Here is a 144179-nt window from a genome sequence, read left to right as displayed (position 1 = left end):
CATTCATTGTCTTTTCTTCTAAACATATGAACGGTCCGTCTCTGCATAAAGTAACAAATTCGGTATTTGAATAGGTTTGATTATTTGAACATTTACCTCCATGTGACCATTTTCCGCATTTGTGACATCGTTCTAGGTGTCGTGCTCTTCTTTTCGCTGCGGATTTTGATTTTCCTTTACCAAATTGTAACTTATTATCTTCGCATCTGGATCCTTTTCTAACTCCGTCCATTCTTTCTCTGATTACTGATACTAATTCACTCGGTAGTATGTCATTATTTCTTTTAGTGATCAAAGCGTGTAGCATTAGACCATGGTTTAGTTCACAGGCAGTCTTCATTTCGTAAAAACCTAAAAAAAATAAAAATTCAGAATGGGGGGAGAAGACTAGTTCTTTAGGGTCTGCTAGGGAAAGACCATACGTGTTCCATTTTCGAGAACTACACGAAAACAGACAATCTAACTCTAACAGAAATACATATTATCCTTTAAAGACTTGATTCTCCCCACACTTAGTTAGCTGTGGTGTCGAAATTGTGATTAACTTCGTTGTCGACTTCCACCGGACCATGTATGTAATGTTTAACTCTGTGACCATTAACTTTAAATTCAATCCCATTTGAATTTATTAATTCTATCGTTCCGTATGGGAAAACTCTTTTGACTATGAATGGTCCAGACCATCTTGATTTCAATTTTCCAGGAAATAGCTTGAATCGTGAATTGAAAAGAAGAACTCTGTCTCCTTCTTTGAATTCTTTTGAACTTCTGATTCTTTTATCATGCCATTTCTTCGTTCTTTCTTTATAGATTAACGAATTTTCGTATGCTTCATGTCTTAATTCTTCTAATTCGTTTAGTTGACTTAATCGTAGACGTCCGGCTTCATGTAAATCAAGATTACATGTCTTCAAAGCCCAAAATGCTTTGTGTTCAATTTCTACTGGAAGATGACATGCTTTTCCATACACAAGTCTAAAGGGTGTGGTTCCAATTGGAGTTTTGTAGGCTGTTCTAAAAGCCCAGAGTGCATCCTCCAATTTAATGGACCATTCCTTCGGATTTGATCCTACGGTTTTCTCTAGAATACGTTTTAAAGCTCGGTTGGTATTTTCAACTTGTCCACTTGTTTGTGGATGATATGCGGTGGAGATTTTATGAGTTACTCCATATCTTTTAAGAACTTTCTCAAGTTGATTATTACAGAAATGAGTACCCCGATCACTTATTAAAGCTTTCGGTGTTCCAAACCTTGCAAAAAGACGTTTTAAAAAGTTGACTACAACTCGTGCATCGTTAGTTGGGAGAGCTTGTGCTTCCGCCCATTTAGATACATAATCAATGGCTACGAGTATATATAGATTATTATGAGATTTTGGAAATGGACCCATAAAGTCAATACCCCAAATGTCAAATACTTCACATACTTGGATGACATTTTGTGGCATTTCATCACGTTGACTTATTTTTCCGGCCCTTTGACATGCATCACAGGATTTGCAAAGAAGGTGTGCGTCTTTGTAAATTGTAGGCCAATAGAATCCAGCTTCATAAACTTTTCTTGCTGTTAGTTGAGGCCCATAATGCCCTCCTGTTGGTCCTGTGTGACAATGGTTTAAAATTTTACTAGCTTCATCTCCAAATACACATCGGCGTATTATTCCATCGGGACAACTTTTAAACAGATGTGGATCTTCCCAGAAATAGTGTTTTATATCACTGAAGAATTTCTTTCGTCTTTGGTACGATAATCCTTTTTCAAGGAATCCACAAACTAAGTAGTTTGCATAGTCTGCAAACCATGGGATTTCTTTATAATCTATCTTCAATAGATATTCATCAGGAAAGTTGTCTTGTATGGCCGATTCATTCAGAACTTCTAATTCGGGATTTTCAAGACGAGAAAGATGATCAGCGGCGAGATTTTCTGCTCCTCTTTTATCTCGGATTTCAATATCAAACTCTTGTAAGAGTAAGATCCAACGGATTAATCTTGGTTTAGCATCTTGTTTTGAAAATAGGTATCTAAGAGCAGAATGGTCGGTAAAGACCACCGTTTTTGCTAGAACTAGATATGATCGAAATTTGTCAAAAGCAAAGACAATAGCAAGGAGTTCTTTTTCAGTAGTTGTATAGTTCGTTTGTGCTCCTTGTAACGTCTTACTAGCATAATATATAGGTTGAAATCGTTTTTCAATCCTTTGTCCTAAAACGGCTCCCATTGCAAAATCACTTGCATCGCACATTAGTTCAAATGGTAGATTCCAATTTGGTGTTATCATGATCGGTGCATTAGTGAGTTTTTCTTTAAGAATATTAAAAGATTTGATACACTCATCTGAAAAGATGAATGGCGCATCCTTTTCTAGGAGTTTATTCATAGGAGTGGCAATTTTAGAAAAATCTTTTATGAAACGTCGGTAAAAACCGGCATGCCCTAGAAAACTCCTAACTCCTCTAACATTGGTGGGATGTGGAAGTTTAGCAATTACATCTACTTTAGCTCTATCCACTTCAATTCCTTCTTTTGAAATTTTATGTCCAAGAACGATGCCTTCTTTAACCATAAAATGGCATTTTTCCCAATTAAGTACTAGATTTGATTTTTCGCATCTAATTAGCATTCGTTCCAGATTAACTAGACATGATTTAAATGTATCACCGAAGACTGAAAAGTCATCCATGAATACTTCCATGCATTCTTCTATCATGTCATGAAAAATCGCCATCATACACCTTTGAAAGGTTGCAGGGGCGTTACAAAGTCCAAATGGCATGCGTTTGTAAGCAAACGTACCATAAGGGCACGTGAATGTGGTTTTCTCTTGATCTTCGGGTGCTATTGGAATTTGAAAATATCCGGAAAATCCATCTAGAAAACAATAGTAACTATTTCCGGCTAATCTTTCCAACATTTGATCTATGAAAGGTAAGGGAAAGTGATCTTTTCTGGTGGCGTCATTTAATTTTCTATAATCAATACATACACGCCATCCTGTTACAGTCCTAGTAGGAATAAGCTCATTTTTCTCATTTGTGATGACAGTCATGCCACCCTTCTTAGGCACGCATTGAACTGGGCTTACCCATGGACTATCAGAAATTGGATATATCAAACCTGCATCTAGCAGTTTAATAATCTCTTTCTTAACTACATCTTGCATATTAGGATTTAGTCTTCGTTGGCGTTGCACATACGTTTTATGACCTTCTTCCATAAGGATTTTATGTGTGCAATACGAAGGACTTATTCCTTTAATATCATGAATCTTCCATGCAATGGCTGGTTTATGAGCTTTCAACACAGAAATGAGCTGTGATTTCTCATTTTCAGTAAGAGAAGACGATATTATTACAGGTAATTCAGATTCACCATGTAAATAAGCGTATTCCAAATGGTTTGGAAGTGGCTTTAACTCTAATTTCGGAGGTTCTTCTATCGATGATTTATATCGATATCTGTCTTCTTCTTTTAGCATTTTAATTTCTTCTGTTGTTGGTTCATATCCATTAGCTATAAGTGTAGCTAACATTTCAGCTTCATCAATTGGTTCATTACTTTCTCCTAAAGAACATTCTCCTGTTCCTTGTAATTCTGGAAATTCTTCTAATAATTCTGCATGTGCATCTATAGTTTGAATATAATAACATGTATCATCTGCAGATTGTGGTTGTTGCATGGCTCTATCAACTGAAAAGGTAACACTCTCATCCTCTATACTTAGGGTCAGTTTCTTACCGAACACGTCTATCATTGCTTTAGCCGTGTTTAAGAATGGTCTTCCTAATATGAGAGGAACTTGAGAATCTTCTTCCATGTCCAAAACAACAAAATCTACTGGAAATACTAAAGTACCAACTTTAACTAGCATGTTCTCCATTATCCCTCTAGGATATTTTATTGATCTATCGGCTAGTTGTATGCTTATTCTGGTTGGTTTCAATTCTCCAAGGTCTAGTTTAGCGTATAGTGAATACGGCATTAGATTTATACTAGCACCTAAGTCTGCCAATGCTTCTATTGAACTAAGACTACCCAGAAAACATGGAATTGTGAAACTTCCTGGATCAGATAGTTTTTCTGGTATCTTATTCAACAGCACTGCTGAACAATTAGCATTCATAGTAACAGCCGAGAGTTCTTCCATTTTCTTTCTATTCGTGATTAGATCTTTCAAGAATTTAGCATATCTTGGCATTCCTGAAATTACATCAATGAAAGGAAGATTTACATTTATCTGTTTAAACATATCCAAGAATTTGGATTGCTCGGCTTCAAGTTTTTCCTTCTTCATTTTACTCGGATAAGGAAGTGGTGGTTGGTATGGTTTAACATAAGGTTTAGCCTTAACTGTGTTATCTTCATTAACCTTTTCAACTACCGGTTCTTTTTCCTTATCTTGATCAGGTTGTGGTTCTTGTGGAGTAGGAATAGTTTCATCAGAAGTTACAGGTATTTCAGGTGATTTAAGTGTTGTACCACTTCTTGTGGTAATAGCTTTAGCTGTTTCATTCCGGGGGTTAGCATTTGTATCACTAGGTAAACTTCCCGGTTTTCTTTCACCTATTAACCTTGCTAGGTTACTTACTTCTTGTTCCAGATTTTGAATAGAAGCTTGTTGATTTCTAAATGCTTGAGCATTTTGTTCATTTGTTTGTTTTTGAGATGTGAAAAACTGCGTTTGAGTTTCAACTAGCTTCGTCATCATATCTTCTAAATTCGGCTTTTTATCATCGGTTTGTTGTGGTGGTTTGTTCTGAAAATTCGGTCTTTGCTGATTATAAGTATTATTGGATACTTGTTGATTGCTAGGACCTTGTTGGTTGTTGTATGGAATATTTCGGTTATAATTCTGGTTTTGATTGTAAATCGGTCTTGGCGGTTGATAATTATTCTGATAATTATTTCCAGGCCTTTGGTTTATGTATGAAATATTCTCTCTTTGTTCCATTGTTAATTCAATACTGAGACAATCTTTTGTCAAATGTGGTCCTCCACACTGCTCACAACTAATTCGTATTGAGTGAATATCCTTAGTCATCTTTTCCATTCGTCTCTCGAAAGCATCTATCTTTGCTGAAATGGAATCTAAGTCATGGCTAGAATCGGCTCTAGCTGCTTTAGATGATCTAATGATGTCTTTCTCTTGGTGCCACTCATGTGAGTGGGAAGCAGTGTTATCAATAATTTTGTAAGCATCAGTTTCGGTTTTCTTCATAATAGAACCACCAGCTGCTATATCTATGTCTTTCCTTGTAGTGATGTCGCATCCTTGGTAGAATATTTGTACTATTTGACAGGTGTCTAAACCATGTTGCGGACATCCTCTTAACAATTTTCCATATCTTGTCCACGCCTCATATAGAGTTTCATTTGGCTTCTGTGTGAACGTAACAATTTCTGCTTGAAGTCTTACGGCTTTAGATGCAGGAAAGAATTGTTTAAAAAATTTGTCAATTAAAACATCCCATGTATCGATCGCCCCTTCAGGTAATGATTCCAACCAATCTTTGGCTTCTCCCTTTAAAGTCCAGGGAAATAACATGAGATATATCTGTTCATCCTCCACTTCTCGTATTTTAAATAGTGTGCAGATCCTATTAAAGGTACGTAGATGTTCATTTGGATCTTCCTTCGGCGCACCACTAAATTGGCATTGATTAGTCACCATGTGTAGAATTTGTCCTTTGATTTCATAATCTGGCGCATTAATGTCTGGATAAGTAATTGCGTGACCTTGGCCAGTGCGTTTAGCTCTCATTCGGTCTTCCATACTTAAAGGTTCCAGATTCTCCATAATTGAATTTGTTGAATCGGTATCACTAGATGATTCTGATTTAATAGTTCGTTCCTCAACAATCTCTGTTTGAATGATTGGTGGTTCCGGAGGAAAGTTTAATGGTTCAGGATCTATGAACCGTTCCTGAATATTTTCTGGATTCTCAATTGTGAGGTTGGGTTCAAAAAATAGATTATCGGTAATTTGAACTGAAGTACTTGGTCGACTGGATGACGATTCTAAAGAAAAATCAACGGCGGTTATATTTGTTAAACGATGTCTTGATCGAGTTACAGGTGGTGAACGTACAAAAGGTGATGAACGTCTTGCTCGGTGCATTCACAGAATATCCTATTAGTTTTTAAAAGGAAAGAAAAATTATAATAAGTTATCCAATCAATAGACTTTTCTGATTTTGCCCACGTTTCGAATAGCCAAAAGATGCAGCAGAGGGGCAGGATTCGTTTGGTCTCAATATAATTGAGGACTGTTTGGCTCCAATAACCCGGTCCACGTACAAATCCAACTATTACTACGAACCAGAAAATTTTGATGTCTATTAATTTAACCACTCAAAATAAATTTTCGTAATTTTAAGAAATTTAGATAAGAAGTAGAATAAAAATCTATGTCCTAAAAACTAGAATGGCGAGAAATAAGAAAGACAAAGAGTTCGTCGCAAAAGGTCGAAAAAGAAAAATGGTTGAAAAATAAAAGGTGACGGAAAAATAAAAGAAACTTATAAAAACTTAAAAATACTTAACTAATTTAACCTTATTACTACAACTAACTTAAAATTATAATCGCAAATTGATATTACTAATTGGAATGATAATTGGTACATAGTAAAAGGTCTAAAAATATTAAAGCTTACAGGAAAAACTAAATCCCAAATGGAAATAACTTAAAAAGAAACTAAAACTTAAAAAGGCGTCGCAAAATTCTAAAGCACCTAAATCTTAGTCTAAAGAAGAAGCACTTAAGAAATTCTACGGCAAAGCCTAAAAATATAGGAGTAAAAATAACTATAGCAAAAACTAAGTTTAAAATTAAATATGAGCTAAAAAATACAAATATTACGCTACAACGATTAAAAAGGTACAAAATATAAAAATATACAAAAAGTTGTAAAAAGTACAATTTTTATAAAAATATTATTTTTATATTATTTATTTAATAAAACTATTAATTTTATAATTTAATAAAAACTAATTTAACTAAAATATATAAATAAAAAGTAAAAGTAAAATTAAAACTAATAATAATAATAATAATAATTAGGTTTTAATAATAATAATTAAAAATACCCGTAATCAATGCTTGATTAGGGTTTTTGTCCGTGTGTCAGAAGGTCTCCGCGAGTCGCGGCAAAGAGAGAAGAAAACCCCGCGAGTCGCGGGGTTCAGAATTTCAGCTGACAGATTTATCTTTTTACGCGTTTTTCTTTATTTTTTTTTTATTTTCTGTTTATTTTATTTATATCTGTTTTCTGTTTTTTAATTAAATAAAAGATATTAAAACTTATATTTTTATAAACTAAAATAAAAATAAAGAAACTTATAAAACTTAAATATTTAACAAAATCTTAAAAATACATATATTTTTGTTTTTCTTTTTATATTTTTGAATAATTAAAACGTATTTTTACAAAAGCGACTTTTAATAAAAGTAACTAAAAATCTTTTTTTTTATTTTATTTTTATATTAGCGTTGCGCTTCCGGCGTTTAAGAGTGATTTCCCCGGCAGCGGCGCCAAAAATACTTGATGTCGAACGAGGTGTATATAAAATAGCTTATATTTTACTAGGAAAAACTATTAAATACGATACAATTTTACACAAGATATTTATTTATTTATAGAATGGATATACCTAAACCTTGCTACAACACTTATAGGCAGTGTACCTAATCGTACAGTAGTGTAGTTTTTAGTAAGTCCGGTTCATTCCACAGGGAAATCTTTAAACAAAGCTCAACGCTATATTAGTTTACTTTTATAAAAATACAAATATATATATAAGTGATATTATTATTATAAAGGGGGGTTTTTACCGTTTAATGACCGGTTTGTCGATTTTAAAACTTTAGTCGCAGTTAAAACCTAATGTAAAATATAAAATAAATACAAGACTTTAAATTAAAGCGTAAAGTAAATAACGATAATGAAATTGCGAATAATAAAAATGCGATAAAATTAAATTGCGATAATTAAAAGTACGATAATTAAAAGTGCGATTAAATAACAATAAAAGTGCGATAATTAGAAGTGCAATTAAATATAAAATAAAGGAAATAAAATATGAAATAAAAGAATTATGCTTATTTAAACTTCCGTAATCATGATGTTTGACGTGTTGATTTTAGTTTTATGCCCATGGGTTAATTGTCCTTTGTCCTGGATTATTCAATATGTCCGTCTGGTTTTTGTCCATAACAGTCCATCAGTCATAAATATAAATTGCAAGTGTCCTTGTCAAATTATTATTATACCCGAAGATAAATATTCCAACTAATTGGGGATTCGAATTGTAACAAGGTTTTAATACTTTGTTTAATGAATACACCAGGTTATCGACTGCGTGTAAACCAAGGTTTTACTACTTTGTTAACAATTACACCAATTACCCTTGAATGTAATTTCACCCCTGTTTTAATTATTCTAGTGGCTATTAATCCATTCCCGTGTCCGGTTAAATGAACGATCATTCGTACATATAAATACCCCGCCCATCGTGTCCGATCGAGTGTATATGGTAATTTATAGGGACGCCCAATTGTAAATCTTTATATTAACATTAACAAACTTTCATTTAGTTAAACAAATATAAAGCCCATTAATAGCCCATAGTCTAGTTTCCACAAGTGTCGTTCTTTTGTCCAAACCCCAATTATGGTACAAAGCCCAATTACCCAATTTTAGTAATTAGCCCAACATCATGATTACTTCGTTTTAAATAAGCATAATAATAACTTAGCTACGAGACATTAATGTAAAAAGGTTGAACATAACTTACAATGATTAAAAATAGCGTAGCGTTACACGGACAGAATTTCGACTTACACCCTTACAACATTCGCTAACATACCCTTATTATTAGAATTATAATTAAAATTAAAATATAAATTATAAATATAAATATATTTACGTATGAAGAGGAAGAGAAAAAAAAGATGTTAAATTTGATCAGAATTCGGTTTGCTTTATAGCCAGACTTGAAATTTGGGGCTCCGCGACTCGCGGCAAAATGCCCTTCAAACTCCGCGAGTCGCGGAGATATATTTGGAGTTTCTTGCTGCCGACGGTTTTTAATATATATATATAATATATATATAATTAATATAATTAATTATATATTATATTATATTTATATACATAGTTAACTTGTAATTTTTAGTCCGTTGCGTCGAGCGTTAAGAGTTGACTCTGGTCCCGGTTCCGGATTTCCGAACGTCCTCGCGTACAATTTAATATCTTGTACTTTGCGTTTTGAATCTTGTACTCTTGTGATTTCGAGACGTTTCTTATCAATAATTGGAACCTTTTTGATTGTCTTTTGTTCTTTTGAGCTTTTTGGTCGTTTGCGTCTTCAAATCGTCGAATCTGTCTTCTGTCTTCACCTTTTATTATTTAAACGAATATCACTTGTAAATAGAACAATTGCAACTAAAAGCTTGTCTTTCTTGAGGAATAATGCTATGAAATATATGTTCGTTTTTAGCATTATCAGCCTCCTTTATTTGAGTAGTAAGGTTAGTACGAATAATTATATTTATAGCTTTTACCCGTATAGGTTCTCTGTCCTTTCTACTCAAAGCGTCAGCTACCACATTCGCCTTCCCCGGGTGGTATCGAATCTCAAAATCATAATCATTCAACAGTTCAATCCACCTGCGTTGTCTCATATTCAGTTGCTTATGATTAAATATATGTTGGAGACTTTTGTGGTCGGTATATATAATACTTTTGACCCCATATAAATAATGCCTCCAAGTCTTTAATGCAAAAACAACAGCACCCAATTCCAAATCGTGAGTTGTATAATTTTGCTCGTGAATCTTCAATTGTCTAGATGCATAAGCAATCACCTTCGTTCGTTGCATTAATACATAACCGAGACCTTGCTTTGATGCGTCACAATAAATCACAAAATCATCATTCCCTTCAGGCAATGACAATATAGGTGCCGTAGTTAGTTTTTTCTTCAATAACTGAAACGCCTTCTCTTGTTCATCCTTCCATTCAAATTTCTTCCCTTTATGCGTTAATGCAGTCAAGGGTTTTGCTATTTTGGAGAAATCTTGGATGAATCTTCTGTAGTAACCAGCCAATCCTAAAAATTGATGTATATGCTTCGGAGTTTTTAGGGTTTCCCACTTTTCAACTGTTTTAATCTTTGCCGGGTCCACCTGGATACCTTTTTTGTTCACTATGTGACCGAGGAATTTAACTTCTTCCAACCAAAATGCACACTTTGAAAACTTAGCGTACAGTTTTTCTTTCCTCAATACTTCTAGCACTTTTCTCAAATGTTCTTCGTGCTCTTGATCATTCTTTGAGTAAATAAGTATGTCATCGATGAAAACAATGACAAACTTGTCAAGATAAGGCCCACACACTCGGTTCATAAGGTCCATGAACACAGCTGATGTGTTAGTCAATCCAAATGGCATAACCATAAACTCGTAATGACCATAACGCGTCCTAAAAGCAGTTTTTGGAATATCATCCTCCTTTACTCGCATTTGATGATATCCAGAACGTAAATATATTTTCGAATAAACCGACGAGCCTTGTAGTTGATCAAATAAGTCGTTAATTCTCAGCAGTGGATAACGGTTTTTGATGGTAAGTTTATTCAACTCTCTGTAGTCAATACACAACCTAAATGTACCATCCTTCTTCTTGACAAACAAAACAGGAGCTCCCCATGGTGAAGTGCTTGGTCGAATGAAACCACGTACTAATAGTTCTTGCAGTTGGCTTTGCAGTTCTTTCATCTCGCTGGGTGTGAGTCTGTAAGGAGCTCGAGCTATTGGTGCAGCTCCTGGTACAAGATCTATTTGAAATTCAACAGATCGATGTGGAGGTAGTCCCGGTAATTCTTTCGAAAATACATCGGGAAATTCTTTTACGACGGGAACATCATTGATGCTCTTTTCTTCAGTTTGTACTTTCTCGACGTGTGCTAGAACAGTATAGCAACCTTTTCTTATTAGTTTTTGTGCCTTCAAATTACTAATAAGATGTAGCTTCGTGTTGCCCTTTTTTCCGTACACCATTAAGGGTTCTCCTTCTTCTCGTACAATGCGAATTGCATTTTTGTAACATACGATCTCTGCTTTCATCTCCTTCAGCCAGTCCATGCTAACTATTACATCAAAACTCCCTAACTCTACTGGTATCAAATCAATCTTATATATTTTGTTACCCAGTTTAATTTCTCGATTTCGGCATATATAATCTGCTGAAATTAATTTACCGTTTGCTAATTCGAGTAAAAATTTACTATCTAATGGCGTCGGTGAGCAACTTAGTTTAGTACAAAAATCTCTACTCATACAGCTTCTATCCGCACCCGAATCAAATAAAACATAAGCAGATTTATTGTCAATGAGAAACGTACCCGTAAAAAGTTCCGGGTCTTCCTGCGCTTCTGCCGTATTAATATTGAAAACTCTTCCGCAGCCCTGCCCATTAGTATTCCCCTGATTCGGGCAATTTTTAATAATGTGGCCCGGTTTTCCACATTTATAACAGACTACGTTGGCAGTACTTGCTCCGACACTACTTGTTCCGACATTACTCGTTCTGACATTATTTGTTCCTTTAGTTCTATTATACATTGGTCCCTAGACCTCACACTTTGTCGCGCTATGACCATTTCTTTTACACCTGTTGCAAAATGTTATGCAGAACCCCGGGTGATTCTCTTCACACCTTTGGCATTGCTGTTTCTGATTATTGTTGTTGTTGCGGTTGTTATTGTTGTTGGGATGTTTTTTGTAGTTGTTGTTGTTGTGCCGTTTGTTGTAGTGACGATTGATGTTGCGATTGTTGGGATAGTTGTTGTTGTTTTGGTGACTCTTATCACCGTTTTCCTCCCACTTTCTTTTGACTAGCTTCACGTTGGCCTCTTCGGTCGCCTGTTCTTTAATTCTTCCCTCAATCTGGTTCACTAGTTTGTGAGCCATTCTACATGCCTTTTGTATGGAGGCAGTCTCGTGTGAACTTATATCTTCTTGGATTCTCTCCGGTAACCCTTTCACAAACGCGTCGATCTTCTCTTCCTCATCTTCGAACCCTCTCGGACAAAATAGGCACAATTCTGTGAATCGTCTTTCATACGAAGTAATATCGAATCCCGGTGTTCGTAACCCTCTAAGTTCTTACTTGAGCTTATTGATCTCAGTTCTGGGACGGTACTTCTCGTTCATCAAGTGCTTGAATGCTGACTACGGTAGCGCGAAAGCAGCATCTTGTCCCACTTGCTCTAGATAAGTATTCCACCATGTTAACGCAATACCTGTGAAGGTATGCGTAGCGTACTTCACTTTGTATCCTTCAGCACACTTACTTATGGCAAACATCGATTCAACTTTCTCGGTCCACTGTTTCAATCCGATTGGTCCTTCGGTCCCATCAAATTCTGAAGGTTTGCAGGCAGTGAATTCCTTGTAGGAGCATCCTGTGATGACCCGGGAATTTCCGACTAAATTTAAACTTAATTTTTATATGATTTCGATACGATAAGAAAAGTCTGTTATCTTGAGTCTTAGAAATTTTTGAACTGTTTCATATATTCATTTGACCTTCGACTGTTCTCGACGATTCACGAACAACTATTTGTAAATAGATAAATATATATTTCAATATATATAGATATGTATATATTTGAAGACTAAATTTAAAATATTATATGCTTTAGTTAACTATGTAAAATAAAAATAAAATATAATATTATTAATAAAATAAATACATACATATATAAAGTATATTAAAAATAAATATTAAATGATTGTTATATTCGTTTGATGTTCCGATTGTTATTAAGCAAACTAAATTCAAATTTATATGATTTTAAAATAAACGGTGGTACGAAAATGAGTTCTATAAATCTTAGGCTTATTAAAAATATATTTAGGAACTATTTGTTAAGTTTTAACACTTTTTATATTTTACCCATAAATGAGAGGGACAGTTGATGTAATTTTTATTTATTAAATTAATGATTGAATTTTATACCATAATGACAAAAATAAATAAATATTGTTAATTTAAAATTTTGGAATTTTTTTCCGAAGACTTTTTATTCGCCACTGAGTAAACAACGGAGCACGATATAATATTTCGCAAAAACAGTCGGCATAAAATAACAAGAGTATCGACTGCTTACTATTTTCATTTGAAATATCACATGATATTACTGTACATGATTGGCATATTATTCTGCTACATTTCAACTCATACACTAGTTACTTTATCATAATCAAATATATATATATATATATATATATATATCCACCAGCTCATCTCATCTCTTATTGATATATATATATATATATATATATATATATATATATATATATATATATATATATATATATATATATATATATATATATATATATATATATATAATATTAATATTGATTGATATATAGATATGGAAGATTACAAAACTAAAAAGTGGCTTTTCTGTTTCAAGAACTCGACTGATTAGTTGTTACTTTATTACGATTATTATTATATGGTGTTAATAATTCTTATTAGTAGTAAATATATGAGTGATATATATTTCCTAGCATACTCGACCAACCATCATCACAAGAGTAACCGTTTGTTTCTACTTTTCTATCCTACAACCAAGACAACCGCCACCCACCACCGGAGCATCACCACCTGCTACGCTAATTTTTCTGTTCAGACGATAAACCAACCCTCACTGCAACTTACGTTTTTCCTGTTCTCGTTTGTTGTTGTAACTGTTCTATCGAGGTAAACCCCCACATGTTTCTTTCTGTTTCTACAACTAATTCTCAATTCGGCTTGGACTGCTACAGCTCCTATGCGTGACTGCTGCTATTTCACGTGTCCGTTTATGCTAAACTGAAACCTTATCTATTGTTGTTGCAACCCCTCTTTGATTGTTACTGCTGTAAACCGAGACTTATGATCACCATTCGAAACCATTTAAGAATCCACAATCGAACCATATTTTTTTTTAGTGTTTGCCTCCTGATCCGGTTGCCAAACTAAACTAAGAATCACCATTCAAGCACAACCCACTAGTTATCACTAACCAAAACCTTATACAGTTCAATGAAGATCATTAACTAATGAAACCATTGTTAGCCAACTGTTTCACTTGTATCTCATTCGAACTACAACCCAAACCAAAATCACTCTAGTATTACTATTCAATTCCTTCCATTTTCTGTTATCATCGAGTGACCCACCACCGTACGAGTACAAGATAACACCACCATATGAAACTATTACGGCTGTTGCATGTTCCTATTTGGCAGCCCAACACCTTCGATTCATTCCATAACCACCACACCGTTACCACCTCAAACCCATTTACTTTATTATTTTTTTTCTTTTATCTTGATTCGATCCAACAACCATCGACCTCTTTCTCATGTTTATATGACGATAACCAAGCCATCACTAGACCATCTTCAACCTTGATAACCGTCATCAATAACCAAACTGCTGCTGTCATATTCTCTTTTCTTTCTTTTCTGTATCGACCCGTCAATATAACCACTTGCACAATTGCTTATGTTTCCTCTCTATATTTATTTACCACCATCATCGAGCTAGGGTTACCGTTTCTACTCTGAGGATCATACATGGTATAGTTGTTAATGATGGTTAATTAAAGGAAACGATGATTAGTGGTGAAAAGAAAATACATGAAATCGTGATGAAGATTGATGATGAAACGATCAATAATGATAATTGATAATAATTTAGCATCGGCCTGTTTTCCTTTTTTTTTTGTCGAACTCAGCAAACCCCACTTGTGTTATTTAAGTTATTTTATGAGGATAAAAATGAGTAGATATTGACTGAATTAAAAAAAAAATTCTCGAACGTATTAAATTTGGGGCGTGACTAATTATTAGTTGGGCCGAAGAGTTCACTTCCTGTTGGGCCGTGATCACGTTACAAAACTTGGGCCGTGTATCGTTATCATTGGGCCGAAATTCATTTTGACTTCTTGTTGGGCCGAAATGAAACAAAAAAGGGTCATATATTTGTGTTTGGTATTATTTACGAAATACCAAATTGGTTGAATGGTTGGGTGTGTTTGTGGGCGAGCGAGAGGTTGCAGGTTCGAGCCTGGGCTATGGCATTTATTTTTAGGATTTCTTTGAAGGTAGTCTCCTTTTATATTATTATTATTATTATTAGTTTTGTAAGTATTATTATTATGAGTATTATTATTATGAGTATTATTATTATCATTATTATTATCACCCTTATTGTTAATCTTATTTTTCATAAAAATTATTACTAGTATTATCATTATTATCATTAGCATTAAAAGGTGATTATTACAATTGTAAGTATTGTTATTATTATCATTATAAGGATATTACAACTTTTTACTTACTATTATTATTATTATCATTATTCCAAAATGAGTATTATTATTATTATTAATAAAACTACTTTTGTAATTATTATAAAGATATCATGACTTTTGGTTATTTAATGGTATTATTTTAACCAAATAAATATTAATTACATAAAGAAAATATCTAATACATATAATCTAACTCTATTATTATTTTATAATAAGTAAGATATATAAGTTATTAATTGAAAAGCATAAATCACTTAAATAACAAGTATAGCACTAATAATATATAAATTCGTTCGATTACGAGTATATGTGTTAATGTACATATAATGATATAGGTTCGTGAATCCGAGGCCAAACCCTGCATTGTTCAATGTCGGCATATGTATTTTTACTACAAAATACAGTATTGTGAGTTTTATTTGCTCCCTTTTACTCTTTACATTTTTGGGACTGAGAATACATGCACTGTTTTTACAACTGCTTTATTAAATGCCTTTGAAATATATTTTGAACTGCGAATACATGAAATGCTTTTATAAATGTTTGACGAGATAGACACAAGCAAAACATTCCTCGAATGAATTACTATGCGGACAGAAGTTCTGCGGATTATTATTGAATTATGTGGATATGATAATTGCCACTATTGAATTATGTGGACATGATAATTGCCACCATTGAATTATGTGGACATGATAATTGCCACCAATTGAAGTGAATGTTATGTATCGAGAGAATGATTTTATACACAGGTTATGTGTATGTTATTTTTGTGCACAAGATATGTGTACGGTTACTAAGATTTATGGAAGATGATTTCGTACACGAAAAAGTTGTACTGTATTTAAAAGATATTGCATGTACACTACAGGTGGGTATAGGATTCGGGCCCATTTGTACCATGCAGGATTTAAATCTTGTGGTCTATCAAAATGATGAATTTTATTATTTTATGATAAACTTATGAACTCACCAACCTTTTGGTTGACACTTTAAAGCATGTTTATTCTCAGGTATTAAAGAAATCTTCCGCTGTGCATTTGCTCATATTACATGGAGTCGTTCATGGCATATAGAGGTCAGAACCTCGCAATGGGACCAACTGTTGAAGACTTCGTCCAGATGGATTAGGACGGGTCACTACAGGTGGTATCAGAGCGATGGTCTTAGCGAACCAGGACTGCATTAGTGTGTCTAGCTGATAAGTCGTTAGGATGCATTAGTGAGTCTGGACTTCGACCGTGTCTGCATGTCAAAAGTTTTGCTTATCATTTCTAGTCGGAAATCATCTGCCTATCATCCTTAGGAAATTACCTGCTTATCATTATTAGTCTAGACACATCTTACTGCAATGATTGCATGAATAGTGTATAGATAAAATTCGTATCTTAGCGTATCTGCTAATTCATATCTTAGCATGTCTGTTACTGTAGACTTTACCTGACAACTTCCGTAGATTCCTCCGTAACTTATGGAATTTTAGTATTATATGCATATATAAATTATGTATTGCAGGGTACTAATCTACATCCTATAATCTGTTTCTTATCAAAAAAAAAAATCCTTCATCTGATCGTACGAGATGAATCCCTCAACCAGTTCGAATTCCTCGGATTCCGACAGCTATTCCGATATGGAGTTTCACCTAAGCTCCAGAAGCAGTGTCACCAGAATGAATCAACCAATCAGCCATTCCCAATTCATCTGATGGGTTCGTACCTTATTTAATCATTGTAGGCAAGAAGAAGGTGATCCCTTCCACCAACCGAATTCACCTCTTGGTGAAGAACCTGATGCACTTATCGGCAAACCTATCCGAAACACCATTTTCAGCCTCATTACCCGAATATATCGCCATGATTATATACTATCTCAAATTCAAAACCTTATTCATCCGCTCGTTTCTACCGACAATCATCCTGGAATAATATAAGAAGTCAACGAGCTTCGCGCCCGAGTTGTAGCCTTAGAAAATATGGTGCAAAATTTACCAGCTTCAGCAACATCACCGGCACCAACAGTACCATCAGTAACAGCACCAGTACCATCAACAAGCCATGCCTCAACATCTCATTCTGTACCTCGAGAAGAATCATCATTCTACGTATCGCTCTACATCAATTATCTTCGTTCTTCATGGCGATTATGTAATCTCTAATGTTTTAGAGATTATATATTCTTGTTCTAACCAAAAATCATATGAGTTTAATATCATATTAACTCATTAAATCCATGATTTCATCTGAAGAAAATATATATGTATATATGTTTTCATAAAGATTGTAATTAAAAATTCTTTTGTACAAACTGTTAATGGTGAAAATATATTAACGGGTAGGTAATACCCGAGGAATATTTAGATTTCACATTAATAAGTTACATTGTACGTTCTTCGAATCTGATTCAACGATCATTTACTATCCTAATTACACCCACAGATATACGTATCCGTTCACCGCAGAATAACCATTTTTATTCAATTTCATATTTAGATTTTGACCTATCATAATCCAACAAGTGGCATAATGAAGAAAACATTTGACATAATAAAATTTGTTAGAAACAAACAAATTAACTATGAGAAATTTTGTTAAGAATCTACGCTAACTGTTCCTAGCAAATTGTTCCCAGCTAACTGATTACACTTTATTTATCGCAATTTAATTATCGCAATTTACATTCTCGCAATTTTATTTATCGTCATTTAATTTCTGTTATTTACTTTACGCATTTTATTTATCGTCATTTAATTTCTGTATTTATTTTACGCACTTTAAATATCGGGACACGTATACAAGGTTTTGACATATCATATCGACGCATCTATATATATTATTTGGAATAACCATAGACACTCTATATATGCAGTAATGATCGAGTTCTCTATACAGGGTTGAGGTTTATTCTACAATAATATATATAGTTTGAGTTGTGATCGAGTCTGAGACATGTACACGGGTCACGATATGTATTAATTAATTCGAATATTATAAATTAAACTATATATGAATTATTGGACAGTTAACTGTGGACTATCGAATGTGGACTATCAAGATTGGACAATTAAAAATGAATTAAAATATTGATTATAACATATGAAACTAAATAATTCTTCAAGTTTGCCACTTGATCTCATTTTAAACCTCATTTGTATCTTGACGATTACAATCTGCGTTCAAACCTTTCATGATTCTTGAAAACACCTCAATCGAGAGGATGAACCAACCGCACTTCATCTACGGAAGGAAAGATTTATGCATATAGTTATGCATCTGAAAACTCTTGAAACCTGAGTAAACATTTAACACATATCTGTGCTAGCTCCTTTGGCGTTGTTATCACCAAAAATAACTTTGCAATTCCTTTTCAAATTAGACAATTTTGTCACAGCTCCAACAAATCAACTTCGACTTTTTGTTCGAACCAACCTTATTATAACCTGATATATATGTTTGCCTTTCATCATCGTTACCGGAGAACTGTTTATATTCCACCACATTAGCAGTAAACTTACCATCAACCTCATTGCTCTTTGATTTAAATATCTTCGAAAAACCATTATAATTGTTTATTAAAACCCTAACATATACTCATCCGCATCTTGTAACAAGAACTGCCATACCAATTATCGAAAATCAGCAATCAGTACTTTGAAAACTCACAGCATATCTACATCAACAGTTATATGTATAACCTTTATCTATTAGAATTATGACCTTCCATTATGAAATTTTGAAAAGCACCCAGCCTACGAATCAACATATTGAACTTTGAAAAAGCTGAATGAAGCAGCAGAAACTGTAGACAACCGTAAACGACCTTAATCTTCGGAAGTTTGATGATAAGAAATAATATGTTGGAAAAGCTCAGAGAAGTTGGAACTGGAAAATGGATTGAGCTAACCACGAAGGAGACCAAGGACAAATACAAGGACCATACCATATATTCAAGGAATCCAGGTAATTCTGGATCTGATGAAACCTTCAACGAATATCTTGCTCCGTACTCATGTTAAAATCTTGCGGAAAATCTTTCTTCATCAACAATCGAACTTAGAATTTTCAAAATATCATCATAAATATCTTCGATATTTCTGAAGATATTTTCATAAATATCCTCGTCCAAAATTATCTATCTCTTCGTGCTATCAGTGTTACATCATATAGAAACTGTTAATTTCTATATTCTGTAAACTTTCAAGCTTAAAATATGAATGTTATTGAAGTAATGTTGGGAACTGATGCATGAGTTAGTATAATATAATGACACTTGATCAACGTGATTATATTACAGTAAGTCATGCTGAGTTTCTAATGGGACGTGATGATTCACAGATCCTAACGTCATCATGTGCCATGTTACATAACTCTTTCAATCTGTTTAACTTCTAAACATATCAAGAAAGTATATTCTAGACAGTTCTATTCTCAGTAATTCTAGTAATTTGACAAATCAAATCATGCGATTATGTTCTCTCTTGTTTGGAACATTAAGTCTATTCGAAATTCCATACTTACGAATTCTAGACCGTTACTCGCTTTACTAGAGGTCGGGAGGATAATAAAAAGGCAAAGAACTTCAAAATATAAGAGAAAATATAAAGCCCAATAACAACCCGGAGGTTACAAACTGTGGATATTAATATGAATAGCCATATAAAGGTACGATATAATTAAGAATAGTATCACCCCAAGGTAATAATAGAAGTAAACGGATTTTTTTCTGGTGGAAGATTGAAAAGAAGGATGACAGAAATGATAATTAGGAAAATATCAAGGATTAGAACTGGATTAAGTATTTTCACAATCTTTTGGATGTATGGACTAAGAAGGAAAGTATAGGAATGGTGAGAATAATGGAACGGAAGAGTTTAATTTATAATGGAAATATCAGACAGAGTAATCGAGGCAGATCACCGTATTTAATTATAGAGATCTTAATTTCCTTACTCGCCGAAGAATCAAATCTTTTAAGATTTCGAAGATTTTCTTTAAACCCCTTGAATTTCGGTATTCAACCAAGACAACGTCAAAAGTTAAGACGCACCTTATTTTCTAAATTTAACCCTGACTACGTAGAAAGTTAAATCTCTATCTCAATCTTTTGTGATAACTTCACTTATACGCTTCGAATAATCGAATTGTTTTATCTGTATTACTCAATAATGATAAAACTCTAATTATCAACTCATATTTGTCATGAAAACATTTTTATTGTTAGCCATGACCACCTCACTCAAATTTCGGGACGAAATTTCTTTAACGGGTAGGTACTGTGATGACCCGGGAATTTTCGACTAAATTTAAACTTAATTTTTATATGATTTCGATACGATAAGCAAAGTCTGTTATCTTGAGTCTTAGAAATTTTTGAACTGTTTCATATATTCATTTGACCTTCGACTGTTCTCGACGATTCACGAACAACTATTTGTAAATAGATAAATATATATTTCAATATATATAGATATGTATATATTTGAAGACTAAATTTAAAATATTATATGCTTTAGTTAACTATGTAAAATAAAAATAAAATATAATATAATTACTAAAATAAATACAAACATATATAAAGTATATTAAAAATAAATATTAAATAATTGTTATATTCGTTTGATGTTCCGATTGTTATTAAGCAAACTAAATTCAAATTTATATGATTTTAAAATAAACGGTGGTACGAAAATGAGTTCTATAAATCTTAGGCTTATTAAAAATATATTTAGGAACTATTTATTAAGTTTTAACACTTTTTATATTTTACTCATAAATGAGAGGGACAGTTGATGTAATTTTTATTTATTAAATTAATGATTGAATTTTATACCATAATGACAAAAATAAATAAATATTGTTAATTTAAAATTTTGGAATTTTTTTCCGAAGACTTTTTATTCGCCACTGAGTAAACAACGGAGCACGATATAATATTTCGCAAAAACTGTCGGCATAAAATAACAAGAGTATCGACTGCTTACTATTTTCATTTGAAATATCACATGATATTACTGTACATGATTGGCATATTATTCTGCTACATTTCAACTCATACACTAGTTACTTTATCATAATCAAATATATATGTCCACCAGCTCATCTCATCTCTTGTTGATATATATATATATATATATATATATATATATATATATATATATATATATATATATATATATATATATATATATATATATATATATATATATATATATATACATATATATATATATATATATATATATATATATATATATATATATATATTATATATATATATATATATATATATATATATATATATATATATATATAATATTAATATTGAATGATATATAGATATGGAAGATTACAAAACTAAAAAGTGGCTTTTCGGTTTCAAGAACTCGACTGATTAGTTGTTACTTTATTATGATTATTATTATATGGTGTTAATAATTCTTATTAGTAGTAAATATATGAGTGATATATATGTCCTATCATACTCGACCAACCATCATCACAAGAGTAACCTTTTGTTTCTGCTTTTCTATCCTACAACCAAGACAACCGCCACCCACCACCGAAGCATCACCACCTGCTACGCTAATTTTTCTGTTCAGACGAACCTAAACCAACCCTCACTGCAACTTACGTTTTTCCTGTTCTCGTTTGTTGTTGTAACTGTTCTATCGAGGTAAACCCCCACATGTTTCTTTCTGTTTCTACAACTAATTCTCAATTCGGCTTGGACTGCTACAGCTCCTATGCGTGACTGTTGCTATTTCACTTGTCCGTTTATGCTAAACTGAAACCTTATCTATTGTTGTTGCAACCCCTCTTTGATTGTTACTGCTGTAAACCGAGACTTATGATCACCATTCGAAACCATTTAAGAATCCACAATCGAACCATATTTTTTTTTGTGTTTGCCTCCTGATCCGGTTGCCAAACTAAACTAAGAATCACCATTCAAGCACAACCCACTAGTTATCACTAACCAAAACCTTATACAGTTCAATGAAGATCATTAACTAATGAAACCATTGTTAGCCAACTGTTTCACTTGTATCTCATTCGAACTACAACCCAAACCAAAATCACTCTAGTATTACTATTCAATTCCTTCCATTTTCTGTTATCATCGAGTGACCCACCACCGTACGAGTACAAGATAACACCACCATATGAAACTATTACGGCTGTTGCATGTTCCTATTTGGCAGCCCAACACCTTCGATTCATTCCATAGCCACCACACCGTTACCACCTCAAACCCATTTACTTTATTATTTTTTTCTTTTATCTTGATTCGATCCTACAACCATCGACCTCTTTCTCATGTTTATATGACAATAACCAAGCCATCACTAGACCATCTTCAACCTTGATAACCGTCATCAATAACCAAACTGCTGCTGTCATATTCTCTTTTCTTTCTTTTCTGTATCGACCCGTCAATATAACCACTTGCACAATTGCTTATGTTTCCTCTCTATATTTATTTACCACCATCATCGAGCTAGGGTTACCGTTTCTACTCTGAGGATCATACATGGTATAGTTGTTAATGATGGTTAATTAAAGGAAACGATGATTAGTGGTGAAAAGAAAATACATGAAATCGTGATGAAGATTGATGATGAAACGATCAATAATGATAATTGATAATAATTTAGCATCGGCCTGTTTTCCTTTTTTTTTTGTCGAACTCAGCAAACCCCACTTGTATTATGGAAGTTATTTTATGAGGATAAAAATGAGTAGATATTGACTGAATTAAAAAAAAAATTCTCGAACGTATTAAATTTGGGGCGTAACTAATTATTAGTTGGGCCGAAGAGTTCACTTCCTGTTGGGCCGTGATCAGGTTACAAAACTTGGGCCGTGTATCATTATCATTGGGCCGAAATTCATTTTGACTTCTTGTTGGGCCGAAATGAAACAAAAAAGGGTCATATATTTGTGTTTGGTATTATTTACGAAATACCAAATTGGTTGAATGGTTGGGTGTGTTTGTGGGCGAGCGAGAGGTTGCAGGTTCGAGCCTGGGCTATGGCATTTATTTTTAGGATTTCTTTGAAGGTAGTCTCCTTTTATATTATTATTATTATTATTAGTTTTGTAAGTATTATTATTATGAGTATTATTATTATGAGTATTATTATTATCATTATTATTATCACCCTTATTGTTAATCTTATTTTTCATAAAAATTATTACTAGTATTATCATTATTATCATTAGCATTAAAAGGTGATTATTACAATTGTAAGTATTGTTATTATTATCATTATAAGGATATTACAACTTTTTACTTACTATTATTATTATTATCATTATTCCAAAATGAGTATTATTATTATTATTAATAAAACTACTTTTGTAATTATTATAAAGATATCATGACTTTTGGTTATTTAATGGTATTATTTTAACCAAATAAATATTAATTACATAAAGAAAATATCTAATACATATAATCTAACTCTATTATTATTTTATAATAAGTAAGATATATAAGTTATTAATTGAAAAGCATAAATCACTTAAATAACAAGTATAGCACTAATAATATATAAATTCGTTCGATTACGAGTATATGTGTTAATGTACATATAATGATATAGGTTCGTGAATCCGAGGCCAAACCCTGCATTGTTCAATGTCGGCATATGTATTTTTACTACAAAATACAGTATTGTGAGTTTTATTTGCTCCCTTTTACTCTTTACATTTTTGGGACTGAGAATACATGCACTGTTTTTACAACTGCTTTATTAAATGCCTTTGAAATATATTTTGAACTGCGAATACATGAAATGCTTTTATAAATGTTTGACGAGATAGACACAAGCAAAACATTCCTCGAATGAATTACTATGCAGACAGAAGTTCTGCGGATTATTATTGAATTATGTGGATATGATAATTGCCACTATTGAATTATGTGGACATGATAATTGCCACCATTGAATTATGTGGACATGATAATTGCCACCAATTGAAGTGAATGTTATGTATCGAGAGAATGATTTTATACACAGGTTATGTGTATGTTATTTTTGTGCACAAGATATGTGTACGGTTACTAAGATTTATGGAAGATGATTTCGTACACGAAAAAGTTGTACTGTATTTAAAAGATATTGCATGTACACTACAGGTGGGTATAGGATTCGGGCCCATTTGTACCATGCAGGATTTAAATCTTGTGGTCTATCAAAATGATGAATTTTATTATTTTATGATAAACTTATGAACTCACCAACCTTTTGGTTGACACTTTAAAGCATGTTTATTCTCAGGTATTAAAGAAATCTTCCGTTGTGCATTTGCTCATATTACATGGAGTCTTTCATGGCATATAGAGGTCAGAACATCGCAATGAGACCAACTGTTGAAGACTTCGTCCAGATGGATTAGGACGGGTCACTACACATCCTACACGATTTCTTGCGCCGTTAGCTGTATTGCTAGATTCAGAGTTATTGTTGGTATGTAGTGCGGCCTGTACTGCGGCTATATTTGAAGCAAGAAAGGCACGAAATTCCTCTTCGCTCATATTCAAGGTGTGTCAAGTAGTCGGTGCCATTTCCTTCAAAATAGTCAAATGAAACAAGTTTGTCATACAGAATATTAAGAGTAGTCAATAGTATCTCGTAGCATAATATGAACTCATTTATAAAAGCTTTTTCTTCATATTATCGTTTTGTAAGTTTAAATTCAGGTACTACCTACCTGTTAAGTTCATACTTAGTAGCTAATATACAATTCAACTACTACAATTCCATATGAAAAACTGATTATAATAATATATCACATACAAATATTCTTCAAACTTACAACTTCGCTATATTACATATAACATGAAATATAGTACACTATTATACAGGACAGTTTTGAAGATAAATCTAGTTAATACGCAAGTTTTTCAGCAGAGGAAATAAAGACACGTAATTCATAAGTCCAGAAACAAGTCATGCATTCTGGTTTTACTAAGACGACTTCCCATCCTAGGTCTTGTGGAAAATAACCATTATGACCATTGGCTAGGTAGCATGTTGTAATGTCGTCAAAAGGACGAGGGTTTCGTAATGTCCAACAGCCGCGTAATAATCTAAAAACCTTATTTCTCACCCCAACTACTGAATGCGTCACTTTGTGGGAAAGTTTTATTTAAAAGCTGCAATCCGATGTTCTTTTTCTCACTTTGGTAAGAAGCGAACATCACTAACCCGTAAGCATAACATGCTTCTTTATGTTGCATGTTAGAAGCTCTTTCTAATTCACGAAATCCTATGTTGGGATATGTTGAGTCAAAATAGGTTCTTAACCCGTAGCGTAAAATTGCATTTGGGTTACCCGCATTTAACGCTTTAAAGAAAACACGGCGTAACTTAAAGTCTCCCTAATGTGATATACCCCACCTATCAAAGGAAAGCCTTTTATAAACTAAGGCATTTCTGAAAAGTCTTTCAAATGTTTGACAAGTTAATTTCACCATAACTAAATGTGCTGATGAATTCTGACCGACTCTAGACAAGATTTCCTCAATCATATCCTCTGGTAGGTCTTCTAAAATATTCAGTTGTCTACCCTTAACGTCCATTTTGTTTTTATACTGTAAAATAGACAAGGATTAGATTCGTAATAACAAACAATACAAGCAATTTTTACATAGAACATAAAAGTACAAGCACACTACAATACATTTATTACACAACATGCTCACACCCCTCTAATCTGAATCACTGGTTTCTTCTTCTTCTTCGGACTTGGTTATTTTTCCAAATCTTCTAGGGATATATGATGTTCCTCTAATACGAGTCATCGTTTTCCACATTGGTTTAGAAAAACCTGGTGGTTTAGAGGTTCCCGGGTTATTGTCACGATATTGAAAATACGGGTGTTGACGGTACATATAAAGTTCATCGGGGTTGGAATCAGATTTCTCTATTTTGATGCCTTTTCCCTTATTATTTTCTTTTGCCTCATTAAATTGGGTCGGGGTAATTTCTATAACATCATCAGAATCCTCATCAGGATCCGATTCATCAAAAAATTGGTAATTTTCCCAATATTTTGCTTCCTTAGCGGAAACACCATTGACCATTATTACCTTTGGTCCATTGGTTGAGGATTTTCTTTTATTTGACCGGTTTTCTGTGGTTCCTACTATTCCCCCCTCCGGAACCTCTTCTTCTTTCGGTTCCTCTTCTTCTGGTTCCTCTTCTTCCAGTTCCTCTTCTTCCGGTTCCGTTTCCTCTTCTTCCGGTTCTTCGGGAACTTGTGAATCTTGCCAATATATATTCGACTCTTCGTTATTATTGGGTGAGTCAATGGGATTTATGCTAGAGGTAGACATCTATCACACAATATCAAACATGTTAAGAGATTAATATATCACATAATATTTACATGTTAATAATATATAGTTTCCAACAAAAATGTTAAGCAATCATTTTTAAAGAAAACACGGTCGAAGTCCAGACTCACTAATGCATCCTAACAAACTCGATAAGACACACTAATGCAAATTTTCTGGTTCTCTAAGACCAACGCTCTGATACCAACTGAAATGTCCCGTTCATATTGATTATAAACGTTCCATATTAATTGATTTCGTTGCGAGGTTTTGACCTCTATATGAGACGTTTTTCAAAGACTGCATTCATTTTTAAAACAACCATAACCTTTATTTTATCAATAAAGGTTTTAAAAACATTACGTAGATTATCAAATAATGATAATCTAAAATATACTGTTTACACACGACCATTATATAATGGTTTACAATAGAAATATATTACATCGACATATGTTTCTTGAATGCAGTTTTTACACATATGTTTCGCGTTCACCGGTTCATAAACCAATGACTAAACGTTACCGAGCTAAGGGGAATCTTTGTGCCGTTATGTCACCTACACATATATAAAGTTTAAGTACTCGTGTCTAGTATGTAAAACATAAAAAGCACATGTATTCTCAGTCCCAAAAATAGTATAAGTAAAAAAGGGAAGCTATAACTCACAGTGAATGTGCGGTAAAATCGATACGAAAATGTAAGCAAGTAGTAAGTCGGTCCAAACAAGTAAGTTGGTCGATCCAAAAGGTCCGCAACCTAATTCAATGGTTACTAAGTCTGTAAATTGTCCCCAAAAGTTTAAAAGTAAATAAGTTAAGTCTTAAGTATCATCATCATCATCATCATTCGTAAAAGATAAAGTAAGTTTTCAACAAGAATAGAGATCGAAACAAAAGGATGACTTCGGACAGCTACTACGACCTCTATACAAACCGAAAAGACGCGTGGTCAGTGGAAAAAGCTCCGTATGTGAGTCCTCTAACCACTTTCCAATTTTCAGATCCTAACTCGATGTCATTTGACTTTGGTGACGGTTCAAGCGCGAGTAGGTCAGAATTTTCAGCACGTCGTTACAAAGGCGTAGTGATTTTCGGAAGGCTATAAATCCTAAAACGTATATAGGATTTAGGAGAGTCTTAAATGAAAAGTCATCTACTCGAAACGAACTATCTGAAAATAAATTTTCCATAAGTCCCAGGTGTCTGATCAAACCCCAAAAAACAGTAAACAAGTGCTCCGGTGGATTTCTTGGTGCTTGATACTCATCACGGTTCTCATCCTTGATGCGTGTAAGCTTCAAGTGTATAACTCATTGATGTTTTAGCATCACTTTGACCATGTTTCAACCATCAACACACAATGTCAAGACTAAGTAAGAATACAACTCACTTAATAGTTTTAGAAGGATGGTGAACCAAGGTTACATCATGTTCTTAGTCTTAACACAAACACAAGTTCTATCTACAACTAAAGCTACAAACTTTCATTCAATCAAACAAGTAAGAACATAAATTTGATCAAACAAAGTAATGGAACCCTAAGCTAGAGAGCTTGGATCCTTTTAACAAAATTTATGAGATTTCAAAGCTAGAAAGCTTGAATCTTTTATGTTCTTGAAGATCTTCAAAGCAAAAGGCTAGATCTTCAAGTCTCATGAAGATCATAAACACAAGTTTTGATCTTTTAGCAAAATAGAAGAGATCATAAGTTAGAAAACTTAGATCCAACAAAAGTAATGAATATTCAAAGCTAGAAAGCTTGAATCTTGAATGTTCTTGAAGATCCTTAAAGCATGAAGCTAGATCTTCAAGTTTCATGAAGATCATAAACACAAGTTTTGATCTTTTAACAAAAATAAAGTGATCTTAAGCTATAAAGCTTAGATCCATCAAAGTAATGAAGATTCAAAGCTAGAAAGCTTGAATCTTTAATGTTCTTGAAGGATTCAAATCAAATTTTGAATCTACAAGATATAACAAGATCAAAAAGCTAACAAGCTTGATCTTATAAAGATGATGATGATGTCGTGATTTAGAGAAGAAGAAGAAGAAGAAGAAGAAGAAGAAGAAGAAGAAAATTTAAAACTTACAATTTTTAGAGTGAGAAAGACTAGAGAGAAAATTAGAGAGTAAGTGTGTGTAAAATGAGAATGAGATCAAGTGTGAAATGGGTGGGATAAGCTTGGTATTTATAGGGGAATTGGTGGTGGTGGCCGTGAGTTTTCATGGGGGACAAGGGGACACCTTTTTATTTTTTGGATGGTGATGGTCTAAAGGTGGTTGTAAGATCCTGTTTTTCCAGCTAAGTGGGACGCCGTCCAAGACAGAGGACGTCGTCCAACAGTGAAGGACTGGACGCCGTCCAGCATATTGGACGTCGTCCAGATGAACTGGCAGACCAGCTATTTTATTTTTAGTCTTTCAAAAAGGGCTTTTTGGTAAATTCACATTTGGGACGAGTTTAAGGCCACAAGATTAGTTAGTGGGATGTCATAACTCCATTATCACCAACCTCATCTTTTCCACTTCAATACTAGAGAGAGAAACACTTTTAAGTGTGAGAGAGAGCTCAAACAAGGAGGAAGAAGCTTGTTTCGGGTTAAAGTGCAAGTTCTAAAGTTGTCCATCTAGTCTCTAGCTACGTGGTGGTTGTGGTGGTAAGTCTTAACCTTGATTTTTCTTATTTTAATTAGTTTAAGGGTTAGGGTTTGGGTAGTGTTGAACATAAAATCCATCTTGTTAGTGAATTGGGGTTTTTGGGTAAGTTTGGGTCATGAGGACACAAAGATGATTAACCTAGGGTTTTGAAATGTTAAATGTGTTTATGGGTCTTAAATTGGTTAGTTAACTACTAGCACACCTAGATGTTATGTAAGTGGGTGTTAATTGGGTATGTGGTGACCCAAATGGGTGTGTAAACTTTGAAATGGGTCAAGGGAGTCTTTGATGGCCCAAGTTGTCTTATGAGTGTGAAAATGCGATAAACTTGTGTTAAAAAGTGTACTAAGACCATATTTGGCTAGTGTTAGGGTTTTTGGTGAAGTTGACCCAAAATTAGGGTTAAAAGTACAAATGGGTCGAAATTGCACTAAGGGTCAAAATGACACTAGGATGGTAAGTGAGTTGGTTGACCAACTTGAGTTTGTGATTGATTATATGCATAATGTAATAGGTACGTTACATTGAAGGTTGCAAGCTCGGTTATCTTTCATAAAAGACTTTAAGGTGAGTGGAATAATTATATGCGTAGGTATATAATGTATTTATTTGTTGTAGCGTGAGATGTGAAGTGTCAAAGTGTTAAGACACCACGTTTCACATGACGAGTGAAGCGTCGAGGTGTTAAGATGCCATTCGGGGTGAAGCATCGAGGTGTTAAGATGCCACTTAGGAGTGAAGTGCCGAGGTGTTAAGGCACCGCTCCATAAGGTAAAGGGTGAAGCATCGAGGTGTTAAGACGCCACCCGAGGGTTTAGTGATATGAGGTGTTAAGTACACTAACGGATGTTATGAACACCGATGGCCTTTCGTGAGTGCCATTCCCTTGTACGATTGGTTAACCATGGTCATTGTGTTGTAGCATAAGCATATTACATTGTTCGAGTTATATATATCCTATTGTTGTGCTAGCTTGTGGTATCGGAGGTTAATAGCTTTGTATTTGAGATGATAAGCTAATTGTGTTGCTAAATGCATGCGGTATATGTGTAAGTGTTTACAAGTAGGTATATTATATATGTATGTGTATAATTATTGCATTCACTAAGCGTTTTGCATACCCTCTCGTTGTTTACCTTTTTAGGCTCCGGCGTGGATAAGGGCAAAGGTATCCGTTGGATCAGTAGTGGCTCATGGGGGTTTAGCTTTTGGAAGTTCGACCAAGATGTGGGTAGTTTAACCCCAAACACCATGCTCTAGGTGTCGTTTGGAATTTAAACTCTTGTGGTCGAAACTTGTATTTTTGAACGAAGTTCGTAAAACGGCCGATGTGGGCCCGATGTTGTAAACTTAATCTTATGGTGGAAATCTCTTAGTTTTACTTATATTGTTATGTTGTGAAAAGGGTTTCATTTAAAAATGTCAGGAAGTGGGTTTTCCTCTCGCGTAAGTTGGACCCCTAGATCAGAATCTGGCAGTTCATTGGGACGCCGTCCCAAATGATTGGACGCCGTCCTAGCCTTCAGTACTGGACGCCGTCCAGATAACTGGACACCATCCAGAGGTACTATCTAAATTTTTTTTTTGGGTCGTATTTTTGGTATAACGAGGTTTGGGTCGTTACAGTGGTGCTTATTGTTAGGATCCCATGCAACATTTGTGATAATGGTTAAAAAAAAATGCTAGTATGTAGGCTCTTATAAATGGGTTTTTGTCCTACATCTTAATGGGTCATAATCCATTTAAAATTGGACTAATTAAATGGTCCATTAGCTAGAGTAGGGTGGGCTACAGTCCAACAAGGTAGAAAGTCCAACAAGACTAACTAGTGAGCATAAGTAAATTACTAAGCGTAATTAAGCAACCAAAAACCCAAGTAATTGTTATTAGGAAATAACAATTAGTATTACGTAGCCATAATATTCCAATTATGACAAAAGTTAAACGTGTACCAAGATACATAGCTCGTTCTAAACGTCAAGTGACACTATGATGAAACATGACTAGAAACTTCGAAATCAACAGGTTTAATCCACACAAAGGCGGAATTAGTGAATCAAACCATTCTAGTGAATATTGTGCTTTTTGGGATTAATTTAGTCAAACCACAACAATGGATGTGTGATTAGATTAACACCTAGAGCTATTATTCACCTCTTGAGTGATTTGGGTTGAGAGAGAATCGGACAAGGCTACCAGATCTGAGTGATGTGTGTGTAATGAGAGGCTTAACCTAAAATGAAGAACATAACACTTAAATACCCCTGCTGTTGAGTCAGCCGTCACTCGTACGAGTGGGCTGCCTCAGTCGTACGGGTGATCACTCACTCGTGTATGTATACTCAGATTAGATTTGTGACTCAGCTCAGCTCAACCATGCGTATGAGCTTGTCAGCCGTACGAGTGAGCCTTCACTCGTACGTCTGACTGAGTCTAAGATAGTCAAACTTCCATATCGTGTTCCTGCAGTACCTGTAACCACATATAAACACAGATAGGATAATAACGAGCGATCATGGTAGCCTATAAATTGAAGTACTGTTCACAAATGTAAGGTAGATGTCTAGGGACTTACAGAAAATGCATCAAAAACTCCCCCTAGGACCTAGAATATCGATTACAATAAAGTAACGTCCGTGAAATACTATGAGTCCAAAAGTAACATCAGTTTAACATCAAATACACATCCAGATTCTCTCTCTCACTTAAATACATCAAAAACAAAATACAAACTAGCTACACAGTATCTGACAGTATTCAGTTGGCCTGATCTTGGTTTGAGCTTTGAGCATCACTTTCTCTGTTGAGGTAGGCATAGTAGACATCGATCACACATTGATATCTCATAGCTTCCTCCTTTTTATCATCTCTGAACATAATGTGATGGCGGTGAAGTGTCTCCACATCAAATCTTGACAAGTTTCTCAGCCACATAGGATCTAGAATCCTCACATTGTCAAACTGTATGCTTCCATCTTCTTTCTCAATTGCAGTCAGTATCACTGCTTCCTCCGACAATTCGTCATAGAACCACCTTCTGAAGTTTTTACATATATCCTTGGGTAAGGGCATCAACGGAGATTGTTTCATGTACTTGGCTAGACAAACTTAACAATGTGAACAGGTCCACCTTTTGAGTTTAACTTTGTTGGGTGTATGGAAAACCTGGCGGGTGTTGACTTAAAGATATCTCATTTCCCTGTCTTGTACTCATATCTGAGTTTTCTCTGAAACAACCTGGAAAGGTCACTATCTTCAGTGTTTAACATCTTCAGCTTCGCAAGTTGCATGATCTCAAAGTAAGGTAGAGTTTTGAAGTGACTCGGTCTTGCCATATAATCAACTCCTCCTTCCCTCTTGATCGCAAAACAATTGATCTCCTTGAAGTAACCTCAGCTCAAAATTTTACCCTTGGAATACTTCTTGGTTCTCTTTCCCTTTTCATAGAAACAAACAAACTTTGGCTCGAGTTCTGGCTTACTCATCTGATCAGGGTTAACAACGTTTTGTTTCCACCAACTCTGACGGATTTCGTCTTCTTCAACTTTTCTGTTAACTTTAACCCTATTATGTTCGAACCACTTATTAATCTCATTCCATACCTCGGCTTTAGCTTGCTCGGCTCGGAGTTTCTTCTTCTTTAGCTCAATCTCTTTTCTTTCTTTCTCAACGAGCAGTTTCTCATGTCGGATTCTTTTATTCCTTTCCATTAACACATCAACTTCCTTGATTTGCTCCTTGTATACCTTCCTCGCCTCTTCTAATTCATTCAAACTCTTTGTTTTCACCTCACTACTCAAAGTGAAAAAGTCACTTAAAGTATTGAGTGACGGATTCGAGTAGGGCTCGAGAGAAGGCATGACAATGCCAACTTCTTCTTCTTCTTCATTCTCAGATTCTGTCAACAATTCATCTTCGGATTCAACAATAACATCCTCTTTCACATTATCCTTACCAACAGAATCTTCACTCTTTTCATCCGTATAAAAATTATCAAAATCACTTAAGTCAATATTTTGGATTGATTCGGGAGGGACATTAGCAGCTGGCTCTTCTTTTGGAGCCTTGAATTCAGCTTCAGCTGTCTCTGCATCCTCTGTATCATTTTCACTGTCGTATGCCAGAGCAGCAAGCTGTTCCACTGGAAAATCACTTGGTGGAACTTCCCCCTTTTCTGCGTCATCAAAAACATTTGAATAATTCATATAATATTCAGCAGTAAAGACCTCACCATATTCATTAAAGCTTCGAATATGTATCACTAACAGAATTTCAAAAGAGGGTCCTCCAGTGCCAGCATCTTCTTCATCATCTTTCTCGTCATCATCTCCCAAATCAGAGGAATATTCACCTCCATCCGTTATCAACTTAGTTTTCCCAGAGGTAATTTGTTTGAGCTTATCGTTCACGTCCTTCCACTTTAACTTGTTTTCACTCTTAACAGCCACAATCTTTTTCTTTAACTTCTCAGTCTTTCCCTTCTAACGATTCAAACGATTCCACAACCTTTTGTTTTCTTCTACTAACGACTCAATCTTTGCTTCACTAACTTTCTTATCCTCAATGGCTTGATTCTCCAAATTAGTTATTTTCGTGATCAAAGACAACAGAAGATTTTGTTGTGTCTTGAATTCTGATGACGTGACCTGAGGTATTGTGGTGGCGGGTTTTGGTGAGGTAACAGTGGCTCTAGCGTCCTTCATGAAACCGAAAGGTTGTCTGAGCTTGTTGTTTAGAACCTCCCTGAGATGACCTCTGAGATGAGTCATAATTGTGTTTAGTTCTCTTCTCCTTCTTCTTTGGCTGTTCGGAAGTCATCGGTCCTTTACCTTTACTCTTCTTTTGAATCAAACTGACATCTTCCTCTGTTGCTTCATCATCATCACCATTATTAGCATCATCATTAACATTATCTCCTCCTTGAGCTTCACCAGTTGCTCTTTGATTATTACCTCCACCTTCCTCCTCATCAGTAACTTCATAGTTAGAGTCGGAATCATCATTTCTCCAAGCATTACCAGCTGGACATCGATAATTCTCCTTGATGAGATGGCAAACAAGCTTTCTGTTAAAATCAGGTTTCAAACCCTCGTTTCTTGTTTCCTCCATTCTCCGAAAAGTTATTGGATTCATTGGTTTAAGGTGAATTATATCCTCTTCAAGCTTTGGTAGATCTGGTGCAGCGTCATTCATAATCATTTAAAGAAAACGGGCGTAGATAAGATATCTCTGTGTAGAACTGAAAAGATTTGCTTTGAAGTAATAGAAGATGAATCCTGAGAAATCATACAGAGCCCTTAGGACAAGTGCCACAAACATACTCTGTACTTTCTCATTCAGCTTATCAAAACCAGCTTTACGTCCACTCAAGCAGTGCATTATCACATGAGCAAGATATTTAAACTGTGGAGGCAGAAGAGTCTTCATCAGTTCAGATTTACCAGAGATATAACCAGAATATGCACATCTCTTGAAGCATCCATGGATTCTTTCTCAATTGATTGTCATATGGGAGCAGTTCTCATCATTAAAACTTAAAATCCTCCTTATCACAGTCTTAGAAACAACGATCTCATGCCCTTGAACAGTACTGACCAGCTTAGTCTCAGTTTCTGACACATCAAGTATCGCATTTTTCCAGAACTCCCTTTGGTGACTGTAGTAAGCAGTGCATTGAGTAGAAATAGCAGTATGGATCCTTGATCGCTGAAGAAAAGCTATAATCTCTTTAAAATGATCACCCCTCTCAAGAGTAGTGTCATAGAGGGCGACTTGATTGTTGAGCTCTCCCTTCTCTAGAATAATCTCTTGTTGAGCAGGTGGGTTAACGAGATTCACTTGAGGATTTACTTGCTCCTCCTGAGCTTCTTGATTAACAACTGGAACATTGACTTGTTGTTCTGCCATTGGTGATTTCTTAACAAACTGAAATAGCAACAGAAATGTTAGAAATACAACCCACATATCATAAAACATCAAAGTATTTGCATCAAAGTGTCATAAACTTGTTAACAGGACAAACCGAGCGAGTGATACTGTCACACGTGCGGCTGAGGGATCAGACATGCGAGTAACATAGTCACTCGTGCCACTGTTGACACGATTGAGCAGTAATATGGTTTTAGACAAGGTACACGGTTGAGGCAACATTTATAAGCTAGTGAGTCAACCGTGTGGTGACTTGTGCAGTTGATCATACATGTCAGCTCTGTCAAGCAAGTGAACAGTCAAATGAAATCAAACGAGTAGGCTCAAAGGTTCACACGGTTGAGCCTTAACCGCGTACTGACTCGTGCGAGTCATGTCCCACGCGTACGAGTGATGTCACTCGTGCATGTCTGATGAAACCAATATTAAATGCACTTTTTAAATCGACGGGATTACATGTTTGTGCGTTTTATGGAACGATTTATATCACAATAGCAAGTATAGATAGCGATTAACATAAAACAATAACAGATAGCATCCTAAACTCACTGCAATTTAACAAAATTCTACTTATAAACCCCTAGGGTTTTGACACATTCAAACAATGAATTAACCTACTAAAACTTGAAGAAATTATACCTAATTGGTGGCACTGATGTCGGCTTAATACGCTTAACAAATGCTGTAGTGTAAAACTCGATTGGTGAATGTCGATTTTAGAGATAGAAATTGAAGTGGGTGCACAAGTGTGAGTTCCTGTGCTCAGCACCCTATTTTTATACTCTCGTGCTCAACCATACGGTTGAGCACACGATTCATCATTAACCGTGCGTCTCACAGTGTCACTCTTGCGTGTGACCCAGATGACTTAGGACAAATCTAGAAGAGGGTCATCCATACGGTTAACATCAATCGTGTGGTTACTCATACGGTTCACACATCAATCGTGCGAGTGAGCCACTTAGGCAATTTCAAATTTTCACTAACTTAGGATTTCGACTCGTTTGGCAATCTTAGAGCTAACTAGCACTTTCAATTTGAGTCATAAATCACTAATCCATCAAGTAATGATCATTAACACTTAGGCAGATGAAAAATCATAACCAAAACGAGGTTATTACTCTAAACATTCTATTTCACATGAGTAAGTCCTACAGTGTAATGTCATCTTAAGTTCACTAACACCTTAAATCATTTAAAGTCCTTCAAATAATCACAAGCTCTACAAACTTCTATCTTATGGACTTGGTGGCTAAAACTATCTTGATCTTGACAAGGTTCTTTCAGATATCATTGTGCATTCAGAGGATAATCAGAAAATAAAGGAAAGATAAAATCTTTATAAGTTTTCTGAAATATAATGTCATGTAAATAAAAATATGCAAATAAAAGACATTCTATCATGAAGTGCAATAACATGCAAAACCAAAATCCTTTTGTCATTTTACAGTTTTCAATTCAAACTATTTAACAAACAGATAAACAAACACATAACTCCACATTCTTTTTGTGAGCAACTTGATTAACAATTTTAAAAATGGATCAGAACTAACATATTGAATCAACTTCTGCTGTTCATTCCTAATTATCCAGTCTATGTCTATTATCATGTAATTACTGATATCAATCCTCATTAAACATGAACATATTCATTCCGGACACTTCGACAATCATGTTGGCATTAATTTCTTGAACATTATAGAGTAATGATTTTTGAAATCACGCTAAGCTCATTAATCCTTGATTCTTTCATCACTTATGATTGTGCGTTTTTATTAGGTTGTCAATTCATTATGCGTAACTTTCCGTTATCTCTATCCATGTACTTCATTCAAATTAAACAAGATGGTTCTCACGGCATTTTAAATAACCCTGTCAGCCTTTGGCTTCTACCAATGTGTTGATAATCTTCAATCTAGTTAGTTCGGGAGATCTTAGAGTATGTTGGATTATCCGAATAGGCGCATTATTTACCGCGGGGATTCGTCTACAGTTAAAGCAGGCTTGCCTGATGACCAGTTGTCACATGAAATAAATCTCAAGGCCCTTAACTTCTTTATGTTCAAGTTGACATGGAAAATGGAATCGAAAGATAAACTTTCATTTATATATTATTTAGAGTATATCTAGGTAAGTATCTTTCTAACTTTCAGTCTTAATAGGTATAACTCTAAATTGGAGACGACAAGAATCTTGATAGTTCAGTGTGAACGTCGTGATTAAACAATTCAAGCAGCGTGGGGGCATCACACTAAGAATGATCTGAGTTCTTTATGAGCACATCATGAATCAGCATTCTTCATACTTTCAGGACTTTGCCATCTTGATACGCCAATTATTTTTTACTTTGATTTTCTTTTGATATTTCTTTTTCACCATATCACTGTCTTTTGATATATTGATTTTGAATGCCATCATGAATGGATTTTTCATTTTTATGCATGAACTCATGTTTCTTTGTTGTATGCTCAGATCACTCGAAGGTGTTCTCCCTTAAATGCTTGAACGGTCCGCAATAAGGAATTATACTTTTCGACCTTAAGCGAGAAGGGACACTTACTTCGACATAAACTAATTTTCCCTGATATTTTCGGGGTTTAGTTTCGATTATTAAGTCTTAGGCCAGTGACAACGTGGTATGCACCAGCCAAACAGATAATCCTTAACCTTAAATCCACCCCCAACCTTTTCTAGTGATTATCAATTATGATAGGGGTTACCCTCAACCGACTGTTGAGTTCCTTAACAATTATCATTAGATACAGTTTCGGAGATAATTAGGTGACTACCTTCAAACGCTACAGATCGTCCATGACTTATGAATCTTAGATGGTCGTTATTCTTATTATGATTGTCTAATGCCAAGAATTCATAAGTCACATCTATCAGTACATCACACAACAGATAAACATAAAATGTTCAAATCAGTCCTTACTAATCAAATATATCAATTCTCGGTACAGTAATTTCTTCATCTCCCACAAATTAATCAAAACAAGCTCATTTTCGAAATTTTCAACTTTTTAGGGTTTTCTGATGAGGCATTTTACACTTTTTAGGTATTTTTTGTTGAAACAAATACTCCCCCTAAATTACTAAAACATAAAATCTTTTTGTCTTTTATCATTTTAAACAAAGAAACAGAAAATAACTATAGACTAGCATGCAAACATGAAAGAAATCATGCAAGGAAATGCAAACAGAAAGCAAAAATATGCAGTACAGATAAAACTAAAATCTATATGTCATGCATCCTACATGCAAAGTCTAAAAGTTTGATTAAACCTCATAAACAACATCCGAAATTACTTTGTCTCGATCAACAATGCCATTCATCTCTAAAAGTAGCAAGAACCTATGTTTATCAAAAGCCTTAGTAAAAAGGTCAGCCCTCTGGTCCTTAGTACCTATTCTCTTGACCTCAATTATCTTTTTCTCATGGTAATTCCTAAGAAAATGATATTTAACACCTATGTGTTTAGTCTTAGAGCGTTGCACAGGATTCTTAGTAATCACAATAGAAGCAGTATTATCAATATAAAGAGGAGAGAAAGAGATTCTTAGTCCGTAATCGCGAAGTTGTTGTTGAATCCAAACAACTTGCGAACAGCAACTTGCAGCAGCAATATATTCAGCTTCACACGTGGAAAGCACAACTGCAGTTTGTTTCTTGCATTGCAAGGTCACCAGCCTTTCACCTAGAAATTGGCATCCTCCTGATGTAGATTTGTTGTTGATTTTGCAACCTGCATAGTCTGAATCACCGTATGCTACAAGATCAAATTTGTCTTCGTTCGAATACCAGATGCCGAGATTTGGAGAATGTAACAGATAACGTATAATTCTTTTGGCAGCTGTAAGAAGAACTGTATTCAGATTAACTTGATAACGAGCACACAGACATGTTGCAAACATAATATCTGGCCTAGATGCAGTGAGATACATGAGCGATCCGATGATTGTTCGATAGTATGTAGGATCAATAGGCTCCTCTTCACAGTCTAACGAAATACCGTGATTCACAGCTAGCGGGGTTGACACAGGACGTTCTTGAGTCATACCGAAACGTTCAAGTATATCATTTACATAGTTTGCTTGATGAAGAAAAATTCCATTATTAGTCTGTTCGACTTGCAAACCAAGAAAGTAGTATAAGAGACCCAATTTGCTCATTTTGAATCCGTCCTTCATCACCTGCTCAAACTCATCGACGAGTTCCTGCTTAGTAGCACCAAAAATAATGTCGTCCACATAAATCTAAACTAAGATAATATCATCATCTTTAACTTTCGTGAACAGAGTACAATCTACTGTGCCCATTTGATAACCCTTTTCAATCAGGTAACTTGACAGACGTCCATACCAAGCTCTCGGGGCTTGATATAAACCATATAGGGCTCTTCGTAAACGGTAAACTTTGTCAGGATGAAGATGATCTTCAAAACCCGATGGTTGACTGACATATACTCTTTCATTTAGCTTGCCATAACGAAATGCACTCTTGACATCCATTTGAAACACTTTAAACTTCATAAATGATGCAAAAGTCAAGAAAATGCGAATAGCTTCCAATCTGGCAACAGGAGCAAAAACTTCATCATAATCGAATTCAGGATCTTGCTGATAACCTTTAGCGACTAATCTTGCTTTATTACGGACAACATTGCCATCTTCATCAAACTTGCACTTCCAAACCCATTTGAGATCAATTACTTTAGCACCATGCGGCTTAGTAACTAGCTTTCAAATATCTAAACGATGAAATTGTTGAATTTCTTCTTGCATAGCCATGACCCAATCAACATGCTTCAAGGCTTCTTTTGTTATCTTTGGCTCTATTCTAGAAATATGACATGAGTACTCGTAGTATACAGCAGCAGCTGTCATATGAGTATCAACTTTACCATCAAACTGAACTTGCCTTCTTGTTCTAACACATGCATTTGGATCTCCAATAATATTCTCTCTGGGGTGATCTGCTGTAGTTCTGGGAACTGGATGTGCAGGAACAGGTATCTCATGAGGTAGATTCGTAGTATCTCCAATATCTTCAGGATTATCAGAACTTTCACTTGAAATATCAGATCCGCAGGTATCGTACACTGGATCAACGTCTTGATCTGAATCTTGAACTGGTTCATCAACAGTGGTAATGGAGTTGGAGTTGGAGTAGGTGCAGATACTTCTGGTTCATTCTGTAAATCAAACAGCATTTGTGACTCAACTTCATTCTCCATCTGATCTGGAGTAAGATTGAATGAGTCAATCAGCTCATCATAGTTATAAATCCAAGGATGACTCTTAGAAGCACTCTTCGTATGATTCCTTTGGACGTCAACTTCAGACCATTCTTCAACACATCTTGTTTCATTGTTGAAAACTCGCTTGTTAGGAGAACTATACCCAAGAAATACTCCAGTAACCACTTTAGAATCAAACTTACTTCCTGGTTTTATTTTCAAGATGGTACACGGTGCACCAAATGGTTCTAGATGCTTCAAAGATAGTTTTCTCCCATGCAATAATTCATAGCAAGTTTTACTAAGTCGTTTAACAGTCAGAACTCGATTCATAGTGTAACAAGCATTAGCAACAGCTTCACTCCAAAAATGAACGGGTAACGATGAATCTGCTAGCATTGTTCTAGCTGTCTCGATCAATACCCTATTCTTTCTTTCAGCAACACCATTCATCTGAGGAGCGTATGCAGAACTGAACTGCATATTGATACCTTTTTCAATACAAAAACCTACAAGATACTGATTCTTGAATTCTGTACCATTGTCGCAATGAATCTTTCTTACTTTTAGATTAAAACCTGTCTCTAATCGATTGATTAGCACTTTCAAATTCTCAAAAGTATCAGACTTCTCTTTCAAAAACATTACCCAAGAAAATCTTGAATAATCATCAGTTACAACCAGACAATACTTACTTCCATCAATGCTTTCAAAACGAATTAGACCGAAAAGATCCATGTGTAACAAATCAAGTGGAGCAGAGATTGGATTATACTTCACCAGCTTATGAGCTTTCTTGCTCTGCTTACCCTTCTTACACGGAACACATGTTCCTGGAATCTAAAAAGATCGAAGATCAAAACCTTCTACAAGATTGTTGTGCACAAGGTGATTCATTTTCCGAAAACTTAAATGACCCATGCGTTTGTGCCATGTAATAGAATCTTGTTCAGTCGCTTTAGAAACAAAAAATTGATGATGTTCAGTAGTTGAAGTAGCAACATTCATATCTAGCATGTATAAATCAGCTTGTCTAGGAGCCTTCATTAAAATCATTTCTGGAGGAATCACAAACTCTGGCTTCAAAATGTAGCTGAATTCGTCATCAAATGCTACCTTGAAAGATTTTTCACAGATTTGTGAAACCGACAACAAATTGTTTGCAAGCTCTTGACAATAGTTCACTTTGTCGAAACTGACTTTCTCATTCTTCAATAAACCTTGAGCTGAAATGTGACCTCCTTTATCTCCAGCAAATGCAACATAACCTCCCTTAATTGGGTGTACATTCGAAAGAAGAGATAGCTATCCAGTCATATGTCTCGAAGCACCGCTATTCACTATCCAGGTGTTGTTTGCAGGTACCCTGGTTCCCTGCATATTACATTAAGAATATTAATTGATAATGGGAACCCACGCCCGGACGGCAGTAGGTTGTCCATTAACTCCCATAGCTTGAAACTCCATCCATTTCCTGTTTGAGTCCGGTGGAATCTCATCATTTGAAACCATAAACTTAGACAGTTTAGAAGTAGCAATATTTCTCTTCTGGTTTTTCAGATTTTGCTCATCTTCGGAGCGACTCATTTGTGGTCTGTTACGAGAAAAGTATTTTCAACGACTAGCTTTTTGTGAGGGTGATCGTGCCTTTGGTTCAAAAGGTTTTTCTTGATTACGAACCCCTGTCACATTTTCCTCAAAACTTCTCTTTGGAATTTTACCTTTCACAGGTGACACAGATCTATTTAAATTCTTTCTATTAGGATCTCCATAAACAACATTTTTCTTAAACCTCTTATCATGACGTTCATTACTTACTGGTGAGTTTGTTTTATGAGCATAAGATGATCTAAAGTTATCATGTGGCAAGTCAATCTTATGTCTAGTGGAACGAACTCTTCTAGGATAATAAGCAGCAATGTGTCCAAAGAGAGCACAATTAAAATATTGACGAAACTCTCTGTGCCCTCTAAGTTCATACACGTTATTAGAGTTTGAAGATGAAGGATCTTGTTTTCTTACGAACAGAAGAATCATTTGGTTTATCTTTTGAAACAGGCTTAGGGGTAACAAGAGGAACAGGTCTGTCAGTAAATCTAGGATTTCTTAAAATTTTAACAGGACCTTTTAGTATTCTAACCCTACTTGTCTTAGAGTTATCTCCTAAACCAGTTTTCCTATCTTCCTCATGATCTAGAGCACCTTCAGCAGTATCATCAGAAGTTGTATTCTTAGTTGAGCTACACTTTTTATTCTTTTCAATGTAATCTTCGTAACTAGGAGGAATACAGTCTTCTGGTCGACCGTCAACTACGTTTGCATTAACAAATGTGTTCTGAAAAGGAGGAGATGCAGACTTATATCCAATACTCTTGCCCTTGGTGTCATTAATTTCCACCATTAATGCATTCTACTGTGATGCACTTACCCAACATTTCATTTTAATTGAAATTACTTTTAAATCAGCTTTAACGCATTCATTTTCTTTCTTTAGTTCATTAATTGTGTCAACACGTTTAATTAAAGCTTGATTTATGTCAAAGTTATAACATTTAAGATCATGAAGTTGTTTTTTATAAACTTTGATCTGCTCTTTCAACTCGTTTTCAACTTTAGTGGTCACATGGTCTGCGTGACATTTTTCTTTCATCTCCGCATAGGCCTTTGTTAAATTATTTATGGTTATTTTAGATTCAGCGCATTTAACACATTCATTATCAGTAGATGGATCAGAAGATACCTGTTGAGCGTTATTTGATGAAGAAGTCTCAGCCATAAATTCAAAGTAATATGTCTTCTTCCCATCATCGAGCTCATCTTCTGATTCTGATGAATCTGTAAGAAATTCTGATGTATCAGCATCTTTTCCCAAATGAATCAGTTCAAGTTTGTCCCAAATATCCTTTGCTTTTGTTAACCCGGTGACCTTCTCAAGATCATTTTTTGATAAGCACTTCTTTAGTAAATCTACTGCTTTCTTGTTCAGTGCATCAAAATCAGTTTGATCAAGTCCAGTATGATCAGCTTTAACTTCAACTTCTGAATTTGAGATTTCATCTGAATCATTATCTTCTGAATTTACACTCTCAAGATCTGAACCTTCACCCATGAGAACTAACATTTCCAACTCTTCGACATTCATTCTACCCCATTTGTCTAGTTCCTTGTCAGCATCAACCAATGTTTCTTCACTTTGATTAGCTTCTAGTCTTCAAACACTGAGGTATCACCATATCTATCCTTCCAACTGTTGTAGTAGTAGTCCTCTGACGATGTTGGTGAAACACTTCCAGATTCAGTTGTGCGAGGAACTGAATCACGTGCCTTCTTGAATTTGTCTTTAACCTGTTTCTGAATCTTCTCCTTTCGAATGGTTCGAGACAATTCTTCAGCTCTTTCTGTACGAGCAGTCAGCTTCTCAATTAAATTTTGATTAGTGACACACTTTTCTTCAATTTCGGTGATCTTCGCCATGTTAGCTTTAGGTTCTTGATCATCTACATTCAATTTGATAGACCAATCATCATCATCTCCATGATTGATAACCAAAGCTTTGTTAGGAGTCTCAGCTGTTTCTGGTTCATTTACTTTATTAGTAATGTAAATCTCACGCTTAGTTGTTTGACTCTGAGAACTGTAGTTCTGATTCTTGAACGGATTACGATTACCCTGCTTCTTCTGTTTTGTACACTGTCTTGAAAAATGACCTAATTCTCCACAGTTGTAACAAGTAACAGTATTCATATCAAATCCCAGTTTTGTATCTTTGGTCAGACTGATCGGTTTTCCAGTTCGCTCTTCGTAATCTCTTGCTCTTCTCACAAGATTTGCCATACCCTACATAATATCCATCTTTTCTGCTTCATCTTTATCAAGTTGATGATAATATTCAGTTGTTAGATGAATGTTACCCACACGACCATCAAGATAACTATCGTAGGAATTAACAAGGCTTGATAGTAAGGCTATATCTTCGCTAATCTTTTCTTTCCCAGCTTTCCTTATGTTCTCGATCTTAAGTGCAGATAGAACATCTGATGCAGTCGGTGTAGATGACTCTGTAGTATTGGAAGTAGGCTGTGATCGAGTATTAAGAGAACATGGTGAAACTTGTGGTGGATACAAAGGTTGTTGAATAGGTGTACTACTAACATTCAAACCATACATATTCTGATTATTTGTAGCAAACGCTGTTTGAAATAGAGCATGAGCTGATTTTGGTGGTGTATAACCATTTGGACAATACATTTTGGTGTCTTGAACTTGTTTAGACCTTTTAACTTTATTTAACAACTCTAACTCTTCTTCTTGAAGTCTTGCGATAAACGAGTTCACTGTAGCAGTAGCAAGTTCCCCACTTATTTTCATAGTTAATACGAAACCATTCCATTCTAATGGTAATGCTTCAGCTAGACACGTCACTTTATCTTTTTCAGCAATGGTCACATCATGCTTGTGTAGTTCAGCTAGCAAATGACGATATCTTTCAACCAATTCTGTAATAGATTCTCCAACTTGCCAGTGAAAACGATCAAACTCAGCTTTCAACTCTAAATCTTTTCTGGTTCTGTAAGATGTATTTCCTTCATTTATAGTACGAAGTGCTTCCCATATCTTGAATGAGTTATCATGACACAGAAATTGATGGAAAATCAGACCTTCAAGAGCACTTGTCAAGTTACAGTACATCTTCTTCTCCAAGTTATGCTCTTCACGTTCTTTCGAAGGCATGTTATGCAACGTATACAGTTCATTTGTAACTGGTGAATGTGGCCATTGAAATTCGGTTTCAATGTACTTCCAAAGCTTCGTGTCCTGACCATCAGACCAAATCTTAAATCTCGACTTCCAAGTAGAATAATTATCCATATTCATTAACCTCGGACATTTCGTACCACTTCTGGATTCACTCTCAGCAAGGAGTAATCGTTGAGTCATATTCGTAATACTCTAAACTAACAGTGCAGCTAACGTGTAATCATTTGAATTAAACATCTTGAATATTTTACCAAAAGGTAAACCGTGCGGTTCAGTATATCAACCGTACGAGTGACAATCTCAAACGTACGTGTCACAAACTCAAGCGTACGTGTCACTACTTAATCGTATGTGTCACAACTTAAACAAAAGAACCAATCACAAAGTCTCAGATGTGCGAGTAAGGATCAACCGTATGATTACTCGTACGTGTCACAGTCAACCATATGATCACTCATGTGATCAGACTGTAGTCACTTAACCTAACAAGATTATGCTAAACCGTGCGTGTGAGTTCACGAGTGATGTCAACCGCTCTGTCAACCGCACGAGTGAGCAAATTTCACTGCCCCACTCGTGTAGGTTGCTGTTCAGCCTAATTCACTCAAAAACCCTAGAAATTGATGTTAAACCTCAATTTCTTCATCCACAAGATGGATTAGCACTAAACTAACATAAACACACTCTCTAATCACAATTACACACGTAAAAATGATTCCTTTTTGATCAAAATCACTCTAAACTCAAAAACCCAAAATAACAAACTCTTTAATCACCAAAAATCACTAGATGATGTTGAAATCACAACCAAAGCTCTGATACTAGTGATGAAACATGACTAGGAACTTCGAAATCAACAGGTTTAATTCACACAAAGGCGGAATTAGTGAATCAAACCATTCTAGTGAATATTGTGCTTTTTGGGATTAATTTAGTCAAACCACAACACTGGATGTGTGATTAGATTAACACCTAGAGCTATTATTCACCTCTTGAGTGATTTGGGTTGAGAGAGAATCGGACAAGGCTACCAGATCTAAGTGATGTGTGTGTAATGAGAGGCTTAACCTAAAATGAAGAACGTAACACTTAAATACCCCTGCTGTTGAGTCAACCGTGCGAGTCAGCCGTCACTCGTACGAGTGGGCTGCCTCAGCCGTACGGGTGATCACTCACTCGTATATGTATACTCAGATTAGATTTGTGACTCAGCTCAGCTCAACCGTGCGTATGAACTTGTCAGCCGTACGAGTGAGCCTTCACTCGTACGTCTGACTGAGTCTAAGATAGTCAAACTTCTGTATCGTGTTCCTGCATTACCTGTAACCACATATAAACATAGATAGGATAATAACGAGCGATCATGGTAGCCTATAAACTGAAGTACTGTTCACAAACGTAAGGTAGATGTCTAGGGACTTACAGAAAAAGCATCAACACACTAACGGTCATAATAGCATTCAGGGATCAAGTTAAGTAACTAAGTACTTAATGGCACGTTGTATGGTATTAAAGAAAGTAATTAACATGAAATAAGATCCCAGAATATAAACCAACACAGTACGTACAAATACGCAGTTTCGTGAAAGTATAGAGCACAAAAATATAAGTCGAAAAAGTCGGGTCGTTACATTACCCACCTGTCAAAAAAATTTCGTCCCGAAATCTTGAGGAGGAACCAACAACGGTACCGAATTTGAAGAAGAAGGAGCATATCAAAGTTCCGAGAGACTCGTGGGCTCAGAAGTGAGATATTTACCTTGAAAGGTACTTGGGCATATAAAGTAAGAATAGATATATGCCATTAATTAAGTCTCTTGACCTTAAGATCAACAAATTGATTTCGTTTCTTCTTAACATGAGTATGTCATCTGAATATATACTTACAAAAGGAAATATGATGTTTTTAGCCTTTCAGGCATCTTCAGTAAGCTGGATGCATGAAATGCATCATGAAAGTTACCAACTCATCTAAAACATTGGGTGCTTATGTCGCAGTACAAAACTGACAGGTAGAATGGAAAACATGGTGATCACAACCTACTGCATGTGAACTTATCCTTGGATGGAATGAAGGCATAGTTCCATGATGTAACTATATTCTTTTAGTTACATGTTGAAATTATGGTTAACATTGACTAGAACAACATATAGTTGCAACCAACGAAGGAAGAAATATATAGAGTAACCACCTCAGTGTTATAGATGTTTTAAGCAGTCCCTTCCAAGAGGATAACATGATTCATAGATATTTAAAGTAATTTATATTACATTTCCGAAAGAAAATCGCACGAAAGGTGTGATCTTTGAACGTGAGTGAACTCTTCGTACACGAGCAAGTTGATCTGAATTTATCATTGTACTTAAGGGGAATGCGCGGATGAGAAGATACGTGAACTCTTGTTCATAAAGAATGGTTTACTCCAAGTGAAAAGAATCTCAAAAATGATTTCTTGTACCTCAACATACTGGATCATACTGGATAATTAGCCGTGAAATATTGAGAGTAGAAACCCACCTAGTGTCTTTCCTACATTGGGGTAACCACTAAGCGTACCTCAAAAAACTGATTTGTCGGCCCGCGATTTTGCCATGTCTAACCTTAAAAGGAACATTTTTATGAGCGCAAAGACTTCCTAACAAATTTTATAAAACTGTCATCCAAAGTAGCTCAAGAGTTTTTAACAAAGATCTTAATGGTAAGCTTCATCCCTAAACGGGGGACGAGAAGAAGTGTGATCCATACATGGTGGGTCTAATACGAAAACCTTTAATAAAATCAACCAAGGAAATTTTGGAAAACCTTTAAACGTTTGATGTGACAACATAAACGGAACGAAGTTCCTAGTAAATTTAGAAGTATGTACAACGTGTACCATTTTGCACAAAACTATTTGACTTAAGTTAAACAACTCAATAAAGGAGCGATTTTTAAATAATTTGAAGGTATAACTTAGTATGTACTAACCCAAAATAAGTAAGGGTAAATTTATTAACTTAATTATATACATACATATATGATTTTATAAATCGCATAAGTGACAGAAAAATTTTATTACTTTCATTTGTCCATAAATCTCATGAGGACCGCACAAATAAACAACGTGTAAATTTTTTTTTTATACACATAGTTTTTTCGTATTTCAGAGATTACGAGTTGAAAAAGATCGAGTGAAAAATCTTTGAATCATCGGGTGACATGTTACTAGGTAATGAAAACTAATGAATTAAATATAGTTCTGATAATTATCAGGACATAAGTCTTTGGGCCAAAAAAAATGTTCACGTGCGAAACCGTTACTAAATAAGTGAGGTATGAAGGATAGAGCATGAGGACGAGAAGTTAATCGCTTCTTGACTTTGCAAAATGCCAAACAGGTTATGGCTAATATTAAAGTCGGAATACTGATGGTGTTAATATCACTAAATGATAATCTCTTGGAATAAGTCAGGACTTAGAGTTATGTAAGAAAGAGCATCATTCCAACAGGTGTGGCAAATAAGATCCCTGGGGTAACGCAACAATCTTGAATGTTTTAAGTGTTAGTGGATGCCCAAAGGCTCTGCATGATGTGGCAGTAAGTGCCTTTATCACACACACACATGAATCTCTCGATTTCGACGGTTGTAAAGTCTTCATGATGACTTGGATACGAATAACACGAAAAATTTTGTATAACACGTAACGAAAATTTTATAGAAATCGTTTAAGGTGACAATATAAGAAAAGAAACGAAGTTCTTAGTAAACATGTACTATCCTAAGTAAAATATCATTTGAATAAAAGAATTAATTTGTAAAAGTGAAAGTAGAATTTCACAGGTACTAGTCAAAAATAAGTAATTATTTACTTTATTATATATAACATATGCGATTTCTAAAATTTGTACGAATGGCAATGAAATAAATTTATTTTAATAAAACTTCGGGAGGATCGCACAGTAAAATAGTGTGTGTAAAATTTTGGCAAACAAAATTTTCATATATTGGAGGTTAAAAGTTGGAAAAAGATTGATGAGGATCGAGTAAAAGATTTTTAAAATTTTCGGTTGATATTTGAGCAACAATGTTACGAGGTAATGAAAACTATCGAATTTAAATATGGTTGATGACTATTAGTAGGGCATAAGTCCTCCAACCAAAAATGCTTAAGTGTGAAGCTTTTGCTTATAAGTGAGATACGAATGGGGGAGTATGAGGATTGAGAATTAACCACCCATTGATTTTGGAAAATTTTGAACTGGTATGACTAATATCGAAGTAAAAAAGGATGATGGTTTGATTATCATCAAATAAGAAATCTCTCGGAATAAGTTAGGATTTAGAGTCGCGTAAGAATGAGTATCAAATAAGATTCTTGGGTAGTCTTTAATATAGAATTGAATCGCTGAAGTAACGGGATACAATTTTCTTTATGTATCATTGTGCAAGTTTGTCCATTGTATTGGTTTCTTTCATGGCTATAAAGTGAGCAGATTTGGTGAGGCGGTCAACAATAACCCGGATAGTGTCATAACCGCCTACCATTTTCGGTAGCTTCGTGATGAAATCCATTGTTATTCCTTACTATTTCCATTGTGGGATTTCGGGCTGTTGAAGTAACCCAGATGGTTTTTGGTGCTCGGCTTCAGGCTACTCCTCTCCCCGTAAACTATTAATGGCTCACCATTCTCGCGAGGTATACGAATAATCTTCTCACTATAAATAACTTTCGCTTTCATCCTTGAAAGCCAGTCCGTTCCAACTATTTCATCAAAGCTTCCTAACTTGATGAGTATTAGGTTAATCCTAAAGTCCATTCCAACTATTGCATCAAGCTTCCTAAATTGATGGTTGTTAGGTTAGTCTTAAGGTTCATTCCAACCAAATCTTATTATACTACCGTGAAAAATTCTATCAATCTTCTCAAATAACATCTGCTTGTGCGTAGGTAACTAATCCTTTCCAATTACTACTTTAAAACTTCCAAGTTTTGTTGACATGAGCTCATCTCCAAATGACCCACCTGTTAATTTTAAGGTACTACCTTATTTTATTCCTCTATCTCTGCCAACTTACCATTAGCTTGTCCTATAGAATACTTAACTCTCATGGCTGTTAATGGCTTATTAGTCATAACACTAGGGTCCTTAGATATAAGGTTTCTATCACTCTAGTATTTAACAACTCTGAGACAATAAAACGTTGTGACAAATTGTACTCTAACTAAAATCAATATCCATGCGAGTCTCCATAGCTGAGATAACGATTTCTCTACCGCAAGTAAGTCCAAAGTTTTTCCTATTTGAGAACTTTTTCCTTAAGTGTCTAGGGTGTCAATATCTATAACAAAATTTTCGGTTCATCAATTCTGCAATCAAGGCCCTTCTTGTACGGTATCTGGGCTATGTGGTTATTCTTTCCCTACCTCTAACAGACCATAATGCGTATACTCAAGTGGTTCCTACCAAAATTTTCTTTAAATCACTTCATATTCCTTATGTAGTATCATTGGGACTTCTGCATGATCTACTTCAATATAATCATGCTGGCCTGGTGTCATTATATTGTACTAAATCGTACGCTCATTACAATATCACTCCACATGGTCAATGTAACGTGATCACTTCAAGTTCTATTCAATTTCATCTAATGGTGCTTTATCTATGATATCTCAAAACAAAATCTACATAATTACTCTCACGGTTTCTCAGTGTGAGTGCGTAGGTTCCGTAGGTCATGCATCAATGCCTAAATGTCCCGAAATTTTCTTCAAAATGTTCGGGTTCAGGTAATGTCGTTAGGTTCCTTTCTAGAAATTCAATCTGGGTATCGTGTCAAGTTGTACGTGTAGCAAGTACTAATATGATATGTCTTGAGGCGACTCCCAAGTATTTGGGTATGGCTGAGCATCAGTAGAAGACACTCTGACCTTGTGGAAGGAGATGTCCTCCTGACTTCTCCAATGCCTAAGAGTGTTAGGGACCTAAGTCCAGAAGTGTCGTTAGATCATCGAGTAGTGGTGAAGGATGAAAGAGATAAGTGACGGTCATGAAAGTGTACGACAAGTCCTCACATATTTCCTCCTCTGAGGATCAACTTTAGTGGGCGTGCAATCCGAGGGGTACTCTTCCTAGATTGCGTGAAGTAGTGTTTCGATCTCTGGAATGGTGGAACGGTAGTAACAGGTGGATTACATTACTAGTTAGACGAGTGGGAAAAGGGTTCAGAAAAGCATCTGAACTGGGAAAGATAAATTTTCCAAGTCGGTACAGCGGATAGCAGACATGTAGCAAGAACGTAATCAGGTATAATAACTACAGCAGCCTAGATCGTCTACAGCAGTACATGGCATAACAGTACCAAACAGAAGTATCATGCAAAAAATAGATAGTAGTATGCAGTGGCGAGAATAAGCAGTAGCATACAGCAATATCATATAGCAGTAAAAGTAAACAGTAGCATGCAACAAGTTCATATAGCAGTAAAAGTAAGCAGTAGCATGTAGCAGTTCTGCAGAAATAAGTAAACGAGCAAGTTGTAGATTAGTCCTATTAGTGCATCCTACTCGACTCGGTCAAGACACACTAATGCAACCTAATTCCCTACAACCAATGCTCTGATACCAAATGTGATGCCCCGTACAAAATCAACGTGTACGGATCATCAACAACAGGTTCATTACACGGTACAATACTACATGCTGTTTTAAAACAAGTTTCGCATTCATGAAAAGGTGACGTCTTTACCAACGTCAAATATTTTACAAAGATAACGTGCTTCTATGAATAGAAAGCATTAAGATAAGTACGTGACACAAAGGTCATTACAAAGCCATTGTTTAAATGTAACATAAGTTGTAAAATGCAAAGTAAAAGTTCCATGATTGAGACATCTCTAAGTAATGCAGCGGAAGTCTAACACAGTGAGTCTGTAACAGCAAGTCTATAACACCAAGACTATAACAGCAAGTCTAACGGCGGAAGCAACGTCTAAGCACCTGAGAAATACATGCTTAAAAAGTCAACACGAATGTTGGTGAGCTATAGCTTGTTTGTAATCAGTAATGTAATGTAGACCACCAGATTTCAGTGCTTCAACCAGCGTTTTAAATCAGTATTTCAAATCAGTATGATAAAGTATATGCTTATCCGTGGGCACCCGGTAACTAACTTAACAAGTAATATCACCCCCTAAAAGTACACATGGCAAGTGCGTAAGTTTACAAAGTATTAAACACCCATTGAATGCTAGCGCGACTAGCCCAAGTGGGGATGTCAAACCCTATGGATCCATATCTAAGATTCACATTCACCGATTCATAAACCAATGACTAAACGTTACCGAGCTAAGGGGAATCTTTGTGCCGTTATGTCACACACACATATATAAAGTTTAAGTACTCGTGTCTAGTATGTAAAACATAAAAAGTGCATGTATTCTCAGTCCCAAAAATAGTATAAGTAAAAAGGGAAGCTATAACTCACAGTGAATGTGCGGTAAAATCGATACGAAAATGTAAGCAAGTAGTAAGTCGGTCCAAACAAGTAAGTTGGTCGATCCAAAAGGTCCGCAACCTAAGTCAATGGTTACTAAGTCAGTAAATTGTCCCCAAAAGTTTAAAAGTAAATAAGTTAAGTCTTAAGTATCATCATCATCATCATCATCATCATCATCATTCGTAAAAGATAAAGTAAGTTTTCAACAAGAATAGAGATCGAAACAAAAGGCTGATTTCGGACAGCTGCTACGACCTCTATACAAACCTAAAAGACGCGTGGTCAGTGGCTAAGGCTCCGTATATGAGTCCTCTAACATATTTCCAATTTTCAGATCCTAACTGGATGTCGTTTGACCGTGGCGACGGTTCAAGTGCGAGTAGGTCAGAATTTTCAGCACGTCGTTACAAAGGCGTAGTGATTTTCGGAAGGCTATAAATCCTAAACCGTATATCGGATTTAGGAGAGTCCTAAACAAAAATTCATCTACCCGAAACGAACTATCTGAAAATCAATTTTCTAGAAGTCCCAGGTGTCTGATCAGACCCCAAAAATAAGTAAACAAGTGCTCCGGTGGATTTCTCGGTGCTTGATGCTCATTACGGTTCTCATCCTTGATGCGTGTAAGCTTCAAGTGTACAACTCTTTGATGTTTTAGCATCACTTTCACCAAGTTTCAACCATCAAAACACAATGTCAAGACTAAGTAAGAATACAACTCACTTAAGAGTTTTAGAAGGATGATGAACTAAGGTTACATCATGTTCTTAGTCTTAACACAAATACAAGTTCTATCTACAACTAAAGCTACAAACTTTCATTCAATCAAACAAGTAAGAACATAAATTTGATCAAACAAAGTAATGGAACCCTAAGCTAGAGAGCTTGGAACCTTTTAACAAAAGTTATGAGATTTCAAAGCTAGAAAGCTTGAATCTTTTATGTTCTTGAAGATCTTCAAAGCAAAAGGCTAGATCTTCAAGTTCCATGAAGATCATAAACACAAGTTTTGTTCTTTTAGCAAAATAGAAGAGATCATAAGTTAGAAAACTTAGATCCAACAAAAGTAATGAAGATTCAAAGCTAGAAAGCTTGAATCTTGAATGTTCTTGAAGATCCTTAAAGCATGAAGCTAGATCTTCAAGTTTCATGAAGATCATAAACACAAGTTTTGATCTTTTAACAAAAATAAAGTGATCTTAAGCTATAAAGCTTAGATCCATCAAAGTAATGAAGATTCAAAGCTAGAAAGCTTGAATCTTTAATGTTCTTGAAGGATTCAAATCAAAGTTTGAATCTACAAGATATAACAAGATCAAAAAGCTAACAAGCTTGATCTTATAAAGATGATGATGATGATGTCGTGATTTAGAGAAGAAGAAAAAGAAGAAGAAGAAGAAAATTTAAAACTTACAATTTTTAGAGTGAGAAAGACTAGGGAGAAAATTAGAGAGTAAGTGTGTGTAAAATGATAATGAGATCAAGTGTGAAATAGGTGGGATAAGCTTGGTATTTATAGGGGAATTGGTGGTGGTGGCCATGGGTTTGCATGGGGGACAAGGGGACACATTTTTGCTTTTTGGATGGTGGTGCTTATTGTTAGGATCCCATGCAACATTTGTGATAATGGTTAACAAAAATGCTAGTATGTTGGCTCCTATAAATGGGTTTTTGTCCTACATCTTAATGAGTCATAATCCATTTAAAATTGGGCTAATTAAATGGTCCATTAGCAAGATTAGGGTGGGCTAAAGTCCACAAAGGTAGAAAGTCCAACAAGACTAACTAGTGAGCATAAGTAAATTAATAAGCGTAATTAAGCAACCAAAAACCTAAGTAATTGTTATTAGGAAATAACACTTAGTATTACGTAGCCATAATATTCCAATTATGACAAAAGTTAAACGTGTACCAAGATACATAGCTCGTTCTAAACGTCAAGTGACACTAACGGTCATAAAAGCATTCGGGGATCAAGTTAAGTAACTAAGTACTTAATAGCACGTTGTATGATATTAACGAAAGTAATTAACAGGAAATAAGATCCCAGAATATAAACCAACACAGTACGCACAAATAAGCAGTTTCGTGAAAGTATAGAGCACAAAAATATAATTCAAAAAAGTCAGGTCGTTACAGTTACGGTGGATTCAGTTAGTTAAGTGAGTGAGCCAACTCACGAGTTCGGCGCGTACTTAGCCACCCTACGTAGTGGGTGCATTATTGGGATTGTCATTGGTTATAGTTACTCATCGTAACTAGGAGGATCGATTAGTGAGTATGTGTACGACGAAGACTTGAATCCCGTGATGGGATGTAGCAAGTCTAATGATTATATAATTGGGTTACACTCGGTAGAGTGTGTGGTTAGAGAACCGTGTAATGATTCTAGTTGTGAGTCGCCTTGGAATTGGTGAATCGAGGAGTCTTCGGGTCGTTAAACTCATGGGAGTGGGACCTGTATGACGGTGATTGCGTAGTGTGTTAACGTGTTGTGGATTATAGGGTAACATTCTATAACGACCCTCACTTTTCCGCTTCTAGGTTTACATTATTGCTCTTAGGACTTTTCGTGTACTTGTTTTAAGTGTAAAACTTACTTGAACAAAACGTTGACCGAATAGTGAACTTTTAGTCGACATTTCCTGTTAAGTAAAGTTTATGCATTTCTAGTTATATTATATGTATTAATACTACTAGCAATAATAAAATGTGTCTTTTCTTATAAACTAAAAACTATAAGCTAACAAATAAAGTTAAATGACAAATGTATATAATTAATTAAATTAATTATAATTAAAGTTTACTTAACTATAAATATATATATATATATATATATATATATATATATATATATATATATATATATATATATATATATATATATATATATATATATCGGCCATGTTTTTTTTTTTTTAAAAGAAGAAGATTAAACATGAACATTAACCTTTATCCTAACCTAACTACAAGACTAATCCTATCCTAACACTAATTTGATTTTTTTTATCGTAAACTCTATGGACTTCTTCTAATCTCACTCAAACATTATCCTAGACTAATCCTCACATCACTCAAACATCTAAAACCAAATTGTACATACATCTTAAAGAAGTCCAAGTCCTAATCTAATTCCAACTATTAGCCTATAAAAAGCCTCCTAAACCTCAAAATCCTTCAGTCACTAATTAAAGCAATTTGCTGTCTTGTTCCTCCCAAAATTCACGAGAAAATCACCACCCACATACCACCACCAAACTGCCATCTATGATGCTATTTTGCAGCCAAGAACCACCATAAATCACCATCATCGACCACCAAACAAATACCACCAACAGCCACCGTTAGCTGCTGTTTGCAGCTGTTTCTGTCAGCGAGCAACACCCCAATCCGTCACCAATTTGCGGCTGCTGATGTGCAGCTGTTCGGTGACCAAACCCGCTCAAAAAGAGCTCAATTTCTACTGTTTCTGTCTGCCATATTTGCAGTCTAATTGATGTTGTGTTTCGACCACCAAACCCGCCCAAAACATCCCCCACTTGCATTTTTTTGTTGCTGCTCATGTCCTCTGTTTAGCCGCCACAAACACCACTCAAAACTGCCACCACCACTTGCACTTTGCTGCCTTTTTCTGTCGCTGTGAACCGCCACCAACACCATCCTGTCTTACTATTTCTGCGCATCCAAAACAGCCCCAAGACCCGCCCGTTGAGTCACAGTGCTGCTGCATTTTTTTTTCCAGCTGATGGAAGACCCAAACACACACCAAGTCGCCACCTTTTGGTTGATATTTGCTCCTGTTTTGCTCTTACTATTTCGGTTCATCATCACCATCAAAATGCCACCTTTTTTTTGCTCTAATACTCCTAAGGTATCCCATAAACCCAAGCTTTTATCATACTTTAAGTTTGTTTCAATTCTTTAAAGTTATAAGTTATATTATGAATAAAAAGGAATTAAGTTTAATAAGTATGCATGAATCTAAAACTTGAAGGAGGTTTAAAGAGGATGAATATGATTAATCATTAAAATTATGAAAAGTTGATAAGCATGCATGCATGCATTCATAAATATATATATGTATGAAGTATAAAAATTTTAATTATATGTATCATATGTATGAATGGATAGTTAAGGATGGTGATAGCAATTATGATAACATGATTAAGTATGCTTAATGTATTAAAAACGTTAGTGAAGATAATAATGTGATAACTATGAATATGAGAATATTAAGGTGATAAGATGTGGTATTAAATATAAAAGATGATGAGATGTTAAAGATAAACCTAAGACTTAATTTATCTAGTGGATAATGATGAGTTGAATTAAGAATAAAAGTGTTATAGTTAAGAGATGATAGGGTAATAATGATAATGATAAGTAAAAGGTTAGATGATAAGACTAAATTTAAATTATGGAATATAACTTGGAGATAAGATAAAGATAGAATAACTTGAAAGTAAAACTTATCTAAACTACTTATTAGTATAAGATAACTAGATAAAATTTATAATATTATGTAAAGACAATATAACATATAAACTTATCTTATATTATATCATCTTAAATTACACTAAGTTATATTATCACCTATACATATATAATTATTAAATACATTAATAATTCGTTGTGTGTATACACCTATAACGTGAAGGTTATAATCGAAAGATAACGTGCACTTCATACGAACCTCACCACTACTTACGGCCTAGGGTGTTCCTTGTTGCCTTATGGGAACCACTTGTGGATCTCGAATGCCAAGACTTAGATTCTGGTCAAGAGTCCTGGGCGCCCGATAATAACAGATCATCAGAGTGACTTATTTGATAGCAACGAGGTTTGGGCAAAGTTGTACAACGTCTTTGTGAAGGATTATAACCTGAACTTTCCAAAACTAGAAACTTACTATAAGTGGAAGCTTTCCATAAATAGTAGGTTTCCAAAAATATAAACTTTTGAGAAATAGGAACTTTTCTCGAAAACCGTCACTGTTAATATAGTCGCTATATTAATAAACAAACGTTATGTCTGTTAGACATTAACAAACCAAAGGTTATATCTCTAGGTTGAGATCTCCGATAACATACTCCGTTCATTCTTCTTGCGTGGAATAACTTACTTGCTACTAAGGTGAAGTTCATAGCCCCTCTTTTTACTATTTCTTAACTGTTTTATAAACTTTGGGGTGAGACACATGCTTTATTTTAAATGATTTACAATTTAGACACAAGTACCTAAACTATTTGATATGCAATTTCGTGAGACTTTTATTAAACATGTATTTATTGTTACATGCAAATCCCCGCCATAATATCGTTAATTGCTGGAATTGAAATTTTGCAAGCTTAATTATTGTGAGTAGGCTTATTGAGAGTAACGTCTCTACCCATTGGCGTGATCGTCAAGGAGGTACATAATAATGATTGCCGACACCCGTACAGTGTTAGGGGTTAATGTTTAGTTCGATATTATAATTCATGGCATATCGATATTTTGATGTTTTGAACTAAATCTTGTGGTCTAATACTTATTATGATTGTTAAACCTATGATGTTCACTCAACCATTGTGTTGACATTTTAAGCATGTTTGTCTCTGGTGAAGATTAGCTTGTGTGCTGCCCTATGATGCTTAGTTAGCTGTTGCATTGGAGTCCATATATTAGACTTATTATCTGTTATTTACATATGAATTTCATTATGTAAAACATTATTATGTTTCCGCTGCAAATCAAATTTTGTTAAAACGTCTCATGTAGAGTCGTTCTCGTTTATACATACTTATGTTGTGATATTGTGAAGTCATATTTCCCCGGTCCTATTTAGGGGTATGACAGATTGGTATCAGATCCAGGTTGTTATAGAGAACCAGAATTGCATTTTATGTGTGCCTTATGTGTTAGCTAGGGTGCCTTAGCAATCTTTAGGACTATAACATTTCCTGCCTTAGTTTTAAGCGCTTTTCTTTAATCTTTATACTGCCAAATCATCTTAATACCTGCTTTTACCTCTATTGATATTTTGTATCCTTTCCTAAGGATGTCAAGCCAAAACCCTATCATCTTGCATGATCCCGACTCTGAAGGATCAGCTAATATGTGATTGTCATCATATCCATACATATCTTTATGACCTGACTCTGCCATTGTGATTCAAAGTATTCTTTGACTCACGCGAGTTATAAGACCATCTCGGTTGGTGAAACCAAGGAATGTTACTCATGAGTCAACATTCCAACGTCAAAGTTTGATCACGTATCCTGACCTTATGGGGTGATATTGAAGTGGAAGTATGAATTAGTGAAATATAATGACGCTTGGCCAACGTGATTATATTATGGTAATTCATATAGAAATTCCAATATCATTACATATGGAATAGAAAGTGAATCAAAGAAAAATTTCCAATCCAATAAATCAAAAATCTCAATGTTATTACATGAAGGGTAATTATCATCTGATTAATAGATATACGAGGAGCTCGTTTCAACCAAACTATCTACCTCATACTCACAAGTAGGTTAACAATCTCTCATACACCATGAAGATTGTAAAACTTTGCAATCTTTCTTAAACAACCTATCTCTTTATCTTTGACACTTAATTATCACATCCCCGCTGGAAGGAAGGATGCCTATTCTTAGGTGACCTGAAGTGATACCCCCGAAATTTCTTCGAAGCATGCTTCCTGTTATCTGTAATTACGCTCCTAGTGTAGATTTTCGTAAAACCATTAGGAAACCCGTCGAAGATAAGCGACAACCACTCGCAAGATTTTCGTTTGAATATTCAAACGAAGATATTATAAACACCACATTCACTATCACGTTCCCTGTGCCGTGATGGTCAATATTTCACGGGCATAATATCATGAAGTATAGGACCTTCCAACAAGTATCTTTTGATTAACATAACTAATGAAAACTTTTCACGCTCATTACTTAGCACCGTGCGAGTAATAATGACATACCTAAATAATAATCAATCATCGACAATTCAAAATCTAGGGTTAAATACACCACCTGAAGTTTTTTCATTTTCTCACGAGCTGCGGCTTGAGCTAAACTCACCCTAATCACATCTGAAAACTACTATAGCAATTAAAAGAACCTCATCATACTCTAGTGGATAGTATCCACATTTCTGGCCAGTTAAGGTTGAAGTATACATATATTTCCACCACCATATTGAAAAGCACGTGATCCCTCACACGCTCTATATGATCAAAGGTAGCATTGATATGATTATCATTACATTACTTATGGTCAAACATCGCGTGATTTGTTGTACCTAAACAATAAGTCACGACCTTTGAACCGTTAACCATTTTCCTAAAAATCTTACGATTTCGCCTCGGTGCTAAAAGCATGTTAGATGTATCATTAGATGATTATATATTAATGGTTCTAATAATAGGCAAGTGACACCATGTCCTTACATCTCCCTTACTCATGGGGAAATTCATACCATCCCGACAATAATCACATATTGTGAATGACGGAATCAAGCAATCCATGAGTATATAATAAGGGCACTTACTGCTAGCTTTCTGACTCCAATACTAGTCATAACCAGTTGGCATTTCAAAGTTAACTAGGAATTTGCTTCACCATTCATACCTCAATTGTCAGTAACAGCTTCACACATGAACATTTTGAATTCCAAAAACTTATGCCCTAATAATAGTCACCAACCACATTTTCATTACCTCGTAACATTGTTGCTCAAATATCACCCTAAAAATCCTTCACTCAATCTTTTTCCAACTTGAAAATTCTGCTTACCAAAATTTTGCACACACTATTTTACTGTGAGATCCTCTCGAAATTTTATAAATTTATTTACTTCCATTCGTGCAAATTTTATAAATCGTATATGTTCACATAATAAAGTAAATAAAATTTACCTTTACTTATTTTTTGACTAGTGATAATGCTAAAAACGAACATATATTTCATAGCATTATTCCTCAAGAAAGACAAGCTTTTAGTTGCAATTGTTCTATTTACAAGTGATATTCGTTTAAATAATAAAAGGTGAAGACAAAAGACAGATTCGACGAATTGAAGACGCAAACGACCAAAAAGCTCAAAAGTACAAAAGACAATCAAAGAGGTTTCAATTATTGATAAGAAACGTCTCGAAATTACAAGAGTACAAGATTCAAAACGCAAAGTACAAGATATTAAATTGTACGCAAGGACGTTCGAAAATCCGGAACCGGGACCAGAGTCAACTCTCAACGCTCGACGCAACGGACTAAAAATTACAAGTCAACTATGCACATAAATATAATATAATATTTAAATAATTCTTATAATTATTTATATATTATATAAATTATAAAAATCCGTCGGCAAGAAAGACTCCAAAAGGAGTGAGCTGTATTTACAAACTCCGCGACTCGCGGAGTTTGAAGGCAAAAATTGCCGCGAGTCGCGGAGTATACCTGAACCCAATTCCCTATAAAGCCAACCGAATTCTGATCATTTTTACACATTCATATATCCATCTCTCTATCTATATCGTAATATTTATATTTATAATTTATATTTTAATTTTAATTTTAATTTTAATCCTAATAATAAGGGTATGTTAGCGAATATTATAAGGGTGTAAGTCGAAATTCTGTCCGTGTAACGCTACGCTATTTTTAATCATTGTAAGTTATGTTCAACCTTTTTATATTAATGTCTCGTAGCTAAGTTATTATTATGCTTATTTAATCCGAAGTAATCATGATGTTGGGCTAATTACTAAAATTGGGTAATTGGGCTTTGTACCATAATTGGCGTTTGGACAAAAGAACGACACTTGTGGAAATTAGATTATGGTCTATTAATGGGCTTTATATTTGTTTATTTAAATGATAGTTTGTTAATGTTAATATAAAGATTTACAATTGGGCGTCCCTATAAATTACCATATACACTCGATCGGACACGATGGGCGGGGTATTTATATGTACGAATAATCGTTCATTTAACCGGACACGGGAATGGATTAATAGCCACTAGAATAATTAAAACAGGGGTGAAATTATGTACAAGGACACTTGGTATAATTGATAACAAAATATTAAAACCTTGGGTTACACTCAGTCGACATCCTGGTGTAATTATTAAACAAAGTATTAAAATCTTGTTACAGTTTAAGTCCTCAATTAGTTGGAATATTTAACTTCGGGTATAAGGATAATTTGACGAGGACACTCGCACTTTATATTTATGACTGATGGACTGTTATGGACAAAAACCAGACGGACATATTAAATAATCCAGGACAAAGGACAATTAACCCATGGGAATAAAACTAAAATCAACACGTCAAACATCATGATTACGGAAGTTTAAATAAGCATAATTCTTTTATTTCATATTTAATTTCCTTTATTTTATATTTAATTGCACTTCTAATTATCGCATTTTTTATTGTTATTGTATTTAATTGCACTTTTAATTATCGTACTTTTTAATTATCGCAAGTTTATTTTATCGCACTTTTATTATTCGCAATTTCATTATCGTTATTTACTTTACACTTTAAATTAAGTCTTGTATTTATTTATTATTTTACATTTGGTTTTAACTGCGACTAAAGTTTTAAAATCGACAAACCGGTCATTAAACGGTAAAAACCCCCCTTTATAATAATAATATTACTTATATATATATTTGTATTTTTATAAAAGTAAACTAATATAGCGTTAAGCTTTGTTTAAAGATTTCCCTTTGGAACGAACCGGACTTACTAAAAACTACACTACTGTACGATTAGGTACACTGCCTATAAGTGTTGTAGCAACGTTTAAGTATATCCATTCTCTAAATAAATAAATATCTTGTGTAAAATTGTATCGTATTTAATAGTATTTTCTTGTAAAAATTAATAGTATTTTATATACACCTCGCGAAACATCAAGTTATTTTTGGCGCCGCTGCCGGGGAGACTCTTAAACGCCGGAAGCGCAACGCTAATATAAAAAAAAAATTTAGTTTACTTTTTTTTGTTTTTATAAAAATACGTTTTAATTATTCGAAAATATAAAAAGAAAAACAAAAATATAAGTATTTTTAAGATTTTGTTAAATATTTAAGTTTTATAAAGTTTCTTTATTTTTATATAAGTTTTATTTAAGTATTTTGTTTTTATTTAAAACATATAAAAAATATATATATATATAAATCTAGTTTTAAGATTTTTATTTATAAAATTATAAAGTAGTTCTATTTTTATTCTAATTTTTAAAATATAAGTTTTTATTATATAAAAATTTTAGATTATAAAACAGAAAATATAAAAACAGAAAATAAAAAAAAATAAAAAATAAGAAAAACGCGTCGAATAAAAAACTGTACCTGAGTTGAATTTTTAAACCCCGCGACTCGCGGGGTTTGCTGCTTGAAATACCGCAACTCGCGGAGCCGCCACCGACAGAAACCCTAAACATCATTAATTACGGGGTATTTATTAATTATTATTATTATAAACCCTAATTACCTATTATTATTATAATTAGTTTTATTTTAAAGTTTCTTTTTATTTAATTTGTTTTATTTAGTTAAATTAGTGTAATTAAATTGTAAAATTAATAGTTTTAATAAATAAATAATATAAAAATAATATTTTTATAAAAATTTGTAACTTTTTACAACTTTTTGTATATTTTTATAATTTGTCCCTTTTTAATCGTTTTAGCGTAATATTTGTATTTTTTCGCTCATATTTAGTTTTAAACTTAGTTTTTGCCATAGTTATTTTTACTTCTAGATTTTTAGGCTTTGCCGTAGAATTCCTTAAGTGCTTTTTCTTTAGACTAAGATTTAGGTGCTTTAGAATTTTGCGACGCCTTTTTAAGTTTTAGTTTCTTTTTAAGTTATTTCCATTTGGGATTTAGTTTTTCCTGTAAGCTTTAATATTTTTAGACGACTTTTACCTATGTATCAATTATCATTCCAATTAGTAATCTCAATTTGCGATTATAATTTTAAGTTAGTTGTAGTAATAAGGTTAGGTTAGTCAAGTGTTTTTAAGTTTTATAAGTTTCTTTTATTTGTCCGTCACCTTTTATTTTTCAACCATTTTTCTTTTTCGACCTTTTTCGAAGCACTCTTTTTCTTTCTTATTTCTCGCTATTCTAGTTTTAGGACATAGATTTTTATTCTACTTCTTATCTAATTTTCTTAAAATTACGAAAATTTATTTTAAGTGGTTAAATTGATAGATATCAAAATTTTCTGGTTCGTAGTAATAGTTGGATTTGTACGTGGACCGGGTTATTGGAGCCAAACAGTCCTCAATTATATTGAGACCAAACGAATCCTGCCCCTCTGCTGCATCTTTTGGCTATTCGAAACGTGGCCAAAATCAGAAAAGTCTATTGATTGGATAACTTATTATAATTTTTCTTTCCTTTTAAAAACTAATAGGATATTCAGTGAATGCACCGAGCAAGACGTTCACCACCTTTTGTACGTTCACCACCTGTAACTAGATCAAGACATTTAGCAAATATTACTGCCGTTGATTTTTCTTTAGAATCGTCATCCAGTCGACCAAGTACTCCAGTTCAAATTTCCGATAATCCATTTTTTGAACCCGACCTCACAATTGAGAATCCGGAGAATATTCAGGAACGATTCGTAAATCCTGAACCATTAAACTTTCCTCCGGAACCACCAATCATTCAAACAGAGATTGTTGAGGAACGAACCATTAAATCAGAATCCTTTAGTGATTCCGATTCAACAAATTCAATTATGGAGAATCTGGAACCTTTAAGTATGGAAGACCGAATGAGAGCTAAACGCACTGGCCAAGGTCACGCAATTACTCATCCAGACATTAATGCGCCAGATTATGAAATCAAAGGACAAATTCTACACATGGTGACTAATCAATGCCAATTTAGTGGTGCGCCGAAGGAAGATCCAAATGAACATCTACGTACCTTTAATAGGATCTGCACACTATTTAAAATCCGAGAAGTGGAGGATGAACAGATATATCTCATGTTATTTCCCTGGACTTTAAAGGGAGAAGCCAAAGATTGGTTGGAATCGTTACCTGAAGGGGCGATTGATACATGGGATGTTTTAGTTGAAAAATTTCTTAAACAATTCTTTCCTGCATCTAAAGCCGTAAGACTTCAAGCAGAAATTGTTACGTTCACACAGAAGCCGAATGAAACTCTATATGAGGCGTGGACAAGATTTGGAAAGTTGTTAAGAGGATGTCCGCAACATGGTTTAGACACCTGTCAAATAGTACAAATATTCTACCAAGGATGCGACATCACTATAAGGAAAGACATAGATATAGCAGCTGGTGGTTCTATTATGAAGAAAACCGAAATTGATGCTTACAAAATTATTGATAACACTGCTTCCCACTCACATGAGTGGCACCAAAAAAAAGATATCGTTAGATCATCTAAAGCAGCTAGAGCCGATTCTAGCCATGACTTAGATTCCATTTCCGCAAAGATAGATGCTGTCGAGAGACGAATGGAAAAGATGACTAAGGATATTCACTCAATACGAATTAGTTGTGAGCAGTGTGAAGGACCACATTTGACAAAAGATTGTCTCAGTATTGAATTAACAATAGAACAAAGAGAGAATATTTCATACATAAACCAAAGGCCTGGAAATAATTATCAGAATAATTATCAACCGCCAAGACCGATTTACAATCAAAACCAGAATTATAACAGAAATATTCCATACAACAACCAACAAGGTCCTAGCAATCAACAAGTATCCAATAATATTTACAACCAGCAAAGACCTAATTTTCAAAACAAACCACCACAACAAACCGATGATAAAAAGCCGAATTTAGAAGATATGATGACGAAGCTAGTTGAAACTCAAACGCAGTTTTTCACATCTCAGAAACAAACCAATGAGCAAAATGCTCAAGCATTTAGAAATCAACAAGCTTCTATTCAAAATCTGGAACAAGAAGTAAGTAACCTAGCAAGGTTAATAGGTGAAAGAAAACCGAGAAGTCTACCTAGTGATACAAACGCTAACCCCCGGAATGAAACAGCTAAAGCCATTACCACAAGAAGTGGTACAATACTTAAACCACCTGAAATACCTGTAACTTCTGATGAAGCTATTCCTACTCCACAAGAACCACAACCTGATCAAGATAAGGAAAAAGAACCGGTAGTTGAAAAGGTTAATGAAGATAACACAGTTAAGGCTAAACCTTATGTTAAACCATACCAACCACCACTTCCTTACCCGAGTAAAATGAAGAAAGAGAAACTTGAAGCCGAGCAATCCAAATTCTTGGATATGTTTAAACAGATAAATGTAAATCTTTCTTTCATTGATGTGATTTCAGGAATGCCTAGATATGCTAAATTCTTGAAAGATCTAATCTCAAATAGAAAGAAAATGGAAGAACTCTCGGCTGTTACTATGAATGCTAATTGTTCAGCAGTACTGTTGATTAAGATACCAGAAAAACTATCTGATCCAGGAAGTTTCACAATTCCATGTTTTCTGGGTAGTCTTAGTTCAATAGAAGCATTAGCAGACTTAGGTGCTAGTATAAATCTAATGCCGTATTCACTATACGCTAAACTAGACCTTGGAAAATTGAAACCAACCAGAATAAGCATACAACTAGCCGATAGATCAATAAAATATCCTAGAGGGATAATGGAGAACATGCTAGTTAAAGTTGGTACTTTAGTATTTCCAGTAGATTTTGTTGTTTTGGACATGGAAGAAGATTCTCAAGTTCCTCTTATATTAGGAAGACCATTCTTAAACACGGCTAAAGCAATGATAGACGTGTTCGGTAAGAAATTGACCCTAAGTATAGAGGATGAGAGTGTTACATTTTCAGTTGATAGAGCAATGCAACAACCACAATCTGCAGATGATACATGTTATTATTTTCAAACTATAGATGCACATGCAGAATTATTAGAAGAATTTCCAGAATTACAAGGAACAGGAGAATGTTCTTTAGGAGAAGGTAATGAACCAATTGATGAAGCTGAAATGTTAGCTACACTTATAGCTAATGGATATGAACCAACAACAGAAGAAATTCAAATGCTAAAAGAAGAAGACAGATATCGATATAAATCATCGATAGAAGAACCTCCGAAATTAGAGTTAAAGCCACTTCCAAACCATTTAGAATACGCTTATTTACATGGTGAATCTGAATTACCTGTAATAATATCGTCTTCTCTTACTGAAAATGAGAAATCACAACTCATTTCTGTGTTGAAAGCTCATAAACCAGCCATTGCATGGAAGATTCATGATATTAAAGGAATAAGTCCTTCGTATTGCACACATAAAATCCTTATGGAAGAAGGTCATAAAACGTATGTGCAACACCAACGAAGACTAAATCCTAATATGCAAGATGTAGTTAAGAAAGAGATTATTAAACTGCTAGATACAGGTTTGATATATCCAATCTCTGATAGTCCATGGGTAAGCCCAGTTCAATGCGTGCCTAAGAAGGGTGGCATGACTGTCATTACATATGAGAAAAATGAGCTTATTCCTACTAGGACTGTAACAGGATGGCGTGTGTGTATTGATTACAGAAAATTAAATGACGCCACCAGAAAAGATCACTTTCCCTTGCCTTTCATAGATCAAATGTTGGAAAGATTAGCCGGAAATAGTTACTATTGTTTTCTAGATGGATTTTCCGGATATTTTCAAATTCCAATAGCACCCGAGGACCAAGAGAAAACCACATTCACGTGCCCTTATGGTACTTTTGCTTACAAACGCATGCCATTTGGACTTTGTAACGCCCCTGCAACCTTTCAAAGGTGTATGATGGCGATTTTTCATGACATGATAGAAGAATGCATGGAAGTTTTCATGGATGACTTTTCAGTCTTCGGTGATACATTTGAATCATGTCTAGTTAATCTGGAACGAATGCTTATTAGATGCGAACAATCAAATCTAGTTCTTAATTGGGAGAAATGCCATTTCATGGTTAAAGAAGGCATCGTTCTTGGACATAAAATTTCAAAAGAAGGAATTGAAGTGGATAGAGCTAAAGTAGATATAATTGCTAAACTTCCACATCCCACCAATGTTAGAGGAGTTAGGAGTTTTCTAGGGCATGCCGGTTTTTACCGACGTTTCATAAAAGATTTTTCTAAAATTGCCACTCCTATGAATAAACTCCTAGAAAATGATGCACCATTCATCTTTTCAGATGAGTTTATCAAATCTTTTAATATTCTTAAAGAGAAACTCACTAATGCGCCGATCATGATAACACCAAATTGGAATCTACCATTTGAACTAATGTGCGATGCAAGTGATTTTGCAATGGGAGTCGTTTTAGGACAAAGGATTGAAAAACGATTTCAACCTATATATTATGCTAGTAAGACGTTACAAGGAGCACAAACGAACTATACAACTACTGAAAAAGAACTCCTTGCTATTGTCTTTGCTTTTGACAAATTTAAATCATATCTCGTTCTAGCAAAAACGGTGGTCTATACCGACCATTCTGCTCTTAGATACCTATTTTCAAAACAAGATGCTAAACCAAGATTAATCCGTTGGATCTTACTCTTACAAGAGTTTGATATTGAAATTCGAGATAAAAGAGGAGCAGAAAATCTCGCCGCTGATCATCTTTCTCGTCTTGAAAATCTCGAATTAGAAGTTCTAAATGAATCGGCCATACAAGACAACTTTCCTGATGAATATCTATTGAAGATAGATTATAAAGAAATTCCATGGTTTGCAGACTATGCAAACTACTTAGTATGTGGATTCCTTGAAAAAGGATTATCGTACCAAAGATGAAAGAAATTCTTCAGTGATATAAAACACTATTTTTGGGAAGATCCACATCTGTTTAAAAGTTGTCCCGATGGAATAATACGCCGATGTGTATTTGGAGTTGAAGCTAGTAAAATATTAAACCATTGTCACACAGGACCAACAGGAGGGCATTATGGGCCTCAACTAACAGCAAGAAAAGTTTATGATGCTGGATTCTATTGGCCTACAATTTACAAAGACGCACACCTTCTTTGCAAATCCTGTGATGCATGTCAAAGGGCCGGAAAAATAAGTCAACGTGATGAAATGCCACAAAATGTCATCCAAGTATGTGAAGTATTTGACATTTGGGGTATTGACTTTATGGGTCCATTTCCAAAATCTCATAATAATCTCTATATACTCGTAGCCATTGATTATGTATCTAAATGGGCGGAAACACAAGCTCTCCCAACTAACGATGCACGAGTTGTAGTCAACTTTTTAAAACGTCTTTTTGCAAGGTTTGGAACACCGAAAGCTTTAATAAGTGATCGGGGTACTCATTTCTGTAATAATCAACTTGAGAAAGTTCTAAAAAGATATGGAGTAACTCATAAAATCTCAACCGCATATCATCCACAAACAAGTGGACAAGTTGAAAATACCAACCGAGCTTTAAAACGTATTCTAGAGAAAACCGTAGGATCAAATCCGAAGGAATGGTCCATTAAATTGGAGGATGCACTCTGGGCTTTTAGAACAGCCTACAAAACTCCAATTGGAACTACACCTTTTAGACTTGTTTATGGAAAAGCATGTCATCTTCCAGTAAAAATTGAACACAAAGAATTTTGGGCTTTGAAGACATGTAATCTTGATTTACATGAAGCCGGACGTCTACGATTAAGTCAACTAAACGAATTAGAAGAATTAAGACATGAAGCATACGAAAATTCGTTAATCTATAAAGAAAGAACAAAGAAATGGCATGATAAAAGAATCAGAAGTTTAAAAGAATTTAAAGAAGGAGTCAGAGTTCTTCTTTTCAATTCACGATTCAAGCTATTTCCTGGAAAATTGAAATCAAGATGGTCTGGACCATTCATAGTCAAAAGAGTTTTCCTATACGGAACGGTAGAATTAATAAATTCAAATGGGATTGAATTTAAAGTTAATGGTCACAGAGTTAAACACTACATAGATAGTCCGATGGAAGTCGACAACGAAGTTAATCACAATTTCGACACCACAGCTAACTAAGTGTGGGGAGAATTAAGTCTTTAAAGGATAATATGTATTTCTGTTAGAGTTAGATTGTCTGTTTTCGTGTAGTTCTCGAAAATGGAACCCGAATGGTCTTTCCCTAGCAGACCCTAAAGAACTAGTCTTCTCCCCCCATTCTGAATTTTTATTTTTTTAGGTTTTTAGGAAATGAAGACTGCCTGTGAACTAAACCATGGTCTAATGCTACACGCTTTGATCACTAAACGTAATAATGATACACTTCTGAGTGAAATAGTATCAGTAATCAGAGAAAGAATGGACGGAGTTAGAAAAGAATCCAGATGCGAAGATAATAAGTTACAATTTGGTAAAGGAAAATCAAAATCCGCAGCAAAAAGAAGAGCACGGCACCTAGAAAGATGTCACAAATGCGGAAAATGGTCACATGGAGGTAAATGTTCAAATAATCAAACCTATTCAAACACCGAATTTGTTACTTTATGCAGAGACGGACCGTTCATATGTTTAGAAGAAAAGACACTGAATGCTCGAGGTTACGCCTATGTAGCCATGGAAAACCAATTAAACCGACTATCTTATGAATGGGATAGATCATATAACTAAGAAATCTATTTCATAGGTATGTCTGTACAGTTTTTATTTTATTTTTTTTTATTTTTAACCTTTTGATAATAAACGCTAATTTGTTCGCTATAAAGTATTAAATTGGTATTGAATAAAATTAGGTTTGGCGACTGAAATTATTGATATCACTCAAAAATTTATTACATCACTGCGAAATTTAACGTTTATTCTTAAGGTATAAATATCTTTAATCAATCAACCCAAAATATTTCAAAAATTCGTCATGAGTTAAATTAGGTATTGGAACCGAAATTACTTTACCAAAAAGAGGGGCGCATATTTTTGATAATATTTGATTGATTAAAGTGGGATAAAAAGCCAAAAAGATTTTTAATTTTATTTTTACCATGTTTTTAAAATTAATATTTAAATCTTAAATTAACATTGTAAACTTTGTAAAAACAATATTTTTAAAATTGTAAATATTTGAAAAATTAATATAAGTTTGGTGTGAATTTATAATATGAATTTTTAAATTAAGTTTGGTGTGAATTTTTAATTTTTAAAATATGAATTTTAATTTTATGCATTTTAAATTGTAAGTTTGGTGTGAATTTTTAATATTAATTTTGAATTTTATATTTAAATTGTGTGAATTTAAAAACAAAAATTTACTTTATCTCATTAAGTTAAAAATATGATTTTTAAAATTCGTCGTAAGTTGAAGACTAGGTCGTTGAACCGAAATTGCTTTACCCGAGGGAGGGACGAGAACTTTTATTATCATTATTTTTAAACTTATTGAATTAAAGTATGCCAAAAACATTAAAAAAACCCAAAAATCTTAGCTTTTAAAACAATCGCTACAAAAAGACAAATTTTAAAATTTTGTCGAAGGACGGACTAGGACATCGATCCGAAACGACCTCGTCCTAAATAACAAGGGAAACAAAATTTTAAAATTAATTACTTAATTGTTTTAATTAATATAAGATGTTAAAAAAAAAAATACCAAACTCCGCGACTCGCGGAGTTTGAAGGGTAAAAACCCCGCGACTCGCGGGAGGACCAAAATACAGAAAAAAAAATATAAACGCAGAACTGATCAGTCCACACCACAAAAACAGAAAACACTGCAAAAAACAGCCGCAAAAACCCGAAAAAAACCCCCAAAATCACAATTTTTAACCGTTAATCATCAAATCTTTTACTAAAATCATGTTGAGAAGGATGCTATCAAGGAATTACTCAATAAAAACGGTAAATTTCTACACCTAAACACCATTTAATCTGAAAATTAGTGTTCTTGAGCAATTTTTTCTCCAATTTGATTTTGATGCTTTTTAGTGTAATTATGCTTAAATTGTTTATGTATTATGCTTGTATAACCTAGATTGATGCTATTTAACATGATTAGAAGCCTTAAACTTCAAATTTTGAGTAATCTAGGGTTTGTGTTCTTGAGCAAATTTGGGGCTTTTTGATATAAACAGGTTATGGCCGATTTTTGTCATGAATTGTTGCTAAATTAAGTAGTGTAACATGTTTAGGTAGTTAAATGATCCAAACTTTGAGCCTAAACATGATTTTGAGAATTAAAGTGGACTTTTTCAAGTCTAAAAATTCATGAACTTGATTTTTGAGAGATAATGCCATTTGAAACTTGTTTAATTGCTAGTAATGATTATTTTGACATGTTATTTGAGTTAAATGCTTATGAACTTGGCGAACATTTTCGTATATGCTTATTTGAAAAAGTGTAGATTTGATGAAAATATGAAAATGAGCTTAAGTTTGATATAAATTGATCATGTCATTGTAATTATTTTGATTGATGATTTTGCTGACACTAATGCATATTTGGATGCTCAAAAATTGTGTTTGATGTGTTTTGCAGACTGAAAGGGGTGAATCTTCATCCCAAGCTCGCAATGCTCCTGCTGAGAATGCAGAACAACAGGAGGTGGATAACTACTACAAGCAAGATATACCTCATCCAGTCATGACATTTTCTGATATGCACTTGGAAGATTTGCATCCGAACCTGAGATTTGACAGACTTTGGATAGATTATCCAAAATACCAAAGGAGTTTGCATACTCTTCATTCCAAAGTTGTTGAGGTACTGAGGGTCATAGAATGGGGACCATTAGAAGCTGTAGAATTGGCCGGGCCAATTAGGGAATTACTTGCACAGAAGTATGGTAATTCTACTTTTAACGACTGGGTACGTTTATTCACCATGCGTAGACCTGTATATAAAGTATGGTGTGAAGAATTGTTGTGTAGTATAGAATTAAATGATCGGGTAGCTAGTTTAACCGATCGATCTTTTATTAGATTTTTGTTAGGAGGTTCGATGCACCACATGTCTTTACTAGACATGGCTCAGGCTTTACGTATATACACGCCTGAGGAGTTAGCATCTGCCGATTGTAGAGGGTTGATACTAAATGGTAGAAAGATAGATGAAAATTTTGATACACATGGTGTATGGAGTCAAATGACAAGCCATCACCATTTCAAAGGGGGAAATTACTCTTATTTGGATATAGATAGAGCTGAATTAAGAGTGATTTATAGGTTTTTAGCTAATTCGATTACACAAAGAGGTAAGAACAAGGAAAAGGTAAATGAACAGGATTTGTTTTACCATATGTGTATTCGAGACCCACAAAGTGCTGTAAGTATACCTTATTGTGTGGGTTATTATTTATCAGCTATGGTTAGGGGGATGAGACCGCATAGCATAATAGGAGGTGGTATTTTTATTACTTTAATTGCTGAATATCTCGGTGTGGATATAAGTCGGGGGGGATTATTAGTCGAAGAACCAGAACCCCGCGATACTATAGGTTTAAATGTATACCATGGTGCGAAAGTTTTGAAGAGGCGAAATAACGCCGCAGTACAATACCATGGTAGACATCCACAGGTTGAGAGAAACCAACAGTAAGGTAATGTAGGAGGGGGAAATGAAATGCAAGAAATGCAAAGGTTTATAGCTTCACAGGAGTACGAAAATGCTAGACAGAGAGCATTTGAAGATTGGAAAGTTCATCAAAACCAAATCATAGCTCATTGCCAACATATAGGTAGAAACTATATTCCTACTCCAAAACCCATATTCCCTCCCTGGTCTATAGAGATGCAGCCACCGTATCCTACGTATAACCCAGCCGAAGCATTCTATAGCACCTATGGTTATGCTTGGAACCCCTATTGGTATCAGTATCATCCCTAGTCTACTTAGTTTTATTTATTTTGTAATTTGTAATGTTGATACGTTTAATACTTATGTTAATATTGTAATAGTTTTTATAATTTTCTAACTTTTATTCTTAGATTTTAATAATTTTTGAATGTGGGGTAATATACCAAACTTCAAAAATATGTATATATGTTTGCAGTTTATCTTATGTACACAACAGGGTAAAACAACGCATTTTCAAAGACTGGCATTAAGTTCAGCAAAAGCAACTAATTTTGACGACAAGATGCAAAATATATGTGAAATAACAACAAGACGGAATGAACAAATGATGTGCACCATTTATCATTCAGCAAACAAACGCCAATATATTTGGAAACTTTGGTAAAAATTTAATCATTTTCACACAAATCACCCTCAAGATCTTAAGTGTGGGAAGGGGTTAAAATCTTTCGGATTTTAAAATTTTTATCTTAAACACTGGGTTACCATTAAAAAATACTAGTAAAGCAGTAGTTGTATTAGAATCTAGTGCTCTCTGATAATAAAGAACAGCCCTAGTCTTATATACTGACTACCCAATTCTAGTAAAAAATTTCAAAATTTTCAATTAAATGAACTCAAAATCATGTTTATACATATTTATGAACGATAAAACTAGGTTTTAACACCGAAATTATTGTTACCTCGGAAAGGACATAAATTGAGAAACAAAATGTTAAAATTCATTTAAAATGGAATAGAGGACGATAAAAAGGAAAATAAAAGCCAAGTGTGGGAAAATTTACCAAGTTATCTTAAACATATGTCACATATATCTGTAACAAATAACTGAAAATACTTTTGCTTTGGAATAAACTAAACTGTTTTACCCGATGAAAGAAAAGAAAGATGGATCTACACGATGAATCAATTCCATCATTAAAAGGAAGTAAAGTCTTCCGAAAAAGACACGCGCTTCTTGATTTAGGTCAAGAAGTTGTCGTCCAGACCAGCTGTAGGTTGACGAAAAATCTAGAAAAGTCATCACTAAAATCAGCAGGAAATCCACGGACCTCATCATTAAACAGGGTCGCCAAGTGGTCAGATTTATCCTAACCATGAGAAGGATTTATCTCGTACAATGGGGGGCACCATGCAAATTAGCTGGATAAGACTAATGAATCAGATCCCCAGAAAGGATAATCTCCTTAAAAAATCAAAAATCAGCTTTTAAGCCTGATATTACTCAATCCTTGAGATTGACCTTAAAGATTGAGAATTACAAACTCATGGAATTCAATGATATCTAAACTCGAGCTTGAACGAGAAAATATTTTGATCAAAAATTACAAACCGATTTGTTTTCTGAAAACCCTATTTTCAATGCGTTCATTACCATTGAACGTAAAATCCTAGGAATTCACCTGGAATTCATTAGGTCACCTGAACTAAATCGGGTGTAAACCGTAAGAACGGTGGTTGCATAGCATGGTCAAAGACAGGACCTTGTGCCAGACCGAAAAATCATAAGGGTGAGCTTTACTATTGCTCCTACCAAGGATAGTAATTGCGTCCGACACGTTATAGACCATAATTAAAAGCATGTCAGGGGACATTGCCTTAACAGTTACTTGTTCAACGCTTTCCTTTACAACCGGACGGTAGTTTACCGAAAGGTAATATACGGGACAAGTAAACTGGACGTGTTGCTTTCCAAATACAAGGTTAGCAAGTGGGTGACACAAAACCGCAAGTTTTGAGCTAAAATTTTCAAATCTGAAACCCACCAAACCCACAAAAATATTTTGCAAACACCGGTGAAGGGTTATTCCGAAAAACTTATCTAGGGTAAAAACTAGATTTAATTTTCAAAAGATCAAATGTTTTCATAAAGATTCAATTTCCTTAATGGATCTAAATTTTTATAGTCATGTGGGACTGTAAACCATATCGTTACTACCAGTGTTTATACCGCCGTATAGAAATCACTGATGTACAAAGTGTGAAGAATAAAGAAGTGATTCTAGTATTTCAAGACGATATTGCTTGAGGACAAGCAACGCTTAAGTGTGGGAATATTTGATAATGCTAAAAACGAACATATATTTCATAGCATTATTCCTCAAGAAAGACAAGCTTTTAGTTGCAATTGTTCTATTTACAAGTGATATTCGTTTAAATAATAAAAGGTGAAGACAAAAGACAGATTCAACGAATTGAAGACGCAAACGACCAAAAAGCTCAAAAGTACAAAAGACAATCAAAGAGGTTCCAATTATTGATAAGAAACGTCTCGAAATTACAAGAGTACAAGATTCAAAGTACAAGATATTAAATTGTACGCAAGGACGTTCGAAAATCCGGAACCGGGACCAGAGTCAACTCTCAACGCTCGACGCAACGAACTAAAAATTACAAGTCAACTATGCACATAAATATAATATAATATTTAAATAATTCTTATAATTATTTATATATTATATAAATTATAAAAATCCGTCGGCAAGAAAGACTCCAAAAGGAGTGAGCTGTATTTACAAACTCCGCGACTCGCGGAGTTTGAAGGCAAAAATTGCCGTGAGTCGCGGAGTATACCTGAACCCAATTCCCTATAAAGCCAACCGAATTCTGATCATTTTTACACATTCATATATCCATCTCTCTATCTATATCGTAATATTTATATTTATAATTTATATTTTAATTTTAATTTTAATTTTAATCCTAATAATAAGGGTATGTTAGCGAATATTGTAAGGGTGTAAGTCGAAATTCTGTCCGTGTAACGCTACGCTATTTTTAATCATTGTAAGTTATGTTCAACCTTTTTATATTAATGTCTCGTAGCTAAGTTATTATTATGCTTATTTAATCCGAAGTAATCATGATGTTGGGCTAATTACTAAAATTGGGTAATTGGGCTTTGTACCATAATTGGGGTTTGGACAAAAGAACGACACTTGTGGAAATTAGATTATGGGCTATTAATGGGCTTTATATTTGTTTAACTAAATGATAGTTTGTTAATGTTAATATAAAGATTTACAATTGGGCGTCCCTATAAATTACCATATACACTCGATCGAACACGATGGGCGGGGTATTTATATGTACGAATAATCGTTCATTTAACCGGACACGGGAATGGATTAATAGCCACTAGAATAATTAAAACAGGGGTGAAATTATGTACAAGGACACTTGGTATAATTGATAACAAAATATTAAAACCTTGGGTTACACTCAGTCGACATCCTGGTGTAATTATTAAACAAAGTATTAAAATCTTGTTACAGTTTAAGTCCCCAATTAGTTGGAATATTTAACTTCGGGTATAAGGATAATTTGACGAGGACACTCGCACTTTATATTTATGACTGATGGACTGTTATGGACAAAAACCAGACGGACATATTAAATAATCCAGGACAAAGGACAATTAACCCATGGGAATAAAACTAAAATCAACACGTCAAACATCATGATTACGGAAGTTTAAATAAGCATAATTCTTTTATTTCATATTTAATTTCCTTTATTTTATATTTAATTGCACTTCTAATTATCGTATTTTTTATTGTTATTGTATTTAATTGTACTTTTAATTATCGTACTTTTTAATTATCGCAAGTTTATTTTATCGCACTTTTATTATTCGCAATTTCATTATCGTTATTTACTTTACGCTTTAAATTAAGTCTTGTATTTATTTATTATTTTACATTTGGTTTTAACTGCGACTAAAGTTTTAAAATCGACAAACCGGTCATTAAACGGTAAAAACCCCCCTTTATAATAATAATATTACTTATATATATATTTGTATTTTTATAAAAGTAAACTAATATAGCGTTAAGCTTTGTTTAAAGATTTCCCTGTGGAACGAACCGGACTTACTAAAAACTACACTACTGTACGATTAGGTACACTGCCTATAAGTGTTGTAGCAAGGTTTAAGTATATCCATTCTCTAAATAAATAAATATCTTGTGTAAAATTGTATCGTATTTAATAGTATTTTCTTGTAAAAATTAATAGTATTTTATATACACCTCGCGAAACATCAACTAGTACATATAAAATTTACTCTCACTTTTACAAATCAATTATTTTATTCAAAAGATATTTTACTTCAAATAGTACATGTTGTACATAACTCTAGTTTTACTAAGAACTTCGTTCCTTTTTACATTGTCACCTTAAACGACTCGAACTTCTATAAAATTTTCATTGCTTGTTTATATAAAAATTTTCGTATTATTCTACACCACGTAGTAATCACAATTCCTCTTGCCCTTCGAAACTTACCATTGAGTTCATCATTCAAAACTCTATGTTCTCGTCAACTTTTCCCTTTTGAGGTTGACCATTGAGAAGATTTTACTTCTAATATCTCACGGTTAAACCGCAACACCCTCGTGAACATCAATTCTATGATTCTATATTTTGTGGTACAAGAAATCATTTTTGGAGATTCTCTCACCTGGTGTAAACTATTCTTTATACCCAATGATTCATATTTCTTTTCATCCACACTTAAACTCATAAGTGAATGATAGATCGACTCGCCATAGGTGCAAGAACGTCTTTCTCATAAAGAGATCACACCTTTCGTGCGGTTTCCTATCAGAAATATAATTTATGATCCTCGCTATCCATTCTAAAGGAGTTACCTTAAACGATTATGGTGTTTATGTGTTTACACTAAACATTTCTTCCTCACTAGTTACAACTAGATGTTATCCTAGTCAAGTTTCGACCTCTGTTTCAACATATAGCTATAGATACATTCTGCAAATGTGCTTTCAAAAACTCTTTTCAAGGATAAGTTCGCATGTATTAAAATCTTTCATTAATCTTTCATACCATTCTAAGGGCATCTTAGTAATTATGGCTTGCTTTGCATATAGGCCTGATTAGTGACTTCTCAGATGAAATCTCATTTCGTCTATTCACATTAGACATTTTTTGAAAACCAAAGGTATCATGCCTATGGTTACCTTCCGGAATTTGAAGTTGGTACCATCTCTAACAAACACAAGTCATGCATCAAACTACATGGCTATGATCTCCAAGTACTTCTCTATGATTGTCCGCCCTAATGGTGACATAAACGCTCAAGGTTTCAAATAAACTTAGTAATGTTCGTTGCACATTTCAGGTGTCCAACTTACTGAAATGCTTGTACGACTAAAATATCATAATCCCTTTTAAGGAAACCTAGTCAGATGACACTCATGTTATCCCTTTGAATTACCTCCGCATTGATAATAAAATGCACTTCATAGAAGAACCTGTAGAAGTTATGGATCGTGAGATCAAACGCTTGAAACTGGACAACAGTTCCTATTGTTAAGATCCACTGGAATTCACGAAAAGGCCCCGAGTATACCTGGGAACGTGAAGACCAGATGAAGCGGAAATATCCCCATCTCTCCTCAACCGCTGATGCATCCGAGAAGTCCATCTGAAACTTCGGGACGAAGTTTAAATTAACGAGGAGGTACTATAACGACCCTCACTTTTCCGCTTCTAGGTTTACATTATTGCTCTTAGGACTTTCTGTGTACTTGTTTTAAGTGTAAAACTTACTTGAACAAAACGTTGACAGAATAGTGAACTTTTAGTCGACATTTCCTGTTAAGTAAAGTTTATGCATTTCTAGGTATATTATATGTATTAATACTACTAGCAATAATAAAATGTGTCTTTTCTTATAAACTAAAAACTATAAGCTAACAAATAAAGTTAAATGACAAATGTATATAATTAATTAAATTAATTATAATTAAAGTTTACTTAACTATAATATATATATATATATATATATATATATATATATATATATATATATATATATATATATATATATATATATATCGGCCATTTTTTTCTTTTTATAGAAGAAGATTAAACATGAACATTAACCTTTATCCTAGCCTGACTACAAGACTAATCCTATCCTAACACTAATTTGATTTTTTTTTTATCGTAAACTCTATGGACTTCTAATCTCACTCAAACATTATCCTAAACTAATCCTCACATCACTCAAACTCTTTGGAGTAATCCTCATCTAAAACCAAATTGTACATACATCTTAAAGAAGTCCAAATCCTAATCTAATTCCAACTATTAGCCTATAAAAAGCCTCCTAAACCTCAAAATCCTTCAGTCACAAATTAAAGCAATTTGCTCTCTTGTTCCACCCAAAATTCACGAACAAATCACCACCCACATACCACCACTAAACTGCCATCTGTGATGCTGTTTTTGCAGCCAAGAACCATCACAAATCACCATCATCGACCACCAAACAAATACCACCAACAGCCACCGTTAGCTGCTGTTTGCAGCTGTTTCTGTCAGCGAGCAACACCTCAATCCGTCACCAATTTGTGGCTGCTGATGTGCAGCTGTTCGGTGACCAAACCCGCTCAAAAGGAGCTCGATTTCTACTGTTTCTGTTCGCCATATCTGCAGTCTAATTGCTGTTGTGTTTTGACCACCAAACCCACCCAAAACATCCCCCACTTGCGTTTTTTTTTTTGCTGCTGCTCCTGTCCTCTGTTTAGCCGCCACAAACACCACTCAAAACTGCCACCACCACTTGCACTTTGCTGCCTTTTTCTGCCGCTGTGAACCGCCACCAACACCATCCTGTCTTACTGTTTCTGCGCATCCAAAACAGCCCCAAGACCTGCCTGTTGAGTCACGGTGCTGCTGCATTTTTTTTCCCAGGTGATCGAAGACCCAAACACACACCAAGTCGCCACCTTTTGGTTGATATTTGCTCCTGTTTTTTTTGTTACTATTTCGGTTCATCATCACCATTAAAACGCCACCTTTTTGTTTGCTCTAATACTCCTAAGGTATCCCATAAACCCAAGCTTTTATCATACTTTAAGTTTGTTTCAATTCTTTAAAGTTATAAGTTATATTATGAATAAAAAGGAATTAAGTTTAATAAGTATGCATGAATCTAAAACTTTGAAGGATGTTTAAAGAGGATGAATATGATTAATGATAAAAATTATGAAAAGTTGATAAGCATGCATGCATGCATTCATAAATATATATATATATGTATGAAGTATAAAAATTTTAATTATATGTATCATATGTATGAATGGATAGTTAAGGATGGTGATAGCAATTATGATAACATGATTAAGTATGCTTAATGTATTAAACACGTTAGTGAAGATAATAGTGTGATAACTATGAATATGAGAATATTATGGTGATAAGATGTGGTATTAAATATAAAAGATGATGAGATGTTAAAGATAAACCTAAGACTTAATTTATTTAGTGGATAATGATGAGTTGAATTAAGAATAAAAGTGTTATAGTTAAGAGATGATAGGGTCATAATGATAATGATAAGTAAAAGGTTAGATGATAAGACTAAATTTAAACTAGTTGCAATGCCCGTGCGTTGCACGAATATATTTACGGTTTGTGTATGGCACTTGAAAGTGAGATAGGTTGCTGCAGGTTTTTTAACCGGCGTGATAGAGAAGGCTTTAGCTGAAGTCAGCAAATTTCTTGTATGCAATTGCAACAAAAACTGTATATTATGCATATAAAATATACAATAAGGAATATATGAAACAAATAGTTCTTTACATTATGTGGATATAGTAATACTTGTTACACATGATTGATGATGCATGTTCATAGATCCATACAAAAATCATAAGAGATAAGTAACAACTTTCAGATACGCAAAAAGAACTCACTAAGCTCCAACTTCGACAAAAAGAGTCTTCATTTTCTCTTCATGACTCTCACAAAAGTGAAGAAATATCGACTCCTCCTTCTTCTGAAACTAAACATAATGAGAATACAAATGATGGACATAATAAACAGTTATGGGAAGTCATATAAATATAATAATAATTAATCATAATTATATTAAGAAATCAAAATTAAGTAATTACGGAGTATATATTTTCATTTGTGTCATTATTTATTATTATAGTAAATACTTCGTAGTTAATTCGCCCTTCATTGAATTAAGACTCAAATATAAATAAACAAACATTTCTAATTCCTGCAATGACACATGACCTTTAAGTTTCTCATATCTTAAAAATAAAATAGATTTAAAGTTAACGTATTTCAATTTTAAACATAATGTTATGTAAAATTATTTCATTTGGCTTTCATTATATTAAGAAATTAAAATAGGGTAGATGAAGAACCAAGACTAAAATGTTGATAATTTTCAACATTTAACAAATATGTTACTTTTTGTCAATATTTATATTTAACTTTATATTTACAGTCAAAATCATCTATTACATTAACATAACATTCAAAATAAAATAAGGTAAATAAAATTTTTATTTTCATGTAATTATACATATATGACCTATGAGCTTTTCATAGAAGTTGAAAAAAAATTAACTTTAGTGTATTTAAAATTATTAACATAATAAATGAACTTTCATTATTACAAAATATTAGAGATAAATTTTATATATATATATATATATATATATATATATATATATATATATATATATATATATATATATATATATATATATATATATATTGCCATAAATTTTTTAACTATTTTAAAAAAAATTATTTGATCATATTTATGACATAAACTTCATCATATGAATCATAAATAATATATAGATTACATATATTTACCTCATGATACATAACTTGAATATGCATCTTTTAGTACATATATTCCTATTGTACTTCAAGGTACCATTTCTAAGTTATTAAGAAATGGCATTAATTCGAAATACATTACGCTCATAGGAACTTAAATGACTTATTGAGGAGATGAAGGTCTAGAAAAATAGTCAAAATGAATATTTTGTGGTAAAGGAAAGATTACTAATGACTTACAAATGTTTAAAAAGTCATGCACAGTCGCTGAAAAATGTTATTGTTTATAATCATTCAGCAATGACTCTTATAAAAAGTTTAAAAACTTACATGTTTACCTTCCGGAGGATACATTGAATTATAGTGAACCTCCACCCAAAAGCTAAAGCTTCAGAAAATTTCTGCAAATTAAAAGAGATGTCGCAATAAAAGTAAGAAACATTAACCAACATGATCAGAGTAAAGGGATTCATCTATAATTAAGTGATTCGAGTACATATTAGCTTTTACACAGAGAAATATAATATATACCTCAATTTGACCTTTGAACGCTCAAGAACAATATAATTATAGCAGGTAAACGACATGATTATAAAGATTTTGATACGATTCTGCATCGTAAAATAAATGTCCATTGTAGTTAGTAAGAACTTGCTACAGTTTGATAATAAAACATATGATATACAAATAAGAGTTAGTAATTTCACTTTTTTATCATAATTATTGTTACTTACCCTTTACCCAAAAAATCATAATTATTGTTACATAATTAACTTTGGGTTAAGTGGTTAATTTAGTAAATAAATTGAATTATCTATATATATCTAAACAGTAACCTAGTTTAGAATCAATGAATAAAATGGTTACTCATGAAAATGTACAGACCAAATAAGCAAAAAAAAAAAAAAAAAAGTAACATATACTTGTCTATATATTCTTCAACTGATCACCATAATCCATGAGAACATATCTCAACATATCTAGAGTAGCCTAGTTTAGAATTCGTTGACTCACTAACATATGGTGCTCCGTTGAGCAATGAAATCAGTCTAACACAGCTAGAAACTACGAAACATAATACAAAATGTCATTCAAACTTTATGTTGAGCACATATATTGTATTAGAACACGTTGGGAATCAAACAACTACTAAATGTTTTGGTTTATAGTCTGATCTGATTGTTTAATATGATATTCTTACTTCTTAGAATAAATATTTTAAATCATTCAAGGCTTTAATGAATTCAAGAAAAAGAACGGATGGATGATGTAAACTTTTATAAAATCAATGAAGATCCTCATCTTTCACGTGTCATACGTACAACATATCATGTTTTCATGAATTTTTGCATTTCAAACGTTTTAATATATTTTGTTTAATTCAAAGTAATAGGATAACTAATCTAAGATAACACACAACAACCATAAGTTGTCATGTTCATTTTCCCCTATAAAACGATCATACTAATTAAGACACCAACTTTCCGATGTAGTCGTAACCGATGGATTTTACAATTGGTTTTTGTTCGTCTCGCTCAACAATATGAATAATGGCGGATTAGTAGATACGCATAACAAATTAATATTAAAGTTTGTTTGAGAGTTACCTTCAAAATGAAATCGAAATATCGCCGAAAAACACATATAGCTCCTCAAGTTCCAAATTGGTTTCCTTGTACACGTCCCAATTGAAGGGATCACTTTATTTCTACTTCCTTAAGAATATGAGATATGAGACTAATACATGAATCAAGTAATATATGATCCTTTAAGATCGAAGTTTTTGAAGATGATTTATATTCCAACTTAAATTTTTCATTTAATAGACTTACTGAACACTTAATATAGAATTAGTTAACATGTCAAATTAATGCACCATTAGTTTCTTATAACCTTTCATATAACTCCGGATTAAGTATTATGGCTACCGAGAAGTCAACACATATAAACTCATTATTGCGTAAGTTAACTTATGATACACAAATTAAAGTTAGTAATTTCACTATTTTATCATAATTATTGTTACTTACCCTTTACCCAAAAAATTATTTGTATTGTTACATAATTAACTTTGGGTTAAGTGGTTAATTTAGTAAATACATGGGATTAATATGCATATTTATGACACAGGGTGTCAATATTTAGGTAGTAATAGATTATGGAATATAACTTGGAGATAAGATAAAGATAGAATAACTTGAAAGTAAAACTTATCTAAACTACTTATTAGTATAAGATAACTAGATAAAAGTTATAATATTATGTAAAAACAATATAACATATAAACTTATCTTATATTATATCATCCTAAATTACACTAAGTTATATTATCACCTATACATATATAATTATTAAGTACATTAACAATTCGTTGTGTGTATACACCTATAACGTGAAGGTTATAATCGAAAGATAACGTGCATTTCATACGAACCTCATCTCTACTTACGGCCTAGGGTGGTCCTTGTTGCCTTATGAGAACCGCTTGTGGAACTTGAATGCCAAGACTTAGATTCTGGTCAAGAGTCCTGGGCGCTCGGTAACAATAGATCATCAGAGTGATTTATTTGATAGCAACGAGGTTTGGGCAAAGTTGTACAACATCTTTGTGAAGGATTATAACCCGAACTTTCCTAAACTAGAAACTTACTATAAGTGGAAGCTTTCCATAAATAGTAGGTTTCCAAAAATAGAAACTTTTGAGAAATAGGAACTTTTCTCGAAAACCATCACTGTTAATATAATTTCTATATTAAAAAACAAACTTTATGGCTGTTAGACATTAACTAACCAAAGGTTATATCTCTAGGTTGAGATCTCCGATAACATACTCCGTTCATTCTTCTTACTTGGAATAACTTACTTGCTACTAAGGTGAAGTTCATAGCCCCTCTTTTTACTATTTCTTAACTGTTTTATAAACTTTGGGGTGAGACACATGCTTTCTTTTAAATGATTTAAAATTTAGACACAAGTACCAAAACTATTTGATATGCAATTTCGTGAGACTTTTATTAAACATGTATTTATTGTTACATGCAAATCCCTGCCATAATATCGTTAATTGCTGGAATTGAAATTTTGAAAGCTTAATTATTGTGAGTAGGCCTATTGAGAGTGACGCCTCTTCCCATTGGCGTGATCGTCAAGGGGGTTCATAATAATGATTGCCGACACCCGTACAGTGTCAGGGGTTAATGTTTAGTTCGATATTATAACTCATGGCATATCGATATTTTGATGTTTTGAACTAAATCTTGTGGTCTAATACTTATTATGATTGTTAAACCTATGATGTTCACTCAACCTTTGTGTTGATATTTTAAGCATGTTTGTCTTAGGTGAAGATTAGCTTGTGTGCTGCCCTATGATGCTTATTTAGCTGTTGCATTGGAGTCCACATATTAGACTTATTATTTGTTATTTACATATGAATTCCATTATGTAAAACATTATTATGTTTCCGCTGTAAATCAAATTTTGTTAAAACGTCTCATGTAGAGTCGTTCTCGTTTATACATACTTGTGTTGTGATATTGTGAAGTCATATTTCCCTGGCCCTATTTGGGGGTATGACACATTCCTAACGGAATACCCCTTGATGATATGGTTATGCCGATGTGCGGAATAGTGTAAGACTTGGTGTTTCCAAGCATCTCTTTAGTGTTAGATGAAGGGTTCGTAAGGCTATATTGTTTGGCCTTGTGGAAATTGCGGGTAGTGTGTGATGGCTAGGAACTTTCGATAAGACGATAAACTGTAAGGTTTGCTGGGTAGGTATGACTTCGGGTCATTATTATAGAGATATAGGAGACATCGGGTTTATGGAACCTAAAGATCGAGTTTCTAAAATTTGATTGATTGTGGTGGGAGTCTGCATGACACGGCGTCAGGTGCATTCTTATACCTGCTAGTGTAACGTTCAACTCCGGTAATGGTGTGATCACTTTGTGCTTAGGGTGCCCGTGAGATACCCTTAGAAGCATCGAAGATTTTAAATAGTGATCGACGGGTGATAGTAATTCGACAGTTGCGAAAGTCGAAGTTTAAGAGCATTGCAGTAAATACTTCTTATGAAGTGGCAGATGAGGGAATATTGTTGCTCTTAAGTGTTAGACGGGTAAAGATGACCGGTGAGCCAGTGATGAACTTAATGGTCGGTTAAGCCAAAGGTTATGATGAAGTGTTGATATTGCGGTCGACACAATTATTGTGCCGGATTGGTCACTCTTCTCCATGAGAGTGAGCAATTGTTGATAACGATTCGTTAAGTGGAAGGTCGGGTAATCTCGATTAAGAATCACGACTAAGTAAGTAGAGTGACATATGCCTAGGCTTAGAGGCATATGTAGGACTTTGGTGGAGTTTGCTTTGCGAACGATTAAGGTAGTTAGTTATGAATTGTGGTATGAAGGTGCGAGGTCGTCACGTGCACGACATCTCTAGTGATTGTGCATGACGGCTCTGAGAGCCTGAGGTAAATTTGTGGTGATTTTGGTGTATATGACCAACGATGAGAAGGGGCATGTGTTTCGGGGAATGGTAATTTCGCAGGATATTATTATCTTGGCGGTGGGAATATGGAGCTAAAACCCTAGTGGGGGAGTTTTACTGCTGTCTGAGGAAGCTCTGGTGGGGTTAGATCAAGTGAAGTGTAAGACTTCATATGTAAGGTGGTCGTGTAGCACCAAAGTGCAGTTGAGACCAAGTGCGAAGTTGGAGATCACGGAGGTGAGAGAATGAAGTTGTTGTTACAAGTGCTCTCATAATGTAAGATCTGGGTTGCTATGAAACTCGAATGGTACTATTGAGTAAGTACAAGTTAGATGTTGTTTGGTTGCGAGAGTGTGTACCCTGGTGATGTGACCCATAGGTTGCATCGAAATATCGAGACCATCCCTAACGGACGGTCTAGGTAGGAAGGTACACCCGGATTTAGTAACTATTTTGTGAGTCGGGTGGCAAATTGCAGAAATTTTGTGATGATGATTCGCCATTGACGGGATTTTAGTATACGAATAACTTCTATGCTAGTACTAGGAAGCCGTATTGTATGGTTCAGAGGAGAAACCCTATGACGATGTGTTGATGTTTTGTGATGACCCGTCCAAATCCATTTGGACGAATACATCATTCATTGATTTCATAGTGAGGTTTTGACCTCTATATGATACGTTTTGTAAACATTGCATTCTTTTGAAAAGGTACACCATAAATGAATGTATAAATCCAAGATTTTCGACGTCTGATGATTTGTACGTATAGACAATCACCGTTTATAATAGTTTCTAAAAATACATCCGTTGACAATACAATCAAATAAGATACATGGTGATGATTTTGTGAATGCAAAGTTTTCTTGAATAAAGCATGTATGACTCCATGCACATAAATTGTATAACGTATAAGCAAACAGCGAGAGACTTCTAAGAACCTGAGAATAAAACATGCTTAAAATTGTCAACACAAAGGTTGGTGAGTTCATAGTTTTAATGTTGCGCATAATCTGTATATAAAGGTGGATCACAAGATTTCAGTTGTTTCATCCAGAAACGTTTATCAAAATATTCTACAAGATTGATCACCCTGGTAACTAAGCTTTAACGTCTATATAATAAGTACCCCTGCTTAACATACATGCAACCAACATGTACAATTCACGCAAACCAACGTGTACTAAACTCAAATAGCACACATCTATTTTATAGTTCATGCTAGGGTTTCTATACCTGGAACAGACGGGGATGTCAAGCCCTATGGATCCATATACAACTACTCGCGCCCACCAGTTCTTATAACTGGCAGTTACTAGTTACCAAAGCTAAGGGATTTTCGGTTCAAACTCAGTGTAGAATTTAGTATGTACTTGTATCCATTGTTTTTAAAATAAAGTGCATGTATTCTCAGCCCAAAAATATAGATTGCAAAAGCAATTAAAAAGGGAGTAAATGAAAGTCACCTTAGCAGCACATAGGGTCATTCACTGAAATGTGACCGAAACTCGGAATGCAAAATAACCGTAGATCTCAACCTAGAGAACATATGTTAGTCAATACATGTCTAATAAGCTAGGTCGGGTCATAGTGTATCACAATCCTAATGCTCGAGACTGACATGCAAAAGTTAATAAAAGTCATCTCAAAAGTCAACCTGATCCAATATGATCTTTAAATCTATACATGTTTATTAACATAATATAAGTCTTGATAATTGAACGAATTTATAGTTTATCAAACTCAAAAAAATTATTTATTTCAGGAGCTATATTATATTTGAATTATCATGGCAACCGAACATATTTTATTATTTCACATAGTTTTCCAATACTTGTAAAATCAGATTATAGTGTTTATAAAGTTTTAAAACATGATAAGATAGTCAACTTTGACAATTGTTCAACAAAACCAGACGTGCCTTATATAGAAATTCATTTACTCGATTAGTAATATCTAAAAATCTAATTTATCAATCTCATAGACAAGTTGTTTAAATATTAATTTACAGTTTCAAACACAATTTCAATTAACGTCAGATATAATTCAGTTGACCATATCTTTTAATCCGTTCATCGAAATCACGCGATTTCTAAATAAAAAGTTATTAATTTTTCGATAGCTTTCCAATGACATGCATATATACTTTATATCAGTAGCATATGTATCAAATTCGTGATTCATCATAAACTATTTAATGAAAAAATTAAAGCATACAAGCATGCATAAACATATATACTCGAGCACTAGACATGGATACACTATTTATATATAAAAGATAAGATATGAATGCTCACATATCAATATTGTGATTTAATATTTCAGGAAAGTACGTAGACGCAACGGAGATGATAAACACTAGGTTTGACTTGCGAACAATACCCATGAACATTACCCATAACCTCCATAGCTATAACCCATAATTTCGATGTTTGACGTGTGCAAAGGTTAAAGCTGAGCACCAAAAGCCATCAGGATTACTGCAACAACCAGAAATTCCACAGTGGAAATGGGAAAGAATAACCATGGATTTCATTACGAAATTGCTACAGTGATTTGCTACAGTAAACACTATTTGCTACAGTAAAACACTATTTGCTACAGTGACACTATTTGCTACAGTAAACACTATTTGATGTCGACGAACTAGCAAACAAAAATGGAAAAGGCGGCCATGCGATCGCATGGCAAAAACACTGAAAACTCATGCGATCGTATGAGCTACAGTAAATCGAAAAGTAATATAAATACGCAGTTTGTTCGACGAACTCTTTCACATTAACTCTCAATATTTATATTTATATTATAATTATAATTTTAAATTTAAGTTTAATAATAATAAGGTATATACGAGGGTGTTTTTAATTCGGGTTTCAAACCGCTTTAAGCTAAGGAAATATTAGGTATTATTCGGGGTATTGTTCTTGAATCCAAGGCCAACCATACAGTCGTCTATCATCATTACGTCTACGCAATTTGCCTACAATATTGAATCGCAATATTGAACTGTGAGTTTATAGTCTCCCTTTTTAAATACTTTAAATATTTTTGGGCTGAGAATACATGCAATTTATTTTAAACGCGATAAGACACAAGTACATACTAAATTCTACACTGAGTTAAACCGAAAATCCCTTAGCTTTGGTAACTAGTAGCTGCCAGTACATAGGATATGGACTAGTGGGCGCGAATAATTGTATATGGATCCATAGGGCTTGACATCCCCGTCCGAGCTAGAGCGCTAGCCTTTTAACGGACGTATGTTATTTGAGTTTAAGACACGTTGGTTTGCGTGTATTAAAACGAATGGGGTAATTATCACTATAGCATTAAGTTTAGTTACCAGGGTGCTCTGTTACGTAGAATCTATTGATAAATTTTTGATGAAATCTTGTGGTCTATCTTTATATATGTTTATGACTCGAGCAATTAAACAAATAACTCACCAACATTCGTGTTGACTTTTTAGCATGTTTTATTCTCAGGTCCTTAGAATGCTTCCGCTGTGATGTGCTTGTTGCCTGCATGGAGTCTCTCATGCTTTGTACAAAGTTTATTGCATTCAAAATAAAACTGCGTTGTGTAATAAATAATTGGACTGTGATGTCAACCTGTAAATTAAAGACTTATGTATTTCGGGGTTTTGCTTATACCAAAGCACTTGCCCACATGTTTATAACTTTCTATGTTTAGAAAGTCACTTATTTTAATGAATGCAATATTTTATTAAAACGTATCATATAGAGGTCAAAACCTCACTGTGGAATCAATGGTTAACGTGCCGCGTCAATAGCGATTTTGACGGGTCGTTACAGTTGGTATCCGAGCTTGAGGTCATAGGGAACCAGAAATTACATTAGTGTGTTTAACTGGTAATTGTTCGGATGCATTAGTGAGTCTGGACTATGACCATATTTGTTTTTACTGACTTTTGCTTATCATTTGGTCAAAAACATTATATGTAATATATGCTAACGTAATTGTTGTTTCAATTATGTGATAGATGACTTCCTCTAATCCTATCATTTTGTACGACTCGGAATCGGACACTGAATCTATTCTATCCACAACTGAAAAGGGCGTTCCAATACCTATTAAAGAAGAAATTGTGTTAGCCGGGGAATCTCAACTCCCGGTAAACCCAGAGGAGGTTCCAGCTCCACCCAACTCTAGTTTTCCGGATCCACAGTATCGTTGGCATGGACCCATGATCCCTGGAGTAAACGAGGATCGTCCATTTCTAAACAAATATGGACATTGGTCCAGATATACCGCCGACGGGCGGGTTGTGCCGATTACGCCTGGCAGATTTCGGTTCATGACCACCGGTACATATTCTTGCAGTTCGTCATCATATTCTCCTACACATGACTCAGACAGTTCGTCATCAGACGAGATCAGTAAGGAGGAGGATTTCGCTAATGAAATAAAAGAGATCACTAAGGAGAAATTCCAACTTGCTATAGATAATAAAAATAACCACAATAATAAAATGTCCTTAATTATTAAAAAAGAACAGGACCATTCGATCCGTAACCACCCTTATTGTATTAAACCCACTGAGGCAACGGGTACCTCAAAACCCCAACCAAAAATAAAATACACTGCCAGAATGTCTGTCGGACCATGTGCACACAAACAATTGGCAGAGAGAACCAAATGGGAAGAAGTTTCTGATAGTTCTGAATAAACGACCTCGCAACCATAAATCTTCCATGCGCTATTTTATTACTTATGTGTGCTACTCTATCTTGTTATGTAAAATAAGCATATGTAAAATATCAGTATTGTATGGTATTGTATTATTTTGGTTTATTAATAATAAATGCATGGAATGATTATTTGTATTATTACTACTTCTTATTATTATTATTACATAATAATGTAGTAACTCACTATAATTTTTTATAGTGGAATATTATTAGGATTTTAGTAGTTAATTCCTTGTACTAGCTATTATGTATGAACTTAACGGGTAGGTAATACCCTAGAAATAATTATAAAATGCTAATAAGAAGAAAAGGCTTTTATAATAATCGGTTCATATTATTAATATGCTACGATTAACTATTGACAACTCATTTTACCTATAATATTCTATATGATTAAATTATATATGTTGTGTTTATTGAAGAAACATGTCTCAAATGTCGGATGCTGAGTTTGAGCAGCTAGTCGAGAAACGTGTGAATGAAAGAATTGCTGCAGCCGAGGCAGCAAAAGCAACAGCCGAAGCAGCAGTCAAAGCAGCAGCCGTAAACACAAACTCACGAAACGGATGCTCATACAAAACTTTTCAAGGATGCAAACCACAGACGTTTAGTGGAACCGAGGGACCAGTCGGTCTAACCCGATGGTTTGAAAAGATGGAGTCCGTTTTCAAAATCAGTAATTGTGCGAACGGAGACAAGTCAAAGTATGCTTCGTGCACGTTGCAAGATGGTGCACTTACTTGGTGGAACAATTATGCTAAAGCAGAAGGAATAGATACGGCATATGATATCTCTTGGGAAGAACTAAAAAAGATGCTAATCGAGGAGTACTGTCCTCGAAACGAGATCAGAAAAATGGAATCTGAGTTACGTAATCTGAAGGTTATCGGCGCGAATCTCAATAACTATGAAAAGCGTTTCATGAAACTAGCCTTGTTGTGTCCCGAATTGGTGCCAAACGAGAAACGAAAGATAGAAATGTATATTGACGGTTTATCGATCAATATCAAAGGAAATGTTACATCGTCCAAACCAAATACGATGCAGGAAGCCATGACAATGGCACACCAACTCATGGACCAGATCACAGAGAGTTCGATTAAGGCACCAATTACCGAAGTCAAGACAACTGAAGGAAAGAGGAAATGGGAAGACTACAAGGGCAAAAGTACTCACCTGAAGAAACAAGAAACTTTTAAAGGTAAACAAGATGGGGCAACTGCAAGTCCAAACTATAAGGGACCTCATCCGTTCTGCAAAAGGTGTTACACACATCATGCAGGCTATTGCCAAGTGGTCTGTGATAAGTGCAACAAGAAAGGACATGTGGCGAAAGATTGTTATGCCACCGTTTCTGAAGTAAAGACAAAATTGACCGATGTCAAGAAATGTTATGGATGCGGGAAGTCTGGTCACTTTATAAATCAATGCCCTGATAAGGAGAAGAACAAAGAACCCGCACGTGGGAGGGCATTTAATGTTAGTGCCAGTAAAGCACGTGAGGATCCTAATCTTATCACGGGTACGTTTACCGTTAATAATCAACTAGCTTCTATTATGTTTGATACGGGTGCTGATAGAAGTTATATGTGTAAAGACTTTAGTTTTAAACTAAAATGTGCATCATTACCTCTAGACGATAAATATACTATTAAATTAGCTAATGGTAAACTGATAAAAGCCGATAAAATTTGCCATGGTTGCGAAATGAATCTCGCTGGTGAAACCTTCAAAATCGATTTGATACCCGTAGAACTAGGAAGTTTTGACGTAATCGTTGGCATGGACTGGATGTCCAAAACAAGAGCGGAAGTTGTTTGCGCTGAGAAAGCAATCCGCATCCCTCGTAAGGATGAAACGTCATTAATGATTTATGGGGAGAAGAGCAACTCAAAGCTGAACTTTATCAGCTGTATGAAGGCCCAGAAACTTATAAGAAAAGGTTGTTATGCTATTCTGGCACACGTAAAGAAGATCGATACTGAAGAAAGAAGCATTAATGACATGCCGGTTGTAAGAGAATATTCCGGAGTATTTCCAGAAGAATTACCGGGGCTACCTCCACACAGATGTGTAGAATTCCAGATTGATCTCATACCAGGAGCTGCACCTGTAGCCCGATCTCCATATAGACTTGCACCTTCAGAAATGCAAGAATTACAAGACCAGTTGCAAGAATTATCGGACCGTGGATTTATTTGTCCTAGTTTTTCACCTTGGGGTGCTCCTATTCTGTTCGTCAAGAAGAAGGATGGATCTATGAGAATGTGCATAGATTACCGAGAATTAAACAAATTAACGATCAAGAATCGGTACCCATTACCGAGGATTGATGATTTGTTTGATCAATTGCAAGGATCAAGTGTTTATTCTAAGATTGATCTACGCTCCGGATATCATCAGCTGAGAGTGAAGGAAGAAGATGTTCCTAAAACAGCGTTCAGAACCCGTTACGGTCACTATGAATTTTTAGTCATGCCTTTTGGATTGACTAATGCTCCAGCAGTATTCATGGATCTAATGAATCGCATCTGTAGACCGTATTTAGACAAATTTGTCATTGTTTTTATCGACGACATATTGATTTACTCGAAGAACAAGGAAGAACATGAGCAACACTTAAGACTGGTACTAGAAATACTCAAGAAAGAAGAATTGTACGCAAAATTTTCGAAGTGTGATTTCTGGTTACAAGAAGTACAATTTTTGGGCCATGTTGTCAGTAAACATGGAATTAAAGTTGACCCCGCCAAGATCGAAGCCATTAGTAAATGGGAAACACCGAAGACTCCAACACAAATCCGCCAATTCTTAGGTCTTGCTGGTTACTACCGAAGATTCATTCAAGATTTCTCTAGAATCGCCAAACCCTTAACTGCATTGACTCAAAAGGGAAAGAAGTATGATTGGTCCACGGAACAGGAATCCTCATTCCAGTTATTAAAGAAGAAGTTAACGTCTGCACCCATTTTGTCATTACCGGAAGGAAATGATGATTTCGTGATCTATTGTGACGCTTCGCGCCAAGGTTTAGGATGTGTATTAATGCAACGCACAAAAGTTATCGCATATGCCTCACGACAACTAAAAATTTATGAAAAGAACTATACGACGCACGATTTGGAACTTGGAGCAGTAGTTTTTGCACTCAAAATATGGAGACACTATCTATATGGCACCAAGTGTACAGTGTACACCGACCATAAGAGTCTTCAGCATATTTTTGATCAAAAACAACTCAATATGAGGCAACGTCGCTGGGTAGAGTTGTTAAACGATTACGATTGTGAAATCCGTTACCACCCCGGAAAAGCTAATGTTGTAGCTGATGCCCTAAGTCGAAAAGAAAGAGTAAAACCTCTTAGGGTCCGAGCTTTGAATATTACAATTCGTACTGATCTCACAAAGCAAATTCAAGCAGCACAGTTAGAAACTTTAAAAGAAGAAAACGAAAAAGGTGAAATGAGCAAAGGGTTAGAAAAACAACTTGAAGTAAAAGCCGATGGAACCCTGTATTTTGCTGGTAGGATATGGGTACCAAGACATGGTAACCTAAGGCAACTAGTACTAGATGAAGTACACAAAACGAGGTACTCAATTCACCCAGGAAATGGGAAAATGTACCACGATCTCAAGAAGTTCTATTGGTGGCCTAATATGAAGACAGAAATTGCTACTTATGTAAGCAAATGTTTGACGTGTGCAAAGGTTAAAGCTGAGCACCAAAAGCCGTCAGGATTACTGCAACAACCAGAAATTCCGCAGTGGAAATGGGAAAGAATAACCATGGATTTCATTACGAAATTGCTACAGTGATTTGCTACAGTAAACACTATTTGCTACAGTAAACACTATTTGCTACAGTAAAACACTATTTGCTACAGTAAACACTATTTGCTACAGTAAACACTATTTGATGTCGACGAACTAGCAAACAAAAACGGAAAAGGCGGCCATGCGATCGCATGGCAAAAACACTGAAAACTCATGCGATCGCATGAGCTACAGTAAATCGAAAAGTAATATAAATACGCAGTTTGTTCGACGAACTCTTTCACATTAACTCTCAATATTTATATTTATATTATAATTATAATTTTAAATTTAAGTTTAATAATAATAAGGTATATACGAGGGTGTTTTTAATTCGGGTTTCAAACCGCTTTAAGCTAAGGAAATATTAGGTATTATTCGGGGTATTGTTCTTGAATCCAAGGCCAACCATACAGTCGTCTATCATCATTACGTCTACGCAATTTGCCTACAATATTGAATCGCAATATTGAACTGTGAGTTTATAGTCTCCCTTTTTAAATACTTTAAATATTTTTGGGCTGAGAATACATGCAATTTATTTTAAACGCGATAAGACACAAGTACATACTAAATTCTACACTGAGTTAAACCGAAAATCCCTTAGCTTTGGTAACTAGTAGCTGCCAGTACATAGGATATGGACTGGTGGGCGCGAATAATTGTATATGGATCCATAGGGCTTGACATCCCCGTCCGAGCTAGAGCGCTAGCCTTTTAACGGACGTATGTTATTTGAGTTTAAGACACGTTGGTTTGCGTGTATTAAAACGAATGGGGTAATTATCACTATAGCGTTAAGTTTAGTTACCAGGGTGCTCTGTTACGTAGAATCTATTGATAAACTTTTGATGAAATCTTGTGGTCTATCTTTATATATGTTTATGACTCGAGCAATTAAACAAATAACTCACCAACATTCGTGTTGACTTTTTAGCATGTTTTATTCTCAGGTCCTTAGAATGCTTCCGCTGTGATGTGCTTGTTGCCTGCATGGAGTCTCTCATGCTTTGTACAAAGTTTATTGCATTCAAAATAAAACTGCGTTGTGTAATAAATAATTGGACTGTGATGTCAACCTGTAAATTAAAGACTTATGTATTTCGGGGTTTTGCTTATACCTAAGCACTTGCCCACATGTTTATAACTTTCTATGTTTAGAAAGTCACTTATTTTAATGAATGCAATATTTTATCAAAACGTATCATATAGAAGTCAAAACCTCACTGTGGAATCAATGATTAACGTGCCGCGTCAATAGCGATTTTGACGGGTCGTTACAAGTAGAATATCTACTAGGAAAATAGTAGAAGGTCTATTTGATTTGAATCTTGAACAGGTTACTTTTTTGTTTTTTATTCATGATGAAATTTCATTTTGTCACTTTCATGGTGAACCAAATTGAATGGATAAAAGGGTGAGTTAGTTTAGTCTTAGTTTAATCAAGGAAGTCTTTATATGTGTTTATACCGACTCTTTTTTATTAATTATGTCACTGAATTCTTAAATTTAAGTCGATGGCACCAATGGAAGGTAATTACTGATTTTTTTTTTTAGTTGAGACTGATAGGGGTGCTAACTTTTTTTTTTTTTTTTTTTTAATCATTATTTTGGTTTTAGGATATTAATAATTGGGATCCTGCAAGAGTAGGTGTGCTGGCAATCTATCTGTTGATGACTGTTGTTTCATTTCAAAGGATTTTTAAGGCTGTTCGAGCTCCATTTCTTGATCAGCAAGTGAAAGAAGTATCAGAAGCTTATGTGGAAGCTTCAATTCCAGAACCAACTCGAGCTAAAGTTAGAAAGTATGTAATTTTTCCAGCTGTTTATTGTTTTGCGTTATATTATGATATAACATAATTGCATCAAGGCCTATTAGTCAATTATAGAATAAAAAAGTTATGCTTATGAAATTGTTGCTAGACAGACTACTAGGACTGAGTTTAACACACCACAAAAGGAGTGTAGAGTATGATTCTGTTATATTATTTCAATATGCTATGTATTACAGAGAACATTGATGTAGCAAACACGGATGTAGTGAAGTTGCCGAAAAGCTAATGTGGCAAACTCACGGATGCAGTTCACAGGTCCATGACTGCGGATTGCCAGCTCTTTAGTAGTTAGTAGCTGATCATATAGCCTTTGTTCTGAAATATAAACTGAGATATTTCTATAATCTATAATCTATAATATTATATTATTATAACATAAATAAAGGAGGAAAGAAGATAAAATGTTACACCATTTGAACGCACAAAAAATATATTTGTGTAAGCCGGTGCTGCTGATGCAGCTGCTGCTCTTGATAGTGATGCCAAAGGAATATGTTGGCTTTGTTATCGTTGGTATGTGTACGATTTTGATGTAAAAAACATGTAGTAAAATAGTATGGATGTTTTTGTACACAAACAGTTACAAAACAGCGCTGCAACGCGCGCCCCCAACTACTAGTTAATATACTAATTTGATAAGTGTTCGAGATATGATTTAAATAGTATATTACACAAAACTTAGATGCTTAATGGTTAAGAGATTATTTTAACTTTGAATAGTTCAGAACTGAATTTTGAACCATTCATCATCATATGTGATTCAGAAGTCGGTAACAAACGCGGTGAATGATGAATAGTTCAGCATTCAAGATCTTCACTATTCAACATATAGACCTTTTGTTGGACGGAGTCCAAATAATTGACAAACATTAATAAGTAACCACGCATGCTTGCCTGAGTGGCCACCGAGTTGTCCAATGAAGCACACCATCTGGGTTCAATTCTTGGCTATGCCAAATTGTTCAAAAAGGGAGTGTAACTAGAGGGTACGTGTGACGATCGGTCCAAATCCATATGGACGAACACGTCATTCATTGATTTCATTGCGAGGTATTTGACCTCTATGATATGTTTTGTAAACATTGTATTCTTTTGAAAAGGCACACCATAAATGAATATTTAAATCAAAGGTTTTCGACATCTAATGATTTCTACATATAGACAATCACCATAAATAATAGTTTACAACAGTACTTCCATTGACAATGCAGTCAAAATAAGATACATGGTGATGATTTGGTGAATGCAACGTTTCCTTGAAAAATATGTCATGCAAGACTCCATGCACATAGCTTGTCTAACATCTAAGCAAACAGCGGAAGACTTCTAGGAAACCTGAGAATAAACATGCTAACAAGTGTCAACACAAAGGTTGGTGAGTTCATAGTTTTAGTGTTTCGTATAATCTGTATATAAAAGTGGATCACAAGATTTTAGTTGTTTCATCCAGAAACGTTTATCAAAATATTCTACGAAATTGAGCACCCTGGTAACTAAACTTTAACGTATATATAATTTGTACCCTTTGTATAATCATCTTAATAATACACGCAAACCAACGTGTACGCTTCTCAAATAGCATACGTCCGTTAAAAGGCTAGTGCTCTAGCTCGGACGGGGATATCAAGCCCTATGGATCCATATACTACTACTCGCGCCCACCAGTTCTTATAACTAGCAGTTAACAGTTACCAAAGCTAAGGGATTTTCGGTTCAAACTCAGTGTAGAATTTAGTATGTACTTGTATCCATTGCGTTTAAAATAAAGTGCATGTATTCTCAGCCCAAAAATATAGATTGCAAAAGCAATTAAAAAGGGAGCAAATGAAACTCACGCATATAAATATTGTAAATCAGTTTATAAAGCATTTGCATGTGTTCTCAGCCCAAAAATGTAGAGAGTAAAAGGGATCTTATGAAACTCATGAATATAAATATTGTATATCGGTTAATAAAGCATTTGCATGTATTCTCAGCCCAAAAATGTAGAGAGTAAAAGGGATCTTATGAAACTCACGCATATAAATCTAGTATTTTCAGTATTTATAAACAGTCGCATGTATTCTCAGCCCAAAAATATATTGAGTAAAAGGGATCATATGAAACTCACAGTTTAATATTGATATACAATATTGCAGGAAAGCACGTAGACGCATCGGAGATGATAAACACGAGGTTTGATTCACAAAAATACCCCCGAACATTACCCATAATTTCCTTGGCAATAACCCATATTTTCCTTAGCTCTAGCTCGCTCGAAAACTCGTTTTGAAAATTACTTGGACATCACTCCGTCGTAATATTTTTTTGTACATTATTATTTTTGTATCGCAAAAATAATAACACTAATAATAATAAAAAAAAATAATAAGATTAATAATAATCTTATTAATAATAATAATAATAATAATAATAATAATAATAATAATAATAATAAATAATAAATAATATTACGGAGTATATATATATTTGTGTATGTGTGTGATTTAAATCGAGCGAAAACACTGAAATTTATAGATGTGGCCTGAAATCTGGAGTCATGCGACTCGCATGGAAATGGCCTTCTGGCCATGCGACTCGCATGAGGACCAGGGACAGCTCACATTGTTTTGGCTCCTAGCTTGTCGACATAATATAAAATAAATATAAATATAATATATATAATTTAAATTAATTAATTATATATTATATTAAATTCACGTGCATAGTTGACTTGTAATTTTTGTTCCGATAAGTCGTACGTTGTCACTCGACTTATGTCCCGGTTCCGGTTTTTCGAACGCCCTTTCGTACGCTGAGAAAACTTGTACTTTACGTTTCGTGAATCGTACCTTTGTCAAAATATAGTCTTAAATCATCCATAAAATATACCACTGTAGCAAAGTTACTGTAATTTATAGTCAATTTTTACTGTAGCAATTCACTGTAGCAAAGTCAATTTCACTGTAGCAAATAGTGATTTTCAAAAACACTGTAGCATTTTGGGTACTGTAGCAATTTGAAATGTTACTATCGTTTACTAAATAACTTGAAATTATATATATGTATATATCTTTTTAATATATATAAATCAGTTTTTTTAAATACACATTGGAAGTTATTTATAAATAAATTTTAATAATAAATATTTCAACTTATCATATATATTCAAATAGATATTTAAACCAATAAGTTTAATGTACGGTATCAAATAATTAATACATTGTTACCTTTTCAAGATATAGTATATATGTATCTATTTACATATAATTGTTCGCGAATCGTCGAAAATAACCGAAAGGTATTTAAATATATAAAAGTAGTTCAAAAATTTTGAGATTCAGTTTTACAGACTTTGCTTATCGTGTCGAAAATGTTAATCATACAAAGATTAAGTTTAAATTTGGTCAGAAATTTTCGGGTCATCACAGTACCTGCCCGTTAAAGAAATTTCGTCCCGAAATTTGAGTGAGGTCGTCATGGCTAACAATAAAAATGTTTTAATGACGAATATGAGTTGATAATAGAGTTTTATCTATGTTTGAATAATATGGATAAAATAATCCAATTACTCGAAGCGTATGAGAGAAGTTATCGTAATCAAGTGAAATGGAGAATAGAGATGCGTCTTATCTCTTGATGTAGTAACGATTGATTTCCGGATTTTAAGGAATAGAAAATCTTCATAATTTTAATAAGATTTGATTTTTCGGAATTTGCAGAAATTAGGATTTTCTATGATTAAATGCGTAACCTGCCTCTATTGCTGCGTCCGATATTTTGCTATAAATTGACCTCTTCTGTTTCATTTATTTTCAACACTCCTATAATCTTCTTTATTATTTCATACATCCCAACAGATTGTGAAAATGCTTAATCCAGTTCTGATTCTTGATATTTTCCTGGCTATCGTATCCTTCATTCTTCTTTTTCATCTACCACCAGAGGAAGTTATTTTCTTCTACTATTACCTTGGGGTTATAGTGTTTTTCATTCTCCCGTGTCTTTATGTTGCTATACGCATTGATATACACGGTTTGTAATTTCGGGGTTGTTATCGGGCTTTATATTCTCCATTATATTTCGGAGCTTCAAGCTTTCGTTTTCTCTTCCCGACCTTAAGTCAAGCGAATAATGGTCCAGAATTCGTAGGTATGAATTTCAGAATAAACATAATTAATGTTCTACGAAAGAAATGGTAATGGCACAATCTGACTTGTCAAATTACCAGAATATCCGGAAAAGACCGAATCATCAAGAAATATATTTTCTTGATATATTTAGAGATTATATAGAATGAAAGAGTTATGTAACATGGTTTATGATGAGGGTGTGATCTGTGAACCTTTGTCACGTTCCATTAGAAACTCAACATGACTTACTGTAATATAATCACGTTGATCAAGTGTCATTATATTATACTAACTCATGCTTCAGTTCCCAACATTACTTCAAAACATCCATTTTTTTCGAATTTTTTTTAGATTTTAGAAATTAAAATAGTTTCTTTTATGATGTAACACAGATAGCGCGAAGAGGTAATGATTTCAGATAAGAATGGTTTCAAAAAATATCTTCAGAAATATGGAGGATATTTATAATGGGAGATACGATGATATCTTAGAATATTTAAGATAAGATGATGATGAAGAATATTGTCCGCAAAGGTTTTAGTGTAAGGAGCAAGGTATTTTTTAATGATTTCAGCAGACTCTGAATCATTTGGATTCTTTGAAGGTAGATTTAGTCTTTGTGATTTGTCCACAGCCTCCTTCATGGTCTGCTCAATCCGTTTTTCAATTCCAAACCTTCTCTTTTTCTCTGCTTTACCACCATACTATTCTTTATCATCAAACTTTTGACTGTTAAGGTCGTTTACAGTTTTTGCTGCTTCATCAGCATTGTTCCAATTTCAGAGAACTAGTTTCATAGTTTGGGGTGTTTTTCAAAAACTTCACATTCGAAGTATGTAATTCGAGGAGGTAGACGTTATATGTACACATATAACTGTTGGCGTAGACGTGCTGCAAGATTTCAAAATACTGATTGCAAATTCCCGATAGTTGGAATGGCAACTATTGTTACAAGATGTGGATGAGTACATGATAGGGTTTCAATGTATATATAGTGATTTCCGGAGAGTTTCAAATAGCAGAGTGACGGAGTCGCTGGTACATTTACTGCTAATATGGTGGAACATAAAAGGTTCCCCAGTAACAAAAACGTATATGCCAAAGTTATAAGTCTGAAAGGTCGTCGTTGACTACCTGAATGGGTGATAATACTGGATACTTTTAAAAAGGAATTGCAAGGTTACTTTCAGTAATAATAATGCCGAAGGATTTATCACAGATACGTGTTAAAGTTTTACTTAGGTTTCGAGAGCTTTCCAGATATATGATTATAAGTACAAATCTTTCTTCTCGTAGATATCGTGTAGTTGGTTTGTCTTCTCGTTTGTTCATTAGTTGAAGTGTTTCCAAGAATTTCGATGGGTTTGAACGCAAAATATAATCATATGATGTTCTAGTACTGTTCTGAATTCAAAGCATGGGTTTCGAAGCATGGTTTTGAAAGATGTAGGAATCTAAGAGTGATGTTTTTCGTTTAATCTTGACTTGGATTCTGATCTATCGAAATCAGAATATGAAATTGAATGAAAATGGTTATTCTGCGATGAACAGATACGTATATCTATAGGTTTGAGCAGTATAGTTAATGATTGCTGAATCAGAATTGAAGAATGTATAGTGTAACATATTAATGTGGAATTTATATATTTCCAGGGTATTACCTACCCGTTAAAATATTCTCATCATTAACAGTTTGTACAAAAGGATTTTCAATTACAATCTTTATGAAAATATATGTATGTATATTTCCTTCAGATGTAATATAGATTTAATGAGTTATTAAACTCATTTGATTTTCGGTTGGAACTAGAAACGAATAATCTCTTCTATATTAAAGATTACATAATCGTCGCAGGATATTTCTCCAATGAAGTTATGAATTAATACTTCATCGTTTATGGTTATTAGTATTCTTCGGTGTCTACGGTGCGTATGAGGTTGATACTCGTGGGACAGATTGTGAGGTTAAGGTTTACGTTGCGGATGTTGTTGTTGTCGGTACTGGTACCGTTGTTGGTTGTGCTGCTGGTTCTGGTGGTGCTACCGGTGCTGCCTGTGATGCCTGCAAATTGTGCATCATATTCTCCAAAGCCACAACTCGAGCGCGAAGCTCGTTAACTTCTTCTATTATTCCGGGATGATTGGCGGTTGGTACGAGAGGATGAATAAAGTTTAAAATTCTAGTTATCATATAATCGTTGCGAAATATCCTGGAAATGAGGGTAAAGATAGTGTTTCGAACGGGTTCGCCGGTAAGTGCCTCAGGTTCCTCACTAAGAGGTGAATTCGGTTGGTGGAAAGGATTTCCTTCCTCTTGTCTCCATTGATTAAGTTGATTACGAACCCATCCCCAATTCATCCAGAATTGGTGATGACTGATTGGTTGATTCATTCCGGTTACACTGCTTTCGGAACTCAGGTGGAAATTCATATCGGAATCCGAAGAACTCGAATTACTTTCAGAATTCATCTTACACGGTTAGATAAATAATTTTCGATGTGAAATGATTTTCGGATATCGGATGATATTCTAATTACATAGAATACCTTTATATAGTACAAAGGATCCGCAAATTACGGAGAAACTTTCGGAAACTGTCAAGTAAAGGTAACAGTAACAGATACGCTAAGATATTCATTTTGTCTATACACTAGTCATGCAATCCATGCAATAAGGTGTGTCTAGACTACAAATGATAAGCAGGTAATTTTCCACACAAGGAATGATAAGCAGGTAATTTCTAACAAAAAAAAATTATAAGCAACAACTTTTATCATGCAGACATGGTCGAAGTCCAGACTCACTAATGTATCCTAACAATAACCGGTTAGACACACTAATGCAAATTCTGGTTCGCTAAGACCAACGCTCTGATACCAACTGTGACGATCGGTCCAAATCCATATGGACGAACACGTCATTCATTGATTTCATTGCGAGGTATTTGACCTCTATGATACGTTTTGTAAACATTGCATTCTTTTGAAAAGGCACACCATAAATGAATATTTAAATCAAAGGTTTTCGACATCTAATGATTTCTACATATAGACAATCACCATAAATAATAGTTTACAACAGTACTTCCATTGACAATGCAGTCAAAATAAGATACATGGTGATGATTTGGTGAATGCAACGTTTCCTTGAAAAATATGTCATGCAAGACTCCATGCACATAGCTTGTCTAACATCTAAGCAAACAGCGGAAGACTTCTAGGAAACCTGAGAATAAACATGCTAACAAGTGTCAACACAAAGGTTGGTGAGTTCATAGTTTTAGTGTTTCGTATAATCTGTATATAAAAGTGGATCACAAGATTTTAGTTGTTTCATCCAGAAACGTTTATCAAAATATTCTACGAAATTGAGCACCCTGGTAACTAAACTTTAACGTATATATAATTTGTACCCTTTGTATAATCATCTTAATAATACACGCAAACCAACGTATATGCTTCTCAAATAGCATACGTCCGTTAAAAGGCTAGTGCTCTAGCTCGGACGGGGATATCAAGCCCTATGGATCCATATACTACTACTCGCGCCCACCAGTTCTTATAACTAGCAGTTAACAGTTACCAAAGCTAAGGGATTTTCGGTTCAAACTCAGTGTAGAATTTAGTATGTACTTGTATCCATTGCGTTTAAAATAAAGTGCATGTATTCTCAGCCCAAAAATATAGATTGCAAAAGCAATTAAAAAGGGAGCAAATGAAACTCACGCATATAAATATTGTAAATCAGTTTATAAAGCATTTGCATGTGTTCTCAGCCCAAAAATGTAGAGAGTAAAAGGGATCTTATGAAACTCACGAATATAAATATTGTATATCGGTTAATAAAGCATTTGCATGTATTCTCAGCCCAAAAATGTAGAGAGTAAAAGGGATCTTATGAAACTCACGCATATAAATCTAGTATTTTCAGTATTTATAAACAGTCGCATGTATTCTCAGCCCAAAAATATATTGAGTAAAAGGGATCATATGAAACTCACAGTTTAATATTGATATACAATATTGCAGGAAAGCACGTAGACGCATCGGAGATGATAAACACGAGGTTTGATTCACAAAAATACCCCCGAACATTACCCATAATTTCCTTGGCAATAACCCATATTTTCCTTAGCTCTAGCTCGCTCGAAAACTCGTTTTGAAAATTACTTGGACATCACTCCGTCGTAATATTTTTTTGTACATTATTATTTTTGTATCGCAAAAATAATAACACTAATAATAATAATAAAAAATAATAAGATTAATAATAATCTTAATAATAATAATAATAATAATAATAATAATAATAATAATAATAAATAATAAATAATATTACGGAGTATATATATATTTGTGTATGTGTGTGATTTAAATCGAGCGAAAACACTGAAATTTATAGATGTGGCCTGAAATCTGGAGTCATGCGACTCGCATGGAAATGGCCTTCTGGCCATGCGACTCGCATGAGGACCAGGGACAGCTCACATTGTTTTGGCTCCTAGCTTGTCGACATAATATAAAATAAATATAAATATAATATATATAATTTAAATTAATTAATTATATATTATATTAAATTCACGTGCATAGTTGACTTGTAATTTTTGTTCCGATAAGTCGTACGTTGTCACTCGACTTATGTCCCGGTTCCGGTTTTTCGAACGCCCTTTCGTACGCTGAGAAAACTTGTACTTTACGTTTCGTTAATCGTACCTTTGTCAAAATATAGTCTTAAATCATCCATAAAATATACCACTGTAGCAAAGTTACTGTAATTTATAGTCAATTTTTACTGTAGCAATTCACTGTAGCAAAGTCAATTTCACTGTAGCAAATAGTGATTTTCAAAAACACTGTAGTATTTTGGGTACTGTAGCAATTTGAAATGTTACTATCGTTTACTAAATAACTTGAAATTATATATATGTATATATCTTTTTAATATATATAAATCAGTTTTTTTAAATACACATTGGAAGTTATTTATAAATAAATTTTAATAATAAATATTTCAACTTATCATATATATTCAAATAGATATTTAAACCAATAAGTTTAATGTACGGTATCAAATAATTAATACATTGTTACCTTTTCAAGTTATAGTATATATGTATCTATTTACATATAATTGTTCGCGAATCGTCGAAAACAACCGAAAGGTATTTAAATATATAAAAGTAGTTCAAAAATTTTGAGATTCAGTTTTACAGACTTTGCTTATCGTGTCGAAAATGTTAATCATACAAAGATTAAGTTTAAATTTGGTCAGAAATTTTCGGGTCATCACAGTACGCATAATGCGTAATTCATCCTGTACCAGGTCTCACGCTCGGGAGACTTGATTACCCGAGGTTTTACTTTCTATGGAGGAGTCAATGTGCTTATTCATATGAGAGTTTTCTCGCTATAAAAAAAACATTAATAAGTTGAAAGGATATCCACATGAAATACATATGGGTTACTATACATGAATAGTGGTAGCCAACACTGTTAAAGATATGTTGGTTTTACAGGAACTAAAGTCAAAGAAAGAATGGAAAAGCATTCACATGAGTGGTTGAGAATTGATCTAGCTATGTGTATGCATGTATATGTTGTAAGTATAAACATGTACCAATGTATATGTTTTACTTTTGAATGCTTTTTTAGGGTTTAGAAATTAGAGTTTATGGTTTAAATTGAGTTTTTAACATAAATGATTTAGAGTTTAGGTTTATGGTTTAGGGTTTAGGTACTAAACGAATTGAATTCCGACATCGAAAACTCGAGTTCGAACCAGGGACGCCTAAATCAACTCCGAGACGGTGTCGAATTGACCGTCGATTTTGTTTAATGTCGAAATCGACTAACGACACCTCGTGCTCTAATAGACAGATTTATTTGTTTTGCTCTTATTAATTACTGAATTGAGTAAATTTGATGTTTGTTAATTGGAATGATGTTAACTGTAAATACTGCTCCGTATGCTGTAGAAAGATCTCGACAACAGTTCAAAACCAATAAACCATATTCCAGTAAGACTGGAAATAAAGCGTCGTCACTTTCATCTCGTCAAGTAAGGTGGCAGCGACTGACGACATCGTCAGAAAGTGACGGATGAGGGCGTCAGTCGATTATTTGATGGAAGAGAGAGAGAGCGTGAGGCTAGGAGGGGACTAATCAGCTTGAGAGAGAGAATATATATTTGTTATTTATTTATTTTTCCATACTCAATTTTCAATCAGATTTTACCACATCACCCTCCAAATATTTGACACAAAAACTTGATATTTTGAGTTAACGAGGTTCAGATACAGTCACAGTCAAAAACTCACTTTTTCACCAAAAAATGCAAAATCTGACTCTGACGTCACAGTCAGGGTTAGGAATAGTCTAAAAAAAAAAAAAAAAAAAAAAAAAAAAAAAAAAAAAAAACTGGAAGCAATTTTGCAAACATCGGGTGGTGGAGACCATCGAAGCAACTACGTGATAAATAACAAAAGATGACTAGTACGTTAGAGTACGATACCACATTTTATTATAATATAAAAAAAAGATGACCATATGCTATCTTTTGATTCCTCCAAACGCGCAATTATTTTATATTTGTACTTTTTATATTTACACGAGTGTCGTTCTATGTTTATAATAATAAAATAATAATATAGTAATATGTTATATGGAGGATGATTCTAACACACCATTTTTTGATCCTCACACACCTATTTTAACCTTTTACTCTTCTAATAATACTCTATTTCTTTAAATTGGTGTGTGAGGATCAAAAAAGTGTGTGTGAGAATCATCCCCCATGTTATATGTATAAGAAGTGAAAAGGGGTGACAGTAAATTGATTCACAGAGCGTGTATCACGTTTCCAACTTTCGGAAATATTATTTGAAAGGCAAAGAAATTTACAAATATATAATATATATAAAGTATAAAAGTACTAGTAAGAGGCTAAAAATATTACGAAAATGAGGCTGAAGAATTGATTGAGGCAATTTGTCGAACGTATGTGATTAAAAAACAAATTGGTTGATATATTTTGTCAAAACTTGATGTGTACCATATTTCTTGTTGCTATCTAGCAACAAGCAAAATTTCATGTTTTTGTGCAACTTTTTTTTTTTTTGAGTCTGCAATTAAAAGTTAGCAAAATTGAACTAACGTAATGGGCAACACGCAAATAGAAGTCGGTTCTTCTGTGGGTCGTGTTGCTTCTTGCTCATAGAGATGACAAATTCACAACTTCTCAATAAAATGACAAAAGTCATAGTTTGTTCCTAAAAAAGACATCCATTTGGTTCCCTTTATATTTTCTAAAACATTACGGAGTACATTATTTACTAATGAATTCGTAAGGTGATTTGGGGCCAAAATGACAAGTCAATGGGCTTGTCTTTGTTGGGCCTAAGTTGAGCCCGGAGACTATGGTACATAGTTACACCTTCAAATGACTATTCAAATCATTTCATTACAGAACTGATAGTTTTTACATGAACTTTACAATGCATTGCTAATTTGTTGATGTATATTACATGGTGGATGTAGGATTTTAACAAAATTAAGTCATAAAGCCTTTAGGGATAATAACATTTCCAATGTTGCTATGCCATGGGTCAGCTAAGTGAGTTGCCAATTCTTTGCACACAGAATCCACTTCTACACATTCTCGAATGATGCTTGTCCAACAATTTGAACGATCTTATAGAAATAAATTGATTTGGCGCAGATATAGACTCGATATTCTCTAATTAAAAGACTTCTTTTTTTTTTCTTTTTTTTTCCATTTTCTACTACATAAACAAGATACGTCTTTAATCTTTGAAGATGATTAATTTCCAGATAACGTAATACATAAAGCTATCGACCATACGTCTTCAACGCTTTGTCCATTATCTACCTGTACCTCGTAACCTAGTAGCATGTGTAGTGACCCGAACTTTTCCATGTTTATATATATTAATTGAGATTGATATTTACATGATTAAATGTTTCCAACATGTTAAGCAATCAAACTTGTTAAGACTTGATTAATTGAAATATGTTTCATATAGACAATTGACCACCCAAGTTGACCGGTGATTCACGAACGTTAAAACTTGTAAAAACTATATGATGACATATATATGGATATATATATAGTTAACATGATACTATGATAATTAAACATATCATTAAGTATATTAACAATGAACTACATATGTAAAAACAAGACTACTAACTTAATGATTTTTAAACGAGACATATATGTAACGATTATCGTTGTAAAGACATTTAATGTATATATATTATATTAAGAGATATTCATACATGATAATATCATAATAATATAATAATTTAAAATCTCATTTGATATTATAAACATTGGGTTAACAACATTTAACAAGATCGTTAACCTAAAGGTTTCAAAACAACATTTACATGTAACGACTAACGATGACTTAACGACTCAGTTAAAATGTATATACATGTAGTGTTTTAATATGTATTTATACACTTTTGAAAGACTTCAATACACTTATCAAAATACTTCTACTTAACAAAAATGCTTACAATTACATCCTCGTTCAGTTTCATCAACAATTCTACTCGTATGCACCCGTATTCGTACTCGTACAATACACAGCTTTTAGATGTATGTACTATTGGTATATACACTCCAATGATCAGCTCTTAGCAGCCCATGTGAGTCACCTAACACATGTGGGAACCATCATTTGGCAACTAGCATGAAATATCTCATAAAATTACAAAAATATGAGTAATTATTCATGACTTATTTACATGAAAACAAAATTACATATCCTTTATATCTAATCCATACACTAACGACCAAAAACACCTACAAACACTTTAATTCTTCAATTTTCTTCATCTAATTGATCTCTCTCAAGTTCTATCTTCAAGTTCTAATTGTTCTTCATATATTCTACAAGTTCTAGTTACATAAAATCAAGAATACTTTCAAGTTTGCTAGCTCACTTCCAATCTTGTAAGGTGATCATCCAACCTCAAGAAATCTTTGTTTCTTACAGTAGGTTATCATTCTAATACAAGGTAATAATCATATTCAAACTTTGGTTCAATTTCTATAACTATAACAATCTTATTTCAAGTGATGATCTTACTTGAACTTGTTTTCGTGTCATGATTCTGCTTCAAGAACTTCGAGCCATCCAAGGATCCGTTGAAGCTAGATCCATTTTTCTCTTTTCCAGTAGGTTTATCCAAGGAACTTAAGGTAGTAATGATGTTCATAACATCATTCGATTCATACATATAAAGCTATCTTATTCGAAGGTTTAAACTTGTAATCACTAGAACATAGTTTAGTTAATTCTAAACTTGTTCGCAAACAAAAGTTAATCCTTCTAACTTGACTTTTAAAATCAACTAAACACATGTTCTATATCTATATGATATGCTAACTTAATGATTTAAAACCTGGAAACACGAAAAACACCGTAAAACCGGATTTACGCCGTCGTAGTAACATCGCGGGCTGTTTTGAGTTAGTTAATTAAAAACTATGATAAACTTTGATTTAAAAGTTGTTATTCTGAGAAAATAATTTTTATTATGAACATGAAACTATATCCAAAAATTATGGTTAAACTTAAAGTGGAAGTATGTTTTCTAAAATGGTCATCTAGACGTCGTTCTTTCGACTGAAATGACTACCTTTACAAAAACGACTTGTAACTTATTTTTCGGACTATAAACCTATACTTTTTCTGTTTAGATTCATAAAATAGAGTTCAATATGAAACCATAGCAATTTGATTCACTCAAAACGGATTTAAAATGAAGAAGTTATGGGTAAAACAAGATTGGATAATTTTTTCTCATTTTAGCTACGTGAAAATTGGTAACAAATCTATTCCAACCATAACTTAATCAACTTGTATTGTATATTACGTAATCTTGAGATACCATAGACACGTATACAATATTTCGACCTATCATGTCGACACATCTATATATATTTCGGAACAACCATAGACACTCTATATGTGAATGTTGGAGTTAGCTATACAGGGTTGAGGTTGATTCCAAAATATATATAGTTTGAATTGTGATCAATACTGAGATATGTATACACTGGGTCGTGGATTGATTCAAGATAATATTTATCGATTTATTTCTGTACATCTAACTGTGGACAACTAGTTGTAGGTTACTAACGAGGACAGCTGACTTAATAAACTTAAAACATCAAAATATATTAAAAGTGTTATAAATATATTTTGAACATACTTTGATATATATGTATATATTGTTATAGGTTCGTGAATCAACCAGTGGCCAAGTCTTACTTCCCGACGAAGTAAAAATCTGTGAAAGTGAGTTATAGTCCCACTTTTAAAATCTAATATTTTTGGGATGAGAATACATGCAGGTTTTATAAATGATTTACAAAACAGACACAAGTACGTGAAACTACATTCTATGGTTGAATTATCGAAATCGAATATGCCCCTTTTTATTAAGTCTGGTAATCTAAGAATTAGGGAACAGACACCCTAATTGACGCGAATCCTAAAGATAGATCTATTGGGCCTAACAAACCCCATCCAAAGTACCGGATGCTTTAGTACTTCAAAATTTATATCATATCCGAAGGGTGTCCCGGAATGATGGGGATATTCTTATATATGCATCTTGTTAATGTCGGTTACCAGGTGTTCACCATATGAATGATTTTTATCTCTACGTATGGGATGTGTATTGAAATATGAAATCTTGTGGTCTATTATTATGATTTGATATATATAGGTTAAACCTATAACTCACCAACATTTTTTGTGATGAACCGAAAAATTTCGACTAATTTAAACCAATTCTCTTTATGATTTAATATTATGTAAATATACATATATGTATGTATATATATATATATATATATTATAAGATGTACAAGTAAAAACGACTTTCCTACAGTAAAACATTAATTGCTACAGTAAAAATGACTTTGCTACAGTAAAACACTATTTGCTACAGTGAAACCGTATTTTGCTACAGTGCTACAGTGAAAACGACTTTGCTACAGTGATTTGCTACCAGTAAAACACTATTTGCTACAGTAAACACTATTTGCTACAGTAAACACTATTTGCTACAGTAAAATACTATTTGCTACAGTAAAATACTATTTGATGTCGACGAACTAGCAAACAAAAACAGAAAAGGCGGCCATGCGATCGCATGGCAAAAACACTAAAAACTCATGCGATCGCATGAGCTACAGTAAATCGAAAAGTACTATAAAAGGTCAGTTTTGCTCGACATTTTTTTTTCATTCTTATTTTGTACTTAAAATTTATATTTATAATTTTAATTATAATTTTAATTTTAAGTTTAATAATAATAAAGTATATTCGAGGGTATTTTTAATTCGGGTTTCAAACCGTTTTAAAATAAGAAAATATTGGGTATTGTTCGGGGTATTGTTCTTGAATCCAAGGCCAACCATACAGTCGTCTACCATCATTACGTCTACGCAATTTGCCTACAATATTGAATCGCAATATTGAACTGTGAGTTATAGTCTCCCTTTTTAAATACTTTAAATATTTTTGGGCTGAGAATACATGCAATTTATTTTAAACGCAATAAGACACAAGTACATACAAAATTCTACACTGAGTTAAACCAAAAATCCCTTAGCTTTGGTAACTAGTAGCTGCCAGTACATAGGATATGGACTGGTGGGCGCGAATAATTGTATATGGATCCATAGGGCTTGACATCCCCGTCTGAGCTAGAGCGCTAGCCTTTTAACGGACGTATGTTATTTGAGTTTAAGACACGTTGGTTTGCGTGTATTAAAACGAATGGGGTAATTATCACTATAGCGTTAAGTTTAGTTACCAGGGTGCTCTGTTACGTAGAATCTATTGATAAACTTTTGATGAAATCTTGTGGTCTATCTTTATATATGTTTATGACTCGAGCAATTAAACCTATAACTCACCAACATTCGTGTTGACTTTTTAGCATGTTTTATTCTCAGGTCCTTAGAATGCTTCCGCTGTGATGTGCTTGTTGCCTGCATGGAGTCTCTCATGCTTTGTACAAAGTTTATTGCATTCAAAATAAAACTGCGTTGTGTAATAAATAATTGGACTGTGATGTCAACCTGTAAATTAAAGACTTATGTATTTCGGGGTTTTGCTTATACCTAAGCACTCGCCCACATGTTTATAACTTTCTATGTTTAGAAAGTCACTTATTTTAATGAATGCAATATTTTATCAAAACGTATCATATAGAGGTCAAAACCTCACTGTGGAATCAATGATTAACGTGCCGCGTCAATAGCGATTTTGACTGGTCGTTACAGTTGGTATCCGAGCTTGAGGTCATAGGGAACCAGAAATTACATTATTGTGTTTAACTGGTAATTGTTAGGATGCATTAGTGTGTCTGGACTATGACCATATCTGTTTTTCCTGATTTTTGCTTATTATTTGGTCAAAAACATTATATGTGATATATTTATATGCTAACGTAATTGTTGTTTCAATTATGTGATAGATGACTTCCTCTAATCCTATCATTTTGTACGACTCGGAATCGGACACTGAATCTATTCTATCCACAACTGAAAAGGGCGTTCCAATACCTATTAAAGAAGAAATTGTGTTAGCCGGGGAATCTCAACTCCCGGTAAACCCAGAGGAGGTTCCAGCTCCACCCAGCTTTAGTTTTCCGGAGCCACAGTATCGTTGGCATGGACCCATGATCCCTGGAGTAAAAGAGGATCGTCCATTTCTAAACAAATATGGACATTGGTCCAGATATACCGCCGACGGGCGGGTTGTGCCGATTACGCCTGGCAGATTTCGGTTCATGACCACCGGTACATATTCTTGCAGTTCGTCATCATATTCTCCTACACATGACTCAGACAGTTCGTCATCAGACGAGATCAGTAAGGAGGAGGATTTCGCTAATGAAATAAAAGAGATCACTAAGGAGAAATTCCAACTTGCTATAGATAATAAAAACAACCACAATAATAAAAAGTCCTTAATTATTAAAAAGGAACATGACCATTCGATCCGTAACCACCCTTATTGTATTAAACCCACTGAGGTAACGGGTACCTCAAAACCCCAACCAAAAATAAAATACACTGCCAGAATGTCTGTCGGACCATGTGCACACAAACAATTGGCAGAGAGAACCAAATGGGAAGAAGTTTCTGATAGTTCTGAATAAATGACCTCGCAACCATAAATCTTCCATGCGCTATTTTATTGCTTATGTGTGCTACTCTATCTTGTTATGTAAAATAAGCATATGTAAAATATCAGTATTGTATGGTATTGTATTATTTTGGTTTATTAATAATAAATGCATGGAATGATTATTTATATTATACTACTTCTTATTATTATTATTATTACATAATAATGTAGTAACTCGCTATAATTTTTTATAGTGGAATATTATTAGGATTTTAGTAGTTAATTCCTTGTACTAGCTATTATGTATGAACTTAACGGGTAGGTAATACCCTAGAAATAATTATAAAATGCTAATAAGAAGAAAAGGCTTTTATAATAATTGGTTCATATTATTAATATGCTACGATTAACTATTGACAACTCATTTTACCTATAATATTCTATATGATTAAATTATATCTGTTGTGTTTATTGAAGAAACATGTCTCAAATGTCGGATGCTGAGTTTGAGCAACTAGTCGAGAAACGTGTGAATGAAAGAATTGCTGCAACTGAAGCAGCAAAAGCAACAGCCGAAGCAGCAGCCAAAGCAGCAGCCGTAAACACAAACTCACGAAACGGATGCTCATACAAAACTTTTCAAGGATGCAAACCACAGACGTTTAGTGGAACCGAGGGACCAGTCGGTCTAACCCGATGGTTTGAAAAGATGGAGTCCGTTTTCAAAATCAGTAATTGTGCGAACGGAGACAAGTCAAAGTATGCTTCGTGCACGTTGCAAGATGGTGCACTTACTTGGTGGAACAATTATGCTAAAGCAGAAGGAATAGATACGGCATATGATATCTCTTGGGAAGAACTGAAAAAGATGCTAATCGAGGAGTACTGTCCTCGAAACGAGATCAGAAAAATGGAATCTGAGTTACGTAATCTGAAGGTTATCGGCGCGAATCTCAATAACTATGAAAAGCGTTTCATGGAACTAGCCTTGTTGTGTCCCGAATTGGTGCCAAACGAGAAACGAAAGATAGAAATGTATATTGACGGTTTATCGATCAATATCAAAGGAAATGTTACATCGTCCAAACCAAATACGATGCAGGAAGCCATGACAATGGCACACCAACTCATGGACCAGATCACAGAGAGTTCGATTAAGGCACCAATTACCGAAGTCAAGACAACTGAAGGAAAGAGGAAATGGGAAGACTATAAGGGCAAAAGTACTCACCTGAAGAAACAAGAAACTTTTAAAGGTAAACAAGATGGGGCAACTGCAAGTCCAAACTATAAGGGACCTCATCCGTTCTGCAAAAGGTGTTACACACATCATGCAGGCTATTGCCAAGTGGTCTGTGATAAGTGCAACAAGAAAGGACATGTGGTGAAAGATTGTTATGCCACCGTTTCTGAAGTAAAGACAAAACTGACCGATGTCAAGAAATGTTTTGGATGCGGGAAGTCTGGTCACTTTATATATCAATGCCCTGATAAGGAGAAGAACAAAGAACCCGCACGTGGGAGGGCATTTAATGTTAGTACCAGTGAAGCACGTGAGGATCCTAATCTTGTCACGGGTACGTTTACCATTAATAATCAACTAGCTTCTATTATGTTTGATACGGGTGCTGATAGAAGTTATATGTGTAAAGACTTTAGTTCTAAACTAAAATGTGATCATTACCTCTAGACGATAAATATACTATAGAATTAGCTAATGGTAAACTGATAAAAGCCGATAAAATTTGCCATGGTTGCGAAATGAATCTCTCTGGTGAAACCTTCAAAATCGATTTGATACCCGTAGAATTAGGAAGTTTTGACGTAATTGTTGGCATGGACTGGATGTCCAAAACAAAAGTGGAAGTTGTTTGCGCTGAGAAAGCAATTCGCATCACTCGTAAGGATGAAATGTCATTAATGATTTATGGGGAGAAGAGCAACTCAAAGCTGAACTTTATCAGCTGTATGAAGGCCCAGAAACTTATAAGAAAAGGTTGTTATGCTATTCTGGCACACATAAAGAAGATCGATACTGAAGAAAGAAGCATTAATGATATGCCGGTTGTAAGAGAATATCCCGGAGTATTTCCAGAAGAATTACCGGGGCTACCTCCACACAGATGTGTAGAATTCCAGATTGATCTCATACCAGGAGCCGCACCTGTAGCCCGATCCCCATATAGACTTGCACCTTCAGAAATGCAAGAATTACAAGACCAGTTGCAAGAATTATCGGACCGTGGATTTATTCGTCCTAGTTTTTCACCTTGGGGTGCTCCTATTCTGTTCGTCAAGAAGAAGGATGGATCTATGAGAATGTGCATAGATTACCGAGAATTAAACAAATTAACGATCAAGAATCGGTACCCATTACCGAGGATTGATGATTTGTTTGATCAATTGCAAGGATCAAGTGTTTATTCTAAGATTGATCTACGCTCCGGATATCATCAGCTGAGAGTGAAGGAAGAAGATGTTCCTAAAACCGTGTTCAGAACCCGTTACGGTCACTATGAGTTTCTAGTCATGCCTTTTGGATTAACTAATGCTCCAGCAGTATTCATGGATCTAATGAATCGCATCTGTAGACCGTATTTAGACAAATTTGTCATTGTTTTTATCGACGACATATTGATTTACTCGAAGAACAAGGAAGAACATGAGCAACACTTAAGACTGGTAATGGAGATACTCAAGAAAGAAGAATTGTACGCAAAATTTTCGAAGTGTGATTTCTGGTTACAAGAAGTACAATTTTTGGGCCATGTTGTCAGTAAAATGGAATTAAAGTTGACCCCGCCAAGATCGAAGCCATTAGTAAATGGGAAACCCCGAAGACTCCAACACAAATTCGCCAATTCTTAGGTCTTGCTGGTTACTACCGAAGATTCATTCAAGATTTCTCTAGAATCGCCAAACCCTTAACTGCATTGACTCAAAAGGGAAAGAAGTATGATCGGTCCACGGAACAGGAATCCTCATTCCAGTTATTAAAGAAGAAGTTAACGTCTGCACCCATTTTGTCATTACCGGAAGGAAATGATGATTTCGTGATCTATTGTGATGCTTCACGCCAAGGTTTAGGATGTGTATTAATGCAACGCACAAAAGTCATCGCATATGCCTCACGACAACTAAAAATTCATGAAAAGAACTATACGACGCACGATTTGGAACTTGGAGCAGTAGTTTTTGCACTCAAAATATGGAGACACTATCTATATGGCACCAAGTGTACAGTGTACACCAACCATAAGAGTCTTCAGCATATTTTTGATCAAAAACAACTCAATATGAGGCAACGTCGCTGGGTAGAGTTGTTAAACGATTACGATTGTGAAATCCGTTACCACCCCGGAAAAGCTAATGTTGTAGCTGATGCCCTAAGTCGAAAAGAAAGAGTAAAACCTCTTAGGGTCCGAGCTTTGAATATTACAATTCGTACTGATCTCACAAAGCAAATTCAAGCAGCACAGTTAGAAGCTTTAAAAGAAGAAAACGAAAAAGGTGAAATGAGCAAAGGGTTAGAAAAACAACTTGAAGTAAAAGCCGATGGAACCCTGTATTTTGCTGGTAGGATATGGGTACCAAGACATGGTAACCTAAGGCAACTAGTACTAGATGAAGCACACAAAACGAGGTACTCAATTCACCCAGGAAATGGGAAAATGTACCACGATCTCAAGAAGTTCTATTGGTGGCCTAATATGAAGACAGAAATTGCTACTTATGTAAGCAAATGTTTGACGTGTGCAAAGGTTAAAGCTGAGCACCAAAAGCCGTCAGGATTACTGCAACAACCAGAAATTCCGCAGTGGAAATGGGAAAGAATAACCATGGATTTCATTACGAAATTGCCAAGGACTGCAAGTAGTCATGATACTATTTGGGTGATAGTTGATCGTCTAACTAAATCAGCTCACTTCCTACCAATAAAGGAGACAGCCAGTATGGAGAAATTAGCACGCCTATATTTGAAGGAAGTAGTTTCCAGGCATGGTGTACCTATCTCCATCATATCTGATCGTGACACCCGATTCACATCACGTTTCTGGCAGTCATTACAAAAAGCATTGGGAACTCGATTAGATATGAGCACCGCTTATCACCCACAGACAGATGGTCAAAGTGAAAGAACAATACAAACATTGGAAGACATGTTACGGGCATGCGTGATTGACTTCGGAACCAGTTGGGATTGACACTTACCATTGGCAGAATTTTCATACAATAACAGCTATCATACGAGCATCAACGCAGCGCCATTTGAAGCACTTTACGGTAGAAAGTGCAGATCTCCTATCTGTTGGAGTGAAGTAGGAGAAAGACAACTTACTGGACCAGAAATTATTCACGAAACCACCGAAAAGATCATTCAAATACAACAGCGATTGAAAACGGCCATGAGTCGCCAAAAGAGTTATGCTGATGTAAGAAGAAAACCGCTAGAATTTCAAGTGGGCGACAAAGTCATGTTGAAAGTGTCACCCTGGAAAGGCGTTGTACGATTCGGTAAACAAGGAAAGCTAAGTCCTAGGTACGTAGGACCCTTTGAAATCACCGAAAGAATTGGAGCAGTTGCTTATCGATTAAGGCTACCACAAGAACTTAGTAGTGTTCACGACACATTTCACGTGTCAAATTTGAAGAAATGTTTAGCTGAAGAGGATGTCATAATTCCTCTTGACGAAATACGAATCAATGATAAACTCCATTTTGTCGAAGAACCTGTTGAAATCATGGACCGTGAGGTCAAACAATTAAAACAAAGCAAAATACCGATAGTTAGAGTTCGTTGGAACGCTAGACGAGGACCCGAGTTTACTTGGGAACGTGAGGATCAAATGAAGCAAAAGTATCCACATTTGTTCACTGATATCGCTCATGAAACAGGTACTACTCAAAATTTCAGGACGAAATTTTCTTTAACGGGGAGGTACTGTGATGAACCGAAAAATTTCGACTAATTTAAACCAATTCTCTTTATGATTTAATATTATGTAAATATACATATATGTATGTATATATATATATATATATTAAGATGTACAAGTAAAAATGACTTTTCTACAGTAAAACATTAATTGCTACAGTAAAAATGACTTTGCTACAGTAAAACACTATTTGTTACAGTGAAACCGTATTTTGCTACAGTGCTACAGTGAAAACGACTTTGCTACAGTGATTTGCTACCAGTAAAACACTATTTGCTACAGTAAACACTATTTGCTACAGTAAACACTATTTGCTACAGTAAAATACTATTTGCTACAGTAAAATACTATTTGATGTCGACGAACTAGCAAACAAAAACAGAAAAGGCGGCCATGCGATCGCATGGCAAAAACACTAAAAACTCATGCGATCGCATGAGCTACAGTAAATCGAAAAGTACTATAAAAGGTCAGTTTTGCTCGACGTTTTTTTTTCATTCTTATTTTGTACTTAAAATTTATATTTATAATTTTAATTATAATTTTAATTTTAAGTTTAATAATAATAAAGTATATTCGAGGGTATTTTTAATTCGGGTTTCAAACCGTTTTAAAATAAGGAAATATTGGGTATTGTTCGGGGTATTGTTCTTGAATCCAAGGCCAACCATACAGTCGTCTACCATCATTACGTCTACGCAATTTGCCTACAATATTGAATCGCAATATTGAACTGTGAGTTATAGTCTCCCTTTTTAAATACTTTAAATATTTTTGGGCTGAGAATACATGCAATTTATTTTAAACGCAATAAGACACAAGTACATACAAAATTCTACACTGAGTTAAACCGAAAATCCCTTAGCTTTGGTAACTAGTAGCTGCCAGTACATAGGATATGGACTGGTGGGCGCGAATAATTGTATATGGATCCATAGGGCTTGACATCCCCGTCCGAGCTAGAGCGCTAGCCTTTTAACGGACGTATGTTATTTGAGTTTAAGACACGTTGGTTTGCGTGTATTAAAACGAATGGGGTAATTATCACTATAGCGTTAAGTTTAGTTACCAGGGTGCTCTGTTACGTAGAATCTATTGATAAACTTTTGATGAAATCTTGTGGTCTATCTTTATATATGTTTATGACTCGAGCAATTAAACCTATAACTCACCAACATTCGTGTTGACTTTTTAGCATGTTTTATTCTCAGGTCCTTAGAATGCTTCCGCTGTGATGTGCTTGTTGCCTGCATGGAGTCTCTCATGCTTTGTACAAAGTTTATTGCATTCAAAATAAAACTGCGTTGTGTAATAAATAATTGGACTGTGATGTCAACCTGTAAATTAAAGACTTATGTATTTCGGGGTTTTGCTTATACCTAAGCACTCGCCCACATGTTTATAACTTTCTATGTTTAGAAAGTCACTTATTTTAATGAATGCAATATTTTATCAAAACGTATCATATAGAGGTCAAAACCTCACTGTGGAATCAATGATTAACGTGCCGCGTCAATAGCGATTTTGACGGGTCGTTACATTTTTGTTGACGTTTTAAGCATGTTTATTCTCAGGTGATTATTAAGAGCTTTCGCTGTCGCATACTTAAATAAGGACGAGATTTGGAGTCCATGCTTGTATGATATTGTGTAAAAACTACATTCAAGAAACTTATTTTGTTGTAACATATTTGTATTGTAAACCATTATGTAATGGTCGTGTGTAAACAAGATATTTTAGATTATCATTATTTGATAATCTACGTAAAGCTTTTTAAACCTTTATTGATGAAATAAAGGTTATGGTTTGTTTTAAAATGAATGCAGTCTTTGAAAAACGTCTCATATAGTGGTCATAACCTCGCAACGAAATCAATTAATATGGAACATTTTTAATCAATAAGAACGGGACATTTCAGTTGGTATCCGAGCGTTGGTCTTAGAGAACCAGAATTTTGCATTAGTGTGTCTTATCGAGTTTGTTAGGATGCATTAGTGAGTCTGGACTTCGACCGTGTTTACTTGAAAAATGATTACTTAACAAATTTTGTTGGAAACTATATACTTTTAACATGTGAATATTATGTGATATATTAATCTCTTAACGCGTTTGATATTATGTGATAGATGTCTACCTCTAGAACAAGTCCCATTGACTCACCTAATAATAATGAAGAGTCAAATGTAAATTGGAATGATTCGTGGACTGATTCACAAGTTCCCGAAGAGGAACCGGAAGAAGAGTCGGAACCGGAAGAAGAATCGGAACCGGAAGAAGAATCGGAACCGGATGAAGAAATAGAACCGGTGGGGGAAATAATAAAACGGTTAAGTAAAAGAAAATCCTCAATCAACCGACCAAGGTTAATTATGGTCAATGGTGTTTCCGCCATGGAAGCAAAATATTGGGAGGATTACCAATTCTCCGATGAATCGAATTCCGACGAGAATTCCGATGAAGTTATAGAAATTACCCCAACTGAATTTAAAAAGGCAAAAGAAAATAATAAGGGAAAGGGCATAAAAATAGAGAAATCTAATTCCAACCCCGATGAACTTTATATGTATCGTCAACCCCCGAAGTCCTTAAGTTGTAACAATGACCCGGGAACCTCTAAACCACCAGGTTTTTCTAAACCAATGTGGAAAACGACGGCTCGTATTAGGGGAACATCATATATCCCTAGAAACTTGGCAAAACGAACCAAAACCGAAGAAGAAGAAGAAACAAGTGAGTCGGAATAAGATAGTTGTATTCGTGTGGTGTAATATATGTAATATAGTGTGCTTATGCTTTATGATATATGTAAAAATTGCTTGTATTAATAAGTATTTTTTTATGAATCTAACTCTTGTCTATTTTACAGTATAAAAACACAAAATGGATAGACAACCCAATATTTTAAGAGACCTACCCGGAGACATGATTGATGAAATCTTGTGTAGAGTCGGTCAGAATTCTTCGGCACAAATATTTAAGGCGAGATCAGTTTGTAAGACATTCGAAGAACGTTTCAAGAATGCCTTGGTTTATAAAAGGCTTTCGTTCAAAAGATGGGGGATATCACATTGGGAAATCCATAAGTTACGATGTGTTTACTTTGACGCATATATTGCGGGGAACCCAAATGCTATTTTACGCAATGGGTTAAGAAATTATTTTGACTCAATATATCCGAATATTGGACTTCGTGATTTAGAAAAAGCAGCTAACATGCAACATAAAGAAGCATGTTATGCTTACGGATTAGTAATGTTCGCTTCTCACCAAAGTGAGAACAAGAACATCGGGCTACAACTATTAAACAAAACGTTCTCACAAGTGACGGAGTCAGTAATTGGGGTAAGAAATGACGTTTTTAGATTGTTACGGGACTGTTGGACATTACGTAACCCTCGTCCCTTTGACGACGTTACAACACGTTGTCTTATCAACGGCCATAACGGTTATGTTCCACAAGACCAAGGATGGGAAGTAATCCTAGTAAAACCAGAATGCATGACTTGTTTCTGGACGTATGAATTATGTGTCTTTATTGAATTTGCTGAACGACTTGTGTACTAGCTAGAATTATCTTCACAACCATCTTGTATCAAATTTATTGTGTGCTATATTTCATGCTATATGTAAAATAAGCGGTATTGTAAGTTTGTAAAATATTGTGTAAAAGTTTGAACGCAAAATATTATTATAATCAGTTTTTCATATAGAATTGTAGTAGTTGAATTGTATATTAGCTACTAAGTATGAACTTAACGGGTAGGTACTACCCGAATTTAAACTTATAAAACGCTAATATGAAGAAAAAGCTTTTATAAATGAGTTCATATTATGCTACGAAATACTATTAACTACTCTTAATATTCTGTATGATTAACTTGTTCCATTTGACTATTTTGAAGGAAATGGCACCGACTACTCGACACACCGTGAATATGAATGAAGAGGAATTCCGTACTTTTCTAGCTTCAAACATAGCCGCAGTACAGGCTGCGCTACATACCAACAATAACCTTGGATCTAGCAGTACAGGAAATCGTGTAGGATGCACCTACAAAGAATTCACTGCCTGCAAACCTTTGGAATTTGATGGAACCGAAGGACCGATCGGATTGAAACGGTGGACCGAGAAGGTCGAATCGGTGTTTGCCATAAGTAAGTGTACTGAAGAGGACAAAGTGAAGTACGCTACGCATACCTTCACAGGTTCTGCGTTAACATGGTGGAATACCTATCTAGAGCAAGTGGGACAAGACGATGCGTACGCACTACCGTGGTCAGCATTCAAGCACTTGATGAATGAGAAGTACCGTCCCAGAACCGAGGTCAATAACCTCAAGACAGAACTTAGAGGGTTACGAACCCAAGGATTTGATATTACCACATACGAAAGACGATTCACAGAATTGTGCCTATTGTGTCCGGGAGCGTTCGAAGATGAGAAAGAGAAGATCGACGCGTTTGTGAAAGGATTACCAGAAAGAATCCAAGAAGATATAAGTTCACACGAGCCCGCCACCATACAACAGGCATGTAGAATGGCTCACAAACTAGTGAACCAGATTGAAGAAAGAATTAAAGAACAGACTGCTGAAGAGGCCAATGTGAAGCAAGTCAAAAGAAAGTGGGAGGAAAACGGTGATAAGAATCACCAATACAACAACAACAGAAATTACAACAATAATCGCAACAATTATCCCAACAATCGCAACATCAATCGCAACTACAACAAACGGCCAAACAACAACAACAACAACAACAACAGCAACTACAACAATCATCCCAACAACAATAATAACCGCAACAACAACAACAATCAGAAGCAGCTATGCCAAAGGTGTGAAAAGTATCACTCGGAGTTCTGCACCAAATTTTGCAACAAGTGTAAAAGAAATGGTCATAGCGCGGCGAAGTGTGAGGTCTATGGACCAGGGGTTAATAGAACGAAAGGAACAAATGGTGTCAGAACGAGTAATGGCGGAGCAAGTAGTGTCGAAGCAAGTTATGCCAATGTAGTTTGTTATAAATGTGGAAAACCGGGCCACATTATTAGAAATTGCCCGAACCAGGAGAACACGAATGGACAAGGCTGCGGAAGAGTTTTCAATATTAATGCGGCAGAGGCACAGGAAGACCCGGAGCTTGTTACGGGTACGTTTCTTATTGACAATAAATCTGCTTACGTTTTATTTGATTCGGGTGTGGATAGAAGCTATATGAGTAGAGATTTTTGTGCTAAATTAAGTTGTCCATTGACGCCTTTGTATAGTAAATTTTTACTCGAATTAGCAAATGGTAAATTAATTTCAGCAGATAATATATGTCGGAATCGAGAAATTAAACTGGTTAGCGAAACATTTAAGATTGATTTGATACCAGTAGAGTTAGGGAGTTTTGATGTGATAATCCGTATGGACTGGTTGAAAGAAGTGAAAGCAGAGACCGTTTGTTACAAAAATGCAATTCGCATTATACGAGAAAAAGGAAAACCCTTAATGGTGTACGGAGAAAAGGGCAACACGAAGCTACATCTTATTAGTAATTTGAAGGCACAAAAACTAATAAGAAAAGGTTGCTATGCTGTTCTAGCACACGTCGAGAAAGTACAAACTAAAGAAAAGAGCATCAATGATGTTCCCATTGCAAAAGAATTTCCCGATGTATTTCCGAAAGAATTACCGGGATTACCCCCACATCGATCCGTTGAATTTCAAATAGATCTTGTACCAGGAGCTGCACCAATAGCTCGTGCTCCTTACAGACTCGCACCCATCGAGATGAAAGAACTGCAAAGCCAATTACAAGAACTTTTAGAGCGTGGTTTCATTCGACCAAGCACATCACCGTGGGGAGCTCCTGTTTTGTTTGTCAAGAAGAAAGATGGTACATTCAGGTTGTGTATCGACTACCGAGAGCTGAACAAACTTACCATCAAGAACCGCTACCCACTACCGAGAATCGATGACTTATTTGATCAACTACAAGGCTCGTATGTTTATTCAAAGATTGACTTACGTTCCGGGTATCATCAAATGTGGGTGAAAGAAGATGATATTCCAAAGACTGCTTTCAGAACACGTTACGGTCATTACAAGTTTATGGTCATGCCGTTTGGTTTAACTAATGCACCAGCTGTGTTCATGGACCTTATGAACCGAGTGAGTGGACCATACCTTGACAAGTTTGTCATTGTTTTCATTGATGACATACTTATTTACTCAAAGAATGACCAAGAACACGGTGAACATTTGAGAAAGGTGTTAGAAGTATTGAGGAAGGAAGAATTGTACGCTAAGTTTTCAAAGTGTGCATTTTGGTTGGAAGAAGTTCAATTCCTCGGTCACATAGTGAACAAAGAAGGTATTAAGGTGGATCCAGCAAAGATAGAAACTGTTGAAAAGTGGGAAACCCCGAAAACTCCAAAACACATACGCCAGTTTTTAGGACTAGCTGGTTACTACAGAAGGTTCATCCAAGACTTTTCCAGAATAGCAAAACCCTTGACTGCATTAATGCATAAAGAGAAGAAATTTGAATGGAATGATGAACAAGAGAAAGCGTTTCAGTTATTGAAGAAAAAGCTAACTACGGCACCTATATTGTCATTGCCTGAAGGGAATGATGATTTTGTGATTTATTGTGACACATCAAAGCAAGGTCTCGGTTGTGTATTAATGCAACGAACGAAGGTGATTGCTTATGCGTCTAGACAATTGAAGATTCACGAACAAAATTATACGACGCATGATTTGGAATTAGGCGCGGTTGTTTTTGCATTAAAGACTTGGAGGCACTACTTATATGGGGTCAAAAGTATTATATATACCGACCACAAAAGTCTTCAACACATATTTAATCAGAAACAACTGAATATGAGGCAGCGTAGGTGGATTGAATTGTTGAATGATTATGACTTTGAGATTCGTTACCACCCGGGGAAGGCAAATGTGATAGCCGATGCCTTGAGCAGGAAGGACAGAGAACCCATTCGAGTAAAATCTATGAATATAATGATTCATAATAATCTTACTACTCAAATAAAGGAGGCGCAACAAAGGGTTTTAAAAGAGGGAAATTTAAAGGATGAAATACCCAAAGGATCGGAGAAGCATCTTAATATTCGGGAAGACGGAACCTTGTATAGGGCTGAAAGGATTTGGGTACCAAAATTTGGAGATATGAGAGAAATGGTACTTAGAGAAGCTCATAAAACCAGATACTTAATACATCCTGGAACGGAGAAGATGTACAAGGATCTCAAGAAACATTTTTGGTGGCCGGGTATGAAAGCCGATGTTGCTAAATATGTAGGAGAATGTTTGACGTGTTCTAAGGTCAAAGCTGAGCATCAGAAACCATCAGGTCTACTTCAACAACCCGAAATCCCGGAATGGAAATGGGAAAACATTACCATGGATTTCATCACTAAATTGCCAAGGACTGCAAGTGGTTTTGATACTATTTGGGTAATAGTTGATCGTCTCACCAAATCAGCACACTTCCTGCCAATAAGAGAAGATGACAAGATGGAGAAGTTAGCACGACTGTATTTGAAGGAAGTCGTCTCCAGACATGGAATACCAATCTCTATTATCTCTGATAGGGATGGCAGATTTATTTCAAGATTCTGACAGACATTACAGCAAGCATTAGGAACTCGTCTAGACATGAGTACTGCCTATCATCCACAAACTGATGGGCAGAGCAAAAGGACGATACAAATACTTGAAGACATGCTACGAGCATGTGTTATTGATTTCGGAAACAGTTGGGATCGACATCTACCGTTAGCAGAATTTTCCTACAACAACAGCTACCATTCAAGCATTGAGATGGCGTCGTTTGAAGCACTTTATGGTAGAAAGTGCAGGTCTCCGATTTGTTGAAGTGAAGTGGGGGATAGACAGATTACGGGTCCGGAGATTATACAAGAAACTACCGAGAAGATCATCCAAATTCAACAACGGTTGAAAACCGCTCAAAGTCGACAAAAGAGCTACGCTGACATTAAAAGAAAAGATATAGAATTTGAAATTGGAGAGATGGTCATGCTTAAAGTTGCACCTTGGAAAGGCGTTTTTCGATTTGGTAAACAAGGGAAATTAAATCCAAGGTATATTGGACCATTCAAGATTATTGATCGTGTCGGACCAGTAGCTTACCGACTTGAGTTACCTCAACAACTCGCGGCTGTACATAAAACTTTCCACGTCTAGAATTTGAAGAAATGTTTTGCTAAAGAAGATCTCACTATTCCGTTAGATGAAATCCAAATCAACGAAAAACTTCAATTCATCGAAGAACCCGTCGAAATAATGGATCGTGAAGTTAAAAGACTTAAGCAAAACAAGATACCAATTGTTAAGGTTCGATGGAATGCTCGTAGAGGACCCGAGTTCACCTGGGAGTGTGAAGATCAGATGAAGAAGAAATACCCGCATCTATTTCCAGAAGATTCGTCAACACCTTCAACAGCTTAAAATTTCGGGACGAAATTTATTTAACGGGTAGGTACTGTAGTGACCCGAACTTTTCCATGTTTATTGTGATGACCCAGAAATTTCGACTAAATTTAAACTTAATCTTTGTATGATTAACATTTCCGACACGATAAGCAAAGTCTGTAAAACTGAATCTCAAAATTTTTGAATTACTTTTATATATTTAAATACCTTCGGTTGTTTTCGACGATTCGCGAACAATTATATGTAAAAAGATACATATATACTATAACATGAAAAGGTAACAATGTATTAATTGTTTGATACCGTACATTAAACTTATTGGTTTAAATATCTATTTGAATGTATATGATAAGTTGAAATATTTATTATTAAAATTTATTTATAAATAACGTCCAATGTGTACTTAAAAACTGATTTATGTATATTAAAAAGATATATACATATATATAATAAACGATAGTAACATTCGTTTATTGATTCAATTGATATTTAGATAAGTTAACTAAAGCGTTTAAGATGAACCAGTTAAACACTAATTTGCTACAGTGTTTTCAAATTGCCACATTACTCAAAATGCTACAGTGTTTTCGAAAATCACTATTTGCTACAGTGAAATTGACTTTGCTACAGTGAATTGCTACAGTAACTTTGCTACAGTAAAACACTATTTTAAAATGTATTTTTAACAAATAACGAGACGATGATTTATAGAAGTAAATGACCAAAATACTCGAAAGTTTAAGATATACTATGAGTGGTATAGTTTATGGATAACTTAAGGCTATATCTTGACAAAGGTACGTGTCACGAAACGTAAAATGCAAGTTTTCTCATAGTACGCAAGGACGTCTGAAAATCCGGAACCGGGACCCGAGTCAAGAAGAAACGCCCGACGCAACGGACCAAAAATATCTAGTCTACTATGCACAAGAATAAAATATAATATATAAATAATTATATTAATTATTTATATATTTATATTTATTTTATATTATGTCGACAAGCTAGGAGCCAAAACAATGTGAGCTGTCCCTGGTCCTCATGCGAGTCGCATGGCCAGAAGGCCATTTCCATGCGAGTCGCATGACTCCAGATTCCAGGCCAGGTACTATAAATTCAGGTGTTTTGCTCGAATGGAAAATCAAACACACATACACAAATATATATTACTCCGTATAATATTTATTATTATTATTATTATTATTATTATTATTATTATTATTATTATTATTATTATTATTATTATTATTATTATTATTATTATTATTATTATTATTATTAAGATTATTATTAATCTTATTAATCTTATTATTAGTATTATTATTTTTGCGATACAAAAATAATAATGTACATAAAATATTACGACGGAGTACTGTCCAGGTAATTTTCAAAACGAGTTTTCGAGCGAGCTAAAGCTAAGGAAATTATGGGTTATTGCCAAGGAGGTTATGGGTAATGTTCGGGGGTATTTTTTTGTGAATCAAACCTCGTGTTTATCATCTCCGATGCGTCTACGTGCTTTCCTGCAATATTGTATATCAATATTAAACAGTGAGTTTCATATGATCCCTTTTACTCAATATATTTTTGGGCTGAGAATACATGCGACTGTTTATAAATACTGAAAATACCAGATTTATATGCGTGAGTTTCATATGATCCCTTTTACTCAATATATTTTTGGGCTGAGAATACATGCGACTGTTTATAAATACTGAAAATACTAGATTTATATGCGTGAGTTTCATAAGATCCCTTTTACTCTCTACATTTTTGGGCTGAGAATACATGCAAATGCTTTATTAACCGATATACAATATTTATATGTGTGAGTTTCATTTGCTCCCTTTTTAATTGCTTTTGCAATATATATTTTTGGGCTGAGAATACATGCACTTTATTTTAAACGCAATGGATACAAGTACATACTAAATTCTACGCTGAGTTTAAACCGAAAATCCCTTAGCTTTGGTAACTAGTAACTGCCGGTTATAAGAACTGGTGGGCGCGAGTAGTTATATATGGATCCATAGGGCTTGATATCCCCGTCCGAGCTAGAGCACTAGCCTTTTAACGGACGTATGCTATTTGAGAAGCGTACACGTTGGTTTGCGTGTATTATTAAGATGATTATACAAAGGGTACAAATTATATAAGCATTAAAGTTTAGTTACCAGGGTGCTCAATTTTGTAGAACCGATTGATAAACGTTTCGGATGAAACAACTAAAATCTTGTGATCCCCCTTTTATGTAAAATCTATTGATAAACGTTTTGAATAAAACAACTGAACTTTTGTAATCCACATTGATATACGGATTATGTGTAATATTAAAACTATGAACTCACCAACCTTTGTGTTGACACTTGAAGCATGTTTATTCTCAGGTTTCTAGAAGTCTTCCGCTGTTTGCTTATACGTGATACAAGATATGTGCTTGGAGTCATACATGCTATATACAAGAAACTTGCATTCACCAAACCATTACCATGTATCTTATTTTGATTGTATTGTCAACAGATGTATTATTGTAAACCATTTAAATGGTGATTGTCTATACGTAGGAATCATCAGATGTTAAAAACCTGGAATTTATATATTCATTTATGAAATACCTTTTCAAACGAATACAATGTTACAAAATGTATCACATAGAGGTCAAATACCTCGCAATGAAATCAATGAATGACGTGTTCGTCCATATGGATTTGGAGCGATCGTCACATTTATATATATTAATTGAGATTGATATTTACATGATTAAATGTTTCCAACATGTTAAGCAATCAAACTTGTTAAGACTTGATTAATTGAAATATGTTTCATATAGACAATTGACCACCCAAGTTGACCGGTGATTCACGAACGTTAAAACTTGTAAAAACTATATGATGACATATATATGGATATATATATATATAGTTAACATGATACTATGATAAGTAAACATATCATTAAGTATATTAACAATGAACTACATATGTAAAAACAAGACTACTAACTTAATGATTTTTAAACGAGACATATATGTAACGATTATCGTTGTAAAGACATTTAATGTATATATATCATATTAAGAGATATTCATACATGATAATATCATAATAATATAATAATTTAAAATCTCATTTGATATTATAAACATTGGGTTAACAACATTTAACAAGATCGTTAACCTAAAGGTTTCAAAACAACACTTACATGTAACGACTAACGATGACTTAACGACTCAGTTAAAATGTATATACATGTAGTGTTTTAATATGTATTTATACACTTTTGAAAGACTTCAATACACTTATCAAAATACTTCTACTTAACAAAAATGCTTACAATTACATCCTCGTTCAGTTTCATCAACAATTCTACTCGTATGCACCCGTATTCGTACTCGTACAATACACAGCTTTTAGATGTATGTACTATTGGTATATACACTCCAATGATCAGCTCTTAGCAGCCCATGTGAGTCACCTAACACATGTAGGAACCATCATTTGGCAACTAGCATGAAATATCTCATAAAATTATAAAAATATGAGTAATCATTCATGACTTATTTACATGAAAACAAAATTACATATCCTTTATATCTAATCCATACACCAACGACCAAAAACACCTACAAACACTTTCATTCTTCAATTTTCTTCATCTAATTGATCTCTCTCAAGTTCTATCTTCAAGTTCTAAGTGTTCTTCATATATTCTACAAGTTCTAGTTACATAAAATCAAGAATACTTTCAAGTTTGCTAGCTCACTTCCAATCTTGTAAGGTGATCATCCAACCTCAAGAAATCTTTGTTTCTTACAGTAGGTTATCATTCTAATACAAGGTAATAATCATATTCAAACTTTGGTTCAATTTCTATAACTATAACAATCATATTTCAAGTGATGATCTTACTTGAACTTGTTTTCGTGTCATGATTCTGCTTCAAGAACTTCGAGCCATCCAAGGATCCGTTGAAGCTAGATCCATTTTTCTCTTTCCCAGTAGGTTTATCCAAGGAACTTAAGGTAGTAATGATGTTCATAACATCATTCGATTCATACATATAAAGCTATCTTATTCGAAGGTTTAAACTTGTAATCACTAGAACATAGTTTAGTTAATTCTAAACTTGTTCGCAAACAAAAGTTAATCCTTCTAACTTGACTTTTAAAATCAACTAAACATATTTTCTATATCTATATGATATGCTAACTTAATGATTTAAAACCTGGAAACACGAAAAACACCGTAAAACCGGATTTACGCAGTCGTAGTAACACCGCGGGCTGTTTTGGGTTAGTTAATTAAAAACTATGATAAACTTTGATTTAAAAGTTGTTATTCTGAGAAAATGATTTTTATTATGAACATGAAACTATATCCAAAAATTATGGTTAAACTCAAAGTGGAAGTATGTTTTCTAAAATGGTCATCTAGACGTCGTTCTTTCGACTGAAATGACTACCTTTACAAAAACGACTTGTAACTTATTTTTCCGACTATAAACCTATACTTTTTCTGTTTAGATTCATAAAATAGAGTTCAATATGAAACCATAGCAATTTGATTCACTCAAAACGGATTTAAAATGAAGAAGTTATGGGTAAAACAAGATTGGATAATTTTTCTCATTTTAGCTACGTGAAAATTGGTAACAAATCTATTCCAACCATAACTTAATCAACTTGTATTGTATATTATGTAATCTTGAGATACCATAGACACGTATACAATGTTTCGACCTATCATGTCGGCACATCTATATATATTTCGGAACAACCATAGACACTCTATATGTGAATGTTGGAGTTAGCTATACAGGGTTGAGGTTGATTCCAAAATATATATAGTTTGAGTTGTGATTAATACTGAGATACGTATACACTGGGTCGTGGATTGATTCAAGATAATATTTATCGATTTATTTCTGTACATCTAACTGTGGACAACTAGTTGTAGGTTACTAATGAGGACAGCTGACTTAATAAACTTAAAACATCAAAATATATTAAAAGTGTTGTAAATATATTTTGAACATACTTTGATATATATGTATATATTGTTATAGGTTCGTGAATCAACCAGTGGCCAAGTCTTACTTCACGAAGTAAAAATCTGTGAAAGTGAGTTATAGTCCCACTTTTAAAATCTAATATTTTTGGGATGAGAATACATGCAGGTTTTATAAATGATTTACAAAATAGACACAAGTACGTGAAACTACATTCTATGGTTGAATTATCGAAATCGAATATGCCCCTTTTTATTAAGTCTGGTAATCTAAGAATTAGGGAACAGACACCCTAATTGACGCGAATCCTAAAGATAGATCTATTGGGCCTAACAAACCCCATCCAAAGTACCGGATGCTTTAGTACTTCGAAATTTATATCATATCCGAAGGGTGTCCGGGAATGATGGGGATATTCTTATATATGCATCTTGTTAATGTCGGTTACCAGGTGTTCACCATATGAATGATTTTTATCTCTACGTATGGGATGTGTATTGAAATATGAAATCTTGTGGTCTATTATTATGATTTGATATATATAGGTTAAACCTATAACTCACCAACATTTTTGTTGACGTTTTAAGCATGTTTATTCTCAGGTGATTATTAAGAGCTTTCGCTGTCGCATACTTAAATAAGGACGAGATTTGGAGTCCATGCTTGTATGATATTGTGTAAAAACTGCATTCAAGAAACTTATTTTGTTGTAACATATTTGTATTGTAAACCATTATGTAATGGTCGTGTGTAAACAGGATATTTTAGATTATCATTATTTGATAATCTACTTAAAGCTTTTTAAACCTTTATTGATGAAATAAAGGTTATGGTTTGTTTTAAAATGAATGCAGTCTTTGAAAAACGTCTCATATAGAGGTCAAAACCTCGCAACGAAATCAATTAATATGGAACGTTTTTAATCAATAAGAACGGGACATTTCAGTTGGTATCAGAGCGTTGGTCTTAGAGAACCAGAAAATTTTGCATTAGTGTGTCTTATCGAGTTTGTTAGGATGCATTAGTGAGTCTGGACTTCGACCGTGTTTACTTGAAAAATGATTGCTTAACAAATTTTGTTGGAAACTATATATTTTTAACATGTGAATATTATGTGATATATTAATCTCTTAACGCGTTTGATATTATGTGATAGATGTTTACCTCTAGAACAAGTCCCATTGACTCACCTAATAATAATGAAGAGTTAAATGTAAATTGGAATGATTCGTGGACTGATTCACAAGTTCCCGAAGAGGAACCGAAAGAAGAGTCGGAACCGGAAGAAAAATCGGAACCGGAAGAAGAATCGGAACCGGATGAAGAAATAGAACCGGTGGGGGAAATAATAAAACGGTTAAGTAAAAGAAAATCCTCAACCAACCGACCAAGGTTAATTATGGTCAATGGTGTTTCCGCCAAGGAAGCAAAATATTGGGAGGATTACCAATCCTCCGGTGAATCGGATTTCGACGAGAATTCCGATGATGTTATAGAAATTACCCCAACTGAATTTAAAAAGGCAAAAGAAAATAATAAGGGAAAGGGTATAAAAATTGAAAAATCTAATTCCAACCCCGATGAACTTTATATGTATCGTCAACCCCCGAAGCCCTTAAGTTGTAACAATGACCCGAGAACCTCTAAACCACCAGGTTTTTCTAAACCGTTGTGGAAAACGACAGCTCGTATTAGGGGAACATCATATATCCCTAGAAACTTGGCAAAACGAACCAAAACCGAAGAAGAAGAAACGAGCGAGTCGGAATAAGATAGTTGTATTCGTATGGTGTAATATATGTAATATAGTGTGCTTATGCTTTATGATATATGTAAAAATTGCTTGTATTAATAAGTATTTTTTTTATGAATCTAACTCTTGTCTATTTTACAGTATAAAAACACAAAATGGATAGACAATCCAATATTTTAAGAGACCTACCCGGAGACATGATTGATGAAATCTTGTCTAGAGTCGGTCAGAATTCCTCGGCACAACTCTTTAAGGCGAGATCAGTTTGTAAGACATTCGAAGAACGTTTCAAGAATGCCTTGGTTTATAAAAGGCTTTCGTTCGAAAGATGGGGGATATCACATTGGGAAATCCATAAGTTACGATGTGTTTACTTTGACGCATATATTGCGGGGGACCCAAATGCTATTTTACGCAATGGGTTAAGAAATTATTTTGACTCAATATATCCGAATATTGGACTTCGTGATTTAGAAAAAGCGGCTAACATGCAACATAAAGAAGCATGTTATGCTTACGGATTAGTAATGTTCGCTTCTCACCAAAGTGAGAACAAGAACATCGGGCTACAACTATTAAACAAAACGTTCCCACAAGTGACGGAGTCGGTAATTGGGGTAAGAAATGAGGTTTTTAGATTGTTACGGGACTGTTGGACATTACATAACCCTCGTCCCTTTGATGACGTTACAACACGCTATCTTATCAACGGCCATAAAGGTTATGTTCCACAAGACCAAGGATGGGAAGTAATCCTAGTAAAACCAGAATGCATGACTTGTTTCTGGACGTATGAATTACGTGTCTTTATTGTCTTTGCTGAACGACTTGTGTACTAGCTAGAATTATCTTCACAACTATCTTGTATCAAAGTTATTGTGTGCTATATTTCATGCTTTATGTAAAATAAGCGGTATTGTAAGTTTGTAAAATATTGTATAAAAGTTTGAACGCGAAATATTATTATAATCAGTTTTTCATATAGAATTGTAGTAGTTGAATTGTATATTAGCTACTAAGTATGAACTTAACGGGTAGGTACTACCCGAATTTAAACTTATAAAATGCTAATATGAAGAAAAAGCTTTTATAAATGAGTTCATATTATGCTACGAAATACTATTAACTACTCTTAATATTCTGTATGATTAACTTGTTCCATTTGACTATTTTGAAGGAAATGGCACCGACTACTCGACACACCGTGAATATGAATGAAGAGGAATTCCGTACTTTTCTAGCTTCAAACATAGCCGCAGTACAGGCTGCGCTACATACCAACAATAACATTGGATCTAGTAGTACAGGGAATCGTGTAGGATGCACCTACAAAGAATTCACTGCCTGCAAACCTTTGGAATTTGATGGAACAGAAGGACCGATCGGATTGAAACGTTGGACCGAGAAGGTCGAATCGGTGTTTGCCATAAGTAAGTGTACTGAAGAGGACAAAGTGAAGTACGCTACGCATACCTTCACAGGTTCTGCGTTAACATGGTGGAATACCTATCTAGAGCAAGTGGGACAAGACGATGCGTACGCACTACCGTGGTCAGCATTCAAGCACTTGATGAACGAGAAGTACCGTCCCAGAACCGAGGTCAATAACCTCAAGACAGAACTTAGAGGGTTACGAACCCAAGGATTTGATATTACCACATACGAAAGACGATTCACAGAATTGTGCCTATTGTGTCCGGGAGCGTTCGAAGATGAGAAAGAGAAGATCGACGCGTTTGTGAAAGGATTACCAGAAAGAATCCAAGAAGATATAAGTTCACACGAGCCCGCCACCATACAACAGGCATGTAGAATGGCTCACAAACTAGTGAACCAGATTGAAGAAAGAATTAAAGAACAGACTGCTGAAGAGGCCAATGTGAAGCAAGTCAAAAGAAAGTGGGAGGAAAACGGTGATAAGAATCACCAATACAACAACAACAGAAATTACAACAATAATCGCAACAATTATCCCAACAATCGCAACATCAATCGCAACTACAACAAACGGCCAAACAACAACAACAACAACAACTACAACAATCATCCCAAAAACAATAATAACCGCAACAACAACAACAATCAGAAGCAGCTATGCCAAAGGTGTGAAAAGTATCACTCGGGGTTCTGCACCAAATTTTGCAACAAGTGTAAAAGAAATGGTCATAGCACGGCGAAGTGTGAGGTCTACGGACCAAGGGTTAATAGAACGAAAGGAACAAATGGTGTCGGAACGAGTAATGGCGGAGCAAGTAGTGTCGGAGCAAGTTATGCCAATGTAGTTTGTTATAAATGTGGAAAACCGGGCCACATTATTAGAAATTGCCCAAACCAGGAGAACACGAATGGACAAGGCCGCGGAAGAGTTTTCAATATTAATGCGGCAGAGGCACAGGAAGACCCGGAGCTTGTTACGGGTACGTTTCTTATTGACAATAAATCTGCTTACGTTTTATTTGATTCGGGTGCGGATAGAAGCTATATGAGTAGAGATTTTTGTGCTAAATTAAATTGTCCATTGATGCCTTTGGATAGTAAATTTTTACTCGAATTAGCAAATGGTAAATTAATTTCAGCAGAAAATATATGTCGGAATCGAGAAATTAAACAGGTTAGCGAAACATTTAAGATTGATTTGATACCAGTAGAGTTAGGGAGTTTTGATGTGATAATCGGTATGGACTGGTTGAAAGAAGTGAAAGCAGAGATCGTTTGTTACAAAAATGCAATTCGCATTATACGAGAAAAAGGAAAACCCTTAATGGTGTACGGAGAAAAGGGCAACACGAAGCTACATCTTATTAGTAATTTGAAGGCACAAAAACTAATAAGAAAATGTTGCTATGCTGTTCTAGCACACGTCGAGAAAGTACAAACTGAAGAAAAGAGCATCAATGATGTTCCCATTGCAAAAGAATTTCCCGATGTATTTCTGAAAGAATTACCGGGATTACCCCCACATCGATCCGTTGAATTTCAAATAGATCTTGTACCAGGAGCTGCACCAATAGCTCGTGCTCCTTACAGACTTGCACCCAGGGAGATGAAAGAACTGCAAAGCCAATTACAAGAACTTTTAGAGCGTGGTTTCATTCGACCAAGCACATTACCGTGGGGAGCTCCTGTTTTGTTTGTCAAGAAGAAAGATGGTACATTCAGGTTGTGTATCGACTACCGAGAGTTGAACAAACTTACCATCAAGAACTGCTACCCACTACCGAGAATCGACGACTTATTTGATCAACTACAAGGCTCGTCTGTTTATTCAAAGATTGACTTACGGTCTGGGTATCATCAAATGCGGGTGAAAGAAGATGATATTCCAAAGACTGCTTTCAGAACACGTTACGGTCATTACGAGTTTATGGTCATGCCGTTTGGTTTAACTAATGTACCAGCTGTGTTCATGGACCTTATGAACCGAGTGTGTGGACCATACCTTGACAAGTTTGTCAATGTTTTCATTGATGACATACTTATTTACTCAAAGAATGACCAAGAACACGGTGAACATTTGAGAAAGGTGTTAGAAGTATTGAGGAAGGAAGAATTGTACGCAAAGTTTTCAAAGTGTGCATTTTAGTTGGAAGAAGTTCAATTCCTCGATCACATAGTGAACAAAGAAGGTATTAAGGTGGATCCGGCAAAGATAGAAACTGTTGAAAAGTGGGAAACCCCGAAAACTCCGAAACACATACGCCATTTTTTAGGACTAGCTGGTTACTACAGAAGGTTCATCCAACACTTTTCCAGAATAGCAAAACCCTTGACTGCATTAACGCATAAAGGGAAGAAATTTGAATGGAATGATGAACAAGAGAAAGCGTTTCAGTTATTGAAGAAAAAGCTAACTACGGCACCTATATTGTCATTGCCTGAAGGAAATGATGATTTTGTGATTTATTGTGACGCATCAAAGCAAGGTCTCGGTTGTGTATTAATGCAACGAACGAAGGTGATTGCTTATGCGTCTAGACAATTGAAGATTCACGAACAAAATTATACGACGCATGATTTGGAATTAGGCCCGGTTGTTTTTGCATTAAAGACTTGGAGGCACTACTTATATGGGGTCAAAAGTATTATATATACCGACCACAAAAGTCTTCAACACATATTTAATCAGAAACAACTGAATATGAGGCAGCGTAGGTGGATTGAATTGTTGAATGATTACGACTTTGAGATTTGTTACCACCCGGGGAAGGCAAATGTGGTAGCCGATGCCTTGAGCAGGAAGGACAGAGAACCCATTCGAGTAAAATCTATGAATATAATGATTCATAATAACCTTACTACTCAAATAACGGAGGCGCAACAAGGAGTTTTAAAAGAGGAAAATTTAAAGGATGAAATACCCAAAGGATCGGAGAAGCATCTTAATATTCGGGAAGACGGAACCCGGTATAGGGATGAAAGGATTTTCGTACCAAAATTTGGAGATATGAGAGAAATGGTACTTAGAGAAGCTCATAAAACCAGATACTCAACACATCCTGGAACGGGGAAGATGTACAAGGATCTCAAGAAACATTTTTGGTGGCCGGGTATGAAAGCCGATGTTGCTAAATACGTAGGAGAATGTTTGACGTGTTCTAAGGTCAAAGCTGAGCATCAGAAACCATCAGGTCTACTTCAACAACCTGAAATCCCGGAATGGAAATGGGAAAACATTACCATGGATTTCATCACTAAATTGCCAAGGACTGCAAGTGGTTTTGATACTATTTGGGTAATAGTTGATCGTCTCACCAAATTAGCACACTTCCTGCCAATAAGAGAAGATGATAAGATGGAGAAGTTAGCACGACTGTATTTGAAGGAAGTCATCTCCAGACATGGAATACCAATCTCTATTATCTCTGATAGGGATGGCAGATTTATTTCAAGATTCTGGCAGACATTACAGCAAGCATTAGGAACTCGTCTAAACATGAGTACTGACTATCATTCACAAACTGATGGGAAGAGCGAAAGGACAATACAAACGCTTGAAGACATGCTACGAGCATGTGTTATTGATTTTGGAAACAGTTGGGATCGACATCTACCGTTAGCAGAATTTTCCTACAACAACAGCTACCATTCAAGCATTGAGATGGCGCCGTTTAAAGCACTTTATGGTAGAAAGTGCAGGTCTCCAATTTGTTGGAGTGAAGTGGGGGATAGACAGATTACGGGTCCGGAGATTATACAAGAAACTACCGCGAAGATCATCCAAATTCAACAACGGTTGAAAACCGCCTAAAGTCGACAAAAGAGCTACGCTGACATTAAAAGAAAAGATATAGAATTTGAAATTGGAGAGATGGTCATGCTTAAAGTTGCACCTTGGAAAGGCGTTGTTCGATTTGGTAAACGAGGGAAATTAAATCCAAGGTATATTGGACCATTCAAGATTATTGATCGTGTCGGACCAGTAGCTTACCGACTTGAGTTACCTCAACAACTAGCGGCTGTACATAACACTTTCCACGTCTCGAATTTGAAGAAATGTTTTGCTAAAGAAGATCTCACTATTCCGTTAGATGAAATCCAAATCAACGAAAAACTTCAATTCATCAAAGAACCCGTCGAAATAATGGATCGTGAGGTTAAAAGACTTAAGCAAAACAAGATACCAATTGTTAAGGTTCGAGGGAAAGCTCGTAGAGGACCCGAGTTCACCTGGGAGCGTGAAGATCATATGAAGAAGAAATACCCGCATCTATTTCCAGAAGATTCGTCAACACCTTCAACAGCTTAAAATTTCGGGACGAAATTTATTTAACGGGTAGGTACTGTAGTGACCCGAACTTTTCCATGTTTATATATATTAATTGAGATTGATATTTACATGATTAAATTTTTCCAACATGTTAAGCAATCAAACTTGTTAAGACTTGATTAATTGAAATATGTTTCATATAGACAATTGACCACCCAAGTTGACCGGTGATTCACGAACGTTAAAACTTGTAAAAACTATATGATGACATATATATGGATATATATATATATAGTTAACATGATACTATGATAAGTAAACATATCATTAAGTATATTAACAATGAACTACATATGTAAAAACAAGACTACTAACTTAATGATTTTTAAACGAGACATATATGTAACGATTATCGTTGTAAAGACATTTAATGTATATATATCATATTAAGAGATATTCATACATGATAATATCATGATAATATAATAATTTAAAATCTCATTTGATATTATAAACATTGGGTTAACAACATTTAACAAGATCGTTAACCTAAAGGTTTCAAAACAACACTTACATGTAACGACTAACGATGACTTAACGACTCAGTTAAAATGTATATACATATAGTGTTTTAATATGTATTTATACACTTTTGAAAGACTTCAATACACTTATCAAAATACTTCTACTTAACAAAAATGCTTACAATTACATCCTCGTTCAGTTTCATCAACAATTCTACTCGTATGCACCCGTATTCGTACTCGTACAATACACAGCTTTTAGATGTATGTACTATTGGTATATACACTCCAATGATCAGCTCTTAGCAGCCCATGTGATTCACCTAACACATGTGGGAACCATAATTTGGCAACTAGCATGAAATATCTCATAAAATTACAAAAATATGAGTAATCATTCATGACTTATTTACATGAAAACAAAATTACATATCCTTTATATCTAATCCATACACCAACGACTAAAAACACCTACAAACACTTTCATTCTTCAATTTTCTTCATCTAATTGATCTCTCTCAAGTTCTATCTTCAAGTTCTAAGTGTTCTTCATAAATTCTACAAGTTCTAGTTACATAAAATCAAGAATACTTTCAAGTTTGCTAGCTCACTTCCAATCTTGTAAGGTGATCATCCAACCTCAAGAAATCTTTGTTTCTTACAGTAGGTTATCATTCTAATACAAGGTAATAATTATATTCAAACTTTGGTTCAATTTCTATAACTATAACAATCTTATTTCAAGTGATGATCTTACTTGAACTTATTTTCGTGTCATGATTCTGCTTCAAGAACTTCGAGCCATCCAAGGATTCGTTGAAGCTAGATCCATTTTTCTCTTTCCCAGTAGGTTTATCCAAGGAACTTAAGGTAGTAATGATGTTCATAACATCATTCAATTCATACATATAAAGCTATATTATTCGAAGGTTTAAACTTGTAATCACTAGAACATAGTTTAGTTAATTCTAAACTTGTTCGCAACCAAAATTTAATCCTTCTAACTTGACTTTTAAAATCAACTAAACACATGTTCTATATCTATATGATATGCTAACTTAATGATTTAAAACCTGGAAACACGAAAAACACCGTAAAACCGGATTTACGCCGTCGTAGTAACACCGCGGGCTGTTTTGGGTTAGTTAATTAAAAACTATGATAAACTTTGATTTAAAAGTTGTTATTTTGAGAAAATGATTTTTATTATGAACATGAAACTATATCCAAAAATTATGGTTAAACTCAAAGTGGAAGTATGTTTTTTCTAAAATGGTCATCTAGACGTCGTTCTTTCGACTGAAATGACTACCTTTACAAAAACGACTTGTAACTTATTTTTCCGACTATAAACCTATACTTTTTCTGTTTAGATTCATAAAATAGAGTTCAATATGAAACCATAGCAATTTGATTCACTCAAAACGGATTTAAAATGAAGAAGTTATGGGTAAAACAAGATTGGATAATTTTTCTCATTTTAGCTACGTGAAAATTGGTAACAAATCTATTCCAACCATAACTTAATCAACTTGTATTGTATATTATTTAATCTTGAGATACCATAGACACGTATACAATGTTTCGACCTATCATGTCGACACATCTATATATATTTCGGAACAACCATAGACACTCTATATGTGAATGTTGGAGTTAGCTATACAGGGTTGAGGTTGATTCCAAAATATATATAGTTTGAGTTGTGATCAATACTGAGATACGTATACACTGGGTCGTGGATTGATTCAAGATAATATTTATCGATTTATTTCTGTACATCTAACTGTGGACAACTAGTTGTAGGTTACTAACGAGGACAGCTGACTTAATAAACTTAAAACATCAAAATATATTAAAAGTGTTGTAAATATATTTTGAACATACTTTGATATATATGTATATATTGTTATAGGTTCGTGAATCAACCAGTGGCCAAGTCTTACTTCCCGACGAAGTAAAAATCTGTGAAAGTGAGTTATAGTCCCACTTTTAAAATCTAATATTTTTGGGATGAGAATACATGCAGGTTTTATAAATGATTTACAAAATAGACACAAGTACGTGAAACTACATTCTATGGTTGAATTATCGAAATCGAATATGCCCCTTTTTATTAAGTCTGGTAATCTAAGAATTAGGGAACAGACACCCTAATTGACGCGAATCCTAAAGATAGATCTATTGGGCCTAACAAACCCCATCCAAAGTACCGGATGCTTTAGTACTTCGAAATTTATATCATATTCGAAGGGTGTCCCGGAATGATGGGGATATTTTTATATATGCATCTTGTTAATGTCGGTTACCAGGTGTTCACCATATGAATGATTTTTATCTCTATGTATGGGATGTGTATTGAAATATGAAATCTTGTGGTCTATTATTATGATTTGATATATATAGGTTAAACCTATAACTCACCAACATTTTTGTTGACGTTTTAAGCATGTTTATTCTCAGGTGATTATTAAGAGCTTCCACTGTCGCATACTTAAATAAGGACGAGATTTGGAGTCCATGCTTGTATGATATTGTGTAAAAACTGCATTCAAGAAACTTATTTTGTTGTAACATATTTGTATTGTAAACCATTATGTAATGGTCGTGTGTAAACAGAATATTTTAGATTATCATTATTTGATAATCTACGTAAAGCTTTTTAAATCTTTATTGATGAAATAAAGGTTATGGTTTGTTTTAAAATGAATGCAGTCTTTGAAAAACGTCTCATATAGAGGTCAAAACCTCGCAACGAAATCAATTAATATGGAACATTTTTAATCAATAAGAATGGGACATTTCAGGTGTAGGATGTCCAACACATGGGAGTTGGGACATCTGGTCCTCGAGCTCAGTAACTCGGGCTCGGAGGATCCCCACCTCCCTTGTCAATTCCTCGACAGTGGGAGATGTTGGGGCAGGCGGTGCTGGTGGTGCGGGTGGTGCCGGTGGTGCAGATGTAGACGGTCCAGCTCCAGAAATAGTCAGTACGTAACGGTGTGCCTTACTCACGAGTTGGTCGGAAGGATACGGCACAAGCCGCTTACGGGCAGTAACCCTACGACGCCGACCAAATGTGTCAGTGAATGCTCGTCCTCCGTTGATCCCCGGAATAATGGTACCGTCGAAGCGATACCGTTTCTTCGGCGGGGTGGAGGGTGGCTGAACAGGTGCATCGGGGTCCTCCTCGTCGGAGTCATCATCACTAGAGCCGTCTGTAGATGAATCATTGGATGAAGAATCATCTGAATCATGCGGTGGTGGCTGCACTGGTGGCTGAACTGGCTCTCCTCGAGCGGCCATCATCTGTCTGTACCTAGCGGGTCCGATCAGAATGAGACGTCCATCAGGGGCACGTCGGCACCAATGGCAATACCGGTTACAGAACGGACCTTCCCCGAAATCCGCGGGAATCACAATCTCACCG

The sequence above is a fragment of the Rutidosis leptorrhynchoides genome, chromosome 3, assembly GCF_046630445.1.
Source record: "Rutidosis leptorrhynchoides isolate AG116_Rl617_1_P2 chromosome 3, CSIRO_AGI_Rlap_v1, whole genome shotgun sequence".
Lineage (NCBI taxonomy): Eukaryota > Viridiplantae > Streptophyta > Magnoliopsida > Asterales > Asteraceae > Rutidosis > Rutidosis leptorrhynchoides.
The sequence above is the reverse complement of the archived record's forward strand: the minus strand, read 5'-3'. Positions refer to the sequence as shown.